This window comes from Ruditapes philippinarum, unplaced genomic scaffold (assembly GCF_026571515.1).
Source record: "Ruditapes philippinarum isolate M1 unplaced genomic scaffold, ASM2657151v2 ctg2298_1_1_1_1, whole genome shotgun sequence".
NCBI lineage: Eukaryota > Metazoa > Mollusca > Bivalvia > Venerida > Veneridae > Ruditapes > Ruditapes philippinarum.
Window position 1 is genome coordinate 225,542 of NW_026867384.1, and position 128,607 is coordinate 354,148.

Genomic DNA, 128,607 nt, shown 5'->3' on the forward strand with positions numbered 1-128,607 from the left:
GTTGTTTTTTGTTTAGTTTTAAATCTACTGAATACGGGAGATTTGTTGCTATAACATCAGTTTGAAGCTCGCAAAATAACAAATTTGTGCTGCAAAAAAATCAATTATAAATATAAGAAATGTTTTATGGTATATAAAACGTCCTTGTTCATTTTACATATTTTAAAATTGATAAAAATGGTTTGAAATCATGTTGTAAATTTAGCCTCTAGATAGTCACGAAATGCCAAGATATCACTTCCTCTTTCAAAAATTTTCTCGGGGGAGCATGCCCCAGAACCCCCCTACTTAAGGAGTACATATCAAAATAGCTCAGTTACGCCCCTGTTTAAGGTGATACAGTTTTTAAAAATCATAATGTCAAATATTAATTAAATTTACAAAACCTTGATTTTAATAAATGTCAAATAAACAATGACTTTGATATAGACATAACATTCACAGCCCTGTTTTAATTTTACAAACCATGAATTAGCATATTAATATAAGTGCTCCCGCTGAGATTTGAACTCAGAACTCCTCTTATGTGATACACTAAAGAGGCATTTTGACAATTAAACTACAAGAGCTTAAAACTTACTAGCCATGGCTTGTAATACATTTAAAAGATTAACATTCTTCCTACTTTTTTTGCATCCATAGTTTTTAAGCAGCCAAATATAGGTAAGTGCCAAATATCTTGGGTCTATTCTAAATAAAAAACTATTTTATCCTGAAAATTCTTATTTTTTTTGTAAAAAGAATTTCTCAGAATCATTTCAACTACAAGAATCATTTCAACTGCATGTTTAAGAATTGTTTTTAAAACAATAGCTGTCGGTAGGACAGCAACGCTCGACTATTCTTAATGCTTGATAGTAAAAGAGCCTTGATAATGTAAAATTTTATTTAATATTATAGTTAATAACAAAAGAACAAAATTTTTCTTGAAATCCATGTTACAGTTATAGGCCTTGAAGAGAGTCCTTTTATGCTCTCAAATAAGAGTATAAAATTTCAACTTGTTTCAATAGAATATGAAAATATCTGTGGTGGTATGCAAATCTAAATGTAAATTCTAAGTTGAACAAGAGGGCCATGATGGCCCTGAGTCGCTCACCAGAAACAACTGCTTTTCAGTGTTGGAAATTATTTTTCAAAAGAAGTTGCTGAAAGGCAAGTCCAGCTCTTTCGGCAAGTTCAACTCAACTTTAACTTGCCCCTCTAGTAATATACTTTCACAACACTGATTGTTTTAGCTTTTTTTCTTCATAATAAACAATAGGGCCACTAAGATGGCCCTAGATCACTCATCTAACCCATCATTTCATTATTCACAATATAAATTGAAATATTTTGCCCTAATATTTTGGAAAGGCTTTGTTAAAAATATGTATGTTGCAAGTGTGTTCCTATGAGACTATGTAGAATAAATGCAGAATAAATGACCACTAGAGCAGGATTAATTTTGACTGGACAATTTTTTTTATAACTTTTTTGAATGAAAACACAAAATGTCACATGCAAAACATGTAAGGTGTAGATGTTTGAAGTTTTCAGTAGGAGATGATGTTCAAAGGTTTTCTATATTAGCTTTAGCGGCCCCTTTAAGGGGCAAATCAAATTAATATGAACAAACTTGATAAAAGACTACCTAAGAGTGCTACAGACAAAGTTTGGTGATTTCAGTAGAAAATGATGTCCAAAGATTTTTCTATTTTTAGCCGTAGAGACCCCTAAAAGGGGCCAATCAAATTAATATGAGCAAACTTGATAACAGACTATCTAAGAATACTACAGACAAAGTCTGGTGATCATCCATCAATTAGTGCTGTAGAAGAAGACATTTAAAGGTATTTCTATTTTAAGCTTTAGAGATCCCTGAAAGGGGCCAATGAAATTAATATGTGTAAACTTGATAACAGACTATTCAAGAATGCTACAGACATATTTTGGTGATCATCCATCAATTAGTTCTATAGAAGCACACATTTAAAGGTATTTCTATTTTTAGCTATAGCGGCCCCTAAAAGGGGCCAATCAAATTAATATGAGCAAACTTGATAAAAGACTACCCAACAATGCCACAGACAAAGTTTGGTGATCATCCATCTATTAGTTCTGTAGAAGAAGATGTCTAAAGGTTTTTCTATTTTTAGTCCTAGAGGCCCCTAAAAGGAGCCAATCAAAATAATATTAGCAAATTAGATAAAAGACTACCTGAGAATGCTACAGACAAAGTTTGGTGATCATCCATCAATTAGTTCTGTAGAAATAGACGTTTAAAGGTTTTTCTATTTTTAGCTTAAGCGGCCCCTAAAAGGGGCCAATCAAATTCATATGAGCAAACTTGATAAAAGACTACCCAAGAATGCTACAGACAAAGTTTGGTGATCATCCATCAATTAGTTCTGTAGAAGAAGATATTTAAAGGTTTTTCTATTTTTAGCTCTGCCAACACCTAAAAGGGGCCAATTGGAATGACATGAGCAAATTCAAGTGTGACTGTCACAAGCATGCTACAGACCAAATTTGAAGCAAATCTGCTTAGTAGTTTCAGAGAAGAAGACTACTGTTGACGCATGGCGACGGACGCCTGTGCATCCCCCTTTGATACTAATAGCTCACCCCGAGCCTTCGGCTCTGGTGAGCTAAAAAGGGGCATTATTCTGTCAAAATGCTTGATACAGTTATCTCCTCTTGTCTACAGGTTGGGGTTATAATGGTGAACAAGTGTGCAAAGTTTAAAAGCCATAATGTCAATGAACTTTGAAAATATTTGAGGTATTACAAAAACTTTAACATAAGTTTTTACGGGTGACTACAATAGCTCTACTTATTCTTATCGAATAGTCGAGCTAAAGAGCACACTTAAAGTGATGTTTCATGATTTTCCTTCCACAAAGCATTACGAGTTGTGTATCATGTAAGCATTACAAGTTTTGAAATTGTGAAATAAAATTGATATTTAACTGTTTTGCAACATTGAAATACATATTTGAAAATTTACAAAGGGCAATATCTCAACAAATAAGAAGTGCAAGGAATAGCAATTCTTGTGCTCATTGAAAGAAGCATGCATACCAAGTTTGGTGTTAATCTGACCGATAGTCAGTGAGTTATGCTCCAAACAAGCCTAAGGGGATGCCGAAATTAACAAAGGGCAACAACTCATAAATCATTAAGTGCAGCATACAAGTTCTTGTGCACTACACTTCTCAATGAGATACATCATCCTATGAAGTTTCAAGTCAATAGCTTTCAAAGAGTAGGAGAATTGGCCCGGACATTTTAATTATGAAAACTTACATGAGGCAATAACTCAAAAATATATCATGAAATACAAAGTACCAGTTTAAGTGTGCTACACTTTTTCTTGAGATCTATTATCCAACAAAGTCCATAGCTTTCATATTTAGGAGAAATGGCCTGGACAAAGGGCAATAACTCTAAAAATAGGAAGTGCAGAGTAATGATTCTTGTGCACTGCACTTTGAGTCATTGAAAGCATGCATACCAAGATTGGAGTCAATCCAACATATAATGAGTAAGATATGCTTACCAGACAAGCCTAACAGGATTCCGCCGACAAAAGTAACTGCTATATGTCCAATTTTTCAAGGCCAGAAAAATCAGTTATTTGACCTGTTACTTATAAATATATTTATGTAAATTATAGAAATTTTCTCACTTGTTCATGCTGTGACATCAACACACACTGCAACATTTTCCATTGAACCATCCCATCTCCTACAAGTATATATAGAATAATTGGTAAACATATGTTAGATACAAAAAATGTAAATTCACCACTTGGAGAAAAAAAGAGTACAAATGGCATAAATTAGACAAATTATCAAAATTACAAGATCTGTCAATGAATAGCACACTATTTTACTCAGTGCTGAGTAGTATGATAAATGCAAAGTAAAAAGGGGGCATAATTCTGCAAGTGCTTGGCAGAATTACATGCCCTTGATTGTGTTTGTTTTTTACTGGTTTTAAGTCACACTGACACAGTTTAGGTCATATGGTGACTTCCAGCTTTACTGGTGGATACCTGACATGAAAAGATTCAGATTTCCTGCCAGGATTCGAACCTACAGTGTTGAGAGACAAGTGGTTTAAAGTCAACAACCTTATCCACTCAGCCACGGACACACCTACATATACGGTAATAGCTTCTGTGGAAAAAAGGGGCATAACTGAGCAAAAAATGAAAAACAGGTTAATGAAAGAACTAATGAAATCGAGCTGTATATTAAATGGACTTGCCTATCTTTCAATCTTACTTTAGGGAAAATTTCAAAATAATTATACTGACAGAATTGTGAACAGTGATAAGACAATTTTTGTCGATATCACTATAAAATCTATTAACTTCATTTCTTCCCCTCTGCTTTTATCATGGCTTGGGACATGCTAGTTATTTAAACTAGGCAGCATTGGAAGAAGTGTAGTCATAGTACATCGAACCGTTATAAACGCACGACTGAATGGACGTTTGATTATTATTTTTGTATTATTATTTTTATAGCGCGCTACACTTCTCCCACCATTCAGTTAACGAATCTTGTGTTGTGGTTGGTATGTGATTTATTATTATTATTGTTTTTATTATTATTACTTTTATAATTTAATTTTTTTATTATTACTTTTATGTTATTATTATTATTAATATAATAATTTGTTTATTATTATAATTATTATTACTTTTAGGTAATTATTATTTTTATAATAATATTATAGCTTTTATGTTTTTGATATGTTTTTTTTTTATTTTTTCTTTTATTACATATAGCATTTATTATTATTTTTCATGAACGCAACAACATGACAATTTATACCATTTTTTATAACTGTCACATTGATTGAAATTAAAGTTTAAAAAAAATAAATTTTACATTCCATACCCAGAACATACTTTTTACACAACGTACATATAGCTCTTTAAGAGCTGACCAGAATCATTTTTAATTTTATACCCTTTTTTGATACACATTTTTCAAGCACATTTTTGTAACACATTCTTTTTACATACCGGTATATTTATAAAATTCTTTATACCATTTTTTATAACTGCCACATACCGGGTATTTGCCACATACCGGGTATTCCACTTTATAAAGACCATTCATAGCATATCATACCAATGTTAACATATATGTTAACCCTTTGAACATCTTTGTGTTTAAAATTTCTAACTATAAAGAAGAAATTGCATAAAGTTGCACGATGAGCTCAGAACCCAAAATTAGTAGGTGTTATACCAACATCAAAGATGCACACTTTTAAACTAATACCCTTTTTTAAATTATAACTTTTCAATATTTTTTTACCACACAATTCATATCATCTTTTGATTTCATGGGGAATTATGGAACATACTCCATACAGCCGACCAGAAACAACTTTTATACATATTCTTTATTCACACAAGGACTTTCATACAAATTTTTTTATGCAGTTTTCTGTAAACTGATTTTTTTTTATTATTTATAAAAAAACCTTTGACATGTTTAACAGGATTTTTCCCGTTTACCCTTTTTGAAGCAGCCAACCAGAAACCAGATACATATACTCTTTATATGAAACCCTTTTCATATAAATTATTATTACAAATTATTTTAATACACACTTTTTTTACAAATCTATAAAAAACACATTTGACAAGTTTAGCATAAATTCTCCTGTTTGAGAAACAGCCAACCAGAAACCAGATACAATTTAATACCCTTTTATAATAATTATTTTGATACACAAGTTGTTTTTTTTACATATCCATAAAGAAACGAAAAATCCACGAAAATTCCGCATTGCCTAGTCAGGCACGAAACAAAAATATTTGTGCCGGTGGGCACAAAACGAAAATATTTTTATCGGAGGGAGAAAATAAATACAATTTATAAGTAAATGACAAAACAATTTATGATGTAAAGTAACGATATGAAGGCAAAAATCTAGGAAATTCCGAATCGCCACTTCAGACACAAAATGAAAATATTTGTGTCTGTTTGCTTACCAAAAGATATTTTCCAATTACAGTCATATCCAGGCCACTTCTATACTATGAAACTCCATATCCCTCAGCACTGAAAAAAAAATAAAAAACAGAAATAATTTTTATACACATTTTTTATACACATTACAAAACTCATTTTTTTGAAACACATAACTTTACATATTTCTCCTATTCGTTGACAGTACTGACCCCCAGCCAATTAAAATGTGGCTGAGAGACCAGATTTTTTTATACCTTTTTTTATTCCCATTTTTTATACATGTTTATTTAAAATGTTTTTATGTTGAGCATTAAGTGGACCCCAGCCAACCTGTGGCTAAGAGACCAGATCTTTATACACTGTACCTTTTTATGATACCCATCGTTGAGAGTACGGGCCCCAGCCAATTATACTGTGGCTTAGAGACCAGATTTGTTTATACCTTTTTATGATACTCATTTTTTATACATGTACATGTTTTTACGTTCAGAGTACGGACCCCAGCTAATTATACTGTGGCTGAGAGACCAGATTTTTTTATAACTTTTTATGATACCCAATTTTTTATACATGTACATGTTTTTACGTTCAGAGTACGGACCCCCAGCCAGTTATGCTGTGGCTGAAAGACCAATTTTTATACCTTTTAATGATATCCGTTTTTTATACATGTTTTTACTATGAGAGTACGGACCCCAGCCATCAAGTGGCTGAGAGACCTGATTTTTTTTTTATACCTTTTCACGATACCGATCCTTAAGAGTACAGACCCCAGCCAATTATACTGTGGCTGAGAGACCAGATTTTTTTTTTACTTTTAATGATACCCATTTTTACACAATTTTTTTTTTGAAACTCGCTATTTTAAATATTTAAAAAACATTCTTCAACATATTTAACAGGCTTTCTCCTGCTTTTTGAAGCAGTCAACCTGAGGCTGAGAGACCAGATACATTTTAATACCCTTTTATGACACCTTTTATGATGCCCATTTCATACAAATTATTCATAAACATTTTTTAAACAACTTTTTTGCATATCTATAAAAAACCTTTAACAATTAAGTTTAATAGGATTTCTCCGATAGAATTACCACTTTTTTCCACTCATACTAGAAACTGTCGACTAGAAACAATTTTTATACCCATCTTTTATACCCATTTTATACATAATTTTTATACCCATTTTTATACACCCATTCTTTATACCAATTCATACACAGTCTTATACACATTTTTTGAAACTCATTTTTTTAAATATTTTAAAAACCTTCTTTGACATGTTTACAGTTGAACTATTGTTTGCGATTTTTTCCACTCCTTTTTTGCATTTAATACCCATTATGCATTCAAATACCTATTATGCATTTAACATATATCACCGAGCGACAAAAAAACATTTTTATATACAATTTTTATACCAATTTTCATACTAATTGTGTATACACATTTTTTTTAAACATACATCCTTTTATATATTTATAAATAAACCTGTTTGACATGCACAAAATACATGTATTAATAATCAGAACGCGGCGGGAGAGTTTGTCAATAAACAATAAAAAAATTAAACAAAAAACGCCGAAGTATATTATGTCGCGCAAAGTATGTTATGTCACGCGGCTGGTCAGACTGGCCAATCGAGATTGTCAAATTAAACATCAACCATATTTCATCAACAGGATAACTAGCAAGTCATGTGGGGGCGGGGTAATAAAATGGCCAGGAGCAATTAAGTATACAAATCATCAAAATAAAACAGTCATATAACAAAGGCATTCAATACGATAGGCTAATGAAAAAATCAAATGACACAATAAAGTACAATAAAAATATCAACACACCTGCAAGCAATTTCTTCCATCTTTGCTGTGCAACTCTCACTCCTAAACAGGCTTCTTCTTTTTCTTCTTTTACTTCTTCTTCCAGTACTGTACATACCTGAAAAAATCAAATGACGCAATATTAACACACCTGCAAAATCAATTTTCCATCTTCACCTTGCGACGTTCCCATCTAAACTGGTCTTTTCTGTGCTCGAATGATCACGTGACTTATAATATGTGAAGCTGGAAAATTGTTTGGGGTTTTTCGCCGTACTTCTGTCAACTCTGACCTTTTCATTTTTGAAACAACAATAGATTGAACCAAGTGTTCTTTTGTTAAAATAAATATGGCGGGGTAAAAATTCCAATCGCAACTTTTCCACCCTTTCCGTCTGTTTTCGGATAAGGATCTCGGACACGTATGAATACATAGGACAGCTACGGCATTTCGGTCTAAACTAAACATGTAAACAAATAGTAATTATACTAATATAAAATGATCATGTGACCTATAATATGTGAAGCGGGAAAATTGTTCGGGGTTTTTCGCCGTACTTCGGTCAACTCTGACCTTTTCATTATTGAAACAACAATAGATTGAACCAAGTGTTCTTTTGTTAAAATAAATATGGCGGGGTAAAAATTCCAATCGCAACTTTTCGACCCTTTCCGTCTGTTTTCGGATAAGGACCTCGGACACGTATGAATACATAGGATGGCTACGGCATTTGGTCTAAACTAAACATGTAAACAAATAGTAATATACATCATGTGGGGACGGGGTATTAAAACGGCCAGGTGTCTCAATTATCAGGAGCAATTATGTATACAAATCATCAAAATAAAAATAAACGGTCATATAACAAAGGCATTCAATACGATAGGCTAATGAAAAAAATCAAATGACATAAAAATATCAACACACCTGCAGGCAATTTCTTCCATCTTCGCCGTGCAACTCTCCCTCCTAAACAGGCTTCTTCTTTTTCTTCTACTTCTTCTTCCAGGACTGTACATACCTGAAAAAATCAAATGACGCAACATTAACACACCTGCAAAATCAATTTTCCATCTTCGCCGTGCGACCTTTCCTCCAAAACTGATCTTTTCTGTGCTCAAATGATCACGTGACCTATAATGTGTGAAGCGGGAAAATTGTCCGTGGGTTTTCGCCGTACTTCGGTCAACTCTGACCTTTTCTTTATTGAAACAACAATAGATTTAACCAAGTGTTCTTTTGTTAAAATAAATATGGCGGGGTAAAATTCCAATCGCAACTTTTCGACCCTTTCCGTCTGTTTTCGGATAAGGACCTCGGACACGTATGAATACATAGGACGGCTACGGCACTTCGGTCTAACCTACGCTAAGAAACTAAACATGTAAACAAATAGTAAAATACATTCATTAAGTTCTTTTACTTTCAAGTTAAATTTCAGATACTTAAGTTCTGTTTAACCGTGCCTTCTTCTACACATTACAATGCATCCTCTTACAAATTATTTTATGCTGCATTAATGAGTATGGAATGCCGGTAGGGACATGCCACTTTGCTTATTTGCCAACTACTTAATTGCTTATTTGCTAATTGCTGATTTGCCAATTTGCCAATTTGCTTATTTGCTAATTGCTTATTTGCTTATATACATAATTTTTTATGTTATTGTCAGGGGACAAGTCCGATTCGCGAAGTTCTTGTTTGATATAAAATAACAAGTCTTTGTAGACTTTATTTCAAGCTCATGAACCTATTTCATGTTATTTTGTTTATAAAGTTTTGCTAATTATAACTTGTGACAATTGTGATCAATCCATCATTACCTAGAATATAGGTAGAAAGACAGATGGATACATTTTAATCAATTTCAAAAAAATAAATTCAGTTTCAGAAAGTAGTTGTTTTTTTTAATTATCTTGAGTTTCAGTTTTAGCTCCACTATTCAGAGAAAAGGGGTGCTATTCTACCCACCAATGTATTGGTTTTCTTGGTAACTTGTTTTTCTGTCATTTACCTCTGTTACTTTTGCTGATTCATGTATCTTACTGCAACTTTGCATAAACTTTGCGTTACAAGCATGCATACAAAGTACATGAAGAAGTTGTGCCCGTTACATACTGAATGTCAAAGTCACCAATGTATTGTATTGAGAAGCCTTTATTTTTCTGTCATATCTCTGTTACTATTGCTTATATCTAACTGTAACTTCACATAAGCCTTAAATAGGCAGCATGCATACACAATATTCAAAGAGGCTTTGTCCATTAAACCCTAGGTCATGAACATGGTCATGGTCACCTGATAGCATGTAAAATGTACAACATGAAGAAATGGAAAAGTGTGACAAAATTTCAAAAACATTGAACCAAAGCAAAATGTTGATGCACACGCAGACATAAGTGATCTCAAAATCTTACAGAGCTAAAAACGAAGCCTATTGCTTAAGTGCAAAGACAAACACCCGTGTTAAGCATGCACCAAATGTATCATTCGTGATACTATGTGTTCGTACAACTAAAATGAGGCCCTCTGTTACAAATCTGCTGAGAATAACGACATATTATATGCCATGAATGATAAAATGAGAAATAGTTTTGTTTTCAAATTCTTTTATTTTCAATCTTTACCCAATAATTTTCACTTATATATGACTTATCAAGTGTTTATTATGCCATCAATCTCTGACTTTAGCTGCACAAACAGATCTATAGCTGCAACACATTATAAGGCATTCTCAAGCACAGATGCTAGCGAGTCAAATCCTGCCCCTAACATGATACGCGTCTGTAAACACTATATCAAAACTATTTTAATATCTATTTAAATACGAATTGGTCATCTGTTACAACGATAAAACCATTAAGTACTTTATTGAGATTTGGTGGTATATGGTATTTTTTCATATCGGTATATGTAAAAATTGCTTGAAAACCAGTTTTAAAGATGTCCAATTCGTGTTTAAATACTAAAATATTTTAAATAGAGTGTTTACAAGGACACGTATAACGTTGGGATACGGGATCTGACCACAAGCGTCTGTGTTCTCAAGGACATGTCAGCCATCAGTTGTAGATATTTATCTGCGTAGGCATCACTGCAACTAAATTCATTGACCAACAGTATTCTTGGAAAAACACTGAATTTACAAGAATACTGTTGGTAAAAGTTAACAGATCTGACTCAACTGGTTGTCTGTAGTCAAATGTTCCATATACTTCCGACACAGTGTATGCAAAAAAGCAAATTGGCAAATAAGCAAATATGTAAACCAGCGGTTAACAAATAAGCAAATTAGCAATTCAGCTATTGGCAAATAAGCAAGTTTGTCGTTAAGACTATCAGCCATTGGCAAATAAGCAAATCGGCAATTGGCAAATAAGCAATTCAGCAATTGGCAAATAAGCAAATTGGCATGTCCCTACCGGCATTCCATAAATGAGTGACTTAAAAACTCATGCGCAACACACAAGAAACATTTACAAAATTGTCGCCCTTGCACATATTTTGAGAATACCGTAGACGTTAGCTCTGTGGTTTTCAATACGCTATACATTACCCACAAAGACAGCTGCTTTTTTAACAGCGGAATATTAAAAAAATATTTGATAAGATTTCAGCTATTTAAAAGCGAAGACGGAAATGTTGTCTTTAAATTGTAGAAAAGGTGTATACGAAATATTTGTTTTAAAAAAAAGAAACAAAGATGTTTGAGAGTATTATAGTGGACATGTAGCTCTATTTAATGTCAGAAACAGGCTTACCGAAATCGATTTTCAAATTAATGTTTTACTCCGTTTATGTATCTTAATTAATTTCAACGAATCAAGTAATATCTTTCTGCAAAGTAATTTTCTAAAAATGAAAATAAATTTTCTTCTAATCTCAGAATTTCTATACCAGTCAGAGATTGTCAGAACAACAGTGAAATCTTTTGTCATTTCAAACACAGTGATGGTGTTGGAGACGGTCATGACAAAGATGTTAATAAATCAGAAGTTGATGCTGATCAAGGAACGGAAGTTGATGCTTCGTATCACGGCATTGTAACCTACTAGTATGCCAGCGTTGTAGAAAAACAGAAAGCTGGAGCGACGGGCCGAAGAGGAAAGGGAAATTAATTGTAAAGAAATCCGTAAAAGTCGATGAAGGAAACATGGCACGTAAGGTAGATAACTTGTTAAGTTAATTAAAAAGCTAGAAAGCATGCGGTGAAACGAACCCGTTCACATTACGAGTTTTGCAACAGTGTAGACGCTTTCCTTAAGACATGTAGAAAAACCGAAAGTCCACATCAAATTTTCCTAAAGGGGAGATGGTGTGCAACGCGAGGGTTTTTACAGTTTTTGGTGTTAGACCAGCAACTATTGAATGTAAAAGTCGGAAACGTGTCATTATTGGATATGGCTTACATGTTTCCAGCAGAAGTCACCTGCAAGAATATATTCAAACAATATCTTTAGCACATGATGATATGCTACGCCAAAAAAGCAAACGACAATTTTCGCCATATTTCAACTGCTAGCAATGCATTGACATGTCCAGATGCGAAACCACTTGAATGTGTCAAATTTAAGCCCGAGTTGTGACGTATAGTTACAAAAGACATGTCAATGATCATAAAAGAGAGACATATTCAAGAGCCACTATGCACGTGCATTCACGAACGCCAACATTGTCTCTGCCATTTAAAGGAATAAACCCTTTCATGCACTGGATAGACTTAATCTATAAATTTTATATTTCCGTGCCTGTCAAATGTCCAAACAATAATGTTAACTTACCTGCAGAAAAGTTTTCAAACTGCACAAATCCATCATGGAGAAATACAATACTTCCGGTATACTGTCTGTTGACATTGAAAGATTCATTTGGCATTATTCCACATTAAACCTTCGTATAACAAATAAGCGATCAAGTTTACGCTTTCAGCATAGACAGACGTATCTCTTTTGGATACTTAAATCATAAGCATAAACATTTGCTCACAACAATCGAGAAACCATCAAGCAGATCGCCTAATCCAGTTGGTGAATTTTCATGGTCCTTGAAGACCTATATGTCAGCAGTAGCAGACGATGAAAATAATTGCAGACGACAAGCAAACAACGGGATATGAAAGAATCATTGACGGATCCTTATGGAATAATGTCTGCTTACTGTAACAGCGAGATTCATTCTAGGTTTTTTTTTTATAAATTTCTACACGGAGCTAGACTATTTCTAAACACAGCTATAATATAGTATTTAATACTATGTTGTATACAGACAATAAAAGTATTACATAACTCATTTTAGATACAATTTATGTGTTTTTATTACGTACGGCGACATTGTATTTTCCCTCCGACATGTACTCTATTCCATTTTTTAGGTATGACATCTCTATAGCAGACGACACGTAAAATTGGAAACAATATGGCATTTTTTCATAGCTTATTGTAATAGTTGTTATTTGTTTGGGTCGTCAGACCAAACAAATAATGGTAGCGAAATTTCAGAGTGTGATGCTGTTACTTGCAAATGCCGAGGCCGCTTTTTTTGAAGCGATTACTTCCCTTTATATGTACACTAATGCCGAAAAAATTCAGGGGAGATCACTGCGTAAAGATGGTCAACTGACAGGCGCATGGTCGAAGATTTCTAATATTGTTTTATCCTTTATAGATATACATGCTTATAATAAGCTCCATGATTATTAACATCTGTGTTTAACAACAGTTAGGGTCGAAATAATAAGGGTTACAAACCCTAATTTAGAAAAATATGGTTTTCTTCAGGCCTTTTACATATAACTTCACCGTGGCCGAGGGGTCTGGAGTTCAAATACAGGAAGGCAACTCTTTTTTTTTCAAATTGTTTAAATCAAATAAACATTGAATTGAATATCAGTGTTGCAATTAGTCTTAAAGCCAATTAACTACAATTAAAACGCTGGAAAGCACTGGTGGCACTATACAAAAACAAATTGGTTAATAATCTCACAACCTTCACCTTTCTGACATTCCGAGACCCAAACAAATTCAGCGCCTTCTGTGCTTTGATTTGAGTGTAACATTCTTACCAATTTTCAAGATCCTACAGTATAAACTTTGTCTAATTTCTTAAGTGTATATCATGGACTTTTAATGAAATTTTCCACAAGCATTGTACTGGTATGTTTAAAATGCTGTCAATTCTTATTAAAATAATACTGAAATAGCCAGTGACATGTAATGAAAATTGTCATATTTCTCATTTGGTTGTGTTTGTTTTACTGCTGAATGAGAGTTACCCATTGAATTTTAGTACAATATACTTGTTAGCAATGTATAAATGCTGATATCCCTGCATAAAAGTATTGCTATCTCAGCGATATTCTTTTAAAATTATATTTTTAATGAACTTTCAAATACTAGTGTCATGAAAATAAGAGTATTAGAACTTGAAGATATGGCCATATTTCAAAGATAACTGCTGGTGGCAATACTTGCTGGCTTACTTACGGTCATGAACATGGTACCCACAGGAGCGGCTAATACTCGCACCATCTTCATGACACAGAATATTATTTAATTAGGTCCGTTTATCATTATTTTGAAAGTGAACATTTTCAGTTATATTGAAGAAAGTTCTTCAGGTATAAAATTCTTAGTCTTAACATAAAATTGGCAGAAATTTCACCTCCAAGGGGGACCTTGACTGGCACATCAACATAGATAACTGGACATCATTTTGTAGAGGTCAACATTTTAACACTCTATCAAAGTTTTAAAAGAAAAATCCTTAAAAAGACAAGAAATTGCATGACATTTGACTAAGTGTGACCTTGACCTCAGGCAATTGTCTGACATTTGACTTTTAGGTCAGACAATTATCTGGCATTTGACCTTTAAGCATGACCTTGACCTCAGATAATTGTCTGACATTTGACTTTCAAATATGACCTTGACCTCAAGGCACAGCAACAGCATAAATTCTGCACATCATTCTTGTTGAGATGAATATTTCAGCAAAGTTTGAAGGAAATCCTTCAGGAGATGTAAGACTTGCAAAGCAGACAAGATGGAGACAGACGGACTGACCAACATGATAATGAAGCCAGTATTGCCCCTACAAATTATGCTGGGGGCACATGTCCTTACTGCACTGTAAAGAACAAAGGATAACAACATTTTAATGGTGTTTACAAACTTTTAATTCATTATATATTCATAGACAAGAGCTGTCTGTAGGACAGCATGCTCGACTATTCTAAGTGCTTGATAGTAAAAGAGCCTTGATATTGTTAAATTTTTTAAGTTAACAAAAGGGCTAATTTTTTTTTATAAATTCATGTTATAGGCCTTAGAGAGAGTCTAATTATACAGAATTGGCTTGACTATTCGGAAGGTAATGTAACAAGGTTTTTTATTGAGTATAATAATACTAATTACCTATGAATACATAAATTTTACAGAAAAGGTACAAAGGCTTGTTATTAAGATGTTTTATCAAGTAAATCACTACTTTATTATTATGAATGCATAAAATTGTCCCAAAAAAGGCACAAACCCTTCAGTAGTTATTGAGATAACAGCTTACAAGCAAAACTTTACCATGAATTTCTAAGTTGAAAAAGGGGAGAAAAATCAGCCTAAATGCAAGATAGAATTATGGATCTTTGTCAGTGCCCTACAATTATGACCCTAAATGCATATGTGAAGTTTTACATAAATATCTTTAATAGTTATTGAGATATGTAAAACTTGCATGTAAACATTAACCAAGAGACTAAGTAGAAAAGGGGATATGAATCAGCCTTAATGCAAGATAGAGTTATGGTTCTTGGTCAGTGACATACAATAATGACCCTCCAATTATGACCCTAAGTGCATGTGTAAAGTTTCAAGTAAATATCTTTGAAGACCGTTAACCTTTAACCAAAATTTCTAAGTTTCAAAGGGGCAAATAATTCTGCAAATATTGCAGACAGAGTTATGCAATTTTGCAAACTGATGGACATTGTTACTATAAATAAGTATTTTAAATTTCAATTGATTATCTCAAGCAATAATTGAGATATTTGACTTTACAAAATAACTTTAACCAAAATTTCTAAGTTCCAAAGGGGCATAGTTCTGTCAATATGGTAGGCAGAGTTATCCAACTTGTCAATCTGATGTACATTGTTACTATAAATAAGTATTGTAAGTTTCAATTGAATATCTCAAGCAATAAATTGAGATATTTGACTTTACAAAAAACTTTAACCAAAATTTCTAAGTTAAAAAGGGGCATAATTCTGTCAATATTGTAGGCAGAGTTATCCAACTTGTCAATCTGATATACCTTGTTACTATAAATAAGTATTGTAAGTTTCAATTGAATATCTCAAGCAATAATTGAGATATTTGACTTTACAAAAAAACTTTAACCAAAATTTCTAAGTTAAAAAGGGGCATAATTCTGTCAATATTGTAGGCAGAGTTATCCAACTTGTCAATCTGATGTACCTTGTTACTATAAATAAGTATTGTAAGTTTCAATTGAATATCTCAAGTAATAATTGAGATATTTGACTTTACAAAAAACTTTAACCAACGCAGACGCCGACGCGGACGCTGACGCCGACGCCGGGGCGACTACAATAGCTCTCATATTCTTCGAATAGTCGAGCTAAAAATGAAATTATAACAACAATATTATGTATACATGAAACTTAAAAAGTATGTTTCAATTAATACCATAATTATCAATTTTGTTAACAATCTTCCGATTCCAAAGAAAATTATGATTATACGGGACAAAAAACATTTTTTAACAATTTGTCCATTAATAATGTAGGTCTGGACCAATAACTTGTGTGCAAAATTTCAGATCATTCACTTAATCAGTTTCTTCTGCAAGAATAAATATTTTATTTGTGCAAAATCATCCAAAAATGAACAGCACTTGAATACTTTTAATTCAGTCCTGGCAAAGAAACACACACAAAAAATGATTTCATTTTAATTCTCAAAATATTGATTAAGCTTTTGCAAACTTTTTTACACTGTATATGCCCCAGTTCATCCAATTAAGAATTTGTTGACCATTTTACTACCAGAATGATATATTTATGTTTTTTAGCTTAATTATACAATGGTTAATATATAACAAACTTTAAAACTGAGAAAAGTAAAATTATAACCATGTGTTCATAATTTTCCTAATTTTATTCCTTATAAAAAAACTTATTTTTTTCCTGAGAAATTGTACAAAACATTCTAGTATGACTTCTTTAGTTAAACATAAATTAATCGCTAGACCAGCACTTTTATCATTTATGAATTACCACTACATGTAGTGACAAAATCCATTGTTTAACAAGAGGGCCATGATGGCCCTGAGGTCGCTCACCTGTATATAGGCCCTCCCCAACCCAACCCCCCCCCCTCTCAGGGCCAATTTTAACCCAAGGGCTTTTATTTGAACTAACTTGGTTGACACCCATAAGAAGATGTTTCATGCTAAACATCTAAGTTCTAGCTCATTGGGTTTTTTAAAAGAAGATTTTTTAAGTTTTTACTATACACATATAGTTAAAAACAATGACACCCCTAGGGCGGGGCCAGTTTTGACCCCAGGGGTTTTATTTGAACAAACTGTAGATATTTACTAGAAGATGTTTCATGCTTAATATTTAAACTCTAGCTATTTGGTTTTTTTCAAAGAAGATTTTAAGTTTTTGCTACACACATATAAGGAAATCAATGAACCCCTGGGCGGGGCCAATTTTTACCCCAGGGCTTTTATTTAAACAACTTTGTAGACGCTCACTAGAAGATGTTTCATGCTTAATATCTATACTCTAGCTCATTGGGTTTTTTAAAAGAAGATTTTTTAAGTTTTTACTATACACATATAGTTAAAAAACAATAACACCCCTGGGGCGGGGCCAGTTTTGACCCCAAGGCTTTTATTTGAACAAACTTTGTAGATATTTACTAGAAGATGTTTCATGCCTAATATCTAAACTCTAGCTATTAAGAAGATTTCTAAGTTTTTGCTATACACTTATACACATATAAGGAAAATCAATGACCCCCTGGGCGGGGCCAATTTTGACCCCAGGGCTTTTATTTGAACAAACTTTGTAGACACTCACTAGAAGATGTTTCATGCTTAATACCTAAACTCTAGCTATTTGGGTTCTTTAAAAGAAGATTTTTTAAGTTACTATATGGATATAGGGAAAATCAATGACCCCCTGGGGCAGGGCCAATTTTGACCCCGGGGTTTTTATTTGAACAAACTTGGTAGACACTCATTAGAAGGTGTTTCATGCTAAATATCTTAGCTCTAGCTCTTTGGGTTCTTTAAAAGAAGATTTTTTAAGTTTTTACTACATGCATAAAGGGAAAATCAATGACCCCCTGGGGCGGGGCCAATTTTGACCCCAGGGCTTTTATTTGAACAAACTTGGTAGACACTCACTAGAAGATGTTTCATGCCAAATATCTAAGCTCTAGCTCTTAGGGTTGTTAAAAAGAAGATATTTAAAGATTTTTCTTTCGGTTGCCATGGCAACCAGAGTTCTGCATGGAATTAAATTCTTTGAACAATTTTTAAAGATGACCACCAAAGGAACATTCCTGTGAAGTTTGTATGAAATTGGCTTAGTGGTTTATGAGGAGATGTCATTTAAAGCAAAAGTTTACGGACGGACGCCGGAAGAAAAGCCATCACAAAAGCTCACCCTGTCACTTTGTGACAGGTGAGCTAAAAATGATCAACATTTATTCTACACCAATATATTTTTTAATCATTTATCAACATCAGGGCTCTGTGTGTCCATTGATTCCTCTTCTATTTCAGATTTAAACACCATCGGATATGCTTGTAAAGTTCTTAAATTTACTATTGCAACTGTCCCTGTCTGACAAAACTTAGGCACTGTCATTACCAGTACACGCTGCCCACTGGCACCTGAAATAGTCATAACAATATTAACTTTCAACCGATAACCTGCTAAATTCATGTAATTTATTGCTCAGCTTTGAATCTGAAACAGTCGTATTTGCTCAGCCAGTAAAATAAGTTAATGGGATTTCAATTTAGAAATTCAAAATTGAGCTACCAACAATATAGAGCATGGACAGACTACAGGGATGTAGAAACTGTCCTGACTATACTGAATTGACCGAGACTTATCCCTTTTGGTTCCAGCAGATATGAAATGTAAAGGATTCTAACTGATATCTTTTGACTACCATACCCATCTTTAGCTATATAACATGGTGACATATGAGTAAATAAGCATAAACAGATGGAAATCCCTAGGAAACTTGAACCCAACAAAAATTAAATCCCAAAGGGGTTAGATTTTTAATTCTAGGTTTCTTTTTTAATTTTCCTTTTTTTTTTCTTTTTTCAGCCAACACAATTTTGGGCATATAGTCTTTAAAAGGAAAGACATTTGGTAAACCCCAATGTTTCAAACCTAAAGCAACCCAGCTGTCAAAAACCCCCCACAGTGGGGCAAAAAATACATAGACACAGTAATTCGAATCATTTTTTCACTCTTTCATCATCAGGTTTTAAAATGGGTCAAAATTATGTTTTAACTTTTAAGGGCAACCCATAACACAAGGGGTTTTCTTTTTAAAAAGACACACAAATAATAGAAATATGTAAATATAATTTACCTTTATTATCTTAGCAATTTTGGGCGGTTCCGAAAACAAAATTAACATTCCTGGGAAAAATGGGGCTTCATCATAATATATAAAAAGCATCAAAAAAAAATACTTAAAAAAAAATTTTATAAAAATTTTAAAAAGTTTTTATAAGTCAAAAAATAAAGATAACAAACATACTAAAAAATGTTTAAGTGGGGAAAAACGTTCCGAAACACAGAATGGAAAAAATAAACCTTTTTTCAATTTTTTGACTGAAAAATTTTCAATTTTTCAAAAAGAAATTATTCCCCAAAACACTTGATCCCAAAAAAATATTCTTTTTTGGCAAACTTTCTTCATTTGAAAAAACGAGTTCTACAGCCCTACAGTAATTTAAAAGTTCAGGACTGAAAATTTCCATTGCTTTTTTAATTGATTTTCAAAAAACAAATTTTTTAATGAAACAAAAGTTTAATAACACAAAGGATTGTTATGATATAGCAGCAGAACTTAGTTATGCGCAAAAAATTTGTGTCACGTTTTTTGATGCGCCTTTTTATATGTTATTGTATTGACGTCATTATATGAGTTGGTTTCCGGTAATCAGAAAAAAAACAACGTTATACAAGATCCAGTGCAATCTTTTGATTATTTAGTGTTTACACAACAAGGTTATTAATATAACAAAAGAATGTTTCAAAATATGACAAAGAAATGTGTGATCAGCTCTTTTATCAAACTAACACTGTATAATTCAAATAGTTATATAAATAATAAAGGTATTAAATAACTGAATAGATAGAATGATTACCATAACGGAATATTCTTAACATGTGCCTGCTTAATTTATGATGTCAAAAAAAAACAGTATTACATTAAAGAAATCATATTTTCGCAAAAATTTCCACATACAAAAAGTCCACTTTTTGACATTCGCAAAATTTTTGTGACGCATAAATATCCACTTAAACAGTATTTTACTTTTTATTGAAGAAAAAGCAATATTACAGTAGTTTTCCCTTCTTTTAATGTAAAGAGAGATGGGTATAAAACTGGTAATCTTATCTGGTGAAATGCTATTTATTTCAAGAAAGTATGACAAATGAAATAGATAAAATCAAATACACATGCTTTTTAAAGTACAGTAATTCATGTGGAACCTAGTTAACCAATGTAAGCTCAATGAATAGAATGCTATTCGCTAAAACATGAAGCCTTGTTCAAAATTTCACCTAAAAAGACTTTACAATGACTCATGTTACACTGTGACTATTACAACTAGTAATTCATAATGATGAAACACCATCTTACATGCAAAGTCCAGTACCTGAAGTACTAGTAGATGATTATCAAGTTTTTTTTAAAATTAAAACGTGATTTATTTTCAATGAGTGGTAAGAAAATAAATATTTCATGAGTGGCTCTCACACCAAAAGATGAAAATAAATCCTGTATTGATAGAAAAAAACCTTAATTTTCTGTTTATTATATATTTTTTCTTTCTTTTTTTGACCTCACAATTCAAAGAATTCCCCTTTTATTTTGTGTATTGACTGTGTCTAGAAAAAGTACAGCAAGGGACCTGTGAAAATAGGAAAATATGTTTCATTGAAGAGAAAAATAAAGTTTCACAGTGAAAGTAAGGAAAATGAAAACATCCATTTTATTTCATCAATTTCTCAATATTTTATTTATAAGTAATAGAAAGAGCATTGAAACACAAGGCTATCTGATTTATACGAGGGGGCGTAGTCTCCCGAGTATTAATCAGATTGCAGAGTGTTCTGATGTTCTTTCTCTTTTGTATCACAGTCAAACATAAAAACACTTTCCCTGTTGTCACAATAGGAAACCTCAGAAAAACAAGAGGGCCATGATGGCCCTGAGGTCGCTCACCTGTATATAGGCCCCCCATCCCCACCACAACGTTGCAGGGCCAATTTTAACCAAAGGGCTTTTATTTGCACAAACTTGGTAGACACCCATAAGAAGATGTTTCATGCTAAACATCTAAGCTCTAGCTCATTGGGCTTTTTAAAAGAAGATTTTTTTTAAAGTTTTTACTTTACACATATAGTTAAAAACAATGACACCCCTGGGGCGGGGCCAATTTTGACCGACCCAAGGCTTTTATTTGAACAAACTTGGTAGACACCCATTAGAACATGTTTCATGCTAAATATCTTAGCTCTAGCTCTTTGGGTACTTTAAAAGAAGACTTTTTAAGTTTTTACTATATGCATATAGGGAAAATCAATGACCCCCCCCCGGGGCGGGGCCAATTTTGACCCCAGGGCTTTTATTTGAACAAATTGGTAGACACCCATTAGAACATGTTTCATTCTAAATATCTTAGCTCTAGCTCTTTGGTTTTTTAAAAGAAGACTTTTTAAGTTTTTACTATATGCATATAGGGAAAATCAATGACCCCCTGGGGCGGGGCCAATTTTGACCCCAGGGCTTTTATTTGAACAAACTTGGTAGACACCCATTAGAACATGTTTCATTCTAAATATCTTAGCTCTAGCTCTTTGGGTTTTTTAAAAGAAGACTTTTTAAGTTTTTACTATATGCATATAGGGAAAATCAATGACCCCCTGGGGCGGGGCCAATTTTGACCCCAGGGCTTTTATTTGAACAAACTTGGTAGACACTTATTAGAACATGTTTCATGCTAAATATCTTTGCTCTAACTCTTTGGGTTCTTTAAAAGAAGATTTTTTAAGTTTTTACTATATGCATATAGGGAAAATCAATGACCCCCTGGGGCGGGGCCAATTTTGACCCCAGTGATTTTATTTGAACAAACTTGGTAGACACCTATTAAAACATGTTTGATGCTCAATATCTTAGCAATAGCTCTTTGAGTTCTTTAAAAGAAGATTTTTTAAGTTTTTACTATATGCATATAGGGAAAATCAATGACCCCCCGGGGCGGGGCCAATTTTGACCCCAGGGCTTTTATTTGAACAAACTTGGTAGACACCCATTAGAACATGTTTCATGCTAAATATCTTAGCTCTAGCTCTTTGGGTTCTTTAAAAGAAGATTTTTTTAGTTTTTACTATATGCATATAGGGAAAATCAATGACCCCCTGGGGCGGGGCCAATTTTGACCCCAGGACTTTTATTTGAACAAACTTGGTAGACACTCACTAGAAGATGTTTCATGCCAAATATCTAAGCTCTAGCTCTTAGGGTTTTTTAAAAGAAGATATTTAAAGTTTTTTCTTTCGGTTGCCATGGCAACCAGAGTTCTGCATGGAATTAAATTCTTTGAACAATTTTTAAAGGTGACCACCAAAGGAACATTCCTGTGAAGTTTGGATGAAATTGGCTTAGTGGTTTATGAGGAGATGTCATTTAAAGTAAAAGTTTACGGACGGACGGACGGACGCCGGACGAAAAGCGATCACAAAAGCTCACCCTGTCACTTTGTGACAGGTGAGCTAAAAAGTAACCAATGAACGAGCATCTGAATATGATATTTCTATCGCTTTCACTTTCTCTGCCTTCACAATAAGTAAACCCCAGCAAAAATGAGCTAATCAATGGGCCTGCTCTGGAGTGTGGGTAACTAATACTTGCACTACAGTTAACGCACTGTGCATTTATATGTTTACGATTTAACTCTAACAATTTTCAACAGAAAGGTTCCCAAACTATGATACAAGTATATAATCACATGTTTTATTATCAGACCTACCTAGAGTATCTGGAGCTGTAGGTGCCAGATGTCCCCATTCTAGTGTCTTATCTAATATCTCTAAACCATCACTCAATTCACTGTATTTGTATATATCATTCACTGGCTGTCCTGAAGTACCTAAGATTCTGTATATAGAAAAACTTATGTTATCTTGACTGAATAATGAAAGTGTTTCCTACACTAGATGTATATAATCTATATCAATTCAGCAATTAATTCACAAATCAAAAAAAAATATGGTAATGAAAAAAAAATCTTAAGAGCCAGATGATCGTATTTCTTGTATGAATCTTTCTATAGTCCAAACACTTACTAACACTAAGAGCACCACTAGGTGCCAAATATCTTAGAAATCAGTCTTTAAATGAAGTTGCTATGAGAAACTATAGATCTTATTTTTTTTTTGCTGGGTTTTATGTCGCATCGACACAGTAGAGGTCGTAATATGGGTAGAACAGCCTGATCATAAAAATTGGTAACTTAAACAATTGCAAGATCACATACAGGGATCAAAGTCTTATTTTACTCCACCTATAACCACCAGCATACCAACAGTTAATTTTGCATATACTTTTCTATACCTATGGGATTAAACAAAATAAAGACATTAAAATATTGATGATAATTTTCATCAAAGATATGCATGCTACCATTAAAACTGAATTTAAATCTTACTTTACTCCATCAACAGTTCCACTGTATGGATTTGTACCACACTGTAGAGTAGGGTATCTGGCTGCCTGTGGGAACATACACTTATGTAGTGACTGTTGTGGCAAGGTGAAGTTGGTCGGATCATACTCTCCAGGCATCAATATTACCTCTGTACTTCCCTATCAAAATACAATGTAAAACTGGTTGAAACTAGTCATTTTTAAAGTTCTTTTTAAATAAAATAACTTGATCATAGAAATTGTGCCAAAACATTCAAATAGAATTAAGCTCATTACAAACAATTTGCCACAATTATACTGAAACTGGTTATTAATCAGTAAATGTTACATAAAGCAAATTTGAACAAAAACACACCAGGTTCACAAAAAAATTAGAGACTAAAACTATTGATATATCAATGAATATCCTAGTTTTTGTTGAAGGAAATGTAAGATAACAGAAATATTTTTACTGCAAGTTGTACAAGACTATCATCTAGAGATTTTATAGCATCAACACTTCCTGCTACAGTCTTCTTGGTTAAATATTTTGCCTGGAATATAAAGAACAAGAAATCAACTCGATGAGTGGTATAGAAATGTAAATCTTTTACTTTGACCGTTAACCTGCTAGAACCGAGTGATCAGCCTTCAACACTAGTGAAGGGGCCAGCTAAGTCTGCACTAGTGCAGTCTTGAGATTCTATATTGTTGGTAGCTCAATTTTTCTATTGTGATATTAAAATGCCCTAATTTTCAAATGAACTGTTCCAAATTCAAAGCAGTGCAAACCAATAGATAGATTGCACAAAAAAACAGCAGGTAAAGAGTGACAAGTAAATAACCATTTGAAGTTTCCATCACAAAAATAAGGACACAATATGTACTAAGTATAGCACCACTGGTTAATATTATCTAATATTATCTGGCTACATAAATTTAATGGTTTATAAACTTTAAAAAGATATATAAAAAAATTTATAGACACTAAATTATTTAGTTTCAGATTTTCTATATCTTATAGTCATTCTTGATAAAAAATGTATTAAGATACATGAAAATTGATGGCAAACTGAAAGAAAAGGGTTGACACTAATATATTCTCCTATTGTTTGCTCACTGTGTGTACAAAAGGAATTTGCATTCAAAGTCAAATAGGCTTGAAAAAAATTGTTGAACTACGTTCAACATACAATTTTTCTGATCCAGACATAGAAGCACACTGATACGAGCATGCACAGCTCAAATCTCATTTGATACCGTAGTCATTTGATAAAACAAAATAGAATGGATTTTCCTGTTCTTGCAGTAGAATTATTCAACAGTTTAAATTTGTGCATGTTAATATCTAAATATAATTCAGTCATGGAAGTTTTTCCTAATCACTCATTTTCAAAATTCAAACAATAACTTTGTGAACATAAACAGCAGATATAAAGCTTTATACATGATTAACCATTTCACTGACCACAATGTAACGTGTTCGCTTATACATTTTCCTGCTGTTAATATTCTGTTAAATCATTTAGACTCTTTGATAATGTCCTTTAGTTGATTTATACTAAGTTGTCTTTCCTTGATATAGCATATAAGCTTAAACTTCATTTTAAAGAGATGGTGTTTTTTAATATATAATATTGTAAAAGAAAGATGGTCAGAAAAAGTACCCTTTCCAAAGTGGACTTAAAGTGGACTTTCTGTAAATCTAATAAAATAACTACCTTTGTTAAGCTATCTTTTGACTGTGTATCTTTACTAAGGGAGTTGCCAGCTATGACCACACCCACAATATTCCCTGTCCCTTCCTGCTGTCCTGGGTCACCAAGTTGACCTGTTACCATGTCAACAAACATTTGTAATGCAAATTGTTGTTCTTCTTTAGACCCTATCTCTATTCCAGAGACAAATGCTAGATACCTGTAAAATAATAAAAATCTAAGTATAACTGAAAGAAGCAACTAATTTTGTCTCCAAACATTTATCTGCAGTTATTGCTTATTTGTCAAATGACTTGTTACTTTTTCTTATCCCAATAAATGTACTTAGAAAGAAAACTATTTTCTTTGCTTGGTCCAGAAGAATAGGGATACTGCTAAGTAAAAGGTGCCACCTTATACTTTATGTATATGTATGGCAAATGATCTGTACCTGTAATTATTTCATAACAAGAGGGCAATGATGACCCTGAAATCTCTCACCTGTATATAGGCCCTTGGGGCGGGGCTAATTTTAACCCAAGGACTTTTTTTGAACCAACTTGGTAGACACTCATTAGAAGATGTTTCATGATAAATATCTAAGCTCTATCTCTTTGGGGTTTTTAAAAGAAGATTTATTCATTTTTTATATAGACATATAAGGAAAATCAGACCCCCACGGCTGGGCCCAATTTAACCCTGGGACTTTTATTTGAACAAATTTGGTAGACACTCACTAGAAGATGTTCATGCTTAATATCTAAGCTTTAGCTCTATGGGTTATTTAAAAGAAGATTTTTAAGTTTTTACTATAGACATATAAGGAAAATCAGTACTCCCGGAGCGGGGTCAATTTTGATCCCAGAGCTCTTATTTGAACAAACTTGGTAGACACTCACCAGAAGATTTTTCATGCTTAATATCTAAGCTCCAACTCTTTGGGCTTTTTAAAAGAAGATTTTTTAAGGTTTTTACTTTATACATATAAGGAAAATCAATGACCCCCCGGGGTGGGGCTAATTTTGACCCCAGGGCTTTAATTTGAATAAACTTGATAGACACTCACTAGAAGATGTTTCATGCCAAATATTTAAGCTCTTGCTCTTTCGGTTTTTTAAAAGCTCTTGCTCTTTCGGTTTTTTAAAAGTTTTTGCTATATACATATAAGGAAAATCAACGACCCCCCGGGGCAGGGCCAATTTTGACCCCAGCACTTTTATTTGAACAAAACTTGGTAGACACTCATCAGACAATGTTTTATGCCAAATATCTAAGCTCTAGCTCTTTCAGTTTTTTAAAGAAGATTTTTTATGTTTTTACTATATTCATATAAGGAAAACAAAGCAATGACCCCCTGGGGCGGGCCAATTTTGACCCCAGAACTTTTATTTGTTAGTTTGTTTCATTTTACGCCTTTTCCCAACAGTATTTCAGTCATATAGGCTGGTAGTTTCCTTACCATTGCTCCTGGAGAGTTACACCAGTACTAGACTACATTCCTTCGGCTAAACTACCAAAGCATCTCCCGGGGATCTAACCCACGCCAGAGAAGTAACTGGATTAAAAGTCATCAACTCTAACCCCTCGACCACAGAGGCATTTAGGCTTTTATTTGAACAAATTTGACACTCACTAAAAGATGGTTCATGCCAAAAATCTAAGCTCTAGCTCTTTCGGTTTTTTAAAAGAAGATATTTTAAGTTTTTTCTTTCGAGTGCCATGGCAACCAGAGTTCTGCATGGAATTAAATTCTTTGAACAATTTTTAAAGGTGACCACCAACGGACCATTCCTGTGAAGTTAAGATGAAATTGGCTTTGCGGTTTATGAGACGATGTCAATTAAAGTAAAAGTTAAGGAACAGACAAACTACAAATACCAATTGATGACATAGATTGAACCTACTTTTCTGTATCAAGTTCAGGAAGTGGACTTTGTTTCGGTAATTCCTGAAAACAGTAATCCTCCACATGAAACTTGCCTTTATCATCCTCAGGTTCTTTTCCATAAACAGCTACTATCACACCTTGAATGAGAAATTATTTTAATCTATTAGAAGACTGACAAGGCAACAACATATTTGAAATATGTAACAGAAACACCATATTTTACTATCTATATTTCCTAAGCTTAGTTTTTGAAATGGTGTTCATTTTTTTTTAATTTAAACATTTGAAGTCAAATTCAAGGTAAATAATTCAAAATTTTCCACTCTACAATAACCATTAATTTTAATCAATTATTTGCTAAATTCACCTAAAAAAGAACTAGTGCTGCTTCAAAGTGAAATAAGCACATATTTCTAGCCTATACGATTCTAAACCTAATTTCTACACGCATTCAACTTATTAATTTTGCAGATAAACAAAATGCATCAGCATATGAGGATACAATATTTCAAGATATATCTGTAATAATTGTAATTATTAAAGTGCAGTTTATTCTCGGGCAGAGAACTTAAAGTTACTTGGTGAATAGAATGTAAAATATTGTACTACTGTATTAAAGCACTTAGATGAGCTTGAAAGATAACAAAATATGTTATATTTAATCTAACCTGTCACAGATGTTTCCACTTTAAGTTCACCAACAAGTACGATTCTTTGAAGCTCATCTTCCAAAATAAGTTTATCCTCTGGGCTTGTAAATTTAGATGATATTTGTTGAGGCATTAATCCATGCTTAAAGGAGAAAAATATGTTGGTTTATATCCTCCTATCTGGAAGTTTACGCTTCCAAGTGTAACCTAACTTTATCCATCTTTCAGTCTGGACAAGACCATCTATCAATTTTCGGAAATTTTCAAAATAAATACTAGCTAATATATACTGAATAACAAACCTTTTCAACTATATTCACAGCTTACTTTTTTATATTTATATGTTAATTGCTATTAAAAAAACAACAACACAAACTTAATATAGATTTGACTCTGAAACTATAGTGGGAAGAAAAATTAATATGTACCTCATCACTTATTTCTTTCAATATGCTAGGTTGAAGTTCCATATGTTTAAACAGTGTTCCAACAACCACACATTTCTCATCACTTTTCAGCTCATGCAATTTCCTTGTGCATACATCATTGCCTGTAGGTTATAACAAGCAAAGCTTAGTTTAAATAATAGCATTTAGAATAATTTCATTATTATCAGTTTAACTGTTATACAAGTTCTTAAATGCAAACTTCCCGAAATACGTCGGTCCGACGGACATGTCCGATAAATTTTGATCAGGTCCGACAATTTTTTATTCCGGATCGGTCCGACTGTCCGGCTTTTATCCAAGCCGCATGTATACAAAATGGCGTCGCTAAAGGTGTCAAACCTTGGAAAAACCGAAAATCTACGTCAGAAGAGTGCACAGAAAAGCAATAAAATGATGAAAATATTAGACCTGAGACAAAATTTAATGAAAAATGAAAGCAGAACCATGAATCATTGGTGTATGACAGGGAGGAGATGAAAATGCGCTGTACGGATTGTGCCGATTTTTACGGCGAAAAAAAAAAAAAAAAAGTGTCTTAGAAATACAAACACAAGTTTTTCTTTGATTTTGATCAATTTTATTTGGTCTGACAGATTTTGTTTCGGTCCGACAGATTTTCATGGTTTGTCAGACCGAATGTCTGACAGTTTTTTTCAACTTTCGGGAAGTCTGTAAATGAAATATAATATATGCCGTTATTATCCGGATTATTATTATTCATTACCCAATGAAATTGACAGTTACTAACAGAAGTTGGATTTACGCATTGGAACATACGGGCAACTACAAAATGGCAGCTGAAGTTTAAAAATATCAAAACAAACAAGAATTCCTTGATTTATATGTAGCAGAAGTTTATGATTGCACCATTGCTGGTGGTGATTGATATTTATGTGATAACATGATTAAACTGTCTCATATCAGTATAACTGTGCATAAAATATAGTTTTACATGTGTAATTTTACATGCCGAAATTTCACGAACGAGTGTAAAAATGAAACACGAGAGCTTAACTTTTAGTATTATCTTGTCAAATTATGTATCAAAGTGAGACATTTTTTTATAATAATCAATTCTTTCATGAGAGCAGGCTTCGCGAAACTGCTGAAAAATTTGCCTGACATTCGGTCAGACAAACCTTCAATTCTTGTCTGACCAAAAGAACTTTTGTCTGACCGAAATTTTTCCCCCTAAATATATGTATATGGTAATAACCTGGTGTTTTTTTTTTTAAAGACATAACTTTTAAAGATTTGCAACACAATTTTATTCCCTTAAATAAAACATTAGTTTATCCAGATTGATGGACTCACAGGCGCTAGTCACATAATCAAATATTTTACATAACCAGTCTATATATGTATATAAAGATAGCCCATATAAAACTTTAAAAAGTTTGTTTCAAGCACCTGTGGATGGACTCTGTTTGGAAATCAAAACATTCAAGATCAAAGCGGCCATTTTTCCATTTACCCACAAATTTTTCTCGGCGGGCGCCTGACTCGTATTACTTTTGTTTCGCTTTTTTTTTCTTCATTGGATAGTTTACGATTTTTGCCGGCGTAGCCGCCAGCGTAATAATGTAGTAACACCGACATTTTGGTTATTGACAGTCGTATGTATCGGACACTTATAATGAAACGGCGAATCAAAACTCGTTTTACATTTTTTTATTCAAGGGAGAAAACTCGGTCTTGATCGGTCTTGGATATATCCCGGTATTCGTACCGGACATAAGGTCCGGAACTCCGAAAAAAAATATCGGACCGGCCTGATTTTTGCCGGACATGTCCGACGGTCCGGCAACTTTCGCGAAGCCTGTGAGAGTCCAACAATCAGAAGAGAAAAATATTGTCGTATAATGCCTTTTATTTACTTTTTTATGAATTGACCAATTTTGAGTTGTATCCCTTGTTATATTATATATATATCTAGTGGGAAAGAAAAAAAAAGACAGAATCCCCTGTTGATAAAATCAAGTTCAAAAAATATAATTTCACACCCCATTTCTTCTTCGCTGCAGCTTCCAAGCTAGGACGCATTGTTAGAAGCCGTTCTGAATAAATGTGTGCATACTGGCGCAAGAAGTTCTTGTCCTTCAATTTATATTTGCCTTGATTTGCGATTATTTTACAACTTTTCCTTTCGATTGACACGTTTTCTTCTGTCGGGGCACAAAGGAGTGCTTCGACATTTTTTGGAGATGGCTTGTCTGAAAACTCCATTGTTATATTTGGGGACTGCTTCGTCGACAATTCAGATAACTTCCGCTAAAATCAACCTAGTTCCTAAATAATCCTTTTTGATTTATGTTATGTTGTGATCGTTCCCGCCATTGTGATCGCAGTCTTCAGACGCTTGTAAAAATTAAATGAGCCCAAAACAAATAAAATACCAAAAAGGAGCAAGGGGTTTCCTCAACGTTGTAAATCTTATCACTCATGCATCAATTGATTTTGCAAATAAACTATGTAATTCAGGAAACATCTGACGCATGAAAATTATAATTCATAAACAACATATTTCATATTGAATATAAAAGTCTGTCACCGTTAATTAATGGCATGTACTGCAAGTTATGATCTCTATTATTCTTATTTCTTGGGCATAACATAATATTTACATATATTTTATAAATGTCCCGTCTTTTATTGGGTATATATTTTTCATTGTAATGTTAGTTTGAAGACCAAGTTGAAAATGAGATTTGTATAATTCGAATGACAAACAAAATGTATACAGTATACACATGCATTTATATTGTTTTTATAAGCTACATGTATCTTTGTTGAATAAAAAGTTCATCATTGAATGCCACCTTTTTCAGCCATATGCTGCTTGTTTTCAAGTTGATATCCGATAAATTTATGAGCTACTAGTAATTGCAATATTTTACTTGGTATTATTAGGCAGACAGTTCGTGTGCTATGTCATTTTTTTTAACAATATATACATTGAATATTGATATTAGTGTTGTTGTTGTTTTAGGAATAGGGGTCGTAAGAAGTATGGGTTTTATTTGTGTTAGCCGAAACAGACACATACAGTGCTTATAACTTAATTTTAAATTTGTTATTATGTATGTTTCATTATGTAAGTTTGTTGGTGATATTTTAGTGAACTTCTTCAAGCAATTACACTACATCAATATTGATAACTTCAAATTAATCGGAACATTACAAAGTCAACCTTCAGGTTTAGAAAAAATAGTTCTAACAATGACAATATTCTGGAATTATTATAACACTCAAAATTTACCAGCAACAGTTAAACCAGATTTACAACGTCTTAGTTTTTATGTTTTGTTTGCAAATTGACATGGAATTCTAACAATAACTATTTATGTGCATTTATATGGCTTAAATATAGACCATATATGTCAAACAGAAAAGGAAGAAAAATAATTTGTCATGATATTGCGGCACAAATCATCATGTGAAATCCATGCTGTATGTTAGTACTGAAACCTCATCAATTTAATTGTTTGTGTCTATATTAATATATAAGGATTTATACTTTCTCATTAAGCATACAGTTATGTATCAAATTAGAACAAAACTTTATTCATATTTAAACGTCATCATATAACTCTGAAACTATTTTTTTTTTTTTTTTTTTTTTTTTTTTTTTTTTTTTTTTTTTTTTTTTTTTCCCCTTTTTTTTTTTTAGTTGTCTTGTCTAGATGGGTCTAGCATTAACAGTTACTAATAAAGTAACGTATTTAAGAATATTTTCTAAAAATCAGTGTCTTGAGCCAGTTATTTTACAGATCGATATGCAATTTTCGTAAGACGTTTACAATATATGTTTACAATATATGTCATTCATATTCAACGTTCTATCATTAGTGTTGATTTTCAATAAAATCAAATTTTGACAGATCAAATATGCGTTGAAACGCCCCCTACACGCTAATTGGAACATAAGCCTCGCTTCAGACTGACAACAAGTATGCAATGGCTGACAGCCTTACAAGTCGCCGAGAGGAAATGAAAGACTCGGCTTCTTTAAGTGAAATTGGATCTGACAAAGGGGACAATTCTCAGGAAAATAAAAATGAGGTTTTTGAAAATGATTTGGGATATATCGAAGAAAGATTTCGTGTTGACAGAAAGAAATTGGAACAAATGCTTCAAGGTTTGTCTTTGACTATTTCAGTGTTACTGATATAAATAGCACAGATAACTTTAGTGCCATTCAGTAGTTATTTGTTAATATTTAAATGGCATATTTGTTTTAATAGATTGATTGAAATATTGAAAAGTCACTGTCACACAAATAAGATTTCTCTTTATTGCATAGATTGGCCAAAGTAAAATAAAAATAGAAGTTGACAGGTTCTACACCAAATCAGTGCTAAATCAGTTAATAACTTTAATTGGTTCCTAGTTCATAAGCAAATCTCTAAATGAGTGTTAAAAATGTCTTTGTGTTTTTCATTTAAAATTTATAAATTATTATTAAAGTTATGTGGGGACTTGCAACAAGAAAATAAACATTTTCAACATCCACAGTTAATCAGTTAATAGTGGAACATATTATGTAAACATTATTTAATAATCTAATTGGGTGGGTAAATTTTTTTTTATAAGACTCATATAAAAATGTAATAAATACAAAAAATTAAATGTTAAGTAATAGGATGTTTCTGGATTTCTTAAATTTTTAGTAAGGATTTTGCCACTTTTAATTTTTTAACATTTTAAAATTACCAGTTTAAAAGAAATATTTTTTAAAATACTATTTTTTTAAAAAAATGTACAAAGTATCACTTTTTTGCAAAACCTTTGGGGTTTTCAGTTGCCTTTTTTAATTAAAATATTTTTTAAAAAAAATTTCATTCTTTTTTTTCATATTTTTTAAAATTTTACATTTTTATTAAAGGAGTATTGGAAAATAGTATTTTTTAATTTTTTAATAACCCGCTGGGAAATTTACATAAAAAGTTTACCCCCGCTTTTAATTTGAAACAGGGTAACTAGTACATTTATAGAAAAAAAAAAACTAAAAATAAAAGTAACTTTTGGTTTCCCTTTAGGGGCCAAAAATAAAAATTTTTTTACTAAAATACTGAATTTAATTTCTTTGGGAGTTTGTTTTGATTTTAAAAAAAATTTTAAAAAAAAATTTCATGTTTTTATTCAATATTTATAAATTAAAATAATATTTCATGGGCACTTGACAAAATAATAATGACTAAGTAACTACAAGAAAGAGGACTATAAAAAATCAAAGCAAAAGCAATGAAAGCAATGCCAAATTAAAAAAACACAATGTTACAATTGGTTTACTTCAAAAGCACTCCTTTTAACACTTTTAGTTACAAAAAAACTAACTGTTTAAGTAATCTGATAAAGTTAAAATTCAGAGCATAATACCCTAAAGAAAACCAAACTATAACTGTACAATTATTTAACTAATGTATCACAGAGCTGACTTTGTATGTGAAAATTTTATTCAACAAATTTTGTTTTTAAAATTCAATGTACTAATTTTTATAATAGGTGATTGATGGACCCATAAAGAGTGTTTCACTTACATTGAAACTACTTCCCATACAAAGTGTTTACTAATAAACATGTATGCATCTAACATCTTTAGAATTAAAACTATAAATGTTATCATACAGTACATATATGTACCTATTCCCTTTAAGCACCAGTTATAATGATAATGAAAAGTTTTGCTGAAAACTCTTTCAATTTATTCAAAGGCTTTATAGATTGATATCAGTTGTGGTTAAAACTTGGATCTTTCCGGCTCATCCCTTCCCTAGTCTACTTAGATCAACTAAATTGTGGTAAAATTGAAAATTTAATGAGCAGTCAGGTTTATCTGTAATACGACATGAAATTTTTTTAATCTTATTTATTATAGAATCTAATGATAACTCCTACAATGTATTGTTACAAACCCTGTTTAGAAAAAGCGGTTGGCTGGTGGCTTTAATCAGAGCATTTGTTAGTCCTTCTGTCTTTTCACCCTCCAATAGCATTTGCGAAAATTCTATAAAATTAATGCGCAGTTTTTCACCCTTTTTTGGAAAAAACTTCGCTTGTTAATCCCCCCCCCCCCCCATATTTAAAGTAAAGGTCCCTTCCTTCTGCATGTACCTGATCGTCAAAGAAATCCCTTAGTCCCTTGTCATATCATATTAAATAGAGATTCTCATAACATATTAAATTAAAATCCATTTTTTAATAATTAAACATAGAAAATGGTCAGTCAGTCAGGAGAAAGTTAACACTGTGAAGTTTGGTTGCGTTCATAATATAAAAATTATATATAATATTTAAATAAACAGAACTGGTTTGAAAGGAAAGTAAGGCAATGTTAGCAAATAATGATTTAATCAATTAAGTTTAACCTTTTTTTATTACAATTTTCCCCTTCCATACTCTTTTCCTTCCATACTTGCTTTCCCACTGACACTTAATAACAATCCCTTAGCAATATGGGTTACCTGAAATTTAGAAAATCTATTAAATTCTGGCCAGAATTTCACCTATGGAGACACCATAGATAAAAAATACGTTGAACTATTGTAACAGCTATTTAATATTGTTTACTTCCTCTGTGAAATTGATTTATGATCATGATTATAAAGGTCTTGAACTGTTTTAAATTCGATCTTAACCCTTACCCTGGTTAAACAGAAAGTGATTTGACTTAGCCACTAGAATAGATAACATGCCAGGTTGCATGTCCATACACAGTTGACAGACCATCTTCAAATTTTCTGCTTAATAATTCTGACATCATAATTGACAATGGAAAGTTTTAATAATTTAAATTGGACAAGTTTATTTAAGAAATTCAGCAGGAAGGGTTAAACATAATAAACATGTATATATCTGGACTCTTGCTTTCTTTAACTTTCTTTAATAATCATTTTGAAAAATCTACAACTTGCAAAATGATAATCATTTTGAGAACGCTATCCAGCTAGCTTAAGGAACATCGGTGGTTCTACACAGGTCCGTTTGTGACTTAAATAATGTACAGAGGGGCACTTGAAGTCTTTCTCCACCAGTCGCCATATGACCTATACTGTGTTGGTGCAATGTTAAGCCCAATAAAAAATATATGTAATTGACCAAATTTTTAGCCAATGGGAGTCAAAAAGGAAAATTTCTGTTATCCTGAATTTACCATGTATTTTGATATATTTTTTGTAACCATTTAGTTCACATTCATAATTGTAACAAGAAATGTTGGTTAATGGAAAGGTTTATGTTTTTTTATTAAAATTGTGCAAATTCCCTTTGATGTTTGTGTAAGGGCTTTCAACTTTTTATTAAGTGTATTGAGATAAGCCAAACACTTTCTGCCATGTGTTTGATTATGGCTTTCTGGGTCAGGCAAATACTGTTAAACTACTATTTACATCAAATGATCTGTACTTCATATTGAATTTCACTTTCTTGTGGAATTTTTTTTGCCAAAATAATAAAGTTTAATAAAAATCTATGAAAAATGTTTGAACAAAATCAACTTTAATCAAATAAGTAATGAATTATTCATAATCAAAATGTTTGTTAATTTGAAAATTATTCAGTTGGCATTTTATTGATTGAATTTTAATGTAATAACAGTTAACATGAAGTAGTTTTCCATAACTATTGAAGATTTAATTGAAAAAAAAAAAATTCTGGAGAAGATAAGTTAGGTCAGCTTTTTAGTTTGCTTGGCAGACATTTTTTACACTGCGGTCTGACAGATGATTGGTCAATGGTTGGAGAGGGCTCTGGACACCAGATGGCATTAGTTAAAATGTGGGCATAACTGTTAACCTAAAATTACTCAAGATTTAGCTCTTTTTTTAAAACTTCTTTAAATGGATAATCCTTTGTTGTTTTGGTAGAACCTAATCTTCTTAAATACCAGCAAGTTTAAATTTTTTGCTGAGTCACTGTCAGAGGTCAATGGAAGTGTGGAAGTTATACACTGTAACAGCATTATAATCTGTGATAATGGTACTCATATGAGCACTTGATTCCCTCACAGATTGGGCTTTCTGTGTGGTATAATATATCCACATACCATGTGCCATACTGTCTCAGTCAGTTCTGCCAGTTAATGTTCTGTGTGTGCATTGGTGTACTACTATAATGTTAGGGGTCAAAGCTTGCTGCAGGTGCAGGCAGGTCTGCTTGCTCTATTTCTACCTACTTGTTTCACACTGTAATCAGTATTATATGTCTTTTCTTGGTGATAATCTCTTGAAAGAGAGGCTAAAATCTACTAATTTTAATTTAATGTTTTGTTAACTATATTTGACAAAATATTTTTGTTGCCAGTATGCTTTTGCAAATATTTTGTTGTTGTAGGATCTGTCATGTGCTCTTTTTTTTTTTAATTCATTGTATTTATATACACTATTTTGATATCACTGACTATTACAATGATTGCTCTTAATCCCCCCCTCCCCCCTTACCATCCTCATTTGACCCTACTTGCAAAGTCACCCTGTGTACATTTGTAAATGTCATTAATTTGCATGCTAGCCCGTCAAAATGCATAATTTTTAAGAATGTTGCTTTGCCTTGACTTGTTGATCTTTGTCCATAAACCTGCAGGAAGTGAAAGCTGACCAGTAGCTTTTGCCTTCAATATACTGCCAGGTCAGCCTTCACATAGATCTGGAATCTGACCCGAGGCTCTATACTGTTGGAAGCTCAATTTTTGTATTTTAATCACTGAAATCCTTTAAATTTTAATATAGGCTGTTCCAAATTCAAAAGCAGGGCAAAATCCATTACATAAATTCAGTAGGTTAAAGGTTAAGCCTGGACTTATTTAGTGAATGATTTTATTTTAGCTATGGTTATTTTTGTTGAAATACATGTATTCTTTGAAAGTGTTTTCAGAAAAGAATATGTTTGATCTTGGAACCAAAATATCACCAGTCCATACAGTAGTTTCTTTAATAGTTATATAATGACTGTTATTGTAATTCCTGGTGCCAAGCACCTGTATTTTACCAGTAAAATTTTATCCCAAATGACAATATTTACTGTAAGTGAAATACGTTATAATATACTGTTTATTTACTGAAGTAATGTTTTGTAATAATTCTTAATGTTAAGTGACTGGAGTGTGTATTTTTTTAACTGTGCCACTTATGCAACTCTTAAAACATTTTTCTGAAGGAGCAGTGGGGGATTTTTAAAAAAAAATCCCACAATAATCAAATGCCTTTTCAGTATATGGTTTAACTATTGACATGTTAATCGACAGTTTGTTTACATTGTATATTTGGTATTCGTATTCAATCATTAGTCACTTAAGGTAAAAGAAAGTTTAACTTTTGAGTGACAAATTACCAGATCATATTCTCTATTTATTAACATGTAGAATATGTATCAAAACATTATGACTCATGTTTCATTTGCTTTCAATAATTTCCGATTTGAATTTATTAAGATAAGTTATTTCAATATGAAAGAATTTAACACAAGAGTGTCAGTGTTTAAGTGATAGGGTACTTATGGTTTAAGCTAACATTTGAATAAGTTTATCACAGAAAGCTCCTTGAAATTCAGCTCACCTCTGTCTTAGATTTTCATTCCTTACTTTTTAAGTATTGATCACTTTTTTTTTTCACGGGATAAATTATTTTGTCAGTTAAGGTGAAATCCTGATAAAAGGTAGCGTAGACTGCCAGCTCAACATGCTGCAAGCATGTACTTGTAAATTGTCATTAAAAAAAGTAAAAAATCAAACATTGGGATTTATATGTTTGTCAAGTTAACAGAAAATTGCTTAAGCGATGATCTTCTAGCTTTTTTTTCTGCTTTTTGGCAGTAATCTTTTAGTCCCATGTTCGTGCTCCTATTTAATGATTTATTCTTAAATTGTTTGGACCTAGAATATTAATCACAATATACCACAAGTCAATATACAGAAGTTTAGTACTTTGTCTGAATCAGTGATTTTGTTACTTTTTTTTTCTGAACAGCCAAGATTTTTTTCTATATAAATTAATAAAGAAATAGAAAACAACAGTGTAATAGACTTACTGCAGAATTAAGAAAATTTCAGTGCTTTTTCCAGACAATCTGGCGGGTACAAACAAACTTGAATAGTTACAGCTTTAAAAATAAGCGCAACAGGTTAGACCAGTAGTGCACCATGAACTATAAGGGTAAAAGTTTGTTTGTACCTGGAGTGGGAAAGGAATAAGCTTGGAAAAACCCACATTTGCCAAGTTTCGGAAAACATCTGTTGTTTACAGTTGGACTCTCAAAAAAAGGTTGTTTTACTTTATAATTTATAAATAGGGACTTGAAATGATGGCCTTTAATGTGACAGGTTTACGAGAAAGATTCTTTATAAGGTGGTGCCTTTTAACACAGATTTGAATTTTTTTCACAAACTTTCATAAAGAAAAGTCAAGTTTCTCCTTACAAGATATTTTGCTCACATTTTTTCAGTATTGTTGATTATCAATAGCATACATGTATTTGATAGTGAAGATATTTTACAAGTTAATGACACCTCGATTTTTTTTGTCATATTAACTTAAGACTTGTGAAGTTTTGTCCTACTTAAAAAGATTGTTTTTATGAGATAACATTTAAGTCTTCTGTCATATTCTAAGCTAGCCCTTTCTGTACATTTATGTGATCTCCAAAACTAGTGTATGAGCGCACTTACGAAGAATTCTGTGTTTCTTTAAAAAGTAGAATTGTTGCAGTGACCAATTTTAGTGGTGTGTTATTAGAATTTGTGTGTTTTAAAGTTTAAGTCAAAATAAACATGAAATTTTTTTTAAGGCTTAACAGGATAAGAATGTTTTTATAAAGTCACTCTGATTTCTTTTATAACATTTGAATGAAAAATTTCCTTTATTTAATTGAAATGAGAACTTATCTACATTGAGGAAATTTGAAAAGAAAATTTAATTTTGAAAACATTTATTTAAATGCTGATATTTATTACCCATATTAAGTGCTGTTATAATATTTAAATTTTAGATCTGATTAAAGTTTGGTACAAACAATTTTGGTTAAAATCTGTCCTAGCTAACCCAGTAATTAGTGACCCAATAGATTAAGCCACAATTAAAAGGTAGATAAGCCTGTAAGCAAATTGTCAATTTGGCGTCTTAGTGTATTAAATGTATACAAAATTTACAATATCACAAGATCGTATCTTTTGTGTAAAAAATTTCCAAAACGTTGTCTTTGTTTGTACCTAAAATTAAGCTTGGTCCAATTTTTGAAAATGACGTAAGAAATGGAATGTTTTAAGTAGGTATAGCTATGAAAATGCTATTGTTTTATGACCTGACGAAAGTTTATTTTTAGACTGAATTTCTAAAATATCTTAAGTAATAATAAGTAACATGGTAAAACTGCGTTCCTCGGTAAAAATCATGTCAATTTTGTTTATATTGAATGTCATTTTTACTACAGCTTGCTTTGAAATCAATAAATGTAAAACTGTATTAATATTGTATTAAGACATTTCTTTTCTTTAACTGACATGTTTGTTATTTGACACCTGCTTTCATTATGGTTTGTCACTTTGAAAGTTCAGTGTGTACCCCCATAGTTCAATGAGATCCCCTAAGTGTAGATATTGTTGCACTTAAAGTATCAATTAACCCAAAGTGTAGCAATAAAATTTTTTGAAGGCAAAAGAATTGAACCCATATGTTCTTGTAAACTATTTAGAGATTTGATGAATGTATTGGCACAGTCTGACATGTTGAATATTGAATGATTTATTCTTGTTTTTAAAAGATTTTCAATTGGCAATAGGTATCTGAGCTCAATCTAATAAATAGGAGTTTCAAGTAGACATAATGTGCTGATATAACAAGATAGTATTCAAGATGCCAAAAAGGGATGAAGAAATGGAAAATAGGAAAATATTGAAAAGAAGTCAGGAGTGTGCAGAACATTATCCTTTGAATGTGCCTCCATAAAAGTTCCAGAACTAGCCATTCATAATACCCATATTATCTATCATGACCAGTGGTTACACCCATGTTATTAAGCCTAAATGAATACTCCACTGTAAAATACCCGAACCAGTACTAAGCCTGATTGAATGTTCCACCAGTCCAGCCATTAAACCCATGCTATTTTTAGACATGTCTCTTAGAAGGGTTAAACACATTATGAGGGTAGCAGTGGCATAGTGTCTGTCTCTCAGTCCAGGAAATGAGGGTTTGAGCTACACTGGGGTCAAACTATATATTTCCTCATGACAGCAATACTGTTTTCTTCCAGGAAGAGGATTTGATTGAGAGTGGTTGAAGTAATCTGGTGCAAAATTTCAGATCATACGCTCACTCCGTTTTTCAAGAATGACTATTTTCATTGTAAGGCCAAAAAAAAAAATTGTTTGTTTAGGGTAACCTTCCCAAAATTGCTAGGTAGGGTAGGTAGGGATTTTTTTTGATTTTTTATATTTTTTTTTTTCAAAATATGTCGTAAGTTCAGAGTGTTTTCTTGCACATGGCAGTCTTTCCTACACTACTGACATTGCCTTACTTTGTATTATCATATTTTATCATATAAACAATAATTCTGATTAAAATCTGCATAGCTTTAATGCCATTTAATGTTATTTCAATATTGAATAAAGACAATACATGTATACCCAAACATGTGTTAATTTTGATGTTTGTTTGCTACAGGCACTACTTTAAAGTTTGACTCTAATCTGAACAGCAAACAGTGCAGATTCTCATCAGCTTGCATGGTTGCAATTCTGCTGATCTGAGTCTACATTGGTTGCATGGTAGGAGTTAAGCACAATAAAAGAGCTAAAATGACATGCTGTGATCTGGCTTTCAAAGTTTTAGTTAAAAAATCTAGACTTATTCTGTTTTTCACTATTTCATATTCGTGCATTAAATACTGCACATTTCATTGATTAACAATTGTAGAGCTGACATCTTGAAGCTCTTACAGCATAACAAAGTTTATATTTTGACACTATGGTACAATTTAACAAAATCTATAATTTTGAATTGCACTTTTGATACACTGGTTCACATAAAAAGTGCAAACACTTCTATTTGTAAAATGACACCCTTGTCAATCAAATACTGTTTATTTTCTATCAGATACATGTATGTCAACATATCAAAGACAATAGCCAAGCTTTTTGTTGAATTGGCATTTTGTCGATGTCATTCAAAGTGTCGTCTAATAGTATCCATGGCCCATCTGAAAAAAAGCAAAGACTAGATCTCAATAACACATGGAAAATGGGATACATTTGTGACGGTATGAAACAAAATGATGCACAGTACAGAGTCAGACTCCAAGTCTGGCTAAAAATTTGTTTCAGTATGCAAAAGAGGATGAAAATTATACTGGAAAAGCTTTGCAGGTCTCCAGAATAGCTATGTACATATGACCTGTGGCTATACTTTATACTCAAGTGCACTTGATTTTCAGTGGGACTAGGGTCTCATTTGCCTCTAACTACTGTCTGAACTTGAACTGGTTTAATTAATTGTAACACTTTCAATTTTCCAATGAAGCTGAAATGTGTAACTTCAGTGTTTTTTTCCACCCTTTTCATTTTAATGTTACTGTATTAATATTCATTATGAAGTGTGGCACAGGACATATCAAAACAGCTTTTCAAATTTTTAAATATTAAAAGCAATAAAAAAAGTGGCATTGATTTTACCTAAAATGTGTTTAACCTTGTTATTTATGCAATAAAATATCAATATAGATCTACTAAAAAAATCACTGACGGGTATGCAACATCCGAGTACGAAAATTATGGGTATGTTCGTTCTCGGTGTCAAAATTTTCCACCGGCAGGTAGTATCGTCGGGTTTTCGCATGAAATCAATGCAATATATATTTTTCTATCAAAACTGTCTATGAACAGATCCTTATTTTCACGTAAATTACCACAGTAAAGTCAGAAATCACCCAGGTCCGAAAGATGAGACCGTCATGACATGTACATTGTAGCCTGGTATTTACGCATGAAATACTACATCAACAAAGAGATCAAACGGGTCGAACACACATGCAAACAACTGGATTTTACATACTTTTAAATGGTTTTATCCTCCACGAGTGGCACTAAGTCCTATGTGCCTGTATTCTAAGAAAAATTATACATGTATAAGAAATTCCCTAATCGGAAGTGTTATCCCGCAACACGTGCGTGGTTCCCCGTTCCGCTCTGTGTCAATGTATGTAAAACGGAAGCAGGAGAATACTTCCGGTAGGAATTCCCTTCTAAAAATATCGTCTACATGTAGAATTTTTGTTTCCGATAGCGTGATATTCATTGGACTGCAATACAGCACGAGCCAATCAAAACACGTATAACTAAAAATGACCGATCTAAATCGTCTGAGAGTTTTACGACAGCGTCTCAAGCTTTCAATTCTCATTTATCCGCCCTTTGAAACTCTCTATTCGCTAATGAATATTTTTTTTTTCAGAAACAGAAAAAATAGTTAGGGTCGGCACATTTTTATAGGTAGGGTCGGGTTACCCGAAACAGACATATTTTTTTTTTAGGCCTAAGCAATATCCCGAAATTGAAAAGCATTGCATCACTTTTCCCTCAAATCGAGTTAAGAATAACACAAAAATATGATTTTCAGATTATTTCTGAGTATATTTCTACATTATCTTTTGCATATAATTCTGTTTTAAATTCCTCAGCTGAATCTTTGCAAGAAATTCTAATTTTGTGTTTTTATGGTTTTGGACCTCAGTGGAGTTCCTTTAACAAGCTTGGTGTGACATGAAACCAAGTCTTTAAGTTGAAAAATTAAAATTATAATGTTAAGGAAATGCCTAGATTGTTTTTAATGATTATAATGAGGGTTTAAGGTGTAATGGAAAAGATATATGTGACCTCCCACGAGGATCCTGGACCCATGGGAACATTCTGAAGATCTAGGGAGTCCTTAAAAAACCTATATCATAGAGTACAAGATAGCTGACTGTTGTCTTTAATATAGTCAGCTTTAATGACTCAGATTTATGAAGTAATAAGAAATATCTCTAACAATAATGACCAAAAAAATTAAAAAGGGTATCTAATGTATTTGAAGTAACTTAAGTTTTATCATGTAGGTTGTCAATATTTCACTTGACATGAATATCTGTTAAATTATTTAGTTTTTGTTAATAATAAAAGTCATTGTAATAAGATGAGATACCTTGGACTGTACTAAGGGGCAATCTTTAACCCCCTCAACTTGACTGCCACTTCACCTTGAGATCGATGACTCAATCCTGCAATATCAAGTACTCTTAAGCCGTTTTAAATAAGGAAATGCAAGTGGGGTGAGTTTTATAGTAGATGAAAATACATGACTCCCTGGGAGATGTTTCATTAGCTCTTAGAGGTCTTTATATAAGGATGTTATAGTCACTTGAATTTATTATGGTGTGTATGCATATGATAATTATGATAACTTTCTGAAACTGTTTTCAAATATGAAAAATAGAATCTAAGAATTATGATTAAATAATGCATTTGAAATCAATAAATCCTGTTCAATTATTAAGTCAACTTCAAATTACATAAAATCAGAGAGTTGCTCAAGGACAATAAAGGAGGAACTGTTTCTTGGCCTTGTTGTTAGATAATGGCACAAAGAATCAAACATTTCTTGTCAGGGTTTTTCTTTGTAGATTTTACAGTGAAAGCAGAATGTACTTAGACCAATACAGCCTTGACATAATCCTACAGACATTACAATATGATATTTATCACTGGAATCAGAATATGTTATTTGTCATTTTCTATCTACCTCTGCCACCTGCAGTTACTTCCATCCCTGAGAATGTCTGTGTAATGTTTAGATCTATATTATCTATTAGAAAACTTAGTATATGTCGATTATGTAAAATATCTTTTATTATTAATAGTCATCTGAAGTCTTTGAATATCTTTCTCAATTATAATATATTTGCATGATAGTATTAATATGTATAGAGTAATTCGGTTTATTGAAATAATAAATGTTTGCATGATTGTAGGTACATATTTTTGCTGCAACTGTTTCTTGTTCTAGATTAAATAAGTTAACTTCCTATGATATGCTTGATACTTTTGTTTTTCAATTTTTATCTATAGTGTAGAGATAAAGTGCCTAAAATATCGTTATCTTGAATCATTTTATAATATTATCTTATTTCAAGTTAGAAACAATGTATGAGATCAATTTATTCTTAATGTAATGTTTTCATTAAGTCATCACGTAATACTGAACAGTTTATGCGCATTATAGCTTCACACGTGTTCAGAAATAAAAGTGTTATATGGCATAATGTTTCGCAATCTGAAAATGTATCAATTGTAGCCAAAGGAAAACTCATGAAATGGCAATGCTGTCATATATGTATTAAATATATTGCTTAGAGTTTATAAATGTGCTTTAAAGATGATATATGAATTAGTTTCTATGTAATTACAGTCTTGATGAATGATGTCTTCATGTATTATATTTTACTATTAAACCAATTTAAATGAATAAGTGATCATGCAACTATTAGTTCAGATTTTTAAGAGTTTACCGTTAACTTACATTGTAAATGAATAGACATAAAAATGTTTTATTTGTTCCCTTTCTTACATTATTTATTTACTTAATCTATTAGCATTTTAATGTATAGTGATGAAATAGAAGTAGTAGAGCAAGAATAAAATTTAAATTTTGTATAAATGATAAAAAAAAGAGAAAATTTAATGTTGACTAGTATATTGATTTGTTTATAGATTCAGATTTTATATATGGGATAAAAAAGAGCATATTGACATAATTATGTAAACAACTTATTTAAAAATATACAGCTGACCTAAAATATTGATTTTCTTCAGTCAAACACTGACCTGGCAAAGAAAAAAACCTGTTGTAGTAGAATTCAAAAGATGTATTGATAATTCACGCAGAACCGTCAAAATGTTTGTTTGTGAGGGTAATGAATGAGTTTTCAATGGTTAGGATATGTAAAGGGTTTAATCCCCGATTTGCCTTCATAATAATCCAGGAGATCAGTTAATCTAATCTACAGTATTGTAAGCTACTTAATCTGTTATATTGTGAACAATGGGGAGGTGGATAGGGTGGGGAACCTGGGTTAAAGACAAGATAAGTCATTGAATGGGCGATCTAAAGCTTTGTGCTTCTTATAGAATACATGTGTCACAGTTTTTTTTCGGTACAAGACAAATCTTTATTTTTATCTCTTAAGAATGAATACTTTAAGGCTTATGCTATTCTGTAAGATATTTTTTTGTCATATAAATAGACTAAGTTTTAGTTCAATGGAAAAGAATATGTAGCTTTTGGTTTTTTAAAAAGAATTTATAACAGTTTCAAAATATGCATGAAGCCTTTATATTTTTAGCTCGACTTTTCGATAAGAATAAGTAGAGCTATTGTAGTCACCCGAGCGTCGGCGTCGGCGTTGGTGTCCGCGTCGGCGTAACCACTTATGTTAAAGTTTTTGTAATAGTTCAAATATTTTCAAAGTCCATTGACATATGGCTTTGAAACTTGGCACACTTGTTCACCATCATGACCCCAACCTGTAGACAGGAGGAGGTAACTGTATCAAGCATTTTGACAGAATTATGCCCCTTTTTTGACTTAGAATTTACGTTAAAGTTTTTGTAATAGTTCAAATATTTTCAAAGTCCATTGACATATGGCTTTGAAACTTTGCACACTTGTTCACCATCATGACCCCAACCTGTAGACAGGAGGAGGTAACTGTATCAAGCATTTTGACAGAATTATGCCCCTTTTTCGACTTAGAATTTACGTTAAAGTTTTTGTAATAGTTCAAATATTTTCAAAGTCCATTGACATATGGCTTTGAAACTTGGCACACTTGTTCACCATCATGACCCCAACCTGTAGACAGGAGGAGGTAACTGTTTCAAGCATTTTGACAGAATAATTCCCCTTTTTCGACTTAGAATTTACGTTAAAGTTTTTGTAATAGTTCAAATATTTTCAAAGTCCATTGACATATGGCTTTGAAACTTGGCACACTTGTTCACCATCATGACCCCAACCTGTAGACAGGAGGAGGTAACTGTATCAAGCATTTTGACAGAATTATGCCCCTTTTTCGACTTAGAATTTACGTTAAAGTTTTTGTAATAGTTCAAATATTTTCAAAGTCCATTGACATATGGCTTTGAAACTTTGAACACTTGTTCACCATCATGACCCCAACCTGTAAACAGGAGGAGGTAACTGTATCAAGCATTTTGACAGAATTATGCCCCTTTTTCGACTTAGAATTTACGTTAAAGTTTTTGTAATAGTTCAAATATTTTCAAAGTCCATTGACATATGGCTTTGAAACTTTGCACACTTGTTCACCATCATTACCCCAACCTGTAAACAGGAGGAGGTAATTGTATCAAGCATTTTTTTTTACTATCAAGCACTAAGAATAGTCGAGCGTTGCTGTCCTACCGACAGCTCTTGTTAACTTGTATCAGTGACAGCAATTTTCATTATTCTGACTTGATAACGGAAGTTTTGAAGTTGCAATTAATTAAAAAAAAAGTAACAAAAAGTAAAATCAGTGTAACTGTTAACTAGGTTTTTACGTCCATGCACTGATATGTATCAGGGTATACCAGATAAATGTTTATGTAACAGTTTACAGTATAATGTTCATAGGTTTGAAATCTGAGAATCATTGTGATCTGGTAGTTTGCTGCTGAGAAATTATTCAGTGTGCACATGTTGCACGTGAAGCTATGCTTTAAGCATTTTTTTGTACATCTGCTGAGTCACACATGTGCAGAAATCTGTATCAGCCATATGAAGAGAAACAATTAATAAGACCAGGCAGAATGCTCACTATGCACTAAAAGTAGGCATCAAAAATATATTTTTAAAGTCACTTGTCCTGCAAGATGAGTAGCTTCTAAATTCAATGATCAGGCAACATTTTTCTACTTGTCCTGCATTGAGTTCTACTCGTAATCATGAGTGGACGAGTGGAATTTTCTATCTATTGAAATGTTAAGTTAACTGAGGTATTTGCGCTGCACAGCTTTAAGCTGCAGTCTCACTTACCCCTGGCAGAGCGCAGGACCACCCTGGTAAGTTACTGAGATAATCCCGGACAATCCGGGATGAAATTATTGTTGGGGTCACACTTACCCCGGCAGCACTACGGTAACTCACAACTTACCACCCAGGATGCACTCCAGACCATCAAGGCAGAGCCCAGGTGAAGCTACGGTTGACGCCGGTGCTTCCCTGGTCGTTTCAGGATGACACCGGCAGAGCCTTGGTTGACACAAACAGAGCCCTGGCAAAGTCCAGGACAATCCCAGCAGAGCTATGGCAAAACCCAGGACAATCCCGGCAGTGCCCTGGAAGAACCCCAGTGGAAAAATGATAATGGTGATTTAATATAATATCTGTTGTTCCAGTAGAGTAATTGAATAATCCTTATGCAAGACTGGACAGAAGGAAAATGGGGAAGGGTTTTAATACAAACAAGTGAAATCATCGCAAATTGTTGTGATTCTTTTGAAATGAACCGGGCTTTGCCGGGGTTCTACCGGGATCAACTATGGCTCCATCATCATCCTCCAGGACTCTGCCAGCATCCTCCTGGGCTCTGCCGGCATTCACCGGGGCTCTGCTGACAGTTGCCGGGGCTCTACCATAGCTCTACGGGCTATTTCATACCCCGGATCTTCCCCAGTTTGTGCTGGCAGAGCAACGGTGATTCCCCGGTGTAACCCTTGTGGTTCCCAGCAGAGCTAAGGATGAAACCATGGTTTGAATCTTGTCAAGGAGTTTATGTACAATGTACTGTCATATAAACAACATTATGCATGCATGGCAACTAAATTACAGGAGTGAAAAATATCTTTCCTTATCTAGAAGAATTGGAAGATCAATTTTTGTTTTGTCATATTTGTAGCAATTAAAGCTTGCCTCATGAAAAAGAATGAAATATTTCAATGGTCCTGTGAAAGGTTAACAGCTTGCTTTACAGTGGATGCAAAACATGCAATAGGTCAGAGTTTAATTTGAGTCATGTTTTTGCACTTCCTACTTTAAATTTCATCATTATAATATGTAACAGCATTGGCTTATCTTCATTTTATATGTTTCTAAGCTTAGTTACTGAATCTTCCAATGTTTTTTTTCCTGAGAGTTATCTTGAATGTAGGATTATATAATTGGTACCAGTGATTCTGTGGTTTCTTATGGTTTCTACTTCTTGTGAAGCTTGTGTTGTGTGTGTTTTTTTGTGTGGTTAGCAATGTAAGTGCAACATTATTCATGATCTTTTATTGGTTATAGCCTGGAACTGACACAAATCTGAAGGACTGTTTCTAGAATCAGATACATCTGAATATCATGTGAAACTATATGATATCATAATTTTTATTTGACATACATATTTTTTTTATTTCTTTGAATTTCCTGTTGATAGTATAGTGAATGTGGTTATGTGATAGTTTAGTTAATCACCACAGGGGCTGCTTTGGTGTTTTGTTTACTTTACCCAGAATAATAAATTTATTAAAAATTTTTTAATTTTTTTTAAGGGAAGGGTTTCCAAATAGGGCCCCAATCCAGTGGGGTAAGTTTGGGGTCAATTTTTTTAACTTTTGACTAGAAAATTTGTTTATAACAAGCTTCAAAAACAGTCATCCCCCTCAATGCCCCCTATATAAAATATAGAGCCAGACCAAAAGGGGAAATCATGCCCCCTCAATCCCACTATATACAATTTAGACCCCAGGCCAGCAAGGGGAAATCATTCCCATAATGCCACTAAAAAAAACCAATATAAAAGCCAGGCCAGCAAGTGCAATTTGTCCATAAATTGCCACTATATAAAAATTTTTAAGAACCGGGCCCCAGAAAGGGTGAATCATGTCCCTTTTAAAATCCCAAACCATTAAATATAGAGCCAGGCCAGCAAGTGCAATCATGTCCCATCAATACCACCATAATACAATATAGAGCCAGGCCAGCAAGTGCAATCATGTCCCATCAATACCACCATATACAATATAGAGCCAGGCCAGCAAGTGCAATCATGTCCCATCAATGCCACTATATACAATATAGAACCAGGCCAGCAAGTGCAATCATGTCCCATCAATACCACCATATACAATATAGAGCCAGGCCAGCAAGTGCAATCATGTCCCATCAATGCCACTATATACAATATAGAGCCAGACCAGCAAGGGCAATCATGTCCCATCAATGCCACTATATACAATATAGAGCCAGGCCAGCAAGGGCAATCATGTCCCATCTATACCACCATATACAATATAGAGCCAGGCCAGCAAGGGCAATCATGTCCCATCAATGCCACTATATACAATATAGAGCCAGGCCAGCAAGGGCAATCATGTCCCATCAATGCCACTATATACAATATAGAGCCAGGCCAGCAAGTGCAATCATGTCCCATCAATGCCACTATATACAATATAGAGCCAGGCCAGCAAGTGCAATCATGTCCCATCAATACCACCATATACAATATAGAGCCAGGCCAGCAAGTGCAATCATGTCCCATCAATGCCACTATATACATATAGAACCAGGCCAGCAAGGGCAATCATGTCCCATCTATACCACCATATACAATATAGAGCCAGACCAGCAAGGGCAATCATGTCCCATCTATACCACCATATACAATATAGAGCCAGGCCAGCAAGGGCAATCATGTCCCATCTATACCACCATATACAATATAGAGCCAGGCCAGCAAGGGCAATCATGTCCCATCAATGCCACTATATACAATATAGAGCCAGGCCAGCAAGGGCAATCATGTCCCATCTATACCACCATATACAATATAAGAGCCAGGCCAGCAAGGGCAATCATGTCCCATCAATGCCTCTATATACAATATAGAGCCAGGCCAGCAAGTGCAATCATGTCCCATCTATACCACCATATACAATATAGAACCAGGCCAGCAAGGGCATTCATGCCTCATAAATGGACATTGTGCAGCATTATTTATACCATTTTAATATCAAAATTTCTCATATTAATAACAGGTAGTTCATACAAAAATAACAGGGAGTTCCAAATTCAGAGCAGGACAAGTCCATTATAATCATTAACCTGTTGGTAGTTACAGATACTACCCCATGTTACCAGTGCAGACCATGATCAGCTGTGTTGGGTCTGCATTCAGGCAACCTATTCAGTCAGTACATTATAATATGTACTGGTAACTTCGAAATATTCCACTAAAAAGATGAATTATAAAATTGGAGAAGTCCATTTAAGATATTTTAAACTTGGTAAGAGTTGAAAAACCTGGATAATGATTAAAAATAACCCCTTTATATTTGTTAGAAAATTTCTTTTAAGGCTTTTGAAATATATGCTAAATTTCAAACAATAATATACAAATTTTCCTCATTTCTTAATGACTTACATAGCATTTATACAGATTTTGCCAATTAACATTTTGTATGGCACAATTGCACAGTGATTGACATTTCCGGTATTATTTTAAGTAAACACATTTAAAATGTGTGTTTAATAGTATAAAAAAAATGTGGAAAAAGTGGAAAAGATACTATTTTCTCATTTTATTGTAAAACACCCCAGTGTGTTAATTATGCTATAATTCTTGTTAAGACTATTGTATACATTTTTACCAGATTGTTTCACAGAGCAGTTGTTACAAACAATAAATCTAAGGAAGTGGGTTTTTATATTTATGAGGTGATTATTAGGTTTAAACAATTAAGTTCATGTGCTGAGAGATATATTGGTTAACAGTAGGAACAGATTGGAGCATCACGGTTCTATTATGGAGAAAATTGGTTATTTGTGAACAGAGATTAATGTATTTTATTTGCTAAGAAGTTTATCCTATATTCTGTAAAACCAAATGCTTAAATTCTACAATCATTGGCATGTACAACTTAGTCAAATAGTAAATGTTTCTGAAACTGTTGTATGAAAGTCCATAGCTGTTGAACATTTTATTTGCTTTTTTTTTACTACATTTACCCTTAATACATTTAAATATCTTAAATGGACTTGTCCATTTTTCGATCATGAAAAAACTATTAATCATTTTGAGGGAATTGCTCAAAATAAAGTCTGATTGAATTATAGGGAACAGTTAAGACCATAAACTGACAGTGCAATTAAGTGCCAATTGATCTTGGTCTGCACTGGTTGCATGAGCAGAATCTTTTGACACCAGCAGGTTTAATAAGGTTAAATAAGGTTTAATTCTTTAAAAAAGTTAACAAAGTTTTAAGATACAATTTACCTCTGTAACTTTTAAAGTCAGGATGCTCAAAACATTCTTGAAGACATGAAATCGTTTCATATATTTTGTTACTCTGGAGCGGCAACTAATGCAGAAACTATAATAAAAGTTAATAGGATAAACATATCTCCTAACCTAATGGTTATAAAAATTTTGTTTTATTATTTCAGGAAATTGGGAACGTAGGGATGAAGCAGCAGAAGATTTTTTCCAACGGGTAAATTATTATTATCATTATCTTCTTATAGTTTTAATAGAAAGTTTATTATTTCATCATAAAAAAAGCTCATGGAACCTTTGCTGAAGTTTGCTTGGAATAAATGTAGTAAATGCAAAACTGAAATGAAAATCTTTTATTTCTTTTCATAATGATGTAACATTAATCACAAATTAAATCAAAAGTACTAAAAACAAGCAAAATTGTGTATATATCAGGAAGCTTAATGAAAATAAACGTAATATAATCTTCGATATTGATTTTCATGAACAGTAACAGTTACTGTTTGACTGAGCCATTACTAAGCCTTTGAGGGTAGCGACCATAAACCTATGCTGCAAATATAGAATCAGCTCGGTCAACTTATCTATCAGTCTTACAAGATGCTTTATTGATGGTTGTTATACGTTTAAACATAATATTATGTAGACTAAAATCTTTAAACTGATCAGCATCAAACTTTTCCAAATTGTAAGCAGGGCAAATCATTTAACCCTGCTGAAGCCAAAAGTGATTAGCCTTTGCGACAAGTATATAAGCTAAAACCAGGCCAGCCTGAACATCATCTGAAATGTAGTATGACAAGTCTAGGCTCTAATTTGTTAGTACCTAAACCTTTGTAATCTTTAAATTGAAACCACTTGTTCTTTGAGTTTGAAAAGACAGTTCCAAATGTAAAGTATAGGGTATCCATTACAAGCAGGGTTAAAGTTTACTAAGTGTATAAAACAAGCATTGTATCTGATGCTTAAAATAATATTTTATAAGTAAGTAATCAAATCTGCTTTGATTTCATTTCCATTAACATTTTCAGATAATTCATATCTCCCTTTGATGTTTTGCTGCAATATGAATCATTATAACAAATATGAAGTAAGAAAAAGTTACCTATAACTGATATATTTCGTGCAATTACACTTTCACACTACAAAGTGGTTTATTAAATAATTGGCAGCCATCATATTTTTTCATCTTTTAAATTTGTCTGCCAGGCTGTTGTAATGAAGGTGGATGTATTTTACAATTGTTTTGGTGCCTGTAAAAGTAATTACCAACTGTTGTTTAGTTGTTTGTAATAGATGAAATTTCTGCCAATCCTCTCTGCCAGTCAGCTGTGAGCATTAAAAGTACACAGGTATAAAAGAAACAAAATGTACAATGAAAAGTGAAATCTACTTAATATATATTAATAACAACAAATGTTATTTAAAGGAGATCACAGAAATCTTGGTATAAATCATGCAATGAAATTGTGTGACTCAGCTTATTGCAAAGTTTAATTAGTGAAATGGCCCCTTGTCATTAGGGCAACACCATATAACCACATGATTGATTTGGGACAATTGTTAGTAGGGCAACACCATATAACCACATGATTAATTTGGGCCAATTGTCATTAGGGCAACACCATATAACCACATGATTGATTTGGGCCAATTGTCATTAGGGCAACACCATATAACCACATGATTGATTTGGGCCAATTGTCAGTAGGGCAACACCATATAACCACATGATTGATTTGGGCCCATGCATTGTCAGTAGGGCAACACCTTATATCCACATCATTGATTTTGGCCCATTGTTATAAGTGCAACACCTTATAACAACATGATAGATTTGGGCCCATTGTCAGTAGGGCAACACATTATAACCACATGATTTATTTGGGCCCATTGTCATTAGGGCAACACCTTATATCCACATGATTGATTTGGGTTCATTGTCATTAGGGCAACACATTTATAACCACATGATTGATTTGGGCCCATTGTCAGTAGGGCAACACATTATAACCACATGATAGATTTGGGCCCATTGTCATTAGGGCAACACATTATAACCACATGATAGATTTGGGCCCATTGTCAGTATGGCAACACATTATAACCACATGATAGATTTGGGCCCATTGTCAGTAGGGCAACACATTATAACCACATGATTTATTTGAGCCAATTGTCATTAGGGCAACACATTATAACCACATGATAGATTTTGGGCCCATTGTCAGTAGGGCAACACATTATAACCACATGATTGATTTGGGCCCATTGTCAGTAGGGCAACACATTATAACCACATGATAGATTTGGGCCCATTGTCAGTAGGGCAACACATTATAACCACATGATAGATTTGGGCCCATTGTCAGTAGGGCAACACATTATAACCACATGATTGATTTGGGCCCATTGTCATAAGCACAACACCTTATAACCACACGATTCAATTGGATAGAAATACATTGACCATTGACATTATGGCAACATGATATATAACCAAGTATCCATTTGGAATTATAACTATTATATTAACTAATTGGATAGAATGCACAAATGGATACTTGGTTATGTATTATGTTGCCATAATGTCAATGGTAGCCTAAAAATGTACCATTTCAGAAGAATAAACAAAAATACAACATAAACAGAACCCCTTTAGCATTTAAATGTTCAAACTTTAACAACATACAATGAGAAGATTAAGAATAGAATGAAGACTTGTTTTAAAATAAGTGAAAGTATAAGATTTAATGTCTGATAATTTAAATGGCTTAAAATACATCAATTGTAGTATTGTACCTTTTCAAACATCAACATAAAAACACTGTAAAGCTTCTCTGTTCTTTTCTCCTCAAGAACAATTTTATGCATGTTCCATGCAGTGCTGTTTTTATGCTTTTGCTGGTTTTTGCAGCTTATGAATTATAGAGATGCAGTTCCTTGTTATCTTGAAGGGCTTTCTTTGTCGTTGAAATAAGTGATAAATAGCATGAACATTTGATGATAGGAAAGAACAGGTCTTGCACTTTATTCCCTCTGCAAACAAGTATAAGGGGCTTTAGCAGAAACAGTTGTTGAGATATTAGAGTATAATGTATGAAATTTAAAATACCTGTCAAATAAAGAATTACCATTTGTTTACTTGCTTAGTTTCATAGCATAGGTTAGACCAAACTTCCGTATCCATTTTGTGCATTCTCACTATTGACTTCAAACCACTTGCGCCTCACCACTGTGGGTTCGAATCCTGACAGGGACTTTGGATTATTTCATGTGAGGAAGCTATCTAGCTAGCTTACGGAACGTCCGTGGTTTTACTCAGGTGCCCGTTGTTGTGTGAAATAATGCATGAAAGGGCACCCGAGGTCTTCCTCCACCAGTAAAGCTGGAACCTCGCCATATGACCTATAATATGTTGTTGTGACGTTAAATCCAATTAAACAAACAAACAAACAATTCCCACTATTGTATTTGAAGTCTTTATCAGAAGTTTGGCCTTAAAGAGCTGAGAAGATGTGATTGCCATTAAAGAAATGTGATTGCCATTTAAGAAATTTAGGGGGTTAAAAGGTTTGTTTTTACTGCAACTTATGTGCTAAAATGGTTAGTATTTGGTATACATGTAATTTAGAAATCTTTAAGACTTAAATTTTTAGCTACCAATTTGCATATATTTAATCCAGAACAGCACCTCCTGTTTTATAAAACCTACTGCTGTGGCATGACAGTTATTGTAATTAACTGTGACAGACATTTTCTGTATCTCTGAGAAATAAACAAACTTAAATAACATTCCATAGCATTAATTTTTGTTATAAATGTTTCTGATTTTTTTTATAAAGAATGCATAATTTTCTTATGTATGTAGAAGAAAAGTAGCAGTTGTGTACAAATTTATGTCAATGTTAAGCTGTTTATACTATATTGTGTTCCTTTTAAATTAGTATAGTTTTGTGCTGAGCATTAAATGTTTTTGTGTTTAATTGTATTAAGAAAAAAAGATGAGGGTTCAGAAATTTTACATGTTACCTGTTTTAAATCTCAGGGATAGTTATTTGGGACAGTTTTTTGATCCAGGGAACCTGAGCATAAAATGCTTAAAGAGGTTTTTGGGCCAGACTTACAATGCCCGGTTGTGAAAAGTTTTAGCATAAAAATTTGGGAGGGAATTTTGACTATTAAAGTTCCCTAAATAAAACATTTATGAAGAAGGGTTTAAGATGTAAAAAAAAAGTACATCCTACAAAACAACATCCTTTTTTAAAGGGCCCCCAAAGGAAAAAATTTTGGGTAAAACCAAAAAAGTACCCCCTGTAAATAAAAAACTAAAAATTTCTTTCTTGTAACTTACTACAATGTAATTGATCCTGGTGTTTGGCAGGGTTTGCTCTTCCCTCCTCTTGTAATACCTAATCAGGCATCTAAACCAGGTCACAAATCAAGAGAAAGGTAGCTGAGGGTCTTTAAACTGCAAGTGCAGATTTCGAGAAAATAAAAACCTGCAATTCAGATATTTTGAGAAATCAATCACAGTTTATGATACAGATCAACTGATTTTTTTTACCTTTTACTGAGTTTGTTATTGTAGCATCTGATAGCATTTATTACATTGCTGAAAAGTCAGCAGATTTCATCTCACTTACATTGCAGATAGTTTTTGATGTGCAGCCCTTGAACCTTGCTGGTTCAACAAGTAATTGCACTAGATTTTGGACACATTTTTTTTATGTGATGGGGGTTTTGATATACAGTTTATATGCTTTACTGTAAAATATCTGGGATATCTTGATGATAAGAAATCTTTATGTTAGAAAATTTAATAGAATTTGAGAAAATAAAAGAAGATTCACTTACATGAAGAAATTAGATCATATTTATATTGTAGTTCATATTTCTGAAAGTGTTTCTCTTTTATCATGCAGCTTATACAATGTATTTGATTATAAAAAGTTTTTAAATGGGTTACTTTTGTTATCTCCTTAAAATTAGTACTTGTGTTGCAGGATGTGTGTTTGATCCTCTGAAAATTTCTACAATCTGAAGTTTACCTGTATTTAATAGGCTTAATTATTCAGGATTTTCATTATTAACCGATTTGCGATCCAAACCATCGGTTAAATTGCTGTTAAAAGTGGTTGTATTTTCAGCCTCTATATTAAAATATCACCCTTGACGCTTGGCAAAATTGGTTGTTTTCTTTGGAGCATCTTTTGCCAAAGATAGAAATGAAAACGCTGTTATTATTCAAGAAGGTCTGAAGTATATTCAACAGCCTGAAATAATTGATCATTTGCTAAATTTCCTGCTTTGAATTTGAAACTGCCTATTGTCGATATAAGGGATTTAATATCAAAACCCCAAAATCCAAATGCCATTTGATTATAAAACAATAGCAAAGACAGTCACCAAAGGCAGTTGTGTAAACATTTGAAAAGTACACATGTAAATTGATTTGATGTGAAACACAATTGCAATAATGCAACTTATATGGAAATAAGAATAGAGAACAAATTTCTTTTAATTGAAATAGATAGCCTAATATCACTCTCAGGATAGCCTAATATCACTCTCAGTTTCTATTAAAAACAATTTTTGAAGTTTAACTACAAAGATCTAACAAATGATAGTATTTTCAGTTAAGTTGAAAAGAATTCTATGGTGTATTCTTTGTTATATGTATAAAACTGACTGGTACAAGTTTTGGTTTGATGACCTTCATAGACTGGTTTATAGGAAAACAATAGCCCGGGGAATGATGATTTTTTTTGTATTTAAATTTTTAATTTTTTTTTTAAATTTCTTTTTTCTAAGGTGACTAACAAATAAATTTTCGGGGTCCAAAACTAAAAATAAGGTTAAATCAAAAAATTACATAACCCCTTGTAATGATTTGGGGAATTGTTTTGTTTTTTAAATAATTCCCCTTAATTCCAATATTACTGTCAATTCTAAATAAGTTTTATTATCTGAATTTTGGAAGGTTAATAATTAAACCCCATTATCCCCCTTGGAACTTAATTTTTCAACTGGTGTTTAAAGTCTATTCTTCATATAGGAAATAAACCCAAAGTAAAGAAATTGAAAAAAATTGTTCTAAGCTGGAAATTCACTTTATTTGGTTATGAAAAGTTATTTAAATATGTTTTTTTGAAATATATTTTCATTTCAAGTTTTTCAAATTCACTTTGAATACAAGATTGTATAAATTAAAAGAATTTTTGAAGGAATGAGCCCACATGTTTGCGAATACTATCAAATCTTTCCAAATCTATAGTGTCATCTGTTTTATTTATATTCCAGAATTAACAATATAAGGCCCTGTTTTCCAGTATTAACTGTATACCTACTATGATTTATAATGACATTGTCCTTTGGGAATTTTGAAAAAAAGAACTGAGGAAAAAAGTCTTGGCAAGGAATATATTCCGATACCTCAGCTTGGCATGTTAACTTATTCCAAAGTTTTGATTATTCAGGTTCTCTGTGATTTTTAGACAAAAAGAGAGGAGTCTTATTTTATTCGGCAATTGTATAAGATTATAAAATCTGTGATTAAATCTGTATTCACAGGATAAAGCTTTCTTTTAACTCACTATAAAATATTTCCAAATTGACAATATACAAAAAGATGAAAGAATCATGATAATGCAATAACTCCTGAATTTCTTCTTATCACAATGAAAATGCAAGTTGTTGAGTTATGCACAACTAATATTTTTATACCAGCTTGGCCATTTCATTGCTTTTACTCTCTGGGGGTTGCAGTATTTTATGCATTTATTATTTGTAAATGAGCTAATTTGAGGAGGTAATATTTACCCTTACAGGGTCATTAAAAGGTTTATTTAACCTATGGTTTGTTTACTTTCTTTTGTATTTGATCTTTGATTACATTACATTCCTAGCTATATTATTTGTTGTCTAAATAAAAATCGCTGATTTATCAGTTGTCTTCAATTCATTACTGTATCACTTATAGACATACTTTAGAACTTTAATGATATACCTGGGGGTTATTTAATGACTTCGAGGCAACTTTTAATCTACGAAATTAAATCCTGAGGATCAAATATATAAAAATCTTTCTTTTTTTTTATCAATGAATTTTTATTTAATTTGTTTTTTTCGTTACAAAGTTTCAAAAATAGCCAAATATTTGTGGCTGATATTTTAGTTTATATTGCTGGTTAAAACAATATGAATACATGGATCTGAATACATTTACATACTATAGATTGTTTTAAGGTCTGTGAGATTAATAAACCTCAGTATTAATTCATATTCATTTTTGAATAAAACAGTATCATTACAATTTAATGATGCTGATCCATCAACAAGAATTTTAATAAATTACTTGAAGATAATAATATATAACAAAATATATTCTACTCCTTATTGATATATAATTATGTGGAATATTTGAAAGAAGTGGAGACTAGACCCATCTGATACAGGTAAATGAGTTCTGTATTCATTTTACAGTAAGCTGGCATTGCTACAGTGTCTGTATATAAATTATGTATTTTTGTGGGTTTTTGTTTAGCACTAGTGGAAGCTTTGGTATCACTGTAAACCATGTGGAGAGATAAACTGATAAGCCCTGCCTTCATGTCTGAAACATTCTCTATTACATTTCTCACTGACTTGCTACCGTTTCTTTTCAATTTTTTTTTTTCATCTGTGGAATTCTAATAAAGTCAGGGTAGTCTAACCCTTTCATGGAGACCTGATAATTGGCCATCTTTTAATTGCCTTTTTTATTGCCTTTAAGTTGATTTATTGCACTGATGATGGTTTTAACTTGATTGCATTTATCAGCTTCTGTGGAACAAATTGCTGTCTTTCTCATTGAAATATTTTATTTCTATACCAAATTGAAATGTTGATATTCTTTATTGATGTACATATTTTATTTGTGTTTTGTAAAAAAAATAATCATGGAGCTAGTGTTATTTTATGATATTGTAAAATGTTTTGTTTTTTTGCAGATCCACATATCAAAGTAATAGGTCTTCCAGAGGACGTCAGAGTGGCAAAAGATTTAATAATGGCTGTGCTGGACACAAAAGTAAGTTGAAATACATCAATTGGTGAAGAAAATACAGGTTTGTAACAATGGGATGGAAAACTAGACTTACATGTTTTAATCCTTACCCATCTGGAACCAAAAGTAATAAGCCCATGTCAACAGTATATAGAAACAGACCAGTCTGCACATCAGTACAATCTGATCAGGCTCTTTCCTGATAGCACCTCATGTTTCCCACATTAATATTGACAATTGGAGTGGACTAATGCCAAATTCAGTGTCATGCCATTCCATTACAGTATACATATTTAGTAAGTTGAAGGGTTATGCAATAAGGCATTGCTGATAGTTAAATGCTCAATTTTCAGTATTTGATATTTAATTTTTACTATATTAACAACTTCCACACTTATGATGGAGCAAGTACATTGCAAAAGCCATCTGCAATGGATGAATGATGATATAGATTTACAAGTTTTGTACTGTACGTGTCATCCTGTTCTTTCCACAGTCTTGTTCACATGGTTTGTTATAGCTTAAGTTAAGGACCTCCATATCTTTACGAGATTTTTTATCATGCCACATTGTAAATTCCGAAAAACACACTGCCAGCATTTATCATTTTGGCTGAGTAGCATTTGTTTAAGTTTTACTTGATTTAGTAAATATTTGTTTTGTATGGGATAAATTTCATTAGCAATTTACAAGACAATTTAAAGCTTTGTTTTGACATAGACACTTATCTCAATAGTTTGTTTGTGAATAACTTACAAGTGTTTTGCCATTTTTAGTATTATCTGTACGATTTCTGCTGATATATTGTGAGATATGTTTTGCAATATTTGTTACTAGTTTATATGGAAGAATCTACAATGGATTAGTGTTTAAGATGTTTGTATGGTATACCAAGAGAGTGGGTATACTCCTATATAAGTGATTTATGTATAAGCACCTTATCATAAGACTGTAAATTTTGAAAATATTGAAGGTAATTCTTCAAGCTTGTCACAACATTTGCTTTCATGGTTGTGTAACAAAGGGTTTTCATCTTTATTCTGGGAGACATGAAACTTCACCTGGTGTGTGTGTGTCTTCATGGTTACCATTTACCACATGATGCAGATGCTTTGACCTGCATAACATGATTTCCTTAACTGAGGAAAGGAAAGCTGTTATTTCAAAGGTGAATGGGTCAAAGGTCAAGGTCACAGTGAAATTGAGTGCAGTGTATGATTTATAGCCTTCCAGGTCCTATAGTTCTGTTCTCATTTGGCTAAAGGTGAAGGTCACAATACCCCAAACATTGAATATCCGTTTCTGCTTAAAAAAACATGAGTGCCACTGATAAAATTTAATAGCCTTTGAACTTTATTTGGTGTAGATGGGTAATAATACATTTAAGTTATGTAAAAACTGTTCAAATTTTTGTATTTGACAAAATATCAAAGTGATCTATTTTAAATGACCATTGTTGATTATCTAAGTACTATAATCATCAGCAGCTTGTGGTTGGAACAAGAATCTGTTTCCAATGGAAAGGAGAAATATCTACATGCTTAATATAAACTGTTCAAAATGATAAACTCCTGGTATGGAAATTGAAAACACAGATTAGAAATAGGTTAAAGGTCCAATCAAAGTTATTGATCATTATTTTCACACTATATTTTCCAACCACTTGAGATTTATAATCATTTGAAGAGGTATTGTCATTAAATGAACACCTCTTTTTGTACTTAATCTTCTTTTTGTATACAGTTTGATGTGGTTCTCCCAGTAAGGCAGCTGTTGAAAGGTCTCAATTTAATAATGTTTGTGAACACATCAAACATAAATGATAATACACACTGTAATAAATTTGAATTTACTGTTTAAACAGTAGCAGGAAACTGTCAAAAATTCTTTCCCTCTTGTGGGGTCTTGTCAATTGCATAAACAGTCAATCTGAAATATTTTTTGCATAGATTCTTAATAGGTCCTGAAAAAACTCTGGAGAAATAATCCTTATATTTGTCTCTTATCACATAAACACAATTATTGTGTTTTTATAAAGCAAATTAACATTTTTAAGCCAACATGGGATACCATGAATAAATCTCACAGGCTCCATGATTAAATTAACCTGCTGAATTTCTTAAAGGGACTCCACTGAGGTTTTTTGACATGACAGGACTGAAAATATATTTTCCAGGTAAATGTACAATTTGATGTAGGTTTATGCCACTAACCTTTGTGCAAAATTTCAGATCATTTGCGCACTTAGTTTTTCCAGAATAATTATTCAAATTGTAAATACATGACCCAAAATGAAAAGCGTTTAAACGCTTTCCTCTCAAATCGGGCTAAGAAAAGCATAAAAATACAATTTTCAATTTATTTCAAAGTATATGTTTTAACTATCTTTTAAAAGTGCCCAGGCTCATTTATGTAAGAAATTCAAATGTTATGTTTTTAGGCTATTGAACCTCAGTGGAGTCCCTTTTAATATTCTTGACCAACTTCCATTTTTGAAAGTGCCCATTATGAATAAGAAGGATATTTAAACAAAGACTGAAATTAAATAGCCAACAGGAGAGTGCAGGTATATGCAGATTGGCCTGGTCCTATCTATGCTGCTGGCAAGGTCTAATTATTGTCAGCATACTTCAAAAATTATCCATATACATGTAACAAGTAAGACTAGGTCTTTCTGGCACAATGGTTATGTGGGTGATTAATCATAAAAAAAATTTATATGTAGCTTTCACTAGCATGTTAGATATTTCCTAATCCTTAAATCTGCTCTTTGGAATTTATTCCATAAGCAAAATAAAATTTTTCTGAAGGAAAAAAACTATAAAAAGTAGCAGATGGAAAGTTTATGGTTCTTACCTAGTCTGGTGTTAAAGTACATGTACCTGAGAAAAAAGCAAGGAATCTCTAGTTTAACCAATACCAGCATACTAATAATGTCAATGTCATATGATCTCCTGATGGTGCTGGTATTACTCAAACCATACATAGTTATTTACTTTAAATACATAAATGAGTAGCAGATATGATACATAATATATTTTGTGTAATACCAGTTAATATTTGTACAGATCTACAGTGATAGTTTTCGTTGCTTTATAGTAATATACCTTATTTTATCATCTTTCCAATTTCTAGCACAAAGTGCATTTTGAATTGTTACTTTAGATCAATTTCAAGACTTGTTTCATGATGTTTTGTTATGTTATGTTTTGTCTTGTTCTGTTCTTTCTAGGCTATTAACAATTTTCTTATGGGCTGTTGTTTATCCTGTGGTTTAATTAATTTGACTGGTACCATAATTGTATTTATCTGCTTCAAGCACACACCTCATTATTCCAATCATACCAGTCTAATACCATCATCTGTTATTGACTTGAGACTGTTCAACACTACTTCATTTAAATACATCACTTAACTGTGCTTATAATGTTGAAGAGTGATTGATCAGTAAATATTTGAACATTAATCACTCAATAGCTTTTTAAAATAATCATTTTAGCATGCACAGACTTACAAGATTTATATGGAACAGATGTTTGTGTAAAATATTCTCTAGGATTGCCATTTTCAACTCCTGTTGTTTTAATTTCATATGATTGCATGGGTATGATTGTTGAAAAGTTATTATTTAATAATTGATTACAAATATATAAAACAGCAGAGTTATAACTCTGTTTAATGCTATATGCTGTAGTAATTGGTAATCTAAGGGTACAATTAATCAAGCCTTTAAGCTAACCTGCACATGTGTGCAGTCTTGATCAGATTCTTTACTGCTTGAAGTTACACTTTAACACTTGATTTGCTGGTTAAGCAACTTGAATAGAGTGACCAGGCCAGCCTGCATATCCGTGACCAGGCTCTATACTATTGGTTGACTAACTTCAAATTTTGATCTTTATATCATGGATAGTTCCAAAAAATGGAAGCTTGACAAGTCCTTTTAAGAAATTTTCACCAGGTTAAGTGTTGTCTCCTTGCTTAAAGCAGAAATGTTCCAGTTATATATTTTGTGAAGAAGTTTTTACATGGGAGAAAAACAGGTTATGTTAGTACATATTCCTTTGCCCCATGGCATAATGGCTGACAAATTGCTACAACAGGTGCTAATTATTAATTCCATAAAATAAATCATTACAGTTGTCTCTGACTTGAGTGTTTAAACATATTTACTTGAAATTGTTTTAAGGCACTAATACTTACTATGGTAGTTTATTTTGATGCGAAGTGACATCACAGACTACCTTTACTGGAACCTTTTTAGCCTTACAGTGATACTGACACATAAAATTTAGAAGGGCTTACTCCGTGACTACATTAAGGTGACGATTATTTAGTCAAATTATTAGAATTTATGTGAAAAATTGTAACTATATTGCTATAACATTTAGTTTTATGAGGTAATTCAGTGGAATGAAAGAAAATCATATAAATTATGCTACTTTGTCAGACATTTATTTACAGAAATTGTGTTGAAGATAGACATTTAGTGATATTTGCTTTACTGCAATCATAAGATATTATGATTAAGTTATCACAGTACAACTTGTAATAGTTTGCTAATGATACATAGATATTTTCAACATATTTATTTTAAAGCAAATGGAAGTTTACAGAATGTTGGTGGTTCCACTCTGGTGCCTATTTGTGTTTAAATAATAATGCTTAGAATGGCACCTGAGGTCTTCGTCCATCAGGACAAGCTGTTATTACAGACCTTAACTGTGTTTGTGCCAGGTAAAACCTAACCAAGAACTAGTTCTTAATCTAGTTATACCCCCACCACAAAATGTGGGGGGGTCTATAATGGATTCGCTTTGTCGCGTCGGTGGGTCGGTCGGTCGGTCCGTCCGTCCGTCTCCATTTTCGTGTCCGCTCTATAACTCCTATACCACTTGAAGGATTTTCTTCAAACTTGGCTCAAATGTTCACCTCAGCAAGGGGATGTGCAGAACCCATGTTGCCCATGTGTCAGCTCAAGGTCAAGGTCACAATTGAAGGTCAAATATCAAACACAATCATATATTAGACAATATGTCGTGTCCGCTCTGTAAGTCCTACAATAATTGAAAGATTTTCTTCAAACTTGGTTCAAATGTTCACCTCAACAAGGGGATGTGCAGAACTCATGTTGCCCATGTGTCATCTTAAGGTCAAGGTCACAATTGAAGGTCAAATCAAACAATCAAATATTACACAATATGTCGTGACCGCTCTGTAAGTCCTACACTAATTGAAAGATTTTCTTCAAACTTGGTTCAAATGTTCACTTCATCAAGGGGATGTGCAGAACCCATGTTGCCCATGTGTCATCTTGAGGTCAAGGTCACAATTGAAGGTCAAATATCAAACAATCAAATATTACGCAGTATGTCGTGTCCGCTCTGTAAGTCCTACACTTATTGAGAGATTTTCTTCAAACTTGGCTCAAATGTTCACCTCAACAAGGGGATGTGCAGAACCCATGTCACCCTTTTGCCGGCTTAAGGTCAAGGTCACACTTGAAGGTCAAAATTTGACTTAGAAAATGTTCTTAAATTTTAACATATATCTGAATATTTCTGAATCTAGGAAAGGTATTTGCTTGAAACTTAAAATATATATGAAATGTCACAATTAAGATATGCTGGTCAAGTTTCATAACTCAGTATTGCATTTAAACAAAGTTATGCCCCTTTTTAATCTTCAAATTTACATACAATCACATATTAGACAATATGTCGTGTCCGCTCTATAAATCCTATACTAATGGAAGAATTTTCTTCAAACTTTACTCAAATGTTCACCTAAACAAGGTTATGTGCAGAATCCATGTCACCTTTGTGCAGTCTAAAGGTCAAGGTCAAAAATTGACTTAGAAAATGTTCTTAGATTTTAACATGTTCTTGAATATTTCTGAAACTAGCACAGGTATTTGCTTGAAACTTAAAAGATGTATGAGGTGTTACAATTACGATATGCAGGTCAAGTTTCATAACTCAGTATTGCATTTTGACAAAGTTATGCCCCTTTTTAAGTCTTTAAATTTACATACAATCAATAATAGAATATATGTTGTGTCCGCTCTATAAATTCTATACTAATGGAAGGATTTTCTTCAAACTTTACTCAAATGTACACCCAAATTAGGCGATGTGCAGAACCCATCTTACCCTTGTGCCAGCTGAAGGTCAAGGCCACACTTCAAGGTCAAAAATTGACTTATAAAAAGTTTAGTATATTTGGAAAATGAAAGGTTATTTGTAACTGTTTCGAACATGATTTGATAATAGATATTTATACTATTACCTGTACAATTAGTCTTTTTTTCACCAGAGATAATTTCTTTTTATGTATTTGTGCCACTTAAGTTATTTCCTTAATCACCTTTCCAAGTCGTCTTCTGTCAAGGACATTCAGGTGGGGGTATGAATCGCATTCAGCGATAGTTCTAGTTAACCCTGCTAGATGCACAATTAGTGTATGGTCATCAACAACTCAAGTATTGTCACAGTTAATTAAAGTCTATCACTTAAATTTATACAAATGCATGATTTCACTCCTTACAGTGAGAACACTGCGGACAAAAGTTAATAAAATGTAGTTAATATCTTGCTTATAATGATGTCATTTCATGGCATTGGCTATTTGTTTTGCAACAACCATAACAATATGTCATTTTTTGCTTATAATGATGTCATTTCATGGCATTGGCTATTTGTTTTGCAACAACCATAACAATATGTCATTTTTTGCTTATAATGATGTCATTTTATGGCATTGGCTATTTGTTTTGCAACAACCATAACAATATGTCATTTTTTGCTTATAATGATGTCATTTCATGGCATTGGCTATTTGTTTTGCAACAACCATAACAATATGTCATTTTTTGCTTATAATGATGTCATTTCATGGCATTGGCTATTTGTTTTGCAACAACCATAACAATATGTCATTTTTTGCTTATAATGATGTCATTTTATGGCATTGGCTATTTGTTTTGCAACAACCATAACCATATGTCAGTATCATTTAATCATTAATCAGCACCTCATATTTGTCAGTCATATTCATTTTTGAAAATCAGAAACTTCTTTTAGAGAATCTGGTAGTATAATAAGTTCTTTTTAATATCAATAATATTGCTACATTTGTCCTATTTTCTGCTGATTTGATCATAATTATGTGGATTATTTCTGGATTAAGCATTCTTTTGTGTCTAATTGTTTAAATCTTCCAGACTTCCTTTATAGAGTATCTAGTGCCAATCAAGCCATAAGCTGTTGTACCTGACTAGCACTGGTACTTTGTGATAACATTGATAAGACTTAATTTATTGAAGCTGGTCTTTTTAGAATTTAAAATCAAAGCATACATAACATTTGAACAACTTTTCAAATATTTAGAAAGAAAGATCATGTAGGCTGAAGGTGCTTACATCATGGCATTGATATTTTACATGTGGATGGATAATACTTTCAGATCCAATAAAACAAATGTTCCCTTTTTGGAAGATGGACAATCCCAACATAAATTTTTTTAAAGAAAAATGCTTATGTTTTATGTAAATTCACTTGTAAATGTTACATATTTCAATGTATTTAAATGTGTGTTATAATGAATCACCCTTTCTTGATGTTGACATACTTGTCCTCATTGTAGTGCTTAAGTCCTTGCAAAAGAAAAATTTGGTTTAAAATTCAAGAATTGCAGAAAATTGCCTGTATAGATACCAAAATGCAACAATGCAACAATTAACGCTGGAAGTTAACCCTTACATGCTAAATATCTTAAGTGACATGTTTCTGTCTTTCAATCCAGACAAAACCATTTATCATTTTAAGGGAATATTTTGAAATACCAACAGAATTATAGTGAACAGTACAGATCAAGATCCGAGGGCTCAGTCCTGACAGATCTTGGTCTGCACTGTTTACATGGATATTATAATTCAGTTTCAGCCAATTTAATTTAATCGGAGGTTAATTTTGTTAATGGGAATTAAGTTTTATTTAAGCCAAATGAAATGAAGCATTAGTTTATTTATTAAATTTGTTGTATAAATGATGAATTGTAGAAGAGAATTGATACAAGTCTAAAGAAGTACTTTAATTGGACAGTGTAAAAACCGGTCTGGGCTAATTTAGTTTTGACATTTGGAGATTTAATTAGCTAAAATCGAATTGCCTGCCAGGTTGCCTTGTTTCATTCAAGGTATAATTGACCAATAAAATATTTTGACTGGTTTTGTTGCTGGAATTGTTATTAAATGCCCATGACAAGTCTTGTAAAAGTTGTAAAGATAGGTGCTGGTTAGTATCAGGAACTCATTAGAATTGATTGGCATGATTTTAAATGAATGGAAATAGATGAATGTTCATTTCCTTAAAGTTTGAAAATAGGAAAGATATGGAACCAGCTATAAGAAAAGACAGAATGATGATAAATTTATGGATTGTGAAGTTGATGCATTAAAGATTCAAAAAGGAAATACAGATGCTTTGTACGAGCAATTGTATTAATGAAGAGGGAAACAGATTATATATATAAATATTTGTGAAACAATGATCATATAAGTTATGGAAAATCTTGATCCAGGATTCATATCCCTGTATCCTGTGAATCCAGATTTAAGTTTGATTTAATGAAATGCCTCACTTTAAAAATTGTATGAAATTTCAAGAAGGTTATGCAATAGAAAAGCCTTCAATTACCAAGTGTGCATAAACTCACCCTACTGTTGTCTTTTGTGAAATCACAGAAAGATAACTTAATAATAATTATGCTACTTTATGGTCTTGTTTATTGATGTGACATAGATGTCTCTTACACATAGAAGTAATGCATTTGTTGTTATTTTGTTGTTTTAAACAATCCTAACAAGATCAAATGAAAGGCAAATGTCATGGAACATTGCACACAGTTAGGGTTGAAAACAGGGCATTAGATTTTATTTAAATATTTGCCACATCCTGGATTAGATTTAAGTAGGAAAAGTATCTTCAGTTTGGAATCAAATTGTTTTCAAACTTTCTCTAATCTGCATCAATGACTATCAGTAAAAAAATGGAAATGTGAAGAAAAAAATTGAATGTGTCAGGGATGTGAATGATGAAAAAGTGGGAGATAGCTGTACAAATATATAATTTGTCAGAACCATTTTAACTAGATAGAAACCATTCAGTTAAATTAGCACCTGCTGCTTTCCTCAATAAAACCTGCTTTCTCTCTCTCTGATTTTTCAATACTTATTGTAATTTACAGATGGAACTTTAAATTTGACATTAACAATTTTAAATGATTTATGTACTGGCATAGAAGCCTAGATTTGAAAATGTTTTGTGCACTGGTATAAGATAAATATCAAGAACATCCAAAAAAAAGTTTTTTTTTTTTTTCAGATTGAAAAATAGTGTATGCTTTTTAAATATGCTCTGTAGACTATCAAATTCTGTTTCTCTGTCTATATTGATATTAGATTTGTAGAAATATGATGTTGTAATAGAAATTTAAGTGTTTGTGGAAATGGTCATAATGTTAATTGCAAATTACTTGACCATCTGTATTTCTGGTTTAATCCTTAACCTGCTAGAACCAAATTGATAAATCCTTGTCACCAATCATAGAACAACTTAGACCTGCACTTTTGTGTAATCTGACCAGGGTCTATAGTGTTGGCTAACCAATTTTAACTTTTATCTTGATATTCCTCAAAATTGTTAATGGACAGCTCCCTGAATTGTAGCTGCACATGTCTTTTTTAAGAAACACAGGTTCAGGGTAAAATTCCAAACAGGGTCATTGCATTGCTTTGTGTAATAAAAGCTTACAAGCTAGCAGAATAATGTTTTGTGAGATATTTTTTTTAACTGACTGCAAAAAAGAGAAGTTGCTATGTTAATGATATTTCACTTCTATAAGACAGTTTAGAATGCAAGGCAGAGACATTCTTGTCCATGATACAAAATCTGCAGAGTAAAGGTGGATCATAATTGTATCACTAACAACTATTTATATTATCATTACAGAGCAATAGAGCTACTCTAAAGATGGATGTTTCTCATACAGATCACTCTCATGTCATAGGCAAGGGAGGTAACAACATTAAACGTGTCATGCAAGAAACAGGCTGTCATGTGCATTTTCCTGACTCTAACAGAGGCAACAATGTGCAGGAAAAAAGTAATCAGGTAAGAATGGTATGTAGGTACAGATCATGTCATGTGAGAGATAAGTGTTTACTGCAAAATCTGAAATGGCTTCTTCCATGCAACTGTGAAATTTTACATGTGATAATTGAGATGCTGTTTCACGATGAGTCATCATCATCTAGGATTTGATTAAAACATATTTAGTTTTCATTATCAAAACATTTATCAACAGTAACGTTTACACGAAAACCTCAAAATGCATTGCAATCTAATTTAACACATCTTACAGAAATTCAGCTATATTCATAACTTTTTTTTGCATCATTATGATAATAAGCTGAGAGTTCCATAATTAAATTGGGTGTACAAGAAAGACTGTCATTAAATTTGAGTTTTTCCTCAAGTCAATTCTGTCAGCTACCAGCTCAGAAAGAATAAATTATTTCCTGTCTAATCTTATCTTCTTTGTTTAATGCCTATTTTACTATAGCATCTAGTTTAACCAAGGTCCTGTCTGACAATTATTGCTAGAAGAGGCAACACAAAGTGTACTTAGGCTATACAAAGAAGCTATAAAACTGAAAATAAAATCTGGGAAAAAAAATCTTAGGTAGTACTATGCATGTAGGCAATATACATGAATGTATTTTCAACATCTACGCTTCATTTAAAATGTTTGCAATTTATTGTTTTCCGAACATTTCATGCTGGATAGATTAAATATGATTGTTATGTTCATCCCATGGTGTGAAATAATATTAATATTGTTGGTGTTTAATGCAAGATGATCATTTTGTTTAATACAAGAATTAATCTTTAATGAGTTTATTAAATTTCATATCGTAAGTTTTCATTGTTTGACTGTATTATAAATTATGTAAGCGTTGAAGCAATGGATGTGCATTATTGTGAAGCGCACACTCATATAAAGGTATGATTCAAATCAAAGAACTATTGTATATAATATAGGAAGAGAAATAAGGTTCAAGTTCCTACTCATATAAAGTTAGAGAAATAAGGCTCAAGTTCCTACTCACATAAAGGTAGAGAAATAAGGCTCAAGTTCATACTCACATAAAGGTAGAGAAATAAGGCTCAAGTTCATACTCACATAAAGGTAGAGAAATAAGGCTCAAGTTCCTACTCACATAAAGGTAGAGAAATAAGGTTCAAGTTCCTACTCATATAAAGGAAGAGAAATAAGGTTCAAGTTCCTAGTCATATAAAGGAAGAGAAATAAGGTTCAAGTTCCTAGTCATATAAAGGAAGAGAAATAAGGTTCAAGTTCCTAGTCATATAAAGGAAGAGAAATAAGGTTCTTGTTCCTAGTCATATAAAGGAAGAGAAATAAGGTTCAAGTTCCTACTTGTATAAATTTAGGAAGAGAAAAAAGATTCAAGTTCCTACTCGTTCCTACTCATCTACTTGTATAAAGGTAGAGAAATAAGGTTCAAGTTCTGACTACTTGTAATAAGGTTCGAGGATCTACTTGTATAAAGGTAGAGAAATAAGGTTTAAGTTCTGACTACTCATATAAAGGAAGAAAAGTTTTGAGTTCCTACTTGTATAAAGGTAGAAAAATAAGGTTTGAGTTCCTACTTGTATAAAGGTAGAGAAATAAGGTTCAAGTTCTGACTACTTGTATAAAGGTAGAGAAATAAGGTTCAAGTTCTGACTACTCATATAAAGGTAGAAAAATAAGGTTTGAGTTCCTACTTGTATAAAGGTAGAAAAATAAGATTCAAGTTCTGACTACTTGTATAAAGGTAGAGAAATAAGGTTCAAGTTCTGACTATTCATATAAATGTAGAAAAATAAGTTCAAGTTCCGTACTTGTATAAAGGTAGAAAAATAAGATTCAAGTTCTGACTACTTGTATAAAAATGAGAAATAAGGTTCAAGTTCTGCATAAAGGTAGAAAAATAAGGTTTGAGATCCTACTCCTATAAATGTAGAGAAATAAGGTTTGTGTTCCCAGAAGAAATTTTTACCTACTTGTGTAATCATTGTAAGAAATTACTGAAAAGATATGATAGAGGTAAATGATATAGGTATATGATAAGATATCAGAAATAACTTGAAACTAATAAGCCTTATTAAATATATCAGATAGTGAAGCAAGATGGATACAATTTTCAGAAACCTCTTATTGTTGTTGTGTTTGAGCAGAATGAGAAGAATTTGTAATTATTCTGTTTATATATTTTCATATTCTTACAATTGATATAAAGAAAACAAAAACCAAAAACAAACAAAAAACTAAAAATTTTAAAAGAAAAATGGTAAAGCATCATTTAAAAACTAAATAGAAAACCTTTTTCTCTATTATTTGGTTTTTAGGGTGTATTTTTCTGTGCTTTGTGCCCCAGCTAATCTATGTAAGAATTTCAGTTTATGTTTTAGGTTTTTAGACCTTAGTGGAGTTCCATTTAACTACATACAGAAATTTTAAATTCAAAACTGAGAAAAATTTACCAAGCATAACAAAAATGTTACACTTTTACAAGGAATAAACAAAAACTGACAAATATTCTTAATTTGCCTTAATCATAAATTTCTTTTGCTGTGCAGAACTTCCAGAGAGGTTCATTAGCCTGGAGTGTTCAAATTTTGGTGCAAATTCCACGAATATAAGTTTTCTTTACATAAACCATTGAGAGTGAAAGATAAGATTTGGTGAAGAATTGGAAAGAGAGAATTTTGGCATTTGACATTGTAGCTAGTTAACTGGTTCTGACGTGATTATTTGCAAGTCATTAGTTTTTCCATTGTTTTTGTAAAGTGGCAGCAAATTTGTGAAGTGGTTGCAGTATTTTGTCAGGGTGAATAATGGCTGATAGATTTAAAGCAGTAATTATTTAATTATAATGAATCATAACAATCTATTTTACCAGTCTCTGATATCTACACAAGACTGAGAGATAAATATATATTCAAGTCTCTACTGATGCAAAAGCTTAATATTTTCATTACTGTTTTATAAATGACTCATTAAAAGATTATGGTAGATCTCAAATAATATCTCTTTAGTATAAATATTATTACTCAGAGACATAAAAATAATTCATTAAAAAAAAAACACAGACTATGTGTGATCAGGATACAATAAGAAATGGTCACTTAGGATAAGGATCATTTGTCACCTTAGTGTAGAAACAGGTTAACTCCTTTTAAATTTAAGCAAGAGTTAATCTGTTACTGCACTAAGGTGATACATTATTAGTTTGAAAATCTTTTCAAATAATTAATTTGTAAATTTTATATATATTTACAGGTATCAATAGCAGGTCAGCCACAAGGAGTAGAGGCTGCTAGAGCAAAGATCAGGGTAAGTGATAAAAGAACCAAACTTGAGCCAGTAGAACAATATTTTTAGTTTAGTGTAAACGTTCTGTATAAAAGCTTGATTATGAAGAAAGCTTATATCTTGTTTGAATCCTTTTTTAAGTGGTCTTTCCTTGAACTACCAGTAACCAGCACTGGTGTCATATGAAGGGACATATAGCGGAGATCTCAGTAGGGCTTGAACACATAATCCTTGGTTTGAGAGACAGGCAGATGTCCGGCCGAAATGAAATAAGGGGTCATTTCTTTGTAGTTTCCTTTTGTTTAATAGAGAGCCAATGAGCAGTGCAGACAAAAATCAGATGGCACGAATGTGCTAGCTGATCTTGGTCTGCAGTGGTTGCTATAGTAGATTAAGTTGCCGCTAGTAACCTAAGGGTAAATTAAAAATATTCGTTTTGACAAATTGTTAATTACAGTACAGCATACTAACAATGAAAAAAAAGAAGATAAAAACAACATAAACTACAGAAAGGCAAAAGGACTAAAGCATTTACTCATCTCACCATAATTACTTTAAGATTTAAATCAGTTTTACAGTGATGGCCTTACTCAATCATTATGAACATAAATTTTAATAGAAGTGTTTCATTTGGCACAAGTTTATTTAACTAGAACCAATAGAAAATATTCTATGAAAACTGGAAATGCATGATTGAGAAGTTAATGTTAAGATGATTTATTTTTTTCATAATTTTTATCTGTTTGAAAAATCAAGCTGAATTTTTAAGATAAGCTTAGTTTAACTGTGGTAAGGTCTATATTCATGCTGGGTTTAATGATACTAAAAAATGAATGGATGAAAAAACGGTATATTTTTAAAAAAAAAAAAAAAAAGTGTTCAAGACATAAAGTTCAGTTGTACTGGTATTTGAGAGATAATAATCATTATATGAGCCGCGTCACGACAAAACCAACATAATGGGTTTGCGACCAGCATGGATCCAGACCAGCCTGCGCATTCGTGCAGTCTGATCAGGATCCATGCTCCTCGCTTACCAACCCTATTACAAGTAGAGAAACTGATAGTGAACAGCATGGATCCTGATCAGACTGCGCGGATGCTCTCTCTTCTCTTACTAGTAAGAGAGAGCAACCTATAGAATTCAGAAATAGTCAGAGAAATAGACCTACTTACTAATGCAAACTTAGATAAAGATATGATTTCATAAACTGATTGTGTCACAACATGGTAAAATGTAAATCACAAAAAAATATAATTATATTTGGTAAATATAAAGCGAGAAAAGTTAAATAATAAGAACCTGATATTAGCTTTCAGGACTTTGTAGAACTGTGTCTAATACTATTGATATCAAAATGTGAACCATCAAATATAACAACAGTAGAAAACATTGTAAGATTGATGCAAACTATTTTTGTAGTATGAAACTTGATGTAAGATTTGTCCTTATTAACATTGAACAGATACCGGTACAAAGAAATGATATTTCTTATCTTCACTGTAATGAATAATCAAAACAAATTTTCTCTTCTTTGAAAAATTGAATAAGAAATGTATTCCTTGCAGTATAAAGACCCAGCTTACAGGAAAATACATTATCAAAGTTTAAAAGTAATTCCAAACTGAATAACCAACTGTTTTTAATTACTGAATTTCGTTTTTCAAAGTAGATCCTGGAACATTTATCTTTGAACATGTTTTTGAAGGGACAGATTTATTTGGGATGTAAAGTGTATGATTCATACATTCAGCCAGATGTGATAGTTGTTGTTTTGTTGTATCAGTTGCTGTTGTTTATCTTCTCAGCTGCATAAACAACATTCACCAGACTAACAAGTAGAGAATTAACTGTAATAAATGCACCAGGTGATTTCATCTACATGTATATGTAATTTCATTATTTTTTATACAATATTATTAAGGGGGATTTTAATAGAAGTAATGAAAATGATGCATTTCTGTATTTTTTTTAGCAAGATAAAAAGTTTTGTGTCTGCCTTTCATCCAAGGGATAATAAGTTCAAGTCTTACTAAGTCTTGGGTCACAGCCATGTTTCCTCATAAATATGGCACCAGTATTGCTTAGTTTCAGGAACCAGACTGAAAAGAAGTTTAATCAAAATTACAACATTTGCTATAATGATGTTGTGTTAAAATACAAATAATAACTAAAATAACAGAATAGATTTGGTATACAATTCAGTAATATTTTGTAAAGAAACATTATAATAACTGAAATACTATTTTTTTTTTAAAAATGTAAACCTTGCTGAACTAGCAAAGAAACAAGATTGAAATTTCTGTCTTTTAACAAGCAGTGGCTCCATATTTAAAGAGGACCAAATCTATTACAAAAAAATTAAAAGGGATTCAAATTAACAGGAAATTGTGTTTTTAATGATGCCGTCTGCTTTTGGCAGAAGGTGAGAAACTTGCCTCTAAAGTAAGTTCTGTTTCAAAGTTAAAAGAAATCTTTCAAAGTTAAATTTTTGATATATAATTTTGAAATTTAATAGCTCACTGGACTGAATTATTTCATTATAAATGACACTCTAGTTAATTAGTTATGAGAAGTTTTAGAGTAGAAAATTTCAAGATTTGAAGCTTCATAATGAATTGCATCCTCTTCACATTGAAGTTTTGTTGTGATTTTGTAGGCACTGTAAGAATTATTCATTATCTATTTTTAGATTTCTTTTATGATCTGTGTGTATTATATAACACAATTTGATACATCAGTGCAAGAAGGTTGTAACTGATTCTTTATTGATATACAGATACAATACTCTTGCAGCCACATGATAAATTGTGAAAAATGCATGTATCAAGGAGCAGGGCGTATTGAAAATGGTGTCAGAATTGTGCATGTTTAATGTTATCTAATGTCTAAAAAGTTGCTAATTGTGTCAGTTTGTATTACATAATCTGATACAGACATAGCGCTTAAAGCAGACAAACCCATTGTCAATTCTGTTATATCTTTAGGGGTATTGTACTCGGAAATCTACAAATGTAAACAAACTTTTAAAATTAATGTCAGTTTGTGATGCAAAGTATTTTGGCATTGGTACAGAGGTATAATTTTCTGTTCAAATTTTATACTCAGTTTTACGGCAGGGTAGGTGAAAGAAGTTAGGATAAAAGATCAAGTTTATGGTGTCTTGAAACTATTTTTAGGATGTTTTAGGTGCCAAAGATATCTTCTTTCTCTTAAATTAGTTTAATAACTTACCCTGAGCAAAATTAATTTGCATTGATAGATTATATAAATAACACATGGAAATATTTATTAAAACATGCAATCAAGAGTTGTTGCCCTTTATTTGATTTGATGTCAGTTTATGATAATGTTTTTTCTCCCTATTGATTTACAAGTTATATAATGAGACTTAGAGACAAGTAAGAAAGTGTAGAACTAAAAATTAAATTTTTTTTTTAATGTTTCCTATTTTGATTTTATGCAGTTGTTTCATAAGCAAATTGCTGCATTAGAAGATTTTTAGGGGAATGTTCTATAAGTTATTTCTTTATGCCAAAGTATAGATAGGGAAAATACAGGTTTAAATTAATCTTTGGCTATGTAATAATTTTTTACCAAAAATGAAATATAAACGTCTGTATTATTTTTTAAACATTTGACACTCTCTTGTTATAGACTGATAGTTTTACTTGTTCTCTTTTTTCTTCAGGAGTTACTTCCCCTGGTATTTATGTTCGAGCTGCCGGTGACCACTATCCCAATACAGATACCAGATTTACAGTCGCCGGCCATGCAGCAGCTACAACAACAATACAATGTTAACGTCAGCTTCCGACAAAGGCAACGAGGTTACGGCACCACTGTGATTGTACGAGGCTCTGTCTATAATGAAAAACTTGTTAAAGAAGCCACATTGAAAATGATGGATCTGTTATTAGGAAAATTACCAGTAAGTGTGCTCATGATAAAAGCAGCATTCTAGTCTAATTTTATCAATTCTGTAAGGTCTATATAAATTTTACTTTAGGTTTATTCACAGTACACACAGAACTCCAGTGTATCAGTGTTATGGTTTGTTCTGCTAGTTATTAAAGTTTTTTCATCAATAATAGAATCTTATTTATTTGTTCCTTGTTGTATTTGGTGCTTTTCCAGCATACTGTCTTCAAGAGAATCACCAGAGACTGACTTTACCATAATCAATAAAATTTTCGGATTTTTTTCAATGTGAATAATTCTGATAATTGGGTATGAAGCGTTAAAATTTCATGAGAATGAAAGGAAAGCAAGTCACTTTATTTAAATTCATTTTGATCTTCCCTGCTGTGTGCCAGTACATATTTGTTGAATATTTTAGTACCAAACAGATTGACATGATTTTAACATACTGTTTCATACAAACCTTAAAATATGTCATTCCAGTATAATGAATAAAAGAGCATAGCAAACATAGGGATCAGAAAAATCTCTCACATGGAATTCCTTTTCAAACACATGCACAGACAAGTCACTATGGAATTGTCTGACACATAAACTTTCCCCCTGTTCTAGGCCAATAGATTAACTTAGTTACGCTTCCTCGATTAGTTATTTAAAAAACTTAGTTACTTTTTGTCAATTAGTTATTTATAAAAGCTGGTAACAATCTACTTATTGGTATAAAAATGTTGACATGTTTCCACTTACTGGCAATAAATTGAAATTAGTGAAGTGTTTTGATGTAGATTACCCCATATTTTAAAAGACATGTTTATAACTTAGGCCTAGCATGATGTAATTGGTTTTATAGCAAGCACCTGGTAATGTTCAGAACCTTTTAACACTTTTATCATAACTTTAATATGCATTGTTTAGTAAAGCATGCAGGTGATGTAAGTGTTCCGTGAAAGACCTTCCTTTTTTTATTGCCAGATGCAAAAAAATAACAAGTAGTCTTAAGTGAAGTAAATTTATGAATGAATGTTGCCATGTTATCACAAGAGGCAGATGTATCCATGTGTTTGTTTGTGAAAGTCAATAATTACAGCACATTAGTTCAATAAATTTGAAGTGTTAATAATACACTTTAGCCTCCATGGTAGAGCAAGGCCTGCCCATTCAGGTGTTCAAATTGACAATTCTTGATATTGAATATTCATTGCCACTCTGAGATTTTAAAACTACTTATTGAATATTCCTTAAAACCTGACCCGCTGAATTTCAAAAATGGAGTTGTACAGTTTCCATTATTGGAACTAGCCAGTATCAGTTTTTAGGGTATCAAGATGGAAAATCAAATGTTGGTCACTCAACAGTGTAGAGCCTGGTCAGACAACATGAATGTGCTGACTGGCCTAAGTCTATACTAGTAGCAAAGGCTGATCCAGCAGTGTAAGGCTTTTCTCTGTCAGGGTGATTTTTTTTGGTCACAAATAGCCACTATCATACCATTAATTGCAGGCTATATCTAATAAATCATAAGATTTGTTTATGGTTGCTCTATAAAATTAAAGATGTGGGGTTATGTCCACTCTATAAAATTAAAGGTGTGGGGTTTTGTCGTCGTCTATAAAATTCATTTGTGGTGTTTTGTCCTCTATAATATTTTGAGGTGTGGGGTTTTGACATGTTGGGTTTTGCCCCTACATTCATATTTGAGAGGTAGTAGGAAGTAAAAAACTGGCTGATGTTCCATTGAGGCCTTTTCAATGTTAATTCTAATGCGAACTGGATTTTTTTTTTTTAATCCAACCCTTCGACCCCTCACTATATTTCATTGATAACATTTTTCGTAGATTTATTTGTTTGTTTTTCTCTTGATAAGAGTCATCTCAACGACTTATTGTAGATCAAATAGTCAGGCAATAAGTGATTTACAGAACAATTTTGAATATCTCATGATGAATTTTGCCGAAATAATGTTTTGACTTTGACTTTCAAAATTTAATCAGAAGAGAAAAAAAGAGATAACAACACACATTTGATTAAATCTTTCCTAATATTTACCTAACAGATACCTTTGGATCATTGATAGAACATGGAGCATGTCCAGGTTTTTAAATAAATTTTGTTTTTTTTTGTATATTTTCTGCAAGCCTATCAGATTTATGAGGAATTCTAAATGATGAGAATTTGTTTTAACAAAGGACAATTTAATGAATAAAAAACTTGGAAGTCTGTCTATCATGTGCTAGAAATGTCTGTCTGTTTTAAAAAGCACAGATGTTTTATGGATTTGCCAAGTCGTGCCTGCCCATTTTATATAAGAAAAAAAAAGGTAAACCATTGTTCTTGTATGTAAAATACCTGGTCTTATCATTTTGTGGGTTGTCACTTGCAGATAAAACACCGCCAAAATAACGCTCCGGTTAATTGGGAAAGTGTGCTGAATTGATAAATAAATCAAATCAAATTTTAGATTTTGGCAGGAGTAGAAAAAAATGATGAATTATTTGAACAATTCTCTCTTACTATTAAAAGTTTTTTTGCAGACAATCTCATTTTCACAGTTGTGGATTGAAGATAGTCAGTGAGTTTTATAGAACACTGGATTCTTTTGTTCTTTGTTTAAATTTTGCCTATTTATATGTTCAGTTCAAAATATATCTCCTGTTATTAAAGGGATAATAGGAAAAAAAACAAAAACACTAACATATTTAGGATGCCATGAAATTGAATTTTGAATTAATAATTTGTGCAGATATTTTCAAGCATTTTTGGTGAGTTTAATAGTAAAATAACTGCATTATGTATTACTTCTTGATTTTACACCTTCAGTGAACTATTTTAACAAACAAAATGCTCTTGGCCTAGTTTACCCAGTATATATCATTTTGCTGATTTTGGTTCAATCTTTTAAGGTTGCATTTGGCAATTTATGTGAAAGATGTTATTTTTTAACCTGCAAATATTTAACTATTTTTGTATGTAAATTGCTGTTGAATAAGAAGAAAAAAAACTCCTGATTATAAAATTTCAATTATTAGTATGAAAACAATTGTGAAGGATCACTATTTGTAATTTTTCTTCAGTTCTGACAATTATAACTCTTATTTAGGATTTAACTCACTTCAGTTTTGGAGCAGTACCTCCAGATGCTTGCACAAAGTAAACAAAAAAAATCCCTTTTTTTCGCTGATTCTTACATTTTTCATTTATGATCATAATACAAATGAGCCGTGTCACGACAAAACCAACATTATGCGTTTGTGACCAGCATGGATCCTGATCAGACTGCGCGGATGTGCAGGCTGGTCTGGATCCATGCTGGTTGCAAACCCATTATGTTGGTTTTGTCATGACGCGGCTCAAATTTAATCTGTTTTGAAATTTGAATTAGACGTCTTAAAAAGCTTTTGGTGGGTAAAGAGATTACTGTATAGCATTTAACCATTCAAGTGCCTTGTCCGGTATATACCGGAATACGGTAATTAGTGTGGTGCTGCAACACTTTATTTTTAGTCTCACTTCTTACTTTATACTTGCAGTCACCATTACCAATTAACATGCAGTTGGAGATTGCCCCACAACATCATCTATTTATCATTGGACGTGGAGGAATGAATATCAAGCAGATTATGCAAGCAACGGGGGCCATGATTCATTTTCCTGACCCAAACAGTGTCACGCCCCAGAGAAAGGGGACTGTATATATAACCGGAACAATAGATAGTGTCTTTCTGGCACGACAACAACTTATTGTAAGTCACCCTGAATGTGAATGCGTATGTGTGTGTGCGCACATGTGTATGCATGTTTTAAAAACAAAGAAAAAATTTCAGAGATTTTTGAAAGAAAACAGTTTATTGTTTATGGGTAATGGAAACATAATTATGTTTTCTTTTGATAAGTCCCCTCCTGACATAACTCCTAGAGTACTAAAGGTTTGTTTTGCCTTTCTGTTTTGTCTGTAAAGAAGTCTTCATTCATAACTCTTGATGTCCTCATATACTAGTGATTACTTCACATAGTACTCAATAATTATTTGAACAAACACATAGGTGGACAAAGTAAATATAAAGTCCTTTGTTTTGTTTTTCTGATAAGCTTGAATATAAATGGTAGCAAACTCTTATGTTTTGCAGAAGACTTTTTTATTCCCTGAACCTCTTGAATATTTTTTGTTTAAATGTCACAATTATGATACTATTCTGAAATAAAAATATGATAGCCTCATAAAAAAACTGAAGTGGGAATTAAAATATCAGCCTGCATGGCTTTTTAATAGCAAATTCATGATGTAAAGTCACACTTCTGAGTTGATTTTTTTGCCTTGAAAATCTGCTTTTTGTCTTAGACTCATATCACCTGGCTTGAATAAACAGTTTACAGTTTTTATAACAGATATTATCTTGCTGAAAAAACATACAACGTTTATGTGTGTAAATAAATTTTAAATAATTATGTGTTAAGTGTGCTGTTTTTGAAACATGCTCATTTTGTTTATTTGTATATTGTCATTTTTATTGAAATAAAGTAAAATTATTTCCGTGATTAATTTCTGAAGTTTAAGGTCTGTGTTTTTTTAAAGAGAGCTTGTTCTTAGGATGAAATAAATGGGCTGTGCTTTAGATATACACAGTATACTTGAATGGCAGAATATAAAGACAAAATAGAATTTCTCACAGATTATTAATGATATCTTAGAACTTGTCAAATATATTAGGAAATGAATAATATGCATCAGATGTTTGTTGTCAGCTCTTAGCTCTCCCTTTTTGGAGGGAAAATTATGAGGGATATGTACTATTTTATGTATGTCTTGCTTTTGATTTACAGGGTTGTCTACCCCTTGTCCTTATGTTTGATGTGAAAGAAGAACTAGAGATGGATCCAGGTATAGCTTAACTTTTACAATGCTTAATTTAATGAATAGACCACACAAAATATGTTTAATGGGTTTGCCCATCTTTTAATCTTGACAAAACCATTCGTGATTGGTAGGGAAATTTCAGAATATATACTGACTGAATAGAGAACAGTTCAGACCATGATCAGACAAATTATCTTGGTTTCGTTGGTAGATTCAGTGGCTGCCAACAATTGCTGAAGTTTAAATTACTTTGTTGTTAAGTTCCGCGCGGTAGTTTTGGAGACAAGAACCCTGATGAAATTATTTTTGACCTCCCTTGCAAATGCGAAGTGGATAAATTCCGTAACGTACCTAATTACCGGACAGTATGTAAACATGGTACTAGGACACTGATATGTTTAAACAAGATTATCGAATATAAAATTCTTCATAATCTCTGTTAATATTCATTAATTACAAATATATTTTCTGTATTGATTATTGTATGGTAAAATAATTTGTTTTGATGTTATTTGTGAATATATGGGTATTTTGTTTACTTCACAGGTAGAGTAACACAGTTAATGGAACATCTTGATGTGTTTATCAGTGTAAAACCTAAACCTAAACAACCAAGCAAAGTAAGTCTTTCATACGTTGTCTTCATAACTAAATTTATTTTTGTGGCTGCATTGAAGAGAAGTTTACACATAAAATAAAGAAAAACAAAATCCCTAAAGAAAGCCCAACTTGGCAAAATTGAAAATGTTGCAGGCTCTGTTTGATTGAGCATGTTCATGGATGAAAGTGGTAATTGCAAGCTACCATCGACGCCCCCTAGGACTGGCTTAAACAGAATTCAACACAAACTTTTCATTGATTTCTTTGTACTGGTGCGTTCCAGGAGCAGATTGGAGAGTGTGTTTATAGGCTGATAGCCTTCAACACAATCAAAATAAAATAAATTCTGCATAAGGTCATAATAAAGCAATTATTTTATACATATGAATATGAGTCCTTACTATTAAACTTATAATATTTTTTTAAGTTTGATCGTGAAATAAGCATGTAGATTCTTTTAAACCAATCTTGAGTCACACAGGGAAATACATATGGTCTTACACGAGGAAATACATAATCATGGTCTTATAATGTTGAATTATTTATGGTCTTGACCCCATTCAAACACTGAAAAAGATCAGGTACCATATTTGATAAAAAAATTTGGCACAATTTAGCCAATAAATACCAATAATAATTTTATAATTAAAATGAAACACTTTTTTCTTATCAAGAGTGATCTGAGTGACACAAATAATGTGCAAAGAAAAAAAAAGAAAGAAAAAAAAGTTGCCTCTTCTCGGGCTTGAACCCGCGCCCCTCAGTTTTAATGCATTTGACAGTAGTTCTAGCCTATTTGAGTACTCTTCAACGTGGAGGTAATGCATTAGGTGGGTCATACCTTAAGAGGAAATATGTATGCTCTTGCACAAAGAAATACATTTGGTCTTACATGAGGAAATACATAATCATGGTCTTATATGTTGAATTATATATGGTCTTGACCCCATTCAAACACTAAGAGACAGACCCCTTTACCACTAGGACTCGACTCCTTTGGCCAAAAATCAAGTGATTAACCACCCCTTTCATATAGATACCTGCATTCTAAACATGCAAGAATAAATTAATGAACATACTGAATGGGGCATTCATTGTTTTCTCTGATATCTTGTTAGTAACTTGCTATATTCTTCTCCAAGTCTGGTTTTTATGATTGTCAAGGTAACAAGTTGACAGTTCAAGAATTTTTGACAAATGTGTGCAATTGATTTAAGTTAACCTTTTACTCCATGAGCATATTGCGAAAAATGTTCGTTTTCATTGAAAAGTCTCCTGTAACAAGTTCAAACTGCTATGAAACTATGAAAAATGATTCAATACTAATGAAACTTGGCACAAATGTTGACTAGACCATAGCCTCTGTAACAGCATGCTCAATTGTAAATTTCCTGTTACCATGGCAATGGGGGGTCTCAAAATTGCCAAAAATCACTATTTTGCATTGATATTTTCCATCAAAACTGATTTCAAAGTGCTGCAACTTCTCAATGAATTCAGATAGAGTAAAAGGCTTTTCAGTGTCGTTAACTAGTTACCCTAAGATCGACCTGAGGCCATTTTTAGCCTGTCACATGTCCAAAATTTTATTGGTGATGAGGGGGCTACCGCCCCCCTTAAAAGCCCCCAAACAGAAGGGGGCACATTCTCTTCTGGCAACCCCCTGATGTAACATTTGGATGGGGAGCGGTGCCAAAAAAGTGGTCACTTTTTTTAACAACATTTCTCAAACGAAAAACAGTGTTTGGGGTCTAAATAGTGCATTTTTTCACTGTTTGAGGCCTCAAAAAGGAGGTGGGGGGGGGGACAAAAAGCCGTCAAAACACGTCTATATCAGGGAAAAGGTTAAGAAATACCAGAAAGAAGTTTTTTTTATTTTCCAAAACTCAGACATGAGTTTATGTGATATATTCAAATTTATTTTTTTGTATGTAGACATAATTATTATAATTGTACAAAATAAAAAAACATTCATATAAGCATATATTAAGGTTTATGGTTTCATTGAGAGAGTGATATTTATTTTATGGTATATTATTATTACAGTCTGTGATAGTGAAAAGTATAGAGAGGAACTCCTCCAACATGTATTTAGCACGGCTCCTGTTATTAGGAATAGAGAAGAAGTTACCACAGCAACCAGTTCATCAAATGACAGAAGAGGGAACTCCGTCCAATGTTCTCAGTTTAACAGCCTTAGGTTTGTCTTTAAATAAATATGTATATTTATAGTTTAGAGATTGTTTAAAGCGGCCTTCAGCTTACCTAATGGTTAAATATGTTATTTTTATATAAATCCTTTGACAAATCAAAAGATGAAAGAAGAAGAAATTTGCCAACAATAAAATACATAAACAATAAGGAAACCTCTCGATACCTCTAATCTATCAGAGTTGCTCTCTATATGTAAATTAGTAAAGCAAACAATTTGTTTCCCGATCTTAAATTTTTAAAAATGAAGGTCACTAATAAATAGCTCTCGGGACGCTGTTTTGAAGAAAGCTTTAAAGTGATATGATGCACTTTTCCTAGATAAAAATAATGTTAAATACATACTTAGTTTAAACAATACAGAAGTGAAGACAGCTGTAATGACAGTGACAGCTTTTGCTAATTTTGTTAAAAAGATTTATTGTACTTTAAGTTTAAGAATAACTATGTATCTTATGTTAAACTGAAGCATTTTGATATTAAGATATTACAATAGGCTGGAAGCTAAATGTCTGGTTAGATTGCATGAGAGTGTCTGTTAAATTTCTTTTTATTGTTGCAGGGACATGTACTTCTTGAATTATAATAATTTGTCCTATCTCGATAATTTCAGGATACTTTGGCCACAATGTACCGCAGAATATTCAGCAAACCCTCCAGATAAATACAGCTAATCAATTGTTACTAGTAAATGGTCAGAAGAGCCCACCAACCACAGCTAACACCATGAGCCCAAAGAGTCCCAGAAGCCCGAACATGAATACATCAAGCCCTAACCACTATGTTTCCCCTCCACCAGGTAAATGTTTATCTCCTTGGTAGTGAAGTTAGAGAAATATGAGTACATTCATAAAAACATAAAAAAAAGATAACAGTTTCTTGAGAAATATCACAAATTGAACATGGTTCATTTCTTAAGATAAAAAAAGTATCGGTGTGTTACTGATAACAAAATATTTAAAAATTGCGGACCTTCCCTTTTTAGCTCGACTTTTCTATGAAAAGGGGAGCTATCCTACTCGCCCCGGCGTCGGCGTCGGCGTCGGCGTCACACCTTGGTTAAGTTTTTCGTACCACCCCACTTTATTTCAGAAGTATTACAAGTATGGCTTTGAAACTTACCATACTTGTTCACCATCATAACCTCCATCTACAGACAAGAGTACATAACTCTGTCAAGGTTTTTGACAGAATTATGGCCCTTTTTTGACTTAGAAAGTGTATTGAGCTTGGTTAAGTTTTTTGTACCACCTCACTTTATTTCAAAACCATTGGAGGTATTGCTTTGAAACTGACCATACTTGTTTACCATCACGACCTTCATCAACAGACAAGAGGACATAACTCTGTCAAGGTTTTTGACAGAATTATGCCCCTTTTTGACTTAGAAAATACATTGAATATGGGTAAAATCCACTTATTGCCTTAACCCTTTGAGATATTGCTTTGAAACTTTTAATGCTATTTCACATCATTACCCCCATCTGTACGCAAGAGAAGGTAACTCTGTCAAGGATTTGTTTTAAAAATTAAGGCCTTTTATCGACTTAGAATCTTGGTTAAGTTTTTAGTACCAGTCCACTTTTTGACTGAACTGTTTGAGATATTAATTTGAAAGTTGGAATACTTGTTTACAATCATGATTCCCAAACATGTCCAGGAGAAGGTAATTCTGTCAAAGATTTTATTTGAATTATGGCCCTTAACTGTCAATGTTTTGTGTATTATAGGCAAGCACTAAAAAACTTAAAAAATCTAAAAAAATTCATTCCTATCCACTTGTTCACTTTACCATAAATTATGTCATATAAACATTGCTGTAATATTCAAGGGTATCAAACAACTAGTTTTTTTTTCTTTCTTACCAGCCCTCTTTTGACTTAAACATTTCAAACTTTGCTGCAGTGTTCAAGGGTATCACACAATTCAGTAAAATAATTCTTCACTAAATATCTTAATGCTCATGGCCATTGTTCACTTTAAAAATACAGAGATTCTTGTATTGCCTTTTACTGCAAAAACTTTTTTTATTGGCAAGCAATAAAAAAGTCGAGCGCGCTGTCTTACGGACAGCTCTTGTTCTAGTGACAGGTTACTGCTAACTGGTTTAAATGGAAATGATTTTTTATATTGATACTGAAATAAACAAGCTTCTTGTATATTTCTTCTGATTCAGTCTTGATAACATTTTACATGTAACAGAGATTATCATAAAAAATGTACTGATAGTTTTATTTCTTTTAGAATTTTAATGTTTATTCTTGGACAGAATGGTTAATCTAGTATCAATATAATGTTACTTTATAGGGGTTATCATATGAATGTGTTTGTGGTCTTGTATAAAGTTTTCCATTAAGAGGATAAGTAGCTTAGTAGTTAAGTTATCAGCTTCTCAACCCTGCGGTTGTGGCTTCAAGCCCTACTAGTGTCAGGATAATGATTCTTAATATGACTCTGGTATTGGTCAGTGTCTTGAAAGCAATAAGCATTGAATTAAATATTACCAGTGAACCCTATCACCTGTATAACTAAAGAATGGTGATAAGAGATATCCTGTATTACAAAATACATTTTCATTATAAGGATAATTTGACATTTTGTTGTAGATAATTATGCTCCCAATAATGATAATATGATATTTTGTTTTAGGTATTTATGCTCCAATGATGGTTGTACGTCCAGCGGTTTCCGTCCAGAATGTAGTTGATCTCATGAATCACTGTAATATAAATGGTATACAGAAAGATGTCAGTCAGAACGCTGGTTTCCAACAAACAACGCAGACATTAAATGTCACTGATCATGGTACATGTTTTATATTTTAACCCTTTACCTATTGGTGGATACTAATCTACCCATGCAGCCAGTGCAGACCAAGATCAGTCGACACATCCCCAGCACATCCGTGCCATCTGATCATGATCTGCACTGTTTGCTATTCAGTCAATTCAAATTTTGAAATTTCCCCTAGAAATTATGAATGGTCTTGTCTTGATTGAAAGATGGGCAAGTCCATTTTAGATATTTAGGGTGGAAAGCATTAAGTAAATGTATACTGTTAGGTTTGGCAAAACTACATAAATATAGAAAAAGTAGTCTTTAAAGACACTACTGACTTATTCAATTGAAAGTTTGCAAGAACTGAATGGTTTATCTTATTTAAAAAATTATATTCTTTTATTGTTTATTTAAGACAGCTAACATAATTTGAAAAAGTGCCCAAAACCACACTTCCTGTTTATTTACACTCAGCAAAAAAGGTCAGTCAATAAGAGGCAAAAAATGTTTGAAATGTGAAAAGAATAAAATGTTATACATGTGTACAAATTTATGTACCTTGGTGTTTAATATCGATACCATTGAAATAAATTGTTTGTATTTTTATATAGTAGGTAGAAATAGGAGTGAAGCTAGCAGTCCGTCCAGAAGTCCTTGTGAAAGTCCTTCAAGCTTCAGGGAAAATACTAGTGCTGGTTAGTATTATATGCATGTATTTTAACCTTTACCAGTGACTAGCCTTTGCCTTCTGTCAAGTACACATTCATGCAGTTTTGAGCAAGCTGACTGACTTAAATTGTCATGATAATAATCCTTTATCAACATTGATACTGGACAATTCTGAAAATGGAAGCTGGACATGTCATTTTAAGAAATTCAGTGGGTTTAGGGTCATTTTTGTTTATAGTGCTCAGAATGTAAAACAATGGTTGTGAATTTGATAAGCACAATAGGGCACATCAGACAAGCTGAGTTTGGATAGCACAGGGCAGATATTAGGTGAGCTCAATCGATTGTTTGATTGGGGAACTATGGCTGTGAGGTTAAGGCTGCTAACTTTGAATCACTTGCCCCTCACTGTATGTTCAAATACTGTCAGGGACTTTGGCTTCTGTCATGTGAGGAATCTATCCAGCTAGCTTTCAGAAGGTTTGTGGTTCTACATAGATGTCAGCTTGTGCCCTGAAATAATGCATAAAGGGCACTGGAGATCTTCCTCTACCAATAAGACTGGAAATATGTCATATGACCTTTGTAATTTTGTTATGACTTAAAAAAAACAACAACAAAATAAAATACCACAGCTGTTTCATATGATTTATGTAAAGAGAATGACTTGTAAGTACTGGTACAGAATACATGAAATCTTTCTATGAAAGTGCCAGCCTGTATCTGAAAAAAATATTTATATATATTTTTTTTTTTAGACATAATTGTTGAAAATATATAAACATTTGAATGTATTGTAATATCTTGATTAATATTCATCTCAGCATTTGATTATTTAATTAAAAATTTGCAAAAGAACTATTTTAAGCAGAATACATGTAATTAAAATGTATAGTTTATATAAAAAAAAGTCTAAAATTGATATTTCAGTTGATTTAGCTGGTCTATCAACATCAAATGGTTTTGGTAATATTGTCACATCACCACGACCAAATTCTACCCTGACTAGTAGTGGACATACACTAGACCTGCTAGGTAAGTAGTAATTGATTCTATTTAATACTGCACGTTTGTAACATTGCTTTTCATTGGATAATCGTGACGTTTATTTAGTTTAATATGCACGACTGGTGTTAATTTATGTTGGAAACCCACTTTTCTTTTAAAAAGTTTGCTGTATTATAAATTTGTTATAATTATTCCTGACAGGTTATATGACCGTACATAACTGGTTGTTTACAATATAAACCTTGCCTGATGGTTCAGGTTATATTTCCAAACAGCTGTTTATATAGGGCCATATAACCTGTCAAAAAACTAATAATATAAAATGATTAATAAGCTTAAAACATAAATAATCTCATTGTTAATGGATAAATTATCAAAATATGAAGAAAAAAAGTCCCCAAAAAACTAAAACTGATTACAAGGATGAAAATTGCAAATTATGTGAATTTTATTTTTGGTGATTAAAGCGTGTTTATATAATCTTTCAGCCTTAAGACAGACCTAAACCAAGACAAAATTATAGGTTATATTAGTTTTCACAGCCATGCAGATGGCCTAGCCTCTATTCTGTTGACAGTTGAATTTAAGTATGATAATTAAATGCTGGAAACTACTTTTGGACTCTATTACTCATATATTCAAATCAGGTAATATCCATTAAACAAATTAAGCAGTGTAAAGATGGTCTAAAATGCATTAAGGATTTTTAGGGCACTAAAACTATTAAAGTTATTGTAATCCCCTGTTTTATTTACTTACAGGACTGAGTAAACCCAAAGTACCACTAAGTAGCAGTGCACACACAATGGATTTACTTGGACTGAGTAAAACAACAAATCCTATGAACGAAATTTCCTTCCTTAACAGTGGCTTAAGCAATGGTTCCCTCCATGGTAGTTTGAACAGTGCTTCCCTGCATGCCAGCCTGAACAACGCCTCGTTACATGGAAGCATGAATAATATGAACAGTGCATCATTACACAGCAGTATGAACAATGGATCTCTTCATGGAAGTTTAAATAGTGCCTCACTACGTGCTAGTCTTACTAGAAGTCATCTCACGTAAGTTACTTTTAATTTTCTTTAACCATTTTACCTCTCAATATTCCAAAGATATATTAATTTCTTCATATCATACCTATAATTGATGATTTTCATATTCAGCCATCAGTTTCTCTTAAGGGTAGAAAATTTCATGGACATAGTTTTTGCTAATTTAAATAGAGCCAAGTCACTTGAAACCATGCTAATTTAAATAGTGCCAAGTCACTTGAAACCATGAAAAGAGACAATAAGATGCACATTAAACAGATTCAATAGAAATGTCATCAAACTGATATGTTACTTCTTTAACAATTATTTAATCTTATGATTACTAGCCATGATAATAGTTCTCATCTTTTCAGTTTTACCAGAATCTACGTAATTTGTCACCTTAGTGCAATAACCAATTAACTCCTATGTAATTAAGAAGAACGTACACCGTTACTGCACAAGGGTGACAGTTTATTTTTATCTGCTTCATTTTATTACATGTATTTCACTAATAAAGTCTCGCAAACACAAGAATTGTCAGTCCAGAATTCAAAGTGGAAGAAGTAAGTCCATTACAGAGAAGCACCACATTAAATATAACTAAAAGTTCTAAAAATTTTAAACAGAATTTATATATTATGTTTTGTAGGAATGGGGATGGACGTTTACATGAAGATTTAAGAGCACCTGGTATAGAGAGGAAGAACTCCACATCTAATCATTTTGCTGATACTTTCCAGCCATTTGGTGTGGATTATGAGCAGAAGAAATTATTGGCAAACAAAGGTATAATCATTTGTAAAAAAAGCATAAAAATCTTTGTATGTATGTCTTTTAAAGTTATAAATGAATTTGTTATATTGATACAAACAGCAGCTAATTCCCTCTCTAAAATATCTTTGCTGGAACTGAAAGTCTATGCTTAAACTTCACCCAATAAAATTAAAGGATTATTCTTTAGTAATTCTGTTCCTGACAGGCCACAGATATCTTTCCGCTAAAACAAAATGCTACATGTACTTTCCAGTCAGTGAGAAAAAATATCGGCCAACATGGACAAGATTGACTATAAAATGATTGTTAATAGTTGGAACTAAATTTTTGTTTTATATTTTAGCTATTCAGAAGAAACCTATAGGAGAATCTCGTACCCCAACAGATTTCTGGTCAGGCCTTGGTTTCTCCAAGTCTATGCCAGAGTCTGCTATAAGAGAAAGAATGCAACAGACAGGTGTCAGACAAAAATACGAACCTCCCATGGCAACAACTTATGAGGTTAGTATTAGCTTGTGGTTAACAATCTTTGGTGTTTGGGTATCTGAAATTAGCAATATTTGGTATCAAATTTTGCATTAGTACAAATAGTTAGATTTGAAGCAATTTTTTTCATTGGATAAATCTGCTTCGCATTTTCTTATAAACGCGAAACTGTAAAAAAAAAAGAAAATATGAAGTCCTTCAATGAAGAACTAAGTTTGAATATGATTGTGTGATTTCCTCTTGCCAATTCTACTTGCCTGACTTGTAAGAGAATCATTTTCAAGGGAAACAACCTTAATTCTCCCATGTATAGAAAGCAGTTGTAGAAAGATATATTTTCATTTGAAATTGGCTACTGATTGTCCCCAATTAAAAAACTATTTTTGTTAAAGCTGTATATGTTTTGAAAGATGATATAGAGTGGCAGCATGGCCGTTGGTTAGGGCATCTGACTAGTTATCTCAGAATTGCTGGCCGTGTGGGTACAATCTCCATCAGCAGCAAGCAGTTTTTTCCATGAGCAAGAAACTTTACACTCATTGCTTAGTAATGGTTGGTTCCAGGAACGGATTCTAGAGTGTTTCAATAAGCTTATAACTTCCAACACAATCAAACTAAAATAAATTAGTAACTAAACTAAAATAAATTATTATAAACTAAAGATGACAATACATGTAGTACAATTAAATGTTTAATGCAGTGTGAATGTTAATGGAATGATTTTATATATTGTGTAGAATACAGCAGAAGAGATGTCAGAGATGGACAGAGATCCATGGAGGGACTCTACCACCATGTATAACAGACCACCAATAAACCCAGCACCAGGAGAATATCCTAGTCCTAGGAAAAAATGTAAGACACTTTTATAACATGTTCACTTAGGTGGTGTATCATACCTAACTTTACATTGAACAATTTCAGAATGTTGAACTTAAATCCCCATTGTGTAAGTTGTACAACCATGAGTTCTGAATGTTACGGTCTAATAGGATAAAATAATAATATTAGTATATTATTGAACCATATTGATTACTTTATTCTTTGCCTATGCAACAAATACTGAGAATTCAATTTATATGGTTGGCATGAAATTTTGTGATTTTGTCACAAAGAACATGTTTGTGGGTTACTAAATTTACCAAAAGGTAAAATGTAAATAATGTGATGCAGAATAATCTTACAGCAGACGAAATGAAATTTCGTTGGATCTTAAATTCATTGGATTGACCTATCCATGAAAACCATGAAAATTAGTCCCCCATGAAAAATAATGATTTGGCAGTACAGTCAGGCCATACAGTTCAACTACTATCTACATGTATATTTATCAGCTGTAAGTTGGGCGAAAGGAGAAAATGCATTCAGTGTTTTAATGTAAGGGTTAGTGAGAATTTTTTATTTTTAGGGCCGGAGTATGGATTAAGTGCAAGTAATCATATAGATGGCGCCCTTGTACCAAGCAAGTCATACTGGTCACCTAAACTAGACCTTGCTGAGCTGTTCATCAAACTGGGTCTCGGAAAATATACTGACCTGTTCCAGCAACAAGAAGTGAGCAATAATAAATGCTATAATTGTCAAATATTTAATCATATTAGGATGTTTTTTCATTCATTTTCCTTTTTGAAAAATGTCATTTTTTGTAGAATGTTTGAATTACTGCTATTTACCTTGTCCATTAAAAAAATATTATCAACTTTCAACAAGACTGTTCTATCTGTATCTTTGTTTATTTACAGTTACTAGGATACTTTTATTTGTTCAGTGTTGCGAGGGTTTCAGTCAGAATAACTTCTAATATTTGGTACATAGTATTAAGTGCAAGTAAGTATATGCATGGCACCTTTGTGTCATGTAGAAAAGTTTGACTTTCAGGCAAACATTTATATAATATTTTCAGCATATTGACATTTATCATATGTATATTTCAGATTGACTTGCCAACATTCCTGACATTGACTGACCATGACCTTCGAGAGTTAGGTATCTCCACATTTGGTGCCAGAAAGAAAATGCTCCTGGCAATTGCAGGTACTAACTTATCATAATTTTTTACTTTTGAAAATAATTCCAGGTTCCAAAGTTAAATTGTTGAAATATTGCCATATGAATTATAACAATATCCATATGTTGTAATAAATAATTAGTCTAGAAATTCCATGTGCTACAGTGTTAAATCAGATTGACACAGCAAAGATTTATGTCAGATATTTGACATGTTCTTGCTGATAGATATGTTTTACTAAGTGTGACTGTGTCTCAGGTTTATTTATTTTAATAATTTCCCTCTGACATGAGCTTTCTTATCAAGCATGATTTTGAAAGGTTTCTGGTTTGACATAAGTACGTCATTTTCTAAACCCTTTAGATAGATAAGTCACATAGATAAGTCCCATAGATTCATGTTGGCTTATTTTCAGTCGGAAATAAAAAAAACAACTCTAGAGATAATATTTTTGTGTTATTACGACTAAAACAACAAACAAAAAAAACCACTACATTGGTACAATTTAAAATGTGTTGAGATTGTGAAAGGTTTGTTCTTTTTCTTTGATGAATTTAGATCTGAACAAGAGAAGAATGTTGATGTCAGCAAACAGTCCTCTGGAAGACTCGGATCCATTTCATGAGGCAGCCTCTTCACCACACGGATCACATCCTGATATTGCGAGCTTGAGTGGAAGATGGTGAATATGTCGTCTACATCAGAGGTCAAAGTGAAAGATTGTTATCTGCTGTTGGGTAAAGACAGTGCATAAGAGATTTTCTGTTTATTTGAGTTTCTGCTGAATAGAAAATGTTCTGCTGTTATGTAAATCATTTTTGTGAACTTTTTGAGATAAAAAATATTTGTTGTTGTTGGAGAACTGTGTGAGTATTATTAAGCCTTTGATATGAGCAAATCATGAGTTGACAGAAAGGTGTAGTTGATTTACAAGATTATGATTTTTGAAAAGAAATGGCATATGTAGTATCAATGTTATGATTAAGAAAACACCTTATCAAGTGAAATTAAAAAAGGGTAATTTTGAAATTATTTTATTTTTGCTAGTTTATATTTAACAGAAAGAAATGGTAGTAAAAAGTAGTAACAATGTGTTTTTGGGATAAAGCAGTCCTTGTTAATCTAGTTAGATGTTTGTGTAAAGAGTATTTCATAAGCTTAATTACTCTTTTGTTTTGTATGTGTCCTTGTTGAGAAGTTGTTATTAAAGATTCTTGTTATTGCCGGTAGTAAAGTTAATTTGAAAAGACCATTTTTCCTTTTTAGTGACTAAAACTTTAATGTGTGTGTAGAGTGCACTACAAACAGCTCTTTGGAGAAGAATATATAGTGTTAGATGACTGAAACACTTAAAACTGTTACTGTAATATGATATTTACATGTATATTTTTTATAGATTCTATATGGATAAAAACAATCTCTTATGAAATGTAATACTAGTCATAATTGGAGATCTGCTGAAATCTCATAGTTATTAATGTCGTATTGTAGATGAATTTAGGTTGAGTATATTATATTGTACATGAAACACTGTCTTGAACCTTTAACCTGCCTGAACTGAAAGTGACCAGCCTTTGCCATCAGTATAGAGCCAGGCCAGCCTGCACCTCCGTCCGTGCCTGCCGTCTGCCCAGGCTCTATACAGATGATAACTGATATATTTTGTTTTTTGATACATGTACTATTGAAATCTCAAAATGTTAGTAGATTGTTCCAAAATCAAAGCTAGGCAAAGCCAAAAAAATACAACTTCCGAAAGTTAAAGGTTAAGTAGATAAATGGTTATAGAAATACGCATTCAAAGGTGTCTGTCTATTCTATGAAAATTCTATTTAAAAAAGTTGGTTCCGTAATTCTTATGTGAAAGGTAGCTGATTCTGCCAATCTTTGTTTAAGGGTAGCCATTGTTACTGTAGGTACAATATAGGTTTTACTGTTTATTTGTTCATTAAATCAGAATACGAATGGATTGATATTTTATGATAATATATTTTTGTTATCTCAGTATAGAAGAGTTTATAAGAGAAATGTTCATGACATAAAAAAATTTTGTTAAGCTCATTGTACCCCCAAAACTGCTCAATTTTATAGAAAAAAGATCTTTGACTTTATAACAGGTGTAAAAAATTATTTTTATATATTTGATTTGAGAATATATTTTAAATTATCTGACGAAAAGAAAAAAACTGAATATGTTTATGGAATCTACATGACATTTGAATAATGTTTCCCATTTGACTGTAGGGTATGATTAATTTGTGTATTTAATTAAAGAAAAAGACAAAAACCAAGTGTGTGCCAAGTAAAAAATTAAAGAAAAAAAACATTGTACCATACACTATTATATGAAGATCTCTTGCTTTGGTGCATTTGAATTTCTCTTAATTTACATCGAAAAGTGTGCCTCTACAAAAGAATTTAAGGAAAAACACATGTTTTTGCACACGGCATTGAAATGTAATGATTTAAAGAAATATGCTAGGTACTGGTATAGTTGTTTTGCATAATAGTGTTTGTACATTATTTGTTTTACATTATTTTCTTAAATTTTTACTAAAAAAATTTTTTAAGATTTTTTTCATTTGTCAATATGATTTTCCAGTAAAGTTGAACTTTAGAAAGAAATGTTATATTTGTAGACAAAATCAGTACAATTACTTTATTATTCATTACAGTAAGTCCGTGGTTGTATATTGATTAGTGAGAAAAGTTAAATTTTAAGAGAAAAAAATGTGAGAAAATTTGTTTTTATTCTATTTTATTAAATTGATGAGCATTAACTAAAGAATAGAAAATTGTTTTAGAAATTTGAAACTTGACCAATAACTAAAATAGAGAAGGTTACGGTTAGAGATGAAGTATAACATGTAAATGTAACTTGTTTTATAGTTATATTTTATAGATAGAGATGTGTATATATATATAATTGTTCAGTATAGATAGAGTTTGTATCATTTATTCATCATCACATCCAATTAATGATCAACTATGACTGTGACAAAAATTGTTATGATCTGTGAAAGTGAAATTCAGGTATAGAAATAGTTTATCTTAATAAAAGGTAATATCACAGATTTATATTGTAATGAAGATCCGTGGTAGTATCCAGGCTGAGATAAGTATGGAAGTGTTGTAAGTCATAGTTGCATTAAACGGGTGTTGTCTTTCATTATGTCCCTTGACAAAAATCTAGGACAACCGCTTTATATATAGACCAGATATGTGTCTCACTATTTTATTTATTTTTGCATTGTGCTTACCTTAGTATATTGTTAGTTAAATGTATGTTTGTGTGGCTCGAAACATGATGTAACTGTAACGCATCAAAGTATAGAGTAAAATGTGATGCTTGATTAATATACTGAACAATGCACCGAACTTTACTTGATTTATTATAAAATAAGAACATGTGCCACAGTAAAACATTTTAATCAAAACCTTCATTGTGGAAAATTGGAAGAATGAAAATGGAAAATTTAACGAAAAATTACATGGAAAACAAAAGAAACTGGCTCTTTGTGATTTTTCATCAAAGACAGATTGCTTCCAAGACGTTTACACAACACTTTGAAATATGGTCAGTAGGACCTTGAAAAAATAAGAGCATTGGTTTTTTGAAAAGAAATAGTATTGCTTTAACTATCATTTTTATGCATTCTTACAAGATTATTTTGCTTTGATTACTAATTGCTTTAAAAGCTTTATTTCTTTTTGATAATTGCTTTTAGAAAGCCTTACACATGAGAAATCCGTCCATATTTACTTGTGATATACAGAATCCTATGTGTGATCTCTACTTATATAATTTGATCTATGCAACTATAAATATTTTATTTTTTATACATGTATGTATAATTATGTAGATGGCATTGACATTGTATATTGTGTGCTGAACTGTCTCGTTGTTATACCCAACTATACATATATAACATATTGTTGTTGAAAAAAATTTAAAGCTGTTTTTGTTGCTTTTTATAATTAATTGTATTGTCTGTTTTTAATTTTTCATTTTGTAAAATACATTCTGTAAACAATGAATAGAACTTGTATTATAGTGATTTTTTTTTTTGCTTGTTGCTTAACTGAATTTTGCCCTCTTTTTTCTGAGTTGTTGCCCTTTATATTGCAGATTTTTACCAAAGTATTATTCATGTTTATCCCTTCCCATTTGTGCTCATGTTTGAAGTGCTAAATTTAGTTGATTTTGTAGTGCTCATTTTCTTGATATATATATAAATATTATAATTTTCTGTTTTGGGGATTTTAGAGACATTAGTTTACATATTGCATTCATTGTTTTGTTAAGAGGAGTGTGAACATAACTGGTCTATATGTCATTGCTTGTGAAAGCTCGATTCACATGTTTTTGACTTGTTATAGGCGCACTATACAAAATTACCATTATGGTTGTTAGCTACGGAACTTCGGGTTATTTCATTGAAAAATTCTCAAGTTTAGTTATGCTAGAGAAATGTTTGTGTCAGCATGCATAGAAATTTTTAAAAATAAATATATAAATAAATAAAAGTAAGATTGTTCTTTTCAACTTTATTTGTAAGGGAATCTTTTTAGCTCACCTGTCACAAAGTGACAGGGTGAGCTTTTGTGATCGTTTTTCGTCCGGCGTCCGTCCGTCCGTCGTCCGTCCGTCCGTAAACTTTTGCTTTAAATGACATCTCCTCATAAACCACTGAGCCAATTTCATCCAAACTTCACAGGAATGTTCCTTTGGTGGTCACCTTTAAAAATTGTTCAAAGAATTTAATTCCATGCAGAACTCTGGTTGCCATGGCAACCAAAAGAAAAAACTTTAAATATCTTCTTTTAAAAAACCCTAAGAGCTAGAGCTTAGATATTTGGCATGAAACATCTTCTAGTGAGTTGCTACCAAGTTTGTTCAAATAAAAGCCTTGGGGTCAAAATTGGCCCCGCCCGGGGGGGTCATTGATTTTCCCTATATGCATATAGTAAAAACTTTAAAAAATCTTCTTTTAAAGAACCCAAAAAGCTAGAGCTAAGATATTTAGCATGAAACATGTTCTAATGGGTGTCTACCAAGTTTGTTCAAATAAAAGCCCTGGGGTCAAAATTGGCCCCGCCCCTGGGGGTCATTGATTTTCCCTATATGCATATAGTAAAAACTTAAAAAATCTTCTTTTAAAGAACCGTAAGAGCTAGAGCTTAGATATTTGGGATGAAACATCTTCTAGTGAATGTCTACCAAGTTTGTTCAAATAAAAGCCCTGGGTGCAAATTTGGCCCCGCCCCAGTGGGTCATTGATTTTCCCTATATGCATATAGTAAAAACTTAAAAATCTTCTTTTAAAGAACACAAAGAGCTAGAGCTAAGATATTAAGCATGAAACATCTTCTAGTGAGTGTCTACCAAGTTTGTTCAAATTAAAGCCCTGGGGTCAAAATTGGCCCCGCCCCGGGGGTCATTGATTTTCCCTTTATGCGTATAGTAAAAACTCAAAAAATCTTCTTTTAAAGAACCATAAGAGCTAGAGCTTAGATATTTGGCATGAAACATCTTTTAGTGAATGTCTACCAAGTTTGTTCAAATAAAAGCCCTGGGGTCAAAATTGACCCCGCCCCAGGGGGTCATAGATTTTCCCTATATGCATATAGTAAAAACTTAAAAAATCTTCTTTTAAAGAACCCAAAGAGCTAGAGCTAAGATATTTAGCGTGAAACATCTTCTAATGAGTGTCTACCAAGTTTGTTCAAATAAAAGCCCTGGGGTCAAAATTGGCCCCGCCCCAGGGGGTCATTGATTTTCCCTATATGGATATAGTAAAAACTTAAAAAATCTTCTTTTAAAGAACTCAAAGAGCTAGAGCTAAGATATTTAGCATGAAACATGTTCTAATGGGTGTCTACCAAGTATGTTCAAATAAAAGCCCTGGGGTCAAAACTGGCCCCGCCCGGGGGGGGGGAGGGCGGGGGGTCATTGATTTTCCTTATATGTGTATAGCAAAAACTTAAAAATCTTCTTTGGAAAACCCCAAATAGCTAGAGTTTAGATATTAAGCATGAAACATCCTAAGTAAATATCTACAAAGTTTGTTAAAATAACTGCCGGGGGGTCAAAACTGGCCCTGCCCCAGGGGTGTCATTGTTTTTAACTATATGTGTATAGTAAAAACTTTAAAAATCTTCTTTTAAAAAAGCCAATGAGCTAGAACTTAGATGTTTAGCATGAAACATCTTCTTATGGGTGTCTACCAAGTCTGTTCAAATAAACAAATAAAAGCCCTTGGGTAAAAATTGGCCCGGGGGTGGCGGGGCTTATATACAGGTGAGCGACCTCAGGGCCATCATGGCCCTCTTGTTTTTATTCTTTTTATTTTTCCTATCTTAAATTTTGAAAACATTGGGAATGACCATTTTCTCATACAAAAATGATAATTTATCTACATGTGTATACATGTATGTAATTGAATGTGTAATGTATTTATAACAGGTAAATAAACATGTGAGTTAAGAGCTTATTTATACTATAACATATGTTGGTTCCACCACAGATTTGCTGCTTGTACAGTACCTACCCTTAGGCAGGCTGTCAAGATAGGCCCTCTGCTGATTGGTCACGTGATAGGGGAAAAAAATGGTTAAAATACCAGAAATAAAAATGCGATGTTTCAACACAGTATGTATAAGGAGACAGTTTGTGATACTGACAACCAGCTAGTGTTACCATGGAAAAGAAATATTAGGGAAAAAAAACAATCAAATATTGTATGAAAAAAGCATTGTGTTTTTTCAAATTTGAAAAAAAATAATGAATATTTATTATTTAAAGAAAGACTATGACCAATTAGCAGTGGGCTTAAAGTAGCCAATGAAAAATAAACTTAATGCAGGGACTCTCATTTTTTATCATTTGTTGATATATATATTTTTGTCATTGATTATCTTTCACATATATATACATTGTTGCAACTGTGTTATATTGGAATTTATTGAATGTTATACCATGTTGTATGGATTGCTATGGCCAATCATATACCTTTTTTTTGTTTATGCAATTTTTTTACCATGTACAAATGCTACAAAGTGGCTTTTCAGTAATAATTCAAGTTAAATAGTTTGTTTGAAACATACTTTTATATTAAGATTTTTAAATACTTAGGAAAAAATAATGTTAAGAAAATTTTGAATTGTATTCAAGTGAAACAATGGCTTTTATATTACAAATTTTATTGACTTGTAATTGTACATATTTTAAGTTGTCACAAAATATTTTTTCAGCATCAAAAAGTTAATAATCTTCAGATAAGAGACTTTGATTAGGTATGGTAAACTAATAGCGTTGTTTTTTTGTCTGCAAAAAGTGGAAAAACTTTTTATTATTACTTCCTTCAAGCAATAGGTTTTTGTTGTATACTATAACTTATACAAGATCTCTGTTGTCTAAGAGTCCGTCCATGACTTTTTCTCGAGTCACTTTTGATATAAAATCTTACAATCAACATAGTCAAGAATTGTTGAGTTTTTTGTATTATGTTATTATCTCTTAAAAGCATGTTTCTAGCCAGCAATGATACAGCAAATTTTGCTGTAATGATTATAAAATAATTTATATTATAATTTAATTTGGTTAATATATTTTAAACTCACAGAAAGCTAATATGTTTTATTCCATTTAATATCTTTTATGATATATAGAAGAAATAAAATTATTTCATATCAAGAATTAATTAATGATAATGCACATTTGTGTAATGCTTCTTTGAATTTACTGTTAATTAAAAGATATATGTTGAAAAGGACAATATATGTGTACCACTCTTACCATTTTGCATCCTTGTAATAAAATAGGCTGCATTCATTCCAGAGTTCCTTGTTTCTTCCATGCTTGTCCACTTGCTGTGGCTTGATCCATGATGTATGGTGCTTGTGAACTATTATATTTCTTTTTGAAAGCACATAATACCTCAGAAAATAATACATTTTTAACTGTAAAAAGTAGCACTGAATGTGAAATTATTTTTCATAAAAGTAGCAAAATGTAATATGCTTCTTTAATCACTATACTATAGCTATAAGTATTGCCAAACGGCAAAGGTCTGGGAATTGGCCAAAAAAAGCAACGTTTTGGAAATAATAATTGGACATTAAAAAGAAAAGGATTCTGAGAAATAAAATCAAAAGCATTTCTGTAGTTTAATGGTTCTTCAAATGTTTGAATATAAAGTATAAAGAGAATACTTCGAGAGATATCAGTCACTGCAAATACCAAGTAAGGGGCCCACTTTGTCAACAGAATGTGGGTTGTTGGTTCATGAACTTTATGTTGCATTTTTACTAAAACTGCCAATTAAACAACAAAAGTACAGATTATTTCTAAATTATGTGTTCATCTACTGATAGATTGCGGATGCTCTATGAACATCTTCTCAAACTTTTATTGTTACTAAGAATAAAAATGTATGTTTATTTATCCCTGATGTTACTACTTATAAAAATATATGAGCCGCGTCAGGACAAAGCCAACATAATGGGTTTGCGATCAGCATGGATCCAGACCAGCCTGCGCATCCGCGCAGTCTGATCAGGATCTATGCTGTTCGCTATCAGTTTCTTTACGTATGATAGGGTCTGTAAGCGAACAGCATGGATCCTGGTCAGACTGCGCGGATGCCCAGGCTGGTCTGGATCCATGCTGATCGCAAACACATTATGTTGGTTTTGTCATGACGCGGCTCATCTATTGCTAATGTATCTCATATAAGAAAATGCATTCACATTTAAGTGCTATTGTCTAACTGTTAAGTTCAGACATTTTAGGTGTACAGTCAACTCCACTTATAACCAACATTCCACTTATAACGAACTCGCTTATAACAAATTATCATTAATAGCGAACTAAACTTGAAATCCTCGGGCGATTTTAGACGTATAGCTTGTTTGTCAATAATTTCCCTCTGGTACAATGAATCCCTGAAGTAATGTACAACATTTGGTGTTTATTATGGATTAAAAGAAACAATTCTTCAAATATAAGTGTCAGAGTTGTGCTAGATGTTGCATGACTGAGGCTGAGGAACAGCTTTATTAAAGTTCGAAGAGAATCACAATTAATGACAGGTAGATACTATAACATCAAAGTCTAAGAGTAAAGAGAAATGAGTCTTGAAACACTCATGCCGAATGCACATTTATTATCAACACTGTCAGAGTCAATATATACCATTATTATGTGTCTCTGACACAAATGACAAAGGAACAACTTGTACAGTTGTTATTTGTGTTGAAACATTCATGTATTTAATATCCTTATCGATGACGGTAATATAAGAAATGCGAATACCTAACTGTAAAGTACCGCATGTATTAAAGATGGATCAGTAATTGTTGGAAGCTACGCGCCATCTTATGGGAATATTCGAACTATGACGAATGAAAATCGCATCAAGAATGGCAGTTATAAGGGACCACCACGTTGAAAGGGAATTTCAGAAATTTCAACACTAACTAATGCAGGGGTTAGTTAAGTGCAGCACGAGAGAGAAAAATATGTATGGTATTTCAATGGTGTGGAATAGGCAAAACTTGCGTAACTTGCATACTATTCAAAGTCTCTCTGTCCATATGGTATTTATCAACCAATTTCTGTTTCTAAACTTCATCAAAATCAGATTAGACAGATGCTTAACATTTGCTGACCCTAAACACAAAAATATTATTATTAGATCAATGAAAAACTACTCTGCTGAAATTTTTATACATAATCTTAAACTTTGTGACTGGTCGAGTATGTTTACGGCCAAATCTGTCGATGAGTCATGGCTACTTTTTAAAGATATGTTTTTATCAGTTTTAAATGTAGTGGCTCCTGTAAAAGAAGTAAGACTTAAACAAAGGAGTGAACCTCGGTTAGACTCTAACATATTAGAATTAATTAATATGAGAGATTATTTTTTACAAGAATTTAGAAAACATAATCAGAAAGATATGTATAATAAATACTGTCTTTATAGAAACTTAATACAGAGACAGATAAAAAAAAGCTAAGTCTGGATACATCTCGAAAATAAATATAATCCAAAGAAATTGTGGTCTTAATTAAAAGACCTTGGTTACAGTAAAAAAACCAAATCTTCACCAAATATTGTACTTAACATAGATGATGAAAATTGTTTTGAACCAACAAAAATTGCTTGTCATTTTAATCAGTTTTTTACTACTGTTGCTTCTGTTTTGGTGGATAAATTGCCAAATCCATTTAACCTTTTTTCTGTAGAATCAGACATCTTTAAAGAATTCTATAAGAACAGAAATCCAGATGGAAATAGATTTCAAATACATACTGTTAGTGAAGAATATAAAATTATATATAAAGAGCTTTGTAAATTAAATTGTTCTAAAAGCACAGAATTAGATGAAATTCCAGCAAAATTTCTTAAAGATGCTGCACCATTTTTAAAGATACATATTACCTTTTTAGTGAATAATTCTATTACATCTAAATCAGTTCCAAATGAACTGAAAAGTGCTAAAGTCAAACAATTATTCAAAAAGAATAACAGATCTGATGTTTCCAACTATAGACCTGTCAGTATTTTATCTATTGTTTCAAAAATCTTAGAAAGAACTGTATATAATCAGCTAGGATTTTTTTTAGTTAAGCAGGGACTATTATATGAATTACAAAGTGGTTTTAGATGTAATTATTCTACTGACTCCTGCCTAATCCATCTCACTGACCATGTAAAAAGTCAAACTTCCAAAGGACTGCTCACCGGTATGATTATGTTAGATTTGCAAAAGGCGTTTGACACTGTGGACCATGACATCTTGTGTAGAAAGTTACAAAAAATGGATGTGGAGTCAGTAGAATGGTTTCAATCTTATTTAACTGGGCGTAGTCAAATTGTAAATGTAAATAATACTATGTCTGAAGCTATGAATATTACATGTGGTGTTCCTCAGGGAAGTATATTGGGTCCTCTATTGTTTCTATGTTGACTTTGATTCACTCACGGATTTATCCGTGATTCACTCACAAGTTTGATTATGTCTTTTTCATTTAGTGGTAAAAATTTGTTCATGATATTTTCACTTGATGGTACATCAGATGCCATAATACTATCAATCACTGAAGATGATGTTTCTGTGTTTATGTTATCCAGATCATCACGAAGTTTAAGGATTTTGTCACTAAAGTAACGCAAGAAATCGTTTGCAAGTGCCGTATCACTGGTGTGAGGTGGAAGTGGGTTATCCTTTGAACGCCCAAGCAAGTCTGAAGTCACTCTATATAACTTCTTCACATTCCCTTCAGCCTCTCCAATTCTACTCTGATAGAACCCATCCTTTTACTGATGCTATTGCCGCAGTATAGGAGTTTCTTACATTATTGTACACTATTTTAAATAAATTGAGAATGCTTTCCGGTTTTGTTAAGTATATGTACCGAATAGCACTCGAATTTTCCCTAAAAAACGTACAACCTTCATTGTATTGAATTGAAAACGTTACCAAGAGATTTATTAGGAAGAAATCTCTCAGACATTATTTTTTTATAAATAATATTACAAATAAAAAAGTTTAAAATAGATATTAAAATAGATATATCGAGTGCTTTCCGGTCCTGCACATTCCATTATTGCTTTCCGGTCCTGTGAAGTAATAGTAATACATCACCGAAAAGCACTGGTCCTCTTACCTCAGACATACAGATGGTATATAAATATTTAAAATGTATGTACCTTGTCTAATATATTAAAATATTTATTTGTTGTAGGCTATATGGAAGACAAGAGGATTCAAAATAGCAGAAAGAGAAGAACAATAATTGTTTCAGTGATGTTTTTTTTATTTTTGACAATAAACAGTGCAATAAATAAAAATAAACGAAACTAATTACTAAGAACAAAATAAACAGATATAAAACAGAACTTAGCAAACATATTTTTTGCTGTTTGCAATGTCCCCTGAAAGTTTACAGTCAATGTTAAATGACGTCGTTGTTTATTGTAATACTTGGGGTTTGAAAATAAATACGTCAAAAACCAAGGTCATGATCTTTGAAAAGGGAAGAACCACAAATTTTTCTTTTTATATTAATGACAAACAACTTGAAATAGTAGACTCTTTTAAGTACTTAGGAATTACTCTTTTTAAAAATGGCAATTGGTCGAGGACACAAAAATGTATTGCTCAGCACGCATCGTTTGCATTATTTAATTTGTTTCGTTTGTTTAATAACGCAGAATTTACTTTTTCAAAGAAATTTTACTTATTTGACACGTTGGTTGGTTCAGTTCTTAACTTTGGATCTGAGATTTGGGGGCACCATAAGGCCAGGGAGATAGAAGTTGTACACACGAAATTTTTACGACGAATACTTTGCGTTAAACGATCAACCAACCTATCGGCACTATATGGTGAAACTGGGCGTTTTCCCCTTGAAATTATGCGAAAGATTACTATGTTAAAATACTGGATGAAAATATTATCGCAAAACTCAAATTCACTGATTTTACAGACATTTCTAATGCTTAAAAATGACACTGATTTTAATAGACATTACGCACGAAATAACTGGGCGTACCAAATCAAGACTATACTAGATAGCCATGGTTTTAGTTATATTTGGGATCACCAATTTGAAATCGACATTCCTTTCGATGAAATTAAGAAAAGAATTTATGATTCATACATGCAAACATGGTATGGGGAAATTAATAATTCAAATCGACTTAATTCATACGCGATATATAAACATGAATTCGAGCTTGAGAAATACCTTAATATCATCTACGAAAATAAATACCGAATAGCATTAACTAGGTTTAGAACTTCGTCACATAGCTTAAATATTGAAACCGGAAGATATAACAATATTGAAAGAGAAAATAGATTGTGTGTAGGTTATGTAATATGAATCAAACGATTTTCTCGTAATTTGTCATTTTATTGTGATTTAAGGACCTACTTCTGTCACTGGCCGAATATCAAGAACTTTGAGGTTCTATTATCGTCACGTTCGAATAAAACTATTTATAATGTAGCTAAATTTATATACTATGCGAATCTAAGTCGTGACGCGTAAATAAAAGTTCATACAGCATGTTCAATCTATAATTAGTTTAACTCACGATTGTTTCCCGTATTTAGTTGGTTAACTACTAGATAGAAGTATTTTAAGTATTTACACGCGCACGAGAATCTCATTTTACGCGCGGGAGGTATAAACAGAAACCTTGTGTAGCTGATTCAATTTATATTTAAATGACCAGTCTTTTTTCTTGTAGTTTATATTTAAATGATCAGTTTTTTTTCTTGTATCAAAAGTAAAATATTATCAATTAAGTATTAATCATAATTGATAATCATGTACTCTTCTGTAAACCATGTTCTCTTTGTATATTATACTCTGTATGCTAAAAACATTGTAAAATGTTTAATGTTGAATAAACTATTATTGTATTGTATATATACATACATAATTGAAAAATAAGTATGATATTGAAATCAATCAAGGCACACTTCACGCCTCGTTTATTACACGGGCACACGTTGATTGAACGGACACACGCTGATTTAATTATCACATTTAAAGAGGTGTTAATAATACACAATAACTGAGAAATAAATAAGAATTTAGCAAACACTTTCAAAAACAATTTCTTGAGATTTCCTAACATAAAATTTCCTGGGGACTATGCGCAAGATCTTGTGCATTTAGAGGGTAAAGCACCGGGTAACAACGGGATGCACAGATATCAGTGCAAACTACGCAGAGTTTTGTGTAGCTTAAAACATATTAACGTATTGTTGGTAAAAACGGCCCTTTTAAGGGCCCAACATATATTACGAAAGAAATCCAGATTTATATTGTCAATTTGTTTTTCATAATAAAGCTTTTTACATATTAAAATATTTTTTGTTATATGTGCCATTTAATTTTCAGGTTCTGCGAATAAATTGCGTAAGTTATTAATAGAATGGCAAATACATTGTACAATGTGATGTAAAACCATCCAAAAGGTACCATAAACAGCACTAAAAAGTCAAGGAAATAACACCATTTTCAACCTCACATTTCAAAATTTCTCAGTCTATGGGAGGGGACACCCCCCTCCCATACCCACCCCATTTACATATATTTTCTTAATTCTATATCATCTAAATATTTACAAAAGAATTAGTGAAAACATACGTAAGCAGAGGACATCACCACCTATAAGATGAGCTATAAAACCAACAATAACTTTTTTTGGGTCACATGAACAAGATGGTTGCCCAATATTCAAACAAGCCCTATATTTGTCTGTAGCATTATTTTTGTCAAAATCTTCCACCCATATGTCAGCCCCCCCCCCCCCAGGAAACCATGTTCTGTATCCGCCCCTGTGTATGCTCGGTTTATAACGATTTGTGTTTTTGAAACCATTGTCTTGTGAATGCCGTAATAATCTTCATTAAACAAAATTAATTTTTATATCAAAAGAGTGTGTAGTTAATTGCAATTTCTAATTATCTAATTTAATGTGCATGTAAAGGACAGTGTCTAATTAATGCAACTTAGATGTGCAGGTCGGTACTCTCAATTATCATAATTGTGTACAAATTGATTAAATCATCACCTTTTTGTGCTACAATATACAAGGTCTTTAATCAGCAAGGATTAGCACGTGTGATAAACTATACAACAACTACTGTCCTCCACTGATGACCACATTGCTTTTCGGTACACATAGTATGGTAAAAATAAAGACATAACTGAACGAAAATTTATAATTTTTTCTTTATTTTACATGATATAAAAATATAATAATAAAAAATATGGTTCGATGCTTTGAATAACTTATTGGTACTTTTTACACATCCTCTTTCTGTCCTTCACAAAACCTATAAAATATTAGAAATATGATACATTGATCTATGGTATTAGCAAGATTGAAAAATCGTGTAACTAATCATAATATTTTTAATTGAAATAAGTTCAACTTAATTAATCAATTTATAACACTTTCACATAATTAATATGAAGGATTAGTGTGATTTATATAAATATTCGAGTGCTATTCGGTAAAGTAGATGTACTTTAGCATTACCGGAAAGCAATCAATACAACTTTGTAACAACTTTGAAAATCGCGTAATGAAACATAAAATATTTATAAAAACGTCATGATATACAGATCTTCAACTACTAAATAGATTGGTAACACTTTCAAACCAATAAAATAAAGTTTTCATGTATTAATTGGATAAACAATATTGCTAGTCGGTAATGTACATGTATCTTAGCAGGACCGGAAAGCACTCGATATATCAGTTTTCCTAAATACTCGTAATAATTATCATTAGATATTTATAAAAACATGTTGTCTGAAAGATTTTGATCTAATAAATCGATTGGTAACACTTTCAAACCAATAAAATAAAGTTTTCATATATTACTTTGATAAACTATATTGCTATTCGGTAAAGTACATGTATCTTAGCAGGACCGGAAAGCACTCGATATATCTTATTTTCCTAAATAATCGTAAAAATAATCATAATATAATTACAAAAACGGGTTGTCTGAAAGATTTTGATCTAATGAATCGATTGGTAACACTTTCAAACCAATAAAATAAAGTTTTCATGTATAACTTTGATAAACAATATTGCTATCCGATAATGTACATGTATCTTAACAAGACCGGAAAGCACTCGATATATCTATTTTCCTAAATACTCGTAATAATTATCACTATATATTTAAAAAAATGACTTATGTGACAGATTTTGATCTAATAAATCGATTGGTAACACTTTCAAACCGATTAATTAACGTTTTCATATGTTTTATGAGAAATTTGAGTGCTTTCCGGTATTTCGGTGCTATCCGGTGCTTTCCGGTTTTTCTATGCACCGGTCCTTAAGTATATTTTCTCTTGTGTACTGTTTTAATTGCTTAAGATATCCAGAGTACCAGTTTGGGTCTAACAGTAATTGATCTTTCTTTCAATGGAGCATGTTTACAAATTATATCAGATGCAGTCTTTGTGAAATCAGACACAAGTTCATTCACGGTAGATGATTTTCCTGCCAAACTGTTTAACTCTTCAAGATCAGCTTCTAACAAGTTCTTCGACACGGGTATAGATGGATACCGAAAATAAGCTATTTTCGCGAAAATAAGATCGCGGCTACGAAAATAAGATTTATTTTTTAAATAGTGCATTTATCTGTTGAAATAATCATGCAAAATATATATTTATGCATTCATTGAATGATTTTACAGCAAATTAAAATTTCAAAACCAAAAAAATATTTAAAAAAAGTGAAGTTTGAGCCGAAAATACTCTCACGAAACTAGCTCAAAATTGCCGTTAAAGCGAAATTAAGATCGGGTCTACGAAAATAAGATTTATTTTTTGATATAATGTATTAAAAACGTATTTTTTTTGTTTCTTAATAATTGATTTGTACGATAAAATAATAAATTTCAGAACTAAAAATATATTTAAAAAATACTATCGTATGAAAATAGCTTGAATTGCCGTGTAAATCGAAAATACGAACGGGGCTGCGAAAATAAACTATTTTTGCTGTTATTGATTAAATGATTTGTTTGAATAAAATAATAAAGAATAAAAATCTTTGTAATGAAATATTAGACATTTGTGCGGCAAATGTAGTAAATATTCCAAATTTAGTATAGTAAGAACGCATGAACATATATAACCAAGATAACATCTACGAAAATATATATAAGATTTACATGGTTCATAACTTATATTAAAATAGTATTAACTTTACTTTTAATGATTTTGCAAATAAGTTTTAAGAATGAAATACCTGTATGAAAATACTATATATACAAAAATAAGAATGTGATCTATACGAAAAAAAAATTAGATCTGTAAGAAAATAATACGCACGAATATAAGATCTATATGAAAATAAGATCTGTATGAAATAATGTCTGTTTTTTACCAAGATTTTTACGAAAATAATATCTGTGAAAATAAAAACTGAATGAAAATAATATCCTTGTGAATATAAGATTTATACGAAAATAATTAAGATCTGCTCGAAAATAATGTCAATATAGGAATAAGACTTATATGAAAATAATATTTGTATGAAAATAAAATCTTTATCAGAATGATATGAAACACGACTCTACATGAAAATAATGTCTTTATAAAATAAGATCTTTAACGAAATAAGATATGTGTAAAAATATATCTTTTTGATAACAAAATCTGTTGAAAATCTGTAAAAAATAAGATATCTATATGAAAATTTGATATGATTGGTGACTATGATAAATCGCCAATAAACACCTTTAATGATGGGCTTTACACACATTTCCAGTTACGTGATATGATGTTTTTTGTCACCAAAGGGGGGGGGGGGCAGAATTGTTGAATATTACAACTAACAAAACAGTGATCAGAGATGTAATAGTTAGACTGAAGATTGGTTACACTAGCAAGTTTGTCTTCTTTTTTTGGTGATGATCAGGTCAATAATATGCCCACTAGAATGAGTTGGAGTATTCACATGCTGAACAAGTCCATATGATTTCAAACATTGTTGGAATTGCTTGGTGTAGCAGTCTGATTGCATGTCCATATGAATATTGAAGTCCCCAAGAATTACCATGGACCTAGATTGAGATGAAACTTGTTCTAAATATTCAGTGAATTCAGTCATGAATGTAGCTTGAGTGACCGGGTGTTTTGCAGTATATGGCGGTCTATAAATGCCAACGATTCTAAGTATGAATGTTTGGATACATATTTGCCATTCAGCACATTCAAATGATTGATACGATTTGCTGGGTAGACTTGACACTTTCAGGTTATCTCTGTATAGAAGGCCTATTCCTCCACCACTACGATCAGGCCTGGGTACATCATCAAAGCAGAACCCTTTCTGAGCCAGTTCACCCCTAACAACATCATCGCCATCAGTCTGTAGCCAAGTTTCCGTTATTAAACAAAAGTCAATATTCTTTTCAAGGATATGCTGGAGAAGATCTGCCGATTTATTCCGTATAGGTCTTGTATTAACTGTGGCAAGTTTCATTTTTCTCTGTCTATGGACATTTTGTATGTATGTGTGATCAAGTTTAATTTGAACTAAGTTTGTCAAATGAACAAATCCTTGGCTGGCCTGCTCGTTTACCTCTATATTTCAAAATACCATAATTTTTCAACAAAGATAACGTTTCTTCATTTGGTATAACATAGCTTCTAGGCACAGATCTACAATCCAATAATTGCTCTCTATTGTACTGTCTCACTGTCATTGTACATGGATTAGCCATGACTTCAGGTGATTTGGTGTTCAACAACACAATTGATATAATTACACTGTATATCCAATATTTCCAATATTTGTTATTTTCAAACTTTTTCAATTCAAAATAACTCATAAATCCAAATATAAATCATAAAATCAATTTCTGTAACATGTTGGTTACAAGTTTATAGATGTCCCTGCCAAAAATCCAGACCCAAAAGCAGCTTGTTCAAGCATAATTAATCAAAGTTTGAAGAGCATAAAAATTGCAGCCTGCATATGGCGCACTATATATAGACAAATTTTTACCACTAAATGAAAAAGACATAATCAAACTTGTGAGTGAATCAAAGTCAACAACATGTGAGTTGGACGTTATGCCAACACCAAAGCTGAAAGAAAATCTTCATTTGATTGCACCTGTTGTGACAGAAATCGTGAATCGGTCATTGTCTTCTGGTGTTTTTCCAGAGACGTGGAAGAGCGCTGTTATTAAGCCCCTTTTGAAAAAGAAAGGCCTTCCCTTAGAATTGAAAAACTATCGGCCTGTATCAAACCTGTCATTCTTGTCGAAAATTCTTGAAAAAGCTGCAATGAACCAAATTTCAAGCCACATTGAGTCCAACAATTTGTTACCATCTTACCAAAGTGCATACCGTAAATTTCACAGTGTTGAGTCTGCCATGATGAAAATGTACAGTGATCTGCTAGAAACAGCTGATAGCCGCCATGTGACAATAGTTGTAATGATTGATTTAAGCGCCGCCTTCGATACTATCGTTATACCAATATTACTTGAAATCCTACAGAAAGACTTTGCCATACAGGGTATTCCATTAAAGTGGATCGAATCTTATTTAACCAACAGACATATGAAAGTTGTCATTGAACAGTCCTCATCGGATACTGAGCCACTGAGGTTCGGGGTTCCCCAAGGTTCTTGTGCTGGACCGGTGATATTTACTCTCTATATAGCTGCCCTTAACAAAATAGTCCAGAAATATCCGGCGGAATTGTATGGATATGCAGACGAACATAAAGTGGCATTTAAAATTAGAGCTGGTGACCATCACAGCGAAGAAATCGTTCGCCAAAAACTCACTGACTGTCTTAATGATATTGTGTCATGGATGACTAGATTTAAGTTAAAAATGAACAATAGCAAAACAGAAATCATCATTTATGGTACAAGACATCAGCTGAAGAAATTGAACATTTCCAGTGTCAATGTTGGTGGGGTCGAAGTCAACTGTGTTGACAATGTGAGAGACCTTGGAGTACAGATGACCAGCACTTAAAGTTTTGACATCCATATTCAAAAGAAGTGTCATATTGCACACATGCAGATAAGAAATTGGAAAGCAATCAGAAAACATCTCACTCATAAATCTGCAGAAATACTTTTTCACGGTTTGATTCATTCACATTAAGACTTTTGCAATGGATTATTCGCTGATATTCCAGCCTATCAACTTGATAAATTACAACGTGTGCAGAATTATGCTGCTAGAATTGTCACTGGAGCTGCTTACTATCAATCCAGTGCTGAAATTCTTAAATCACTCCACTGGCTTCCAATTCGAGCAAGAATCATGTACAAAGTTATTGTGACTGTGTTTCGTGTTGCAAATGGCACCGCTCCATTGTATCTTCGTAAATTGTTCACTAAATGCCAGAGTTAGTACAGGAAAAGACTGAGATCCTCATCATCTAGCCACATTTGGTTTGATATACCATCAACAAATTCAAAACTTGCTGACAGATCCTTGGCCATTGTGGGACCTAAATGGTGGAATTCATTGCCAGACTATCTGACGGACATTACCAATGAAAATCAGTTTAAGGCCAAACTTAAAACATACTTGTTTGGACTGTTTTTCAACTAGAGTTGTAGATTGGCTGAGCCATCGAGACTGGGTTTGGGAGTGTCTTGATCAAGCATATGTGTATATAGTCTTAATAATGTACAGCGCAATCGAATATTTAATACATTTTTGCGCTATATAAATGTCTTGTATTTGTATTTATTTGTATGTTATGTCAATGATATGAGTATTAGTATTAGCAAAAAATGTAAGCTTATTCTTTATGCAGATGATAGTGCAATTTTATATTCACATAAAGATCCAGATGTTATTTGTAATGTTTTGGGTAAGGAACTAGAAAATTGTAGTAAATGGCTTGTTGATAATAAGCTATCATTACATCTTGGTAAAACAGAATGCATTGTTTTTAGTTCTAAGAGGAAATTGTCAAAACTAGAGCAGTTTAAAATACACTGTAATAATCACACAATACAATCTCAGCCATCAGTAAAGTATCTCGGTTCTATCTTAGATAATGATCTCTCAGCCACTTCTATTGTTGATAATATAGTACAAATAGTAAACTCTCGATTAAAATTTTTGTATAGACAAGGCAACAGTTTGAATATGGAGCTAAGAAAACTATTATGTAACTCTTTAATACAGTGTCACTTCAATTATGCCAGCTCATTTTGGTATAGTGGCCTTACTAAACAACTTAAACATAAACTTCAAGTAGCACAAAACAAAGTTGTTCGTTATATTCATGGTTATTCCTCTCGAAAATCATTGAAAGTTATTGATTTTAGCAGTATTGGGTGGCTTAATATAGAAAATAGAGTCATACAGTTAAGACTCAATCATGTACACGAAATATTTAATAAAAAGTGTCCTTCTTATATGTATGATAACTTTTCTTTAAAGTCTGATGTTCGTTGTTATAATAGTAGAAACAGTGTAGGGAACTTTCATATACCCCATGTTAGGTTGGTCTCAAGGTCGTTGTGCGGCGTGCACCTGCTTTCAGATCGAGAACGTTTAGATTTATTTTTCTCTGGTATTTTAGCAGTTCCTACTGCCTACTCCCGGTTCTATTACATCCTGGACATCATAGCTTAACATCCCAGTCTAGTTTACGTCTTGCCTGCCTACCATCAGGCTCAAGAAACGGTTTTTCATCACCCTCCTTTGTTCCTAACGTAAACAACCGGACTTCCGGTCACCATTATTTGGACATTTCCTGATTCGGATACGGACTATAGACCACAAAGCAAAGCATCTACTTATGAGTATTTGATCCGTACAACTGTCTAACTTTTATTAAAACACCAGATTAAACTTGTACCTGGTCAAAAGTGACTCTTATGCAAGAATTTTCCAACTTCCAGCATATTCAATGTAAGCACTTGTAGCAAATTTCGGACAAATTTATTTCGGATATGTAACTTACTTCACCATGTTTCTCCTGACATACACGCTACTAGCTCTAAGCAGCTTCGGTCCTCCACCCTTGGGATTATCCTACGCAGAACCTACTAACTGGAACCTCCATGCCCACCAGCTTTTATTGTCAGGTGACCGTCACCCAAACCCAGGTCCTACTTACAAGGTTCCCTGTGGAATTTGTGCCAAGCCATGCAAAAGTAACCAGCACGCTGTTGCCTGTGATAGTTGTAACACATGGTACCACATTAAGTGCACCCAGATGTCTCTTGCTGTATACAACGGACTCACCCAGAACACTAGTTGGATCTGCTTTACATGTGGTATACCAAACTTCTCAACAACACTATTTGAAACCCTGTCAGCTGATTCTATCAACACATCCATTGCAATAAACAACTCCTACAGTGTACTGTCAGATGGCCCCACCAACCCGGACTCCAACCCGGACTCCTCCTCTCACAGTTTCTCATCAGTCAGCTCAATTGGATCTCCACAACACACCTCGTCACCGGTCCGGTCACCATTATTTGGACATTTCCTGATTCGGATACGGACTATAGACCACAAAGCAAAGCATCTACTTATGAGTATTTGATCCGTACAACTGTCTAACTTTTATTAAAACACCAGATTAAACTTGTACCTGGTCAAAAGTGACTCTTATGCAAGAATTTTCCAACTTCCAGCATATTCAATGTAAGCACTTGTAGCAAATTTCGGACAAATTTATTTCGGATATGTAACTTACTTCACCATGTTTCTCCTGACATACACGCTACTAGCTCTAAGCAGCTTCGGTCCTCCACCCTTGGGATTATCCTACCATAACCTACTAACTGGAACATCCATGCCGTCATGGTCATGACATGCTCACATGTCTCGTCACCTATCAGGAAAACAAGACAACCACACCAGGTACCTGCAAATATCCTTCGCATCCTCGTAGTAAATTTCCAGAGTCTGAGGGCTAAACGGGCATCCTTCTGGCTGACTTTGACTAAAACCAAGCCAGACATCATCATTGGCTGTGAGACATGGCTCTACCCTGGTATCCATGAAAAGGAAGTTCTCCCAGCTGGATACTACTTCGTAGCCAGGAAAGACAGAGAGGCAAATCGTTATGGTGGTGTCATCATCGCTGCGAAAGACAATATATGCGGCACTGAACTAGACACAGAATCAACATCAGAGATAGTTGCAGCTTCCTTCAATGGTCTAAACAACAGTCAGCTTGTCATCTATTCTACATACCGCCCACCAAGCAGCGACCTCACTTACATGGAAAAGCTCTGCACAGGCATCAAGAAGCTACACACAGAGAACAAGAACGCCACCATCTGGATTGCAGGTGATATGAACCTACCAGATATTGATTGGACCTTAAACTCTGTGGATGGGTCAAACTACCCTAAGAACATTAGCCAGTGCATGCTTAACACTATGTATGACATTTCATCTGAACAGATTGTGGATTTTACAACCAGAGGCAATAACACCCTGGACCTCTTCATAACAAATAGACCTTCACTTATCGAACGTAGTAATGCACTCCCAGGACTCAGTGACCATGACATGATCCTTATGCAGGCCAGGACTATAGCAGCACGAACAAAAGCAACACAGAGGAAGAAACTTTTGTGGAAAAGGGCTGACCAGACCACCATACGCTCCGCTGTACAAGATTTCTCAAACAGCTTCATACAGGACCACTCTGCCACATCTGCTATTGACAACATGTGGACCGACTTCACATCTGCAATCTCACAGATCATAGAAACCACGGTCCCATCCAAGATGTCAACAACTAGGCACAACCAACCTTGGATCACAGCAAAGATCAAGCGCCTTTCTAGAAAAAAGAAAAGAGCATTCAAGAAAGCCCAGTGCCCAGGGACAGCAGACGACATAAAGCGGTACAAAGACCTTCAAAAGGAGCAACACTATGAATGTCGGAAGGCAAACCAAGCCTATGTAAGAGACATGGTTACAGAAAACCCTAAGAAGCTCTACACTTTCATGAAAGGGAAGCGGTCTGACAGCACGGGAATCTCTCCACTAAAATGTGATGGTGTAACTCACAGCGACCCGAGTAAGAAAGCTACAATATTGAACAAACAGTTCACTGGGGTGTTCACTACAGAAGACACAACAGATGTACCAGCCATGGACGGAGAAAGATACCCAGACATGCCTCACTTCACAGTAGGACCTGAGGGCGTTAAGAAACTTCTCCTCAGCCTCAACCCAATAAGGCCTCTGGTCCTGACAATATACCTACACAATTCCTGAAGGACTATGCCGAAGACATTACTCCGGCTCTCACCCTCTTGTTCAACGCCTCTTTACAACAAGGAACAGTACCTTCAGTCTGGAAGAAGGCAAATGTATCACCTATATTAAAAAAAGGTGACCGTAGCAACCCTGCCAACTACAGACCCATTTCTCTCACATCAGTATGCAGCAAACTCCTAGAACACATCCTACATAGCCAAATTATGAAACACCTTGACCATCACAACATCCTTTCAGATCAACAACATGGATTTAGAAAACAACGCTCAACTGAAAGTCAGCTTCTTCTTACTCTTCAAGACCTGTCATCAGCCCTGGATCAAGGGGAACAAGTAGACGCCATACTACTAGACTTCAGTAAGGCGTTCGATGTTGTGCCTCACCAACGACTCCTCTCCAAGGTAGATCACTACGGCATCAGAGGGACAGCTGGATTGAGAGCTTCCTGTCTGGCCGCAGCCAACAAGTTGTCGTTGAAGGCCATTCATCTGCATCCTCCCCAGTTACATCCGGTGTACCCCAGGGGACAGTACTAGGTCCTTTACTGTTCCTCTTTTACATCAATGACCTACCAAAGTGCGTGACTTCAATCAGCCGCCTATTTGCTGACGACAGCCTGATCTACAGGAAAATCAAATCAGAAGCTGACGCAGTAGCCCTCCAAGAAGACCTAGATAGACTCTAGGAATGGGAACGCGACTGGATGATGTCTATCAATCCCAGCAAATGTGAAGTCATACACATCACCAAGAAAAGAAGCCCCATCATTTATGCTTACAAGGTCCATCAATCAACTATTCAATCTGTCAAAAGTGGAAAGTACCTTGGTGTCAACATCGCTAATAATCTTTCATAGAACATACATACAGAATCTACCATCAAAAAGGCCAACAACTCTCTATCATTCCTCAGAAGAAACATCACAAGCTGCCCACAAGACATCAAGGCCCAGGCCTACAAGACCCTTGTTAGACCAATCCTGGAGTATGCAGGCACAGTCTGGGACCCACACACAGCCAACAACATCAACCAGCTTGAAGCTGTCCAAAGGCGAGCTGCCCGATTTGTAAAAGGCGACTACAAAACTACCAGCAGCACCACTGCAATGATGACAGACCTAGGCTGGCCAACTCTACAGCATCGCCGCTCAAATGCCAAGCTAGTGATCGATGGTCTACAGGATCACGCAGAATCTCATGGCAATCCCAGGTGCACAGTACTTCCATTCTCCTGAAACTTGGTGTCAATGGCTACGGTCCAACTCTGAAGAACTGACACCGTGAAGTTTTCCTTTGTACCCTCGGCCATCCGCCTGTGGAACTAGCATCCAGAGCACCTACGCACAGCAGTCAATCTTGGAGCCTTCAGGGAGGACTAGTCACGGGGCCCTAATATGCCGGAGTTGATTTTATTTTTAACATGTTCTTCTTATAAATCTGCACTTATTCGCCGCACAACACTTTGTACATACACCCTGTACGTCAATGCTCCAGAGTGGGTTATGTACAGTATTGGAAGAAGAAGAAGAATAGTTTTACAAAAAGTACATTTTTTACCAGGGTATTAGGGATTGGAACATGCTCCCACTTGATATTAAAAAGAAAAGTAACTTTTTAACTTTAAAAAGAAAGTAAAAGCTGAACTAAGCAAAAATATGAAACAATTTGAACAAGCTGATTTTATTTTTTATTAGTTTTAGAGATAATTGTTTTAATCAATATAATATGTTTTATATAAATGTATCTTGTGATTGGTTTTGTGATATATATAAATAGATATCTTTCATTGGTGTGATAACTAGTCATATTCATAGTATTATTCCTGCAAATATGTGATATATGTAATTAACAAAATGTGCAATAGAAATTAATATTATTTGATCTTAGAAATTTAACATCAGTCCAGTATATCATCTCTAAGTATGGACCTGAATGCCAGTTCTCAAGAAAATATTTTCTTTACCATCAAAGGACCCCATTGGAAATAAGTTCTCTATTTTATATTGAACTTTCATGGGTTATCCTGTGTTGTATATATTGTTTTGAAGTCAACAAGATCTTTGATTTAATTATGAATGTAAAGTTATTATTTTTCAATTAATTACTGTGTTAAAAACAATGTGATAGATATATCTGTGATAAATTGTCTTGATTTGTTTTGTAATATGACATATATATATATACACAAATAAATAAATCAATCAATCCTTGAATGATGATTTAATCAAATGAAGTCAAAAAAATATTGTGGTTCAGTTCAGCTGGCCATCTATGTTTAAAACAACTACACACATTTTTGATCGAAAGACTCTTGAACAAGAGGGTCATAATGGTCCTATAATCACTCACCTGAGTAACAATGTTGTAAGACAAAATTCTGAAGTCAAATTTGAGGTTATCCATCTCCAAATAGTTATTTCATGAGCTCAAGTGTACTAGTCGCATAAACTTAAAGATTTGTTTTTATAAACATTAACAGGTTATTGGGTTACAGTCAGTGTATGTACAAAATTCAAATCTGTCAAATTATAATTATTTGAATTTTAAGTTAAGTACACGAAAACAGCACATGCATTTACGACGGTAATTATTATAAGAAAATCTTCGATTTTGTTTTTGTATGAAAAAAACGAGAATCTTAAATGAATTCATTTGGCAGAATTATGAACACGCATCGACAATTTGTTCCAGTTTTGTACATGTATATATATAATATATACACGTGACACAATAACGATAAATAATCAATGAGAACGTGCCTTGTGCCGAATATTCATTTTGTATTGTCATTTACAAGTATTCTATGACACCTTTAACCATATGATTTAATTGGGGCTATTAACGGTAATAAGGGAAATATAATTTCACTCGACATCTTTTCTTTACATATTTGTCCAAGAGACAATACTGGAGATATTGTTACATTCACTTGATTATGCTTTACCTTTCGGCGTTTCTTCTTTACAGCCCTGTAGTTATTTACTGATCTGTCCACGATCCAATAGAAAATTTGTGCACATAAGATTTACTGTTAAATGATAATGGTGAAGACAGAGGTTGATGTTTTACGGATAAAATTAAAGTTCTCTGCATTTTCCTCTTTACAGAAAGTTACTTTTAATCCTTACTTTAGTAAATTCAGTGCTGTTATATTGATCATTGAGTTCTGCACATTAGAATTCCGCTTCAGCCGGAGATAGGGCACGTTAGTGATATTGCAGCCCACCTTTTCATCATCCGTCAAGAACAGTCTCAATAAAACTGAGTCTGCAATTTCCATGTAAGTTTGTTGTTTTCATTTGCTTCCGAGGGGTTACAACTTTTCCATTTTTGTATATGTAAGGTAAGTAACATATTTGATCATTGTGACAAACACAACATTCTGGTTTAAGTACAATGGAAATTGTTTGAGGCACATGGTTTGTATAAAACCTAGCAATGACCTTGGTAAATCTTCAAAAGAAGAAAAATAAACAAAGCAAAAAACAACAAATAATAATACTTATACATTTTTTAGCAAAGCCTTTACGGTATGTTGGGTATGTTGCTGCATAAGCTGTCACAATTTGGCAAAAGAGGTAACTTTTTACGGTAGATAATTGCATTTCTAGGTCATGATATTTTACAAAAAATGCCAATAATGTTGTAGAATTAGTTATATTAATCCACACTTACAGCCATACACCAGGCTATTAAGACTTTACTTAAATAAAGCATATCATCTTTAACACTTCTCAAATGATATAATCAGATGATAATACATTATTTGTTTTTGCCTGTATAGGCTACCTGTGCAATACTCTTCCAAAGAACACAAAGTTTCTTAATTAAAATCGAAAACAAGAATCCCTAATGAAGAACAAAACGGCAAAATTGAAAATGTTGTAGAATCAGTTTAATTGAGCCTGTTCATGGACGGTAAGTACTGTCATGTACAAAACTACCGTCCACGCCCCCGCCAGCACCGGCTTCAACAGAATCCAACACTTCAACATGTAAATGGTGAAATTTTGAATTAAGAAATGCCCGCAGAAATGTTCATCAAGTCAATGCTTGCTATATTTTCTTTGACTGCTCCACAAGTCTTTTTTCTCCCATACATGTATATAACAATCTTTTATCGGCACTAAACATGAACAACGTTTAGGTTTCTGTTTTAAAATGTTAAAAATTTCACCTATTTATAATATGATGTTGCTAGGCCAGCTAAGGTGGACTGGGTAGCTCCGGGGGTTAAGCACACAATTGTTGTTTTTTTCGCATGGCCATCAAACCGATTGCTATAATGAATTATGGTCCGCCTCGTCCAAACATGCGGTCCGCCCTGGTACGATCCTACGACCGCTATAATGACGTAGATAGTTTTGTATACTTCAGTTATATGTAAAAACATTAGGATCTAACTTCATTGGCTAGCTCATTACTTATTTTCTGTTGACTGTTGTTTATTGTATTGTGGTCTATGATATTGCAGAATAAAAAATAAATATCAAGACACTCGCACAATTGTGCTCATTTATTTGGCACCCGAATTTTTTTCTCTCAAAATTTAGCGTTCTTATACGTAGCATTCAAGGAAGACCGCCATAATTGAAAGGCTTGAAAGTATTTCAATTCACATGGCATTATTGATAAAGAAAAAGAAATTAAGTAGAAAAAAGATGATCTGATTTAAGGAATAACGAGGAGAAATCCCATTACAATGTATGTTGCTAACAGGAAATCAAGAAACATGCATTGTTTATGTCGGTCAAAACCAGGTTGTTGATTTCTCCTGCAAAACCAAAAAAAAAAAAAACAAAAAAAAAACAACAACAACAAATGTACGTTGTATTTTTTGTTTGAATATTATGAACATTAATAACAAAACTAAATGCAAGAAAAAATTAACGAATTATTTGCATGTATCCACAGTATTTCCGTATTTCTTACTGTACGTCTGATAATTGGTCTGATAAACTAATTGTACGCAAATATTTTGGTTCCTTACGATGAGTTCATTGATGACCGACTAATGTCTGTTCTCTATGCAGTTTAATGAACAATTAACTATAACATACTTGTATGCGTATGGTTGCAGCATTTAAAAATAGACACAAGGAAAGTGAAATTAATAGACATAGTATTTAAATTACAATACATGTGTATACACGAAAATAATTGGTTTTGTAGCATCACGAAATTGTACATTCTAACTGCAAACTATCTAAATGGATAAACACATTATGGCTGCCTTTTATTTCAGTTCATTATTGTTTGAGGTGTTTTAATTCAAAATTAAATTATTAAAACCATCGAATTCTTTATTTTGACGTACTAAGAAGCACGCCCTTGGTTTATCCTAAAACTAGTGGTCTGACATTATTTTTAGGATTCTGAAATATTTTATTAAAGTAAGAACTTTTGCAATTGATATTGTAGAGAATTTGAAGTATTCAGTCAAAAAAAAGAAAAAAAAGAAAGGAGGGTTAATCTGCAGATTGAACAAGAAACTTATGACAAAAGTTCTAAGATTAAAATTAAGATAATTCTTAAAATAAAGGTGAGAAAATCATGTGAGTATTTACAAATTTCAGCAAGTTAAATGACGTCAGCCACAAGAACAAACAGTAAAAATAGCGAAAAATTTTCAGCAAGATCCAAGGTCAATTAAAGATTATTAATGATATGAGCCGCGTCATGACAAATCCAACGTAATGCGTTTGCGACCAGCATGGATCCAGACCAACCTGCGCATCCGCGCAGTCTGATCAGGGCTTAGAACCCTATTACAAGTAGAGAAACTAATGGCGAACAGCATGGATCCTGATCAGACTGCGCTGATGCGCAGGCTGGTCTGGATCCGTGCTGGTCGCAAACACATTACGTTGGTTTTGTCGTGACGCGGCTCATATATAGTTTAAAGTAGTTATTAGCACTGTCAACAGGAAGTGTACAGTTATCTTATATTTTTATTCCTTTTATCAATGAGTTGTTTATCTTACTTCGACAAAACTGTGGCACATGAATATTTATTACTAATGATATACCTGATATATTATGTCTTATGTTTGCCGATGATGTAGCAAACTGTGCAGAGACTGTATCTAAATTACAACAATAATTAAATGTAATTGACACTTTTTGTTATAATACTTGAAAGGAAATCAATCTTGATAAAACAGTAGTAATTGTTTTCCGTAATGGTGGTCCTTTACGTAATTATGAGAAATGGTATTTCCGAGGTAAAAGCTTAAATATAACATCTATGTACAAGTATATGGGACTCATTTTCACTCCTCAGTAATGAGTTGTTTAAAAGTTTTGATCATATGATTAAACCAATTTTATGCTATGGATCACAAATATGGGGTTTTGAATATAGCCAAACTATTGAACATGTGCAGAAAACATTTATCCGTTAAAAAACTACAAATACAGCTATGGTTTTAGGGGAATGTGGTAGATTGCCCTTAAGTATTTCGTACATGACAAACTGCATACGATATTTTTGTTAACTTCTGACCATGCCTTCATCTAGATATCCTAAACAGTGTTATTTAATGTTGAAGTCACTAGACGATGTACAAGGTCGAATATGTTTGGTTACCAAAGTAAAACATGTAATGTTTAGATATGGTTTTGGTTTTGTCTGGATATCTCAAGAAATTGGTAACACCAATATGTTCCTTAAACTTTTAAACAAAGACTTATTGATTGTTGTACTCAACAATGGTATGAAAATATAACGAATTTCTAGAAGATGTTTTCACTATAATAAATTTAAGATATACTATGCTCATGTTAGAGTAAAATATTTTTATCCCAGAAATTAATTGAAATCTATGTAATTCTTTCTGAATATGTCTTATTTTAATAAAATATTTACAAACTGTACGTGGCAAGCTGCATATCCTATAACAGGTCAAATAAAGTTGGTCCTCTCTTAAAGAACTGCCAGTTTTTTTAATGACACTATATATTCTTATTGTGTCAACCTATAGTATGTAGGGTTAAAAACACAAGATATTTACTTTGTGTGTCGTCAAAACATGTTTATTTTATATCTACAAAGAGATTGTGTAGCAATTATCAATATTTAAAAATATATAATTTGAGCATAGTATATCTTTAAATCACTTTTAAATGCTGAACGATACTTATTAATAGAAATACCATTTAAACATAAAAAGGCGTTTTGTAATTTTCGTTGCTCCAACCATAAATTAGGTATAGAAATAGGCAGATATAATAATATCCCAAGGGAAGAACGTTTGTGTACAACTTGTAATGATAGTATAGATTGTGAATTCCATGCTTTCTTTATATGTAAAAATACAAACAAAGCCCTGATAAGTATTTATTCAATTGGTATTTTGGCGGAAAAGAACTACATGTTATTTATGTATTAATAAGTACACGTGATATAACCACATTAAGGAAGCTTATGTTTTATGTATATGTTTTAATGGATAACATAAACATCTAGTCTTTGTTCGCATTTATAAACATTGTTAAGGTGACGCAAACATATTACAATATTGTTGTATGTATGTTATGTTTTTTGGGCCGGAGGCCTTTGAACACAAATAAAGTTATTTGAAATCTTAAAATCTTATAGTACCAAAAACCCATCGTATCCTCATGTTCTGAGAGAAATATTAACATCCTTGTCGATTAGCAGAATTAGGAAACATGGTAATACTGCAGACCATTTTTCGTCACTCACAAATATCACTGATACAAGGATGAAATTAAGGCAGTCAACATACTGTTCATTTATAGAATGTTAGAAATGTTTTAACTATATTGATAAAAGTTTATTGTGGAAATCCCTTTACAACAATATTTCATGTAGTGAAAGGTTAGCTATTACTATAAAATCAGCACACAAGGATATATAGTTTTTTGAAAATGAGAAAATTTGCATTTCACTCTCTGCTGATGACATAGTATTAGTATCTGATAATGAATATGATTTGCAATTTATGCTTATTACTAGTATGTTAAATAATTGTTGTAAAAGTTACTCTATGATTGTTAATCCAACTTAGAGTAGTATTGTACACTTTAGACCAAACTCTGTTGAAAGGACTTCAACAGTTTTACATGTGGAGATCATCACATACATGTTGTATATAAGTTTATTGTTGGATGAATATTTTAACAGGGAAATGTGTTGCATACAGTGCTGGACGAGCTCTTGGGCTGTTAATTGCATAATGTAAAGCTATTGGATGAGTTTCATATGCTGTTTTTAAAAAAAAACTTTTGATAACCTGATGTGGCCTGTGACAGCCAATGGTGCGGCAGTTTAAGGAACCAACCTTTTTCCTATATCAATGCCGTACAAGCTCGAGCAATGCGTTTTTATCTTGGAACTGGAAATTATATACCTAACAATGCTCTATATGGGGAATTTGCCTGGCAGCCTCCACACGTAAGGAAATGGAAGTCTGTATCTCATCAATGGTATAGAACACACTCGCCAAGCGGTGGATCCATCGTAGCGGCAGGGGAGTATTCGTCGCAGATTCGGTGGATACAAAATGCATTTTCGCCTAATTTGGTTAAAACACGCACAAATATTTGCAAAACGACCCCTTAATACACCGGTGTCACATCGTATATATGAAACTTGCACAAAACAACCATATTTTGGAACTTTTGGATTTTGTTATTGCCTGTTTATGCAATAAATGACAAAAAATATTATTACAAATTTACAACACAGACGACAGTTGATTCGATTGCATCGCGATGCGGTGGGCCAGATAGCATTGATTCAATTTTAAGGGTTTAACATTTTTCAATCGATTACAACCTTTTTTTCTGACACTGACCTCAGAAAAAAGGTGTCTCTCTGATGTTTAAAACAATATTATTATATATACAAATACATGTTCCGCTTCAATTATCCTTCCTTTGGAAACAAATTTGGCAGATAGTATCATGGATAAGTCAACGTTCAACAAACTATTTCGTTTTATTACTGAAGTATTTTTTAGTGTGAACAGATATCGAGTCTTTCGTTCTTGTGGAATAAGTTGAAAGTAAGTAAATATACAGTATCTTTAACATTAAATTGATATTTCCTTCAGGGATCGTGCATTTGAACCCGGACCAAAGAATAATAACCAAGGACCTGCGAAAAATAGGAGTGGTCTTAACATTTGACTATGATGCACTTACCGATGCGCAGGGAATTCCACAAATATGATAACCAGACAAATATCACATGTGTCAGACATTTACATGTGACACGTCATCGCATGTTATCATATATCTATTTCGATCCTGACTAATTTAAAGCGGTGTGGCACGGCCGTGCATATATTTTTGCATTACGGCACTAACACATATTAATGACTAATTAAAAGTGGTGTGGCACGGCCGTGCATATATTTTTGCATTACGGCATATGAGTTATTCAAACCTAAACTAACACATATAAATGGCGTTTTCAAGAGTATTATATATAATAGTTATAAAGATTTTTGACTGGTTATATTATTAGTTATAAAGATTTGTGACATGTTATAAGGTCGTATATAAACGGTTGTTTAGAAATTAATATAATATATAAATGTAATGTCTTCATAAATAAACTGCAGTCGTGTATATAAAACCTTATAAAACTGCACTGTCAAGTAATGTTGCTTTCATTGGACAATCGTAACGTTTATATATAAATTATAAAGACTTCAATTTGTAACTATATCTTCTGATTTCGCATACTTGTACAAGCAAAATCTACTAAGACTATTTTTCAATATAAAGAGTATTGACATTATAATTATGACCCTATAAACATGTAATCGGTTATTATGCAAACAAACGTGTATATACGGCCAGATAACCAGTACCAATTTATAATACAAGCATATTTTTAGAGACAAAAGTGAGATTTATTCATATATTGACAGCAGCCTTGTTTATAAAACTTTATAAACGTCACGATTATTCAATGAAAAGCGACATAACAAACATGTATTATTATAAACACGTATATGGAGAAATAAAGATGCTCAATATATATTCTTTAAACTTGGCTTAATGTTAGAATACTAGTATGACAACAGAAACATTTCAAGCGAAAAAACTTAGGGGTCACCGATCTCATTTTCTGCACGTGAATTTAATTTTCTTTCGGGTTATATCAGGGGTAGATAGCTTATTTAGGTCTAAAAATCTTTGTTTTCCTTTAGTTGTTGTTCTCAGTATGATAATATAACACAGCGACATCAAAACTGTGATTGTTTTTCATATTCAGGAATTGTTACGAGTATATTTTTATATGTTTGTATAACAAAAATTTTGTTGAACCTGGAACTTAAAATCTTTTAAATCAAAGGTTGAACGTGGACTATTTTATCATTTATAGTACGATTTTTGTCTAAAAAGCGACGAAATACCAGAGTATTCCCGACGGACAAACCTATACCAGCGTACACATCCCTTAACGTCCCGCCATATGAGGTCCTGCGGTATTGAGGCTGGGCCTCACAGGGGTCAGCCGGAATTGGCGAGATATGAGCTGAAATGACCATTTGAAGTACGATTCTCGGCTCAATGTCGGCAAAATACCAGCGGACACACGGTCAGACTTCCTAACCATGCCACCATATGGGGTTCTGTGGAATTAAGGCTTGGTCATACAGGGGCCAGCCGGAATTGGCAAGATATGAGCTGAAATAATCATTTATAGTGCGATTTTCGGCTCAAACCTGGGCAAAATACCATAGTATTCCCGACAGTATATAGGGTTATTGAGCTTCTCCCCCACCCTAAAAAAATAAAAAAATAATTTCCAGTTATACCCCCTTTTTTTATAACCTACTTTTTTAAAAAAAAATTTTTATCCCCCGGCGTGATTCGAACCCACACCCCTAAAAAATAAAAAAATTAATGGACACCGCACATAATGGCACCTTTAAAAAAAATTTTTTTTTCTTCTTATTTTCTGAATGAAGAATGATTTGACACGAGAAAAAAATATGTTTTATCCCCGGCGGGACTCGGACCCACAACACCTAAAAAATAAAAAAAATTAACCTCTAGAGGGATCCCTTTGAAAACATTAAAATTTTATAAAACGAAAATTCACTAACGTTTAAATCTATGCACTTAAAATACTACATTTAAATTTATAAATGCCTGTGGTTTATTAATGTACTTTATGTAAACACATTGAAACGACTGACTAATCTTTGTGGTTAACTTTATGGTTTGATAGCTTAAACAT

General features: G+C 32.7%; 4 protein-coding genes across 4 annotated transcripts; 3 read left to right on the forward strand and 1 right to left on the reverse strand.

Annotated features, from left to right (window-relative positions):
- Positions 1-22,429: 22,429 nt before the first annotated feature.
- Positions 22,430-30,823, reverse strand: LOC132735926 (DNA polymerase delta subunit 2-like). The gene is made up of 8 exons (XM_060722965.1): positions 30,472-30,823; positions 28,448-28,569; positions 28,038-28,161; positions 27,386-27,506; positions 25,506-25,701; positions 24,258-24,338; positions 23,807-23,964; positions 22,430-23,256 (listed from the first exon to the last, which is right to left on the reverse strand). The coding sequence occupies exons 1-8, from the start codon at positions 30,692-30,694 to the stop codon at positions 23,085-23,087; spliced, it is 1,197 nt and encodes a 398-aa protein (XP_060578948.1). The 5' UTR covers positions 30,695-30,823; the 3' UTR covers positions 22,430-23,084.
- A 1,559-nt stretch (positions 30,824-32,382) lies between these two features.
- On the forward strand, positions 32,383-52,067 carry LOC132735920 (protein bicaudal C homolog 1-A-like). The gene is made up of 2 exons (XM_060722958.1): positions 32,383-32,606; positions 51,919-52,067. The coding sequence occupies exons 1-2, from the start codon at positions 32,426-32,428 to the stop codon at positions 52,050-52,052; spliced, it is 315 nt and encodes a 104-aa protein (XP_060578941.1). The 5' UTR covers positions 32,383-32,425; the 3' UTR covers positions 52,053-52,067.
- Positions 52,068-59,674: 7,607 nt separating this feature from the next.
- LOC132735919 (protein bicaudal C homolog 1-B-like) lies at positions 59,675-97,884 on the forward strand. The gene is made up of 19 exons (XM_060722957.1): positions 59,675-59,819; positions 69,806-69,967; positions 73,203-73,256; positions 76,928-77,167; positions 80,685-80,897; positions 81,976-82,033; positions 82,556-82,629; positions 84,656-84,809; positions 85,434-85,619; positions 87,470-87,625; positions 88,210-88,293; positions 89,198-89,302; positions 90,037-90,337; positions 90,960-91,096; positions 91,428-91,585; positions 92,308-92,425; positions 92,979-93,124; positions 93,505-93,604; positions 94,137-97,884. Exons 1-19 carry the CDS (start codon positions 59,721-59,723, stop codon positions 94,262-94,264), a joined length of 2,673 nt encoding a protein of 890 aa, XP_060578940.1. The 5' UTR covers positions 59,675-59,720; the 3' UTR covers positions 94,265-97,884.
- Positions 97,885-115,947: 18,063 nt separating this feature from the next.
- LOC132735914 (uncharacterized) lies at positions 115,948-117,381 on the forward strand. Its single transcript, XM_060722950.1, has one exon. It carries the CDS (start codon positions 115,948-115,950, stop codon positions 117,379-117,381), a length of 1,434 nt encoding a protein of 477 aa, XP_060578933.1.
- The last annotated feature ends 11,226 nt before the right edge of the window (positions 117,382-128,607 follow it).

Bases quoted from the DNA above. Each gene is read 5' to 3' on its own strand.
- LOC132735926 (XM_060722965.1), bottom strand. From the start codon at position 30,694: ATGGAGTTTTCAGACAAGCCATCTCCAAAAAATGTCGAAGCACTCCTT. The intron at 28,570-30,471 runs GTGTGAAATTAT...TATAACCTACAG, and splicing joins TGCAGCGAAGAAGAAATGGG to GCAATGATGTATGCACAAGG. The intron at 23,257-23,806 runs GTAAGATTTAAA...TTCTATATACAG, and splicing joins GGAACTGTTGATGGAGTAAA to AATCTTAGGTACTTCAGGAC.
- LOC132735920 (XM_060722958.1), top strand. From the start codon at position 32,426: ATGGCTGACAGCCTTACAAGTCGCCGAGAGGAAATGAAAGACTCGGCT. The intron at 32,607-51,918 runs GTTTGTCTTTGA...TTATTATTTCAG, and splicing joins ATTGGAACAAATGCTTCAAG to GAAATTGGGAACGTAGGGAT.
- LOC132735919 (XM_060722957.1), top strand. From the start codon at position 59,721: ATGTTTTGTTTTTTTGCAGATCCACATATCAAAGTAATAGGTCTTCCA. The intron at 69,968-73,202 runs GTAAGAATGGTA...ATATATTTACAG, and splicing joins TGCAGGAAAAAAGTAATCAG to GTATCAATAGCAGGTCAGCC. The intron at 85,620-87,469 runs GTAAATGTTTAT...ATTTTGTTTTAG, and splicing joins CTATGTTTCCCCTCCACCAG to GTATTTATGCTCCAATGATG.
- LOC132735914 (XM_060722950.1), top strand. From the start codon at position 115,948: ATGGTCATGACATGCTCACATGTCTCGTCACCTATCAGGAAAACAAGA.